This window comes from Glycine max, chromosome 6, assembly GCF_000004515.6.
Source record: "Glycine max cultivar Williams 82 chromosome 6, Glycine_max_v4.0, whole genome shotgun sequence".
Classification (NCBI taxonomy): domain Eukaryota; kingdom Viridiplantae; phylum Streptophyta; class Magnoliopsida; order Fabales; family Fabaceae; genus Glycine; species Glycine max.
In genome coordinates, this window is record NC_038242.2 from 22248288 (window position 1) to 22392466 (window position 144179).

A 144179-nucleotide genomic window follows, 5' to 3' on the forward strand; every position below is an offset into this window, starting at 1 on the left:
AAGATAATTAGTGACTTGGAAATTTAATTAAAGTCAAATTACACTAAAGTAAGTTTTTTTAAAATGAGTATATATGTGTTTAAATTGAGAGTGTGTGGGGCGGGGAGTGTGTTTATAATTTAAATGCTTAAGTGAAGTAATTGCCTAAAATTTAGGTCATTAATTAAAAAATTACTATTTTGCAATTTATGAAAATTTTGGTAGCAAAATGACATAAAAAGATAATTGCACATAGGTCCCTAGCATTGGGAGCCTTATAAAAACACAACATAAAACCCGAACCCTAACCGTGTTCAACCAACTATAAATTCCTAGAGGGAGAGGGAGTTTTTGTTCTCCAAGTGAAAGGAAGGTCATTGAAGCTTTGAGGGAGAGGGAGAGGGAGTTTTTGTTCTCCGAGGGACTTTTGACCCTTTTTCTTCCATATTTTCTCTTCATATCTTCTCTTAAACTCTCAAAGTATAGAAATATTTCATTTAAACCTCATAAATCATGGATTCTTGTTCTATTTTTTAATGTTGTGGGTGCTTGGAATCATGAAATATCATTGGACTTTAGTTCTATGTTGCAAAAGAATGAAACTACATCAATTTGAATTTTGATCTAAGACCTTGCTCAGTTTTTATTTAAATTTTGGAGTATAATTTTTGTAAATTTTAGTCAATTTTTAGGTTTTCGGGGTCTCTAGATCCCGTGGTAATGTTTTTGGAATTGTTTGAGCACTCCTCCCAATTTTAATCGATTTTTCGTTTCTCTTTTTCTAAACAATTATTTGTATTTTTTATATTTATACAACTACTTACATAATATTTATACAAGTATTTTTATATTTGTATTACAACAATTGCAACATTAATTTTCCATATTTATTATATTGAGGATTTTAATATTGATATCAATGATACAATTAGAACAATAATAAACTCAATCAACTCAAAAATAGTTTGATGCTCAATGTAATAATTGATTCATTCAACTTTGTTCTTAAAGCAAATGAGTAAAATTTGAGTTATGTATACAAAGAAATATGAATTTTATTTTAAAAATAAAATTACTAAATTTAATATTATTACTATGATGAACGTGACATGGTGAGATTAGAGGTGATTCATTCAGCAATATAAATTCATAAGTATGTAAGGAACTGCTAGTGGTGGTTGCGAGATTTTGTTTTGTTTTTTTTTTTTTTTTAAATACAATTTTTAAAATTGAACATGTTTGAAAAAATGGAGCTAAAATGGTTTCTAATAGGAGTGGTCATAGTTCAGACCAGTTTTTTCTTCTAAACTTTAAAAATAGTTCTTAATAAATAAACTAGTATTTTAATCAAAGAAAAATATTTCAACTCAGTTATTAATAATAGTTCAGTTAATAATTTTAATTTAAAAATTGGACTGGACTGTTTGATTTAATATCTTTGAAAATGCAACATCAATTCTACACTTCTACGCAATCTTTGTCAATATTAAAGTTCTTATACAACTTGTTTCTCCTAATGTATAAATAAAAGTGTAACACTCAACATTTCACATAATGAAAATGATCCTATACCTTCTTGAACACGACAAAGTAATGATTATTTACAAAAATTCCTCGCCACAAATTCTCAATCATGCATCTTTGTATGATTGAACCAGATACACCCTACACTCTCAAAAATAATTTTCTACACTAATCTTGTGAATGAAATGCATAAATGCATCACACATAACTTGAATTGTAAAGTTTCCTTCAAACATAAAGGAAAGTAAAACTGGATTGTTAGATAGTTTAGTAACAAATGTACAATATTCTACTATAGAAACATATAGTAACACCTATTGAGAATTCTAAAGAGGATATATCAAATTAATGTAAATATTTTAGACTGATGAAAGCCTAGACCTCAATTTTAATTCTCAAAGCATCCAAATTTTTACGTGGATAATAAGTTATTCTACTTACATTTGAAACCTCACAATGTAGTCTTGCGTCAACCATTAGTATATACACTTTTCTTCCATGAGCATTATATCAAAATTGAGTATTTAAATGATGCTTTCAAGTTGCTTCTTCTAGGGGTTTTCAAATCCAAATCGATCCAAATTAAAAATCGAAAACTACTAAAAAAAGGACCAAAACAATATTTTTTTGGATTAAATTGGATTGATTTATGGTCATACCGCGTAGTTTGATTTATGGTTTGTGTCTAAAAAATTGAACTAAACCATAATTCTTAAAATATTCATAGTTACATATAATAATATATAGTATTTATATTATTTTTTTAATTTTTTTAGAACTAGAATGACAATAGTAACTAGAAATATATTTATCAATACATTATATGTTAATTAATAACTCAAGTTCTTTTAATGTTTGTTAGAAAAAAAATGCTAGATCATAAGTGACAAATGTCTAAATTTAGTGATACTTTTATAATTATTAGAAAAAAGAAAGACAAAAAAATTGTACAAATTAAATAAATATTGATTAGTTAACTCTAATTAACAATGAGTACTAGAAAAATACCCAACATGATATTGATAAACTTTTGATTTCTTTGTTATAATATTTATTAATTACATATAATATATAATATAATGCCTAGATCCAATTTTGGCTATTGGGTACTTAAATGGATAGAATGTTGATACAATTTTTGTAGAAGCAAATAACACAAGAATGTCGGTTGAATTATGTTTTTAGAAATTTAAAACTTTTTCTAAGACTAAAAACACATTTATCGTCTGATGCAGATAAACCTAAAAATAGATAAAGAAGGTCTTGATACAAACTTTATCAGATGATGATAAAAACAGTTTTCTCGGTAAAACAAGATAAGATATAAGATTTAAAAACAAATTCAAACCCTTTGTCAGTTAAAGCAAAAGAAGGAAGTATGCAGACAAATATATTGGTTTGTCTCAAACTCGAAACTATGTCCAGTTCTTGGCAACCTATCAAATTTCCACTAACTTATCAAAGTTACAAGTATTTTTTACTGCCACTTATGGCTCTTACACATGCAAGCTATACCTCAAGTTTGACTTTAACCCAATATTTTTTGTCCTATCAAGTAACTGTTGGCTCTAAACGAATAAAAAAGATTTGTTGGAAGTTTGCATATTGACTAAGTTGTGATCGTCATATAGACAGATAAATCACTCTACAGTTTTAGTCTTTTCTCTCAAGGTATACAAAGTGTTTTGAGAGTTTAGTATCCATACAAAGATATACAGAAAGTTTTACAAGAAAGAATGAAAGAATATGTTTGCATAGATGATTCGTATCTCCTTTCTTTAAAGCTTCTTCTTTATATAGTCTTCATCTTAAAGTATCTAGTGTCTCGCAATGGTTGAATTCTTCATTTTGTTCTTCATCTGAAATCTTGAGCCCGTCGGAACATTTAATGCTTGCATCAAATGCATGTCCCTTCTTCATGCAAAAACCATGTTGATAGGCTGGTGTGTCTTGTACTTCAATACGAAAGTCACTTCTTTCATCATAACAAATTTGCAATAACGAAGCACATATTTTGATGAGGATCAACATCTCCCAAAATGTGGAATCCATTTATTCTTCATAGGACTTTGACAAATCCTAGGAGGATGTTTTCTGCATGAAAGAATCTCAAACACAGAGTATTAAATGAAGGCCTTAAATGTACTTCTTAAGTTTTATGTAAAATTGTCTTATGAATGTATCATCTGAAAATACAAACGTAGAGATATAGATCATGATCTGATAGAGCATCAGACACAAACTTTTACCATTTGTATTTGTTTGCATCTAATCAAAATAATTAGGAGTCTTAATTCATCTTTAAGACATAAATGTATTTTAATATTCAACATATTAATAGGTTTTATAAATTCTTATTAATAGGTTTTTTTAATATAACTTGGTTTAAAAGATGAAAAGAAAGTAGAGAAAATTTAAAAGAATAATTATTTAATTAGAAACCACAAAAATGGTTCCAAACCAAACTACAAAAGATTGGTTCCCTTCGGATTTAATATCAAATTCAAATTGAACTAAATTGAACCACGCATAATTTTAATGTTTGGTTCGGGATGACTTTTTATGCAAAAATTGAATCAAACCATACCACAAACACTCCTAGCTTATTTGATGCCTTCTTCAACTTAGCACAAATGGTTATGGGATGTGTCCCTAAGATGACCTACAAAATATGCATAATTAGTTAGACAAGGATTGTGAATGTGGTTAAAAAAATTAATACGGACAAATTTCAACATAAAGAATTATGGAAATACTTTCCCTTTTTTTCCCTAAGTTCAAGTTTTTTCAATATAATAATTAATGCCTAGGTTGATAGTTTCAACAATTCGCTAAGCTTTAAAATTAACAAATTGATGCACATGTTGATAGTTTCAACAATTTGAGCAATAACATAATAAAAAAAAATCAGAAGTGTGAGAGTACATATAAGATGTTTATATGATGTTAAACCCAAGTTTAATAACATGTAAGCTATATTTGGGTACCTTTATGCAATGAGATAGTTAAAGCATCTCGTATAGTGTACAAACAAGGTCACCTAAAATTTTGTGAAAGTGACAATTAATTCTAGATGCATCTTCAAATTGTTATAGGAGGAAGAACAAAGCAAAGATACACAATATAGTTTCTTGGAAACATTTTTTAAGTGAAACTATGGAAAATAATACTTTTCCATACTCATAATTGCTTACCAAATTTATCATATGCATTGTTCACTTAATCAGATCCACTAAGCAATTTAGTCAAACACCAAAATCAAATTATTATATTGCATGTAAATAGAAAAGGCATACAGAATAACATTCAATGGACTATGTTGAGTAGTGACCTCAAACAATGTCCAAAAATTGCCCATTGTGAAGAATGTGATGAAAAAAGGGAAAAAGATACAGGCATAAAAATAAAATGTTCAAAGTAGATTAATTTTTCTAGAGGGAAACAAAACAGGACTACAGTAAGAGATGTAACCACTCTCCAACAATAGTGTTTTAAGTCTACACCAAACAATTACAACTCTACAGTTTTAGTTTCACCCAAACGTTTTCAAAACAATGGCTGCATTTGAATGTATTGTAATTAGGGCAACTAGACAAAAAAAAAAAAAAAACACTCTCTTTTGTATCATATAATCTTTTCATAATAATTTACAATTACTTCACTTTTCCTTTTGTCTACATAATCACCAGTTGTTTAAGATAAAATCAATTTTATCTCACATATCTCTTTGCAATCAATACTAATATATAGGCAGTCAATGCAATTTTAACAAAGTAAAAATTGATTAGATTTTAAACCCCAACAAAAAAAAGGCCTAGCCAATCCATATCCTAGGCAAATATATGGAAACTTAACAATCTCAAATTTAAAAATTTATCCCTTCAAATCAAACTTGCATATCCCTGATAGCATACAAACAACTTAAAATTCATCAACTCAAAGATACATAGTGTTAAATTTACCTGCAAGATAAACAACGCAAGCCATTTTGTGTGTGGAATGAACATAGGCAGGGGGAATGCAACTGTTGCAGTGTGGCTCCATGAATTAGGATTTAGGGATCCGGTTTGAACTTTAAGAGTGATGAATGGAAGAGTGAAGACTTAATCGAGTGCAAAGTCAAAATGGATTTTGCTAACTGTCAAGAAAGACTAAGAGACTCCAAAACTTGAAAATTTGGAACCCAACTAGTTGCATCATTTTCCTTTTTTTCATTTCAAAAGCTCAAAATAGTTCAACATGGTGTAAACTAAATTGTTTTGTATACAGTTCAATTTATAAAACTAAACATAGCAAATAGTTCAATTTGGGTTTTATATAATTAAATTTCAATTTACTTCCAATTTAGTTCAATTCAAATTAGTGAATTGACCATGTAGAAACAAAGCTTCATGATGAATCAAGATTGATTCAAAGATGTTTTGATGATAACAAAGTTGATGACAAAAGTGATGACAAAAAACGCAAAGGTCAATCAAAGAATGAGTTTAAGATGTTCAAGATAGAATCAAGAACACTTCAAGATTCAAGAGGAAAGTTGAATAACACTTCAAGATTCAAGAGAAAAGTTGATTTCAAGAATCAAGAGAAGGCTTAATCAAGATAAGTATGAAAAGGTTTTTTCAAAAAATGAGTAGCACATGGTTTTTTCTCAAAACATGTTTACCAAAGAGTTTTTACTCTCTGGTAACCAATTACCAAATTGTTGTAATCGATTACTTAATACGTTCCAATTGATTTCAAAAAAGCTGTAATCGATTACAATGTTTTGGTAATCGATTACCAGTGCCTTTGAACGTTGAAATTCAAATTCAAATGTGAAGAGTCACATCCTTTCACATAAAAGCTTTGTGTAATCGATTACACTGATTTGGTAATCGATTACCAGTGATCGTTTCTGAATAAATCAAAAGATGTAACTCTTCAAATGGTTTTTGATTTTTTCAAATTGGTTTTAAGTTTTTCTAAAAGTTATAACTCTTCTAAATGGTCCTCTTGACCAGACATGAAGAGTCTATAAAAGCAAGGCTTTGATTTGTTTTTCAATGCATCTTTCCAATTCATTCTTTAGACAACAAAATTTTGCCAATTGATTTCTGAGTCTCTTTGAACTTCTTCTTCTTCCTTTTGCCAAAAGCATTTCAAAGTTTTCTGGTTTTCCAAACCTTGAAAAGTGTGTTATTCATCTTTTTCATTCCCTTCTCCCTTTGCCAAAAAGAATACGCCAAGGACTAACCGCCTGAATTCTTTTTGTGTCTCTCTTCTCCCTTTTCCAAAAGAACAAAGGACTAACCGCCTGAATTCTTTGGTGTCTCCCTTCTCCCTTGTCAAAGAATTCAAAACGACACAGTCTGAGAATTCTTTTGATTATTCCCTTTCCCTTATACAAAAGTTTTCAAAGGACTAACCGTCTGACAATTTTTTGTATCCCCATTCACAAAGTATCAAAGGTTTAACCGCCTGAGATCTTTGTCTTAACACATTGGAGGGTACATCCTTTGTGGTACAAGTAGAGGGTACATCTACTTGGGTTTGACTGAGAACAAGAGAGGGTACATCTCTTGTGGATCAGTTCTAGTGGAGGATACATCCACTAGGTTTTCAAAGAGAACAAGGGAGGGTACATCCCTTGTGGATCTTTGCTTGTAAAAGGATTTTTACAAGGTTGGAAAAGAAATCTCAAGGACCGCAGGTCGCTTAAGGACTGGATGTAGGCACGGGTTGTTGCCAAACCAGTATAAAAACTCTTGTGTGTTTGTCTCCTTCTTCCCTACTCTTTTACTTTTCGCTGTGCATTTTAATTTCCGCTTTTACTTTTGGTTAAGTTTCTCTTCTACTCCTTATTCTCTTAACAACATAGTAAAAGCCTTAAAAGAGTAAATTTTTAATTAGTAAAGGTTTAGGAATAATTAATTCAACCCCTCCTTCTTAATTATTCTGAGGCCACTCGATCCAACAGAACACCACTAGTTTCTAACTCATTTTCAAAACCTTTTACATTAATTTTCAAAACAAAAAAAAAGTTTATGAATTTTGTTTTTTGTTTTAAAAAAACATATTCTCCCAACATTTGATAATGACCACACCACCAACATCGACACTGACACCACCACAAACCACCACCATTGACATTGCCACCATTACCACCGATATTGCTACCATCGACATCAACACCATCACCAACCCCCATCGGTATTGGCACCGATATTGTTGTCATCATCACAGACATTGTCATTGTTGTTATCGTTGTTGTCACCACCACACAAACACACCCTTACACTAAAATTAACTGGATATGAAACTTTCAAAATGAGATTATTTTAAAACTAAAAATTAGAGAAAAAAATTAAGCTAAATTTTAAAAACTTAAAATTGGTTGTTGTTGTTGTTTTTAATTTTTTTTAAAACTTACAACTAAAATCACCCCAAACGGGACTATGTAAATGTATAAGTGTATGCTTGAAGTACTTCTTGAACCAAATATTTTGTTTTAAACTTTGAAACAATTAAATAATACCATAGATCTTAAGTTGTTAGAATTCTTAGATTGATAATATTAAAATTTTTACAAATATTGAAAGTAATTAGTCAAAGATTTATTAAGAATTAATTAACATTTGACCAATGTTTAAATAATTTCTAGGACATAATTAGATATCTCCAATAAAGACCAATATATTATACATATTGGAAGCAATTAGTCAAAGATTTATTAATAATTAATTAACTTTTGACCAATGGTTAAAGAATTTTTACAACATAATTAGATATTTTCAATAAAGACCAATAAATTATAAATATTGTATGAAATGAGTCAAATATTTATTAAGAATTAATTAACATCCAACCAATGGTTAAAGTATTTCTAAGACATAACTAAATATTTCCAATAAAGACCAATTAATTATATATTGGAAGTAATTAGTGAAATATTTATTGAGATTAACTAACATTTGACCAGTGGTTATAGTATTTCTAAGACACAATTAGGTATTTTCAATAGAGATCAATGAATTATAATTATTGGAAGTAATTAGTCAAAGATTTATTAAAAACTAATTAACATTTGACCAGTGCTTAAAGTATTTCTAAGACATTAGATATTTTCATTAAAGACAAATTAATTATAAATATTGAAAGTAATTAGTCAAATATTTATTAAGAATTAAATAATATTTGACTAGTGGTTAAAAAGTTTCTTAGATATAATTAGATTTTGATCTCTTCATTAAAGACCAATTAATCACCAAAGCATAAAATTCATTAATTAACACCTTTCCATTTTATATGAGGTTTTATGACGTTACTCCTATGTGGAGCTTGTAGGCCTTTGATCTTCTTCATCAATGGAGTCCTTTGTTTCTTGAATTTTAATGACAGCGGAATGGAGAAGGAAGAAAAATGATTGGAGACACCACTTCAAGGAGAATATGAGTCAAGAAGAAGCTCACCACCATAGGAAGTCATGGATAAGAGCTTAAAGGTAGAAGAAGATGAGTGGAGGGAGAGGGAGAGAAGGGGCACGAAATTTTGTGCCTCAAATGAGGTCTGAACTTTGAAGTGTAATTCTCAAATGATCAAAGTTGAAAATACACACACATGACCTCTATTTATAGCCTAAGTGTCACACAAAATTGGAGGGAAATTTGAATTTCTATTCAAATTTCACTTGAATTTGAAATTGAATTTGTGGAGCCAAAATTTTACTAATTATGATTAGTGAATTTTAGCTATGGTTCAGCCCACTAATCCAAGATCAAGTCCAAGATTCTCCACTAAGTATGCTTAGGTGTCATGAGGCATGTAAAGCACGAAGGACATGCACAAAGTATGAATATATGATGTGGCAATGGAGTATAGCAAGCAAATGTTCACCTCCCCCTCTAAAATTTAATTGGATTGGGCTTCTCCCAATTCACTTAATGCATGTGAAATTACAAAACTACCTCTAATACAAAAACTAGTCTAGGTGCCCTAAAATACAAGGGCTGAAAAATCCTACATTTCTAGGGTACCTTACCTATGTTATGGAGTCCTAAATACAAGGCCCAAAAATAATGAAACCTTAATCTAATATGTACAAAGATAAGCGAGCTCATACTTAGCTCATGGGTCTGAAATCTACCCTAAGGCTCATGAGAACCCTAGGGTCTTCTCTTGCATCTTTGGCTCAATCTTCTTGGAGTCTTCTATCTAATGCCCTTACGGGGTAGGATTGCATCATTTTAATCAAAAAATATTTTAAATTAGTTGTCATTTTAAAAAATCAATGAAGCATTATATTGTTTCAACAAAATACCCTTAGTGAAAGTAGTTATTATTATGTAATAAATGAGAAAAAAAGTCTAATTTAATAGGGAGATAAAGGATATATTAGAATAATATATAATATTTTTATGGAATTCAAAATATTAATTGTATTTCTTAATTAATACTTGTGTCAAAACCTTAAACACCATTTAAAATAAATCGTGAGAGTAATTGATTTAGTGGATGTTTGGAATAAAGTTAACAAACTTAAGTTTCGGTTAAATTAAGTTTGCAAATAAAGTTTCCAAAAGCAACTCAAGTATTAATGCATGTTTGTTTCTCAGTTCAAATTGTGGTCACACAAATTCCAAGATAAATCCAACAGAAAAAGAACATAAAAGAAAAGGTCTGATCCATTAGCAAACTTATGGGGTGTTTGGTTTGGTTGTTTTCTGTTTTCATTTTCACTGAAAACAGAAAACAGTGATGAAAATGTGTTTGGTTGGATTTCTGAAAACATTTTCAGTGAAAATGAAAACAGGAAACAACCAGAAAATGAAAACAATAAATTCTTGTTTTCAGTGTTTTCAGTTGAGAACAGAAAACTCATTTCGGATAAAATGAAATTGTGGTGACAATGAATGTAATTTTAAGCAAATATAAAAATACAAAAAGACAAGAAGTCAATATATCATAATTTTTCAGTATTTTTATTTCATGAAAAAAAAATAAGAAATCAAACCAAACATGTTTTCAGAATTCTAATCTTTTAAAAATGAAAACAGTTTTCAGAAAATGAAAACAGGAGATGAAAACAGAAAATGAAAATGCAAACCAAATACACCCTTACATTCGGCTTCACCATTGTTAACCCAAATTGAGTTATTGTTTGGGTTAAATTGGAGTTTGCATATTGAATTTACAAAAGCAAATCAAGTCTTATTTCTACAAAATTCAGTTTTTAGACAAAAATTTAATGTACAAATATACTTTTAAGGGTAGCTAAACATATCATCAAACTAAGTTTATTCTCCAAAAATACGTTTAGCATCCCAAAAAACTTTTTTGACCAAATAACCAAACACGCTTTAAATTTGTGAAACTACTCTAACTTAGTTAATTACTCTATTTTTCTTATAATGTACCAAAAAAATTGTAAGAATATTCATATCATTTGCTCTTACCATAAAACTACATTAGAATTAATTATTAATTTAAGAATTTCATAAACAATTTCCAATAAAATGCTCTTAGGTAACATTGCTACTCTTTTCATTTTTCATTAGTATACAAAATAAAATCAAAAGAAGACAATAATGATTCTAAATCTTTTCTATGATGAAATTAATAAAGTTTTAACCCAAAGGGTTGACATAAGAGTATAAGATTTTATTACATTTATATGAATGATAACAATCTATTTAACAAAAAAAATTATATTCGATTCTCATTGTGTGTAAAATTTTATCACAAACTACAAGCAACATTAGTCTCTCACTCATTAGGTTGGGAAACCCTATGTGATCTTTAACCAAAAAAAAATAACATTTTATTTATGATACATAATTAAGGAATAGTAATATATTTATGGAAGAATACTAATATATTCGTTGCATATAATTGAAGAATAATGAAACTATTTTTTCAGTCAACATTTTTTCATTGAGTCGAATGAATAAATGAGTTGAACTTAAAACTATTTATACCTCGAGTTGCTTGATTTATACATAAAAGAGAAAGGTAACGTTGTATCAAAACAATATCATATAATATAATAATAATAAATAAATAAAAACCTCTAATTCGTTGACCTTAGAATTCCAATGGCGGCCCCTACGCCAATGGCCCTGGTTACCTTTTCTCTGCCTCCTATCTTCTTTCATCCCTCTGTCTGTGTCCTTCTTTGCAATGTTATAAAGGCAAGAAGATACTAACCTACAACCAAAGCCTGATATGAAGCAAATTAAGCCAAAGGCTGCTCTGAACTCCAAAGACATCACACACACACATATATAAATATAGTGAATTTTTTTCAAGGCCTCCAACACATGATGATGGAAGAGTTTAAGATTCTTTTTGTCTTTCTCATGACTTTGCTACTTGTGCTCAAGGTCACAATCTCGCTCTGGTGGAGACCAAGGAAAATTGAGGGCCATTTCTCCAACCAAGGAATCAGAGGACCCCCTTATCGTTTCTTCATTGGGAATGTGAAAGAACTCGTGGGAATGATGATGAAAGCTTCCGAAAAACCCATGCCTTTCTCTCACAACATTCTCCCAAGAGTGCTTTCTTTCTACCACCACTGGAAGAAAATTTACGGTACTTTTTTTTTTATCATCATTCTCATTTCTCTTCTTAATTTTCTCTCTCTCTCACACACACAATCACAATATCCTGATACATTGTCTTCAATCTTGGCATGGTTGTTGCCACTACTAGGAATTCCAAAATGAGCAAAAATGCATTTGGTTTTCATGAAAAAATTTCAGGCCCTTTTGAGCTGTAGTGATGCTTTTGAAACGATGATTTTTTCTTTTGCTAGTTTTGTGGTTCTTCTCCCAGAATATTGAGACTTTTCAAGGCCTCATTTCCGTAGATAGGGTGCTTCTTATTAAAACCCTTCCTAGCTTTTCCTTTCCAGGGGTTGCTGTTTGTTGCACCCCCTCGTTTCTCTATCAACTTTTTCTTTTCTTCTTTTCCATTTTTTCTCTGTATTTCTCTCTGTTTTCCTTCTTACCTTTCTTTTCCATTTTCTTATTTACTCAATAAGGCTCAGTTTTAAAAAATTTAACCATAAGTTTATTGTTTTCGGGGACAACACAGAATTGCAATTGCGATCACATTAGCCATATTTGTTAATTTGTCCACAATTTCATGTAATGTGAGGGATTGTCACAATGACAGCCATTGCAATTTAAAACCTTTTAGTAAGACTCAATTATTTTTTTTATGTGAATCATATATTTATTACGTACTGAGACCCCTGTGCAGTATAATGTCAGTAACACAAAATTAAACAAGCCATTGTTCTTAGTTTTATTTTCTTATAAAAAAAATACCTGGTTAATTAGTGAACCCTTCTCACTCATACAGTCATAGAGTTTATGATACATAAGTTCAATTTGTTGAATGTGAAGTTGTCATCTGATTTTGCGCTCTTTCCCATGTCTTATTTTTCTTGTGTTGTTATATGGGGAATTGAATTGTGACAATGTAGTTGTATATGTTTGGTAACCGTTTTTAAATTGACTTGTCTTCTTCAATTCCCTCCTCCTGCTTTTTGCCACCTCTCTGTATGTGTCTCTGTGCTGTAGGGTCTACACCGTCCTTTGCATCCTCTGAAACCAATGGTTGTCATGTTTCCCGTCTCCTTTCATCATTTTACAAACTTCTCACTTCCTACATTGAAGAAATGAAAATGTCCCAATTTTTTCTTAGTATATAAAAAATAAAAATTCTCACAGTTAAAATTACTAGTTTTTTTTATCCGTGAAATCAAAGAAATACTAAAAAATTTATAATATTTCATTCACTATTTTCGACCCATTGAATTAGACCCCATTAATCAGTTACTTGTTTATTTTCAAATTTACAAATCAATTGCAAAATTACATAATCATCTAATTAAATTAATTGAAATTTCATTATATTTCATAAAGGTGCAACATTCCTTGTATGGTTTGGACCCACTGTTCGAGTCACCATCTCTGATCCAGACCTCATCCGGGAAATCTTCACCTCCAAGTCAGAATTATATGAGAAAAACGAATCTCCCCCACTTGTGAAGCAGCTTGAAGGTGATGGACTCCTTAGCCTCAAAGGAGAAAAATGGGCTCACCACAGAAAAATCATCTCTCCCACCTTTCATATGGAAAACCTCAAAGTAATTAACTACCCTACAGATAGTATATTATTCCTAAAGTCATTCTTTTTATACGAATATACTATACATTATATTAAATTATCATGTACCCATTTTTTTATTATAATGGTGTTAATAAAATAGTGTGCCCAATTGTGTGTATAACTTTCTAGATGTTGATACCGATTATGGCAACAAGCGTGGTTGAGATGTTGGAGAAGTGGAAGGCAATGGCAGAGGAGAAGGGTGAGGTGGAAATCGAAGTTTCGGAGTGTTTTCAAACCTTAACAGAAGATGTCATTACTAGGACAGCGTTTGGGAGCAGCTACGAAGATGGCAAAGCCGTTTTTCGGTTACAAGCCCAACAAATGGTCCTAGCAGCTGATGCCTTCCAGAAAGTGTTCATTCCAGGTTATAGGTAATTAATTAATCATCTATATGTTTAATTAATTAGATTAAAGATGTATTATTCTATTATAATAATTTCTTATTAATTATTCTCTTTTCAGTTGTTATTTTACCAGTACAAAATTTTTATTCACTTTGACTTTTGTTGATAACTAATTTCTTTTATTGAAAAAATCTAATAGAAAATTCTTAGTGAAATTTTTTATTCTAAATATATTTTTCTTATTTATAAAATTCAAAATTTATACTTTTAAGATATTGTTTAAGGATATCAAATTTAGTGCCGTGCCATGTACTAGTTGGTGTATTAATTATTTTTTGAAAAATACTAATGAATCTCTTCCTAACACTAACACTTGTAAAACATATTGATAATTTTCAATAAGTGAATCATAAAGAGAATATAATTAGACATAAGGTGTGGAAGAGAAAATGTCATTGACATCTTTCTTATTTTCTTATACTAATAACAATGTTGGATGTCTAATTAATAACAATGTTACACTAATTCAGGCTTTTTTTTTTTTTTCCGGCTAACTTTAGATTCTTCCCCACGAGGAGGAATATAAATTCTTGGAAACTGGACAAGGAAATCAAGAAATCGTTGGTGAAGATCATCGAACGACGAAGAAAAGAGAATGCGTGTGGGAAAGAAGAAACAAAAAGGCCAACGGATTTGCTGGGGCTCATGATTTGGGCTTCCAACAACAACAACAACACCACCTCCAATGTGAACGTAACGGTGGATGACATAGTGGAAGAGTGCAAAACCTTTTTCTTCGCAGGCAAACACACCACTTCGAATTTGCTAACGTGGACCACGATCCTGCTCGCGATGCATCCGCAGTGGCAGATACGGGCACGTGAGGAGCTCGTGAGTGTGTGCGGTGCACGTCACATCCCCACCAAGGAGGATCTTGCCAAGCTTAAGACAGTAAGCAACTTTTTTCCTTTTAATCTTATCATTGGATAAAGAATTTACTTATGACTGATGATCATGCATATTTTTAAAAAATATTTAATTTTTTTTGTCATTTTGATATTGGTGTAAAATATTTTCTAATTTTATTAAAAATTAATCTTCATCATAAATCTAATTAATCATTTTTAGTAAAAAAAAATTATTATATTATTTTTACAGACTCAAAGTAAGATCTTACCTAAGAGATCAAACTTAGTTATCACTCGAATTAACTAGTTATGGATTTAAGAGGCTTAAATTTAAGACCTTATTTAGTTACACCAAATTTAATTTGACTCTTGACCCTTCAACTACTGTGCATAATAAAATAATCTTTTAAGCAACCCATCTCTTCTCTTCTCTCTTTGTTTTGAGTGGGTTTTTCTGGATTCGGACAAAAATCATGTTTAGTCTCTTCGGCCCTTGTTTTCTGTGTTGCTTTCCTCACACAAGGAAACCCAATTGCGGCCCTTTTCGCTTTTCTGTTTCTTATCTCAAGGAAGCATGTAGGGGCAGTGTTATCGCTTCCGTCATACAAATTTTGTTCTCGTTTAACAAACGTTTGTTGCAGAAGTAACAAAAATTGCTTCAAAATTGTCGAATCTTTTTTGGGTCATAGAATTGTCGATTCTTATATCAACTATTTGAATACTATTTATAATTAAATGAGAGACAAAAAGATGCTTTAAAATTGTCGAATCTTTTCCGGGTCATAAAATTGTCGTATCTTATACATATATTTAAATACTTTCTATAATAAAATGAGAGACGAAAAAATGCTTTAGAATTGCCGTTTCTTTAGTACATATTCCTTTTTCCTACTATCATTTTTTTTTCATGACTTACAAGTTTCTATATCAAACTAGTATTTTAACTTACACTATACAAAATAAATGTTTATTTTTTAAATAAAGTTTATAATAAATAAATTTACTTAATATATGAATCATATTTGAATTTATAATACAAATTTAAATTTAAATTATGATATAAGGTTACTTATTTATAACTAGTTTTTTTTAAAAAAATCATTGAAATTCAATTTAAGAACATAGATAGAAGATTATAATTAAAAGTAATAGACCATTAGGATCGGAAAATCAAGATAGTTTGAGATTTTTATTTTTTTACTTATTGCAAGGTAGAGTGTGAAATGCACCTCAAAGGAGAGAATAGAGACAATATTAATAATGTCTAATTCCTACTCTTCAAATTCTGTATTAAATTAATCATCTGTTTTTTTTTTTCTAAATCATTATTAATATTCAAAATTTTCTTATTTACATTAAATATAGTGAAATATTTCTAAATTATTATTAAAAATTCTTCATTAATAAAAACATAATTTTAAATGTCTTTTAAACCTAAAATTTTAAAATACTTAAGCATACCAATGAAATTAATATGTAATCCATTAACGCCGATCTAGTAGTTGAGGTTTTGGTTAATATGTATGAGTTACAATTTCTAACCTCAAGACCATCATTGTAAACCAAAAAAAAAATGAATATTTTTTTTAAATATTCTTAAGTTTATATTTGATTTATAATTGTATATATTGACTACAACATTGAGGCATGCAGCAAAGAGTTATTACTTCGATTCTGAATTTTTTTTTATTAGAATAAAAATATATATAATTGCTTATGATGTATGTCTAAGGTCTTGCATTAATTCATTTTTTATGTAATGTGCATAATACATGAGATACCACTGGATATACTAACAATAGTTAGCATAAATGATAGCAATCACAGCTCAAATGATTCAGTATTTGAATTCTAATTGATCATGGGATGGATATATATACATTAATCTTGAACAATAACACCTAGATTATATTGCACTGTAATTGTTAGTATATATAGTTCCATTTTCCATTCTGTGATGGTCTGTATCATCTGGTTTTCATTGCATTGTAGCTGAGCATGATCGTGAACGAGTCTCTGAGGCTCTACCCTCCCACAATCGCGACCATTAGAAGAACAAAAGCCGACGTGGAGCTAGGGCCGTACAAGATCCCGTGCGGGACGGAGCTCCTGATCCCCATCCTGGCCGTGCACCACGACCAGGCCACGTGGGGCAGCAACGCGACCGAGTTCAACCCGGGTCGCTTCTCGAACGGCGTGTCCCGCGCCGCGCGCCTCCCTTTCGCCTTCATCCCCTTCGGCCTCGGCGCCCGCACCTGCATCGGCCAGAACCTCGCACTTCTCCAGACCAAACTCACCCTCGCCGTCATGGTTCGAGGTTTCAACTTCAGGCTGGCGCCGACTTATCAACACGCGCCAACGGTTCTCATGCTGCTCTACCCTCAATATGGTGCACCAATCCGTTTCCAACCAATACCCGCACCCACTGTGAATTGTTACTGATTATTATGCTTGCGTGTTTATGTAGATTAAGTGTACATTGGCTTGGGTTAAGGGATCGGAATCCCGCTCTTGGCTTTGCCTTGAGAGTTTAAGGAAAACATAGTAGTATGTATGTATTAGGTTTTATATCGAGAGTTTGCATGAGTTTTTTAAAAGTTTATAAGATTGCCAAAAGTTATAGGCATACATGGTTTTTATGTGTCTTCAACTCAATGTGTTAAATAACTACTAAAAAGCCATCATGCTAACGTGACTTTTTCCCCCCACTTTGCTAGTATGAGTTTGGTTTCATGTTGAAGAAATGATTATAGATTTTAAAATAAATTTTAGATCAATTTTTACATTCTTGATTTTACGTTGCAGGTTTAAGTCAAATCACCATTGATATAATTTCTCCTATTTTTACCTTTCTCGATTGCATAATTGATATCAAAGCAAACACATAATTGAATTTAATACAATATTTTAATATAAAATCTTAAGGTTGAGATTTATGATGAGACTTCCCCTCACATTTATATTTAAAAATTAAAGTTTGGCTTTAGCAATTGATAACCTTGCTTCACTTGCAATCACAATGCGGTCATAATTCTTCTAAATTTTAATATTTTAACTATGCACTGCAATTTAAAACTTTGTTATAAATATAATATAAGAACTTAATTGGATAGATTCATAGATGTGTGGCAAATTAATTTAGTATTGTCACCTTCTTTTGTTATAAAATTTATTTAGACTGTTTATAAATTTTTAGTGCCCGCCCAAAGAATAATATTTCATTCGATCCTTTTATAAAAAAATAAATAAATTAGTCTATTATTTTGACCCTAATTATAAAAAATATAAACTCATTTTAAGATTATTATTTGTTAAATTTATTTTATAGTGAAAGATGTTCATAACTCTTCATGTAAGTGGATGTGTTTATTGATCTATTAACAATACTAGCACATAAATTATGTGAAATGTCATTAAATATTATCACTATTTTCTACTAATTAAATTAAATAAGTTATCTATTTTTATTGATATTGATAAATTAATTATTTGTTTCGTATAGAAAATATCGGAGGGAGTACTAGTTTGAGCATAAACAATGGTTATGCTTAGGTTCGGTTGTGTTTCATTGAATGTATCAAAAAGTACGGTTTTATTTCAATGAATATTTCAGAAAGGTTATTATTTCTGGTTAATTATTTTAAAATTAATTTAGTATTTATAAAAAATGGATAATTCATTTTGACTTGATCTTTTGACTTGATCTTTTGACTTTGTCTTCGTCTCAAGCAGTTTTGGAAATATTATTTTTTTTTTCATTATAAATATCTATGTTTTAGATATTTTCCTAATTGTATCGAGAGAAAAAAAAACGTTTCCCAAAGATTAACTCTTGCATCTTTTCCTTTTTTTTATGTGAGTTCCTTAGTTTTTTTCAATAAGAAAAAGTTCCAGTTCTGTTTGTTTCAACTATTGTTGAGATGAGTCTGATAAATTTCAGAAAAATTGTGCGTTTTTTTAGTACAATGTGATATCACACGTGCCTCATACAAATTTTGTTGGTCAGTATTTAAGTTCATGGGTTTGTGATAGATAGATAGTTTGTGATTTGAACAGCTACATGTTTTTGACCAAAGATCTTGTATGAGCCCCAAGAGTTAACTATGAAACATGTTACCTTCAACAGTGGAAAATTATTAAGCCGCCACCAAACTCACGTTCATTGAAAAGTTAAAGAAGAAAGACAAAGAAAAGTCGAAGGTTGAATTTCTTCCCCTAACCAAAAAAAATAATTAATAATTAATGATTAATATTTATTGATAAAAAAAATATTACTTCTCACACGGTAATGTTATTTGGACTTTGAGATGAGATTGGCTTCACACGATATCAAATACTGAATAGATAGTTAACATTTACCTAGACAGCAACTATCTTGTCTCAATATTCCTTGATTTCTATGTGCATTTGTATTTTGGTAATGCATATTTCACCCTTGATTGTCTTTATTGATACTGTAACCAATTGACTGTCATTTTCTATTATTAAAACTCATTCTCCTTCCTTGTTTTGTCTCTCTAATCTCTATGGGTATGATTTGTCAATATGTAAGAAGAATAATTAATTCAATGCCAGGTAATACATACATGATGATCATCCTTGTTAAATGGTAATAATCACAAGTAGTAGAGTGATGATTTACGACCAATAGTAACCTAGGATATTTATATATTTTTTAAGATATTGGAGATGCATATGTTCTTTTATTTAATATCTATTTTATAAAGCATTATAAACATGGTTAAGAAAATATAAGAATACTCGCATGAGTTTAGTTTAAAAAAAACTGATTTTTAAAATAAATTCCAAAAGTATTTGTTTTTTATTTTTATTTTTCGGCAATACATAACATGATATGGACAAGGGAATAACCCTAAGAGGCAACCTAAAGGGTGCAAGAAGTATATATGGAAGCAGATGAAGAACATTGGAAACAGAAATTCTAAACTACGCCACTAACGTCTAAACTACTAGAAAAATGGTTTTTTACGACGGTTATTAAGTACTTGTAACGACGGTTGTAAATCGTCGTTGTATATAACATCGTTGAAACGCAATTGCTTTTTACGACGGTTATTATAATAACCGTCTTTGAAAGTTAGAACAATTCAAAGACGGTTATTACGTAATAACCGTCTTTGAATGTAGTGTCTGGTTCAACATTCAAAGACGGTTATTACATAATAACCGTCTTTGAATGCAGTGTCTGGTTCAACATTTTATTATGTAATAACCGTCTTTGAATGTTACATCTAGGTCGACATTCAAAGATGATTATTACCTAACAACCGCCTTTGATTGTTACATCTCCTCGACATTCAAAGACGGTTATTATGTAATAACCGTCTTTGAAAGCAGTGTCTGATTTGACATTTGAATTCAAGGTATTTATTCCCTAGCAGAGGTTATGGCTGAGAGTCTGAGACAACAAATTATAGAATTCCAGGGAACAGTTACTAGTAAGTAATAGCATGGAGTCTATCTTAATTTTAGCATTTGTAAAAACACACCATCACCAGACAAAATTAGGAAGCTCTGAAATGGCTTCAGTACTTTACTCATGGCTTTTAGTAGGAGGAATCATCACATTTCAAAGGAAATAAAATTAGGATTACAATAACTCAGTATCTGATTGTAAATACCTCTAATCAAATGCATAGGGATCCTCTGCATATGGATTAAGAGACCCTTTTGAAGGATGAGGATGGCCTCCTCCTTTGATGCTCTGCATCAGTGATGTGCAAAAAAGAAAAATCATATAGAGTATTACTACAGCACACCAGAAAACAACATAGCATATGCAAAAACACTTATATGTCACCATTAACAAAAGTATGGACAAAGATTAATATAGCATCAGCTTATCCTATGTTCCTTTAGAAACAAAAGGGGAAAGAGAAAATTTCAGCATAAACCCTTCGTCCTTTTGCTTTTAATTATACCATATCAGTAGAGCATTAGATGATATAACTCAATAAATATTGTGGCAAAACAAGTGGACCTAGAGAAACATAGATTCTTATAGAACTAATTAAAAATCTTTCAATTTACTGAGAAAAGATAAATAGCTTCAACATTAGATAATCAACATGGAAAAGGATGAAAACTAAAAAATCATAACCAATTAAATATAAAAAACCTTAAACTAATAACATCATATTATCTACTAGCACTATCATTTCTAGTATCATCAGAATGGTGTAACAATGAAGATTAAGTGTGTGTATGGATTTGTGTTCGAAAAAATTGATTTTGGATCAACCTACTTTTGTAAAATTGATAATGGTTAAAATTGAGTTCAATGTAACTTGATTTTTAATTTGGATAACGAAAACATATATCAGGAAAATGATTTTTACTTGTTTGGATACTTTGAATCAAAATTGTTTTTGAATAATATGTAATTACCAAAATGAATTTTAATGTACATGAATACTTCTTTTCTATTATAATTAACTATTTTCATATAGAAATTAATAAATTAGAAATGGAGTAATCCTATCATATGAAAATCATTATGCTAATTTTCAAATTCAATTGAAATTCATTACAAAGGTTGATTAAATTTGCACTCACTGAACCCTGTCTAATGTATTCTAACACTTAGATACCAAATCATCATCAAATTCATATGCTCATCACATTTGCCACGAATAAAAATTGGTTAGATATCTTAATCACTCATAACCCATCTTTTCAGCAGAACTTTTAAGCATACATGATATCAGAATAAAAAAACAAATTGCAATTGGAATATCCTTACACTCATGAAACCACTAAATAGTAAGTGTAGTTACTTTCTATAGTGTTCATCTTTAAGATAGTAAAGAGCTTGAAAAGAAGCATGATTAAAGTAACAGATACCAAATCACAACCAAACCAATGTCTATCAGTTAAAGACACACACACACACACAATTTCTGCTGCTATGACATGAAGCCTTCAGGGCACTGTCTTCACCCTTCCCTCTATGATGTGCAAAAATCATCAATAAAAATCTTTTCAACTTGAATTTTGAAACAACTATGATATGAGAAGTGGTACCAATCAAATTTATCTAATATCATGCTAGTAAATAGTTATGCCTTCAGTAACAAGATTATGCATGCTTCATAAGTGACAATTTTAGCATGAAGACAATGCATATGTGAACCAGTGGGTCTTTATTTGCATCACCCTTCTATGTATTTAAGTTCACAATTCTCAGGCTTGTGTTGAAAGAATATTAAAGAAGCACATTTAGGTATACAAGAAATGTCTTCTCATTTCCCCAACTGTGCCTACCAAATGATAAATGTAATATGTCAAACCAAACTACCAAAGGTATCCCAACATGAAAATTAGAAAATATGACATCCATTTGAAGACAGACACAGACAAATAGATTGAAACACAAGTCAACCTGTTTTGAATTCACTTCTTGGTCCTCTTTGGACTTGTCACTCATCACTTTCCACTGCAACTGCAACAAAGCCCTTTGCCTGTCTTCCTGCAATATATTCCAAAGAATAAATATAATAATAAAAATTATGACAAGAAATTAATTTATCATATCATGGTATTCCATACTTTGGATTTTTGAAGATGCAACTCCTCTTCCAGCTTCCGACACTCATCTTCAAGTTCACACCTCAATGCTTTGATCTGAGCTTCATGATCATTCCTCATAAACATTGTTTTCTACATACAATTAAGATATGAACAAGTGAATAAATTTCTATACAAATTTTGGCTTTGACAAACATACGTGTGTGGCACCTCTCTGAATTCATTTTCAGCTTGCAGTTGGGTACGCTTTAGCTGTTCGTTGTGTTCAGCTATGAGGCTTGCTTGCCTCTTGTCATGCTCCTGCTTCATTTGAGTAACCTATAAATTGAGCAGGAAAAATCAAGTGACCTAGTGCCTGGAAGTTTTTAAACTTAATGTTAATGAAATTTCATAAAAAAGGAAAGTGATGATGCGATAACATCCCCACAACTCAGTACATACCCATTTAAAGAAAGGTATAGAGGACTATAATAGTCAAAGACAAACTATAATGAACTTAGACCAATTTAAATTTTCACATGTAAATTTTGATACATTTAAATAACAGATTTGATGTTACTAATTATTACTATCATGAACAAATTATCCAAAAAGCTTAAGTTCATAGGTAAAGATACATGAATGATTTTATTTTACATCTTTAACATGCCTCTCATGCAAGAGCCTTTTGGACATTAAGTGTGGATAATGCACAAGTCCACATATGATCTACCTTGGCTGAAATTTAACGTTTTATTAGAAGAATAAGAGTAGAAAGGATTGAACTCTAGACCACATAGTCATAGAGAATTTCGTACCATGTCATTAACAAACTATCCAAAAAGCTCAAGCTGCTAGGTAACGATACATGAATGACTTTATATTGCATCTCTAACAAATACTAATCAGAAAGCAAGTTTATTTAAAAAATGGTTTTTCCAATTAATTAGAACATTAAGTAATTAAAAATATAACCAAAGACAAATCAGAACACTTATAATCCCATGTAATAGAATGCAATGATAGAATATTTCTAAGCAACCAATAATTTCAAATTCAAGACTTTTTCTATGCTTACGAGCAACGTGTGTTCATCTTGAATGCGCATCAACTGCTGCCTTTGTTCTTCTTTGCATTCTTCAATTTTTTGGCCACACTTTGCCTCAATTTCTGCAATGGCTTTGTCAGCCTATAAAGGTTTAAATTGATTAGAAACATTTTGATGGAAATTACATTCTACAAATACCAGGAAATCATATCGAACCTTTTCTTTTTCCTTGTTCACAATTTCCATATTCTCCAACTCATACTTCCTCTTAATATGATTAATAGCCTATTCAGATAATGAAGTTTTCATGCAAAGTTAGGGCACTACACATCAAGCACCTATAGTAGGTAACCAGTTATATATAAGACCTGATCATTTCTCTGAGATATTTCTTTCAAATGCCTTGATAGTTCTAACTGTTTATTCTCTACCATTTGATCATATTTCTTTTTAGCCTCTGAAAGTTTGCTTTCAGCAGCAGTCAATAATGATAGATTCTGCAAATTCATCCAAAACACTTAAATAATACACAAAAATAAGTCAGGAACAGACAATTGAGAAAGGTATAAGAAGGTTAATTTATCAGAAAGAGAGGAAGACAATCATCATAGTACATAGATTTAACAGTAGGTTTTCAACAAACAAAGAATGATCAAGAAACCAGGAAACTTAACAATGATGATTGAAGAAAATCACAAAAACTTGGTTCTGCTTGATAAAATTGTATTATTTAGTATCTTCAAGGAACATTCAATCTTTTTTGCACGCAGATACATTTGTAACTCATGTGATTGAAAATAAAATTATAATACCATGTTCTCGTGAAGCTTTGTAAACATGGTCTGAAACTAGTAAATGGGGCAAAATTAGAAAATACACAGACTGAAAATTCAAATATCAAGCCAACTGCATACTTGGTAAGTGCAATGGCAATTTCTATTGTCTATGATTCAGGCATGTTCATAAAATATATATTTATAGGAATGGAGGGAGAAACTATATTGATTTTGACTAAAAGTATATATCCAAAAGATTTAATGTCATAAAGCAACTTTTTTTTATTAAAATCATTGAGAAACTAATCCAAACATTGGGAAGGAACTCAGTGACAATCATATCAATGAATACACTGATACAGTTCATATCTGGGTCCTTTGAAACCATGGTCACACAGAGTAAAATTGCATCAAAGATGATGAGGATGAAGATGAATTGGTAGATGATTATCATTCTAAAGAATGTGAGGAGTACAAGTTCTTTGAAAAAGTGTTTGCAGAAGATGGTGACTTGAGGAGATATTATGAGAGCAATCAAAAGGAAGGGGATTTTCATTGTTTGGTTTGTGGAGGTATAGGGAAGAAAGTATGGATAAGGTTTAAGAATTGTAAGACACTAATTCATCACTCCACTGCCATACTAAGGACAAAAAGGAAGAGAGCTCACAGGGCCTATGCACAGGTCATCTGCAAAGTTGTTGGTTGGGACATTGATCAATTGCCAGCTATTGTATTAAAGGGTTTGGATTCCTCCTTGATAGGTTCAAGGAAGCTTTTGGTGAGCAATCCAAATTGATATATCTGTATTTTTTATTGAGTGTATACTTACTAGGCTGAGTTTATGTTTACAGGTTGAACCCAAATGTCCTGCTTAATGCTTTTGAGTTCAAACAAAGTGTATTTGTTGCATATTTTTTATTGCTTTCTGCAAAATTTGGTTTTCTGTCGTTTTTACTTTTAATAAAAGATGTTTATAAACTTGTTGATCCTGGGGAGCCTGTAATAGGGTTTAATAAGAATGTTAGCATTTAGCAAGGTTAATTATTTTTATGTATCAGGTCCACCTTTTTAAGGTAGAGAAAAAGAAGCCTGAAAGAAATTATGGGTGCATACTGATGTGAGTAGGTTAAATTATTTTATCATGGCTCTTATGCAGTTATGCTAACTCTCTTTCTGCAGGGTTTTGAGAAAGAAAGTGTGAGTCTAGACAGAAAGGTCATAAATATATGTTGTCATGTGATTTTCAATTGATTTTCATAAGAAAGGATATATATATATATATATATATATATATATATTCATCTTATATTAAATTAGCTAATTCAGATTGAAATTTGTATATAGTTTAAATTAAATCAATATTAAATTTAATCTTACTTGTGTCCATGGCAAACAAGCTAATTTTAGCGAGTCTTATTCATTCCGCAAACACAAGAAGTTTGAGAGAGTGTCACTACAGCAATCCTAGTCATGTAGTAGAGCAATTATGAATACATAGACAGCCAATTTGTGAGATGGGTTTCCATTATACTAAGTTGCCAAGTAGTTGTAGCTTTCTGATCCTAGGAATTATGTGTGTTCATGTAAGAAAACAACAATTAGCACATAAATATATAGAAGAAATAAAATGGGGAATCTAGCCATCCTCTAATTTAATTTGTTTTTATTACTTAGAGTCCACAAAATTTGGTGCCTCTCACTGCATGTGGTGTGCTGGCTAGCTAGCTAAGGCTCAGTATTTGGCCCGGTCTGTCCTCTGTTTTATTTGTATATTTTATTGTATTTTTAAGATTATATTACCCACTCAAATAGAAAGAGAGAGAAGGACAAATATGATGAGTATGTTAATGTCTACTATCATATTGAGAAACATTTAAAACTGTCTCCACGTACCGTTCCAATAAATGCTATCCAAAAATAGTTAAGGTGAGACAACTATGGTCTATCTCAAATTATGAATGCTGAATAAAAGCATGGACCTTTCCTCTTTTTGTTTTTCTCCATTCCTCCTATGCATATCTTTCTAGGTTATATATTCAGGGTTAGAATGTTATTTGGGGAAAATTTGGAGAAAATTTATGTATTGAGGATAAATTTTTGATAAATGATAATGAGCTAATCTATGTAAAGCTTTTTATTCTTCTGGTTGAAATTACGAAAGCTTTTATGTAATAGTAGAGAAAGTTACCAAGATTCACGGGTGTGGATGGTACCCTGTGGCAAAGCTACCAAAATGTAATTTTTGGTGCTCCTTCAAAAGCTGATGTTTATTTCACCATTCACTGCTATAATGTGAAATTGTCTTGAACTTGCACATTAAACACATTACTAGATCAAATACAAAGAGCTAGCTTTTAAGGGATGGCATTTTAAATATAAAAGATGGAAGTTATACCTAATTATTGGCTAACATCGCTAGATGTGGTAGGCTACACTTTCTTCAAATTTGTGAAAATCAGAATAGCAAAGGAATACTAATATTGGCTGCTAGCAAATCCCAACTCCCATATATGTTTACTTCTTGTTGGTTGTTACTAATGAAAATTGAATGTAGGAATCTCATGAATCTCTGGTTTCTGGTGCTGAGTGGGAAAGTGAAAGCCCCAAGGCTGGTTTTTCTTCTACAGCTTCAGGATGGCCTTCCTTTGATGACATCAAATCATCTTCTCTCACTTATTCTTTATCAGCAGAAGAGAAAGCAACTGTGGCAGTGCTGCAATTGCAGCACAGAGCATTAGAAGCTTGCCAGAAGTTCTTAGTTGGGGATGCTGGTTCTGACAGTGACGAAGATGATGAGGAGGCAGAGGATGATGAGCTGCTAGATAATGATTCTAAAGAATCTGAGGAGTATAAGTTCTTTGAAAAAGTGTTTGCAGAAGATGGTGACCTTAGGAGATATTATGAGAACAATCATAAGGAAGGAGATTTTTATTGTTTGGTTTGTGGGGGTATTGGGAACAAGGTATGGAAGAGGTTTAAGGATTGTATTGGACTAATTCAACACTCCACTGCCATACTAAGGACAAGAAGGAAGCGAGCTCACAGGGCCTATGCACAAGTCATCTGCAAAGTTGTAGGTTGGGATATCGATCAAATGCCAGCTATTGTGTTAAAGGATTTGGATTCCTCATTGGCTGGTTCAAGGAAGCTTTTTGTGAGAAATCCTAACTGATATATTTGTATTCTCTATTTCATGTCTACAAAAACATTGTTAAATGCTTACTAGGCTGAGTTTATTTTTACAGGTTGAGCCCAAAAATCTTGTTGTGGGTTGTACTGGTGATACAAATTCAAATGTAAGTCATATATGAGATGTTTATATGCCCTATGTTGTTTTGTTTGATATTATATTTTCTTTAAATATATACTGACTCAGTTAAGTTGTTTTCACAGGGTGAAGTTGCTAATTCTACTGATTAATCATACTGAAGTTGAAGCTAAAGCTGAAGCTGCTAATTCTACTAATTAAATATATCATTGTTATGTTCTATTTCACTTCAACTAAAGAATTTTTATCTTATTAGCTGCTAATTCTACTGATTGTCTTGGGCTAATTCTACTGATGATTTGATGCTAAAGCTGAAGCTGAAGTTCAAGCCTTGAAGGAAGCCCAAATCAAATTACAGGCTGAAAGTGAAGCTAGTCTTCTTCAATACCAGGAAAAAGTGAAAAAACAAAGGACCCTCATTTTCAAACAGTGATATCTTTGAAATTGCTACCAAAGGAAATGAAGGGAACACTACAAGGTTCAAGGTGTGTGCTTTTTTCCTAACATATTAGGATTCAGTGATCATTTCTTTATCAAATGAAAAACTTTTATATCTTAGATGGACTTGCTGAGAATTTAGCTAATGACAAAATATAGTTTACTAATAAAACACCATAGGAAAGCTTCAATAACAAATAGCCACTGACCCGTTTGCAGCCCACTCAAAAATGCATCAACTTCTTCATCAACAAGTCATCCATGACATGTGCGTGTCTTCCCTGCAACGACAATTACCAAACATCACCATTAAAAGAAATTACATGGAACCCGCGACCTTTCTTCAACAGTACACGAACCAGTTAACCTAAAACAAGGTTAAAATAAGCTTAACCTAGCAAATTTAGTAATTGACTAACCAATCTCTATCTTCACGAAACTTGGAGCCGAGAAGTTGGAGCGATGAAGTCGAAGAGGTGAAGGAGCTTCAATGGAAGAAGGGGTAGGAGCTTCAATGGAAGAACAGGTGAAGGAGCTTCAATGGAAGAAGGGGTAGGGCTTCAATGTCAAAGAAAGGGAGGGTTCAAACGAAGGAGCAAGCAGAAAGGGAGGGTTCAAACGAAGGAGTAAGGAGCAAGCAATCTAGGGTTCAAAGCAATCTCGAAAGCTAGCTAGCAGAAACGTACACAGCAGCCGCGAGGAGGCTGCAGTTTTCCCTTTTTTGTTTTTAGGATTACAACGGTTTTTTTCTAAAAACCGGCATAAATTTAAAAAAACATAACATTCTAAGGCGGTTTTCAATAACCGCCTTAGAAAGTGCGTCGTAAAATGAAATTTGTTACACAATAATTACAAAAATGCCACCGCACCACTTTCTAAAGCAGTTCCTCAAATAACCGTCGTAAATCACGTGTCTTAAAAAGCCATTTTTCTAGTAGTGTAAGTCCCTCAAATCTTTTATTATTATTTTTTTAACATCTCAAATCTTTTATTATTGGTTGTCCTCCAAAGCAGAAGCACTGAGAAAAATTTTACTCACAATTTCATCCTCCTGGATGAAGAATATTAATTAGTTTTTGAATCTCTCTGCACGTTTACGATATCCACAAATGTGGTAACCGAGTATTAGAAAAAAATTCATAAGAGTATCTTTTAATGGGTTCTTGAGCTCAATAACCCTTATTTATCATATCTATTATTATTTTTATTCAAGAATTTTTCATGCCAAGGATTGGATTTTAGGAGAGAAAAAACTCTTAAGAACTCTTTTTTCTCAAAAATTATTGTTTTTGAATGTAAGTGAAGGAAAAGAGGCTCTTTGTTATTGTTTTTTCAAGTAAAATTCAAGAATTCAAATTGAATTCTACTACTAGAGCAAAAAATAACAAAAATTCTTACATCTTATGTGATACTCACAAAAAGTGATCAAAGAAGTCAAAATGGATTCTTCTACTAAAGATGTTTTAAGAGCTTAACAATTGTATATCAAATATAAGGAGAAAAAAATTCTTGATCAAATATAAGAAAATTCCAACTATTTTTTTCTTATTAATGCTATTATCTTTAAAATATGTTTTATTTAATTGAAATACTAGTTTTAATTACTTTTTTATTCTTGATACCAAATTCCAATAAAAGATAAGTTGAAAAAAATTATTTTTTAATTAAAATTAATGTAATATGATTAATTAACTTTCTTATATAGTTAGAGTGTTTTTTTCTTCTTATATTTAAATTTAAGACCAAAGAAAATAAGTAACCAAATTGTTGAACTCTTTTGTACTTCACTATAGTTCACTTTCCCATAAAGATGTCTCATAATTCCCCTTTATTTTAATGCATGGTAACAAAGTTTATTGAATTTGGGGAGTAATTGGTAGACAGGTAAGATTCTAAAACCCATAGCCGTTGGGTTCCTAAGTTACTTTTTATTATGACATTATTTATTCAATTTAGTCAGCTTTGTGATTTGTGCAACAGCTTCCATTACTTTGACAACTTAACCCTAACCTTAGTTTGTGAATTATACTATGTTGTAACTGGAAGTGTACGTATTAAGGTGGAAAGTTTTGGTTATTGTATAAAATATAGGTATTGACATGTCAGTTTAGGTTCAATTTCACTCTTACCCAAAACATATTTTACGTCATCATTATTATATTGGTTGTTTAAAAATTATGTAGTAAATGGTGCGGTAAAATTTTTGTAATTAAATGTAACTTTACAATATTGGTTACTTATAAATCAATGTAGAAAACATCTTTCTACATCAATTCTTATTTGCACCGATATTGAACTAGTATTTTAATATTGCTTCAAATTTGAATTGATGCTAAAATTGTATTAATTCTAACATCGGTTCAAATTAGAATTGATCACTATTAAAAAAAAACATTTTTCTACAACACCAAAACAAAGACGGTTCCTCAAGAACCGTCTTAAATTCAATGGCAGTGGAAATTTTGTAATATAAACAACTTCAACGATGACAGTTTTATAAAAACTGTCTTAAAAAGATATGTTCAAGCAATTAAAAAGGCTCGCGTCTCACTTACACTCACAACAATGTATAGAGATAAGAGACAGAGAGCCCTAAACTAAAACCCCTAAAATTCCACCGCCGCGATGGACATGCATCAACGCCCTCCTCCTAGTCATTGTCGACAACCTCGATGACGCCAAGCAGCACGTCTGCAATGCTGCACGACGCGCTCCTTTCTACTTGCTCCTCTACTCCGTCACCAACCTCGTCATCAAAATCGAGAACTTGAACCAACGTCTCGAACGCTTGAAGAATCGCGATTAAGATTTCAACCTTGCAAATAAGTTGGTTAATCCATCCATCCCTCAAATATAAATGTCAACTTTGTGTCTTCTTCTTTGTCTTAGGAATGATATATTTCTATCACCTTTTTTTCTCAATCGATGTTTGATTGATGATGATTATTGACTTTATTTATAGTATTACTATTTCAATGTTACTTCAACTTCTGGCACCTAGGGTTCCTTTTGGGGATTTTCTTTTTTGTTGTGGTCAGGGATCCAATTGCGTCTACCTCGTCGTTCTCTTATATCATAGGAAAAACACCGTTTTGATTATTGTTGAGTGTTATTTTGATTTTTCTTATTGTTATGATTTGTTGTTATTGCTGTTTATTGACGTGGGAATGCTTGTATTGGAAGTTTGTTCTGTTACTTGAAAATTGACATGGTAGTAAGAGAATTATCAAATTTTCAACCCCAATTTGTTGATTGTCAACAACTTCAGCACATTAAGTTAGACTTGCATTGAATCCAGTTATTTAATTATAAGGAGTTTGAGCATCTTGCTATCAATTTCTCTTTTCAAGTTCCTAGACTTGTGAAATTAGGGAAAGGGATCTCTAGCATTGCATGGTTGAATAAAGAATAGATAACCTGACAAAGCAAGGGTTAGTGTAAGCAGATTTTCTCTTAATGTAATTCTTTTATCTTGTTTTTAAACTCAATCCCATTTTGTAGTATAGGGTTCATTATGCCCCAAATTCTATTTTAGGTTCATTGTTGAATCATTTAACTGCCTACTAAATTTTCTTCTAATGTTGTATTTCTATTAGTTTTAAGATTTAACCCACAATTCTTTTTTTCGTACTCTATAAACTCGTTAATGTTATCTAACTTATATGATGTTAATTGTGTAGTAGTATCAGTTTAGTTCTAGGGTTTGTATGCATGGCTTGGCAGTTAGCAGACATCATCCCTTGTGTATATGTAATATTTTGATTCTATGAAGTGATCATGAAATGTCTCTCTGGAATTTTGAATGGAAGTTATTTTGTGTGACTTGTTGGATACATTTCCATGCATTGAAAGTTTAAAACAAATTGGTTGAGTCAGATTGTTTGAGTCAAATAAAGGAAATGAGAGACCACTCTAAACAAACATATTGGTAAAATATGGAAAGGAGAAAAAAGAAGTCTGATTACAAATTTGAATCCAGAAAAAAAAAATCAACACATAATAATCTTATCCTTAGGCATAGGAAGAAATTCTACCTTCTACAGAAAATCAATGTAAATGTAGAAATATAAGATAGGCCAAAGCAACAATAATATGTACTAAGTGGGGAGATGATTATCATAACATATTTAATAGAGTATTACTTTTTTTAGGGCCTGTGTGAAAGTAAAAGTTATAAAGAAATATCATCTTCATGATTAGTTGGCATATAAGCTTAAAAATAAAGGCAAGAGGCAAAAAAAATGGTAAGTTATAAAGAATTGTACAAAAATATTCCTTTAATTTTATTTTGTCTTACTCATAGCCCTTTAGTTTTATCTCTTATTGCAAATTGAAGGACAATGATGGCATACATGTGATTTTTTTTGTTTTTTCTGCTTTCCAATTTTTGAAGGGTGTTAAGTATAGGTGCTTAAGTTAATGTTCCATTGCACCCACAACTTTATGATTTCTCTATTTGCAGAGCAAGAATTAAGCAGAGGTTGGCTCTTTATCATGGAATTATGTCCATATACATGCAATTTTCAAATGATGCAGAAGAGACCTTCTCTAGAGCCCTCAAGCTACTATTGGTTAGTAAGGTTCATGGATAATTAGTTCTTAAGACCACTTAGAGATGAGTGCTTCCTTCTCAGCTACTATTGGACCCATTAATTGGATTAGAAAACTGATGAACTGGCCAAGTATCAGCTGATTCAAATAAACCTAACAATTAACATGTAGATAAACTAAGTTTGATGAAGTTTTTGGTTGTATTTCAAACAAGTTTCTTGCAATTGTCATATAGAATGATTCCTAGTGGGATTTATGGACAAAAATTGTCTATGTTGAACGGTTACTTCTTTGATATCATTATATTGACTTCCTTTTTCTTAAATTGTGCAACCTATAGGTGATTTTACTTATCCAAGGCTTGCAGATTATATCTTAGACTTGCTCATTAATAAGTTTTAATTTCTTGGGTCAAACCCTTTTGTATATATGACGATTGTTTTCCTTTTTCATGCTTGTTTCACATTTTCCTTAACCTTTCTCTCTTGGGTGGTTGCAGATGTTGACGAGTCAAGTGGCCTAGAAAATCGTGGTCAGACAATTGCAAAGATGCAAATGAGGTTAGAAACAATGCTATTCATGTTGGTCTATTGTGTTTGATTTTATTGACATACCTGTTTGGATTAGCTTTTATATATATATAATATCTGATAGTTGCGCCTGAAATGGCCAATTCTGAAAAGTTGCACCTGGAACAAAGTTAGTGGCAGGTACAATTGTTGCTTATGAAATTTCATTGGACCCTGTCCTATAATATAATGAAATGCAAGTTAGTTTAGATTTAGAAGACTAATGTGTCACGTGAGAAGTGAGAACCATGGTGTTGCTACAACACACCACTGTTTGTTCCTGTGTGTTTTCCTTTTCAAACAAGAGTACCTTTTTTAGGTGACTTGAAGTTTTTTTTTTCAAAATTTTTAATTCAGGGGTTCAAATCTTTGTTGTTCTCTCTACAATCATAATGTGAATTGCAATGATCACACTCACACTATATTGCACAATAAAAATCCTTATCATGAAAGGTGAAAACTGAAAAGGGCTGATTTGTTTTATCTGCATGAATCAAAGAAAGTTTTAAAAAAATTGTAAAAACTTAATACCATGTTTAATTAAATGAATTAGATTCCATTGAACTGAAAAGGGAATACTTGGGATTTTCAGTACTATAACGACTAACTTACAAGAGTACAAACTATACAATGTTTGGTGTGGTTAAGCAAAAATGAAAGGAATAATACACTACCCGACAATCATCGATAAAAGGTCTATAGAATGATTAGAATCATGATTTACTTTAATGAGATTAATAAAGTTTTTATTTTTTTGGTAGTATTAAGTTTTTTTATTTGATATTATTTAATAAATACATTTTTAATTTTATAAGAATAGAAATGTATGTGAATAAAAAAAAGTATATGTAAAATATATCATGAAAATACTTGTCGTTTCATCTTTAGTTTCCAAAGTAGAAGGATTAGAAATTGAAGGCTTGCCAAAAATTTGACTCCAGATTATTTTTTTCCTTTATTAAAAATTAATTCATCCTCTCATTCATTTTCTTTAGTATTAAAATGGCACACCAAATATTGATAGGTGTGAGATTCACATATGACGAGGGAAAGCACACTGCTGAGACATTGACCATGGATTACCACAGAAGAGTTGGAGTCGAGGTAATTTTCAATCTGCCTAACATATCTACCTCTTAATTGTTCTATTTTCTTTGCTAATTACTTTCATTTTTCTAGCAAACAAAAAATAATTACAAATATTTCTTTGTATATTATTTTTTTAGGTGAGAATAGCTAGGATTTTCAACACCTACGGGCCACAAATGTGCTTAGATGATGGTTGTGTCGTTAGTAACTTTGTCGCTCAGGTAATTAAGTTTTCAAGTTTGTAATGCATATGGTGGCTTTCTTAGTCTGGTGGCATTAATGCAACCACTAAGGAAGGAGCCTTTGACCATTTATGGGGATGGGAAGCAGACTAGGAGTTTCCAATATGTTTCTGATTTGGTAAGTCATATACTTCTTTTTCTTTCTCGTCTACTAGTAATTAGTATGTTAATAAATTTAAGTCTTGTCTAATGAGTTTTGTCTAATCAAATATAAATTTTAGTTTCACACACACATGTATATTAATTGAATTAAAGGACAAAATAAAAACTCTTTCTAAACAATTTATTAAAAATATATATCCATTTTTTCATTATTATATTGATTTTTTTCTCACGGGACTTGTAGAGATGGACATTTAGAATTTTTTATAAGAAGGTAGTGTCTTTACCTTAAGCTTTATTTGTAGGACCTTAAGAGATTGATTGCAAGAAATGTATATCAAATTTTTAAATTTTTCATTCTAAGACGGTTCTCTAAAAAATCGTCTTAGAATGTTTACATTTTAAGATGATTTTTTGCGAAAATCATCTTAGAATCCTCAAAATATTTTACTTTTTAAAAAAAAAATACATTCTAAGACAGTTCTCTAAAAAACCGTCTTAGAATGTCAAAAAAATGTCTTAGAATCCACAATATTTTTTATATATATATATTTTTAAAAAAATACATTCTAAAACGGATATCTGAAAAACCATCTTAGAAAGTCTACCCTTCTAAGACAGTTTTTGACTAAGAACCGTCTTAGAAAGATATCATTCTAAGATGGTTTTGAGCTAAGAACCGTCTTAGAAAGATACATTTTTCAAAGGCAATTTTTTATGTAACCGTCGTAGAAAGTGAAGACTTTCTATGACGTTGCCTACGATGACGACTAATAATCATCGTAAAAAGTCTGTTTTAACCGATGTAGAATACCCTTTTTCTAGTAATGGATGTTGTATGATTAACTTTCTTGTACTAATTTGAATTCCCTCTCGCTCTCGCCTTCTATTCATGTTTTTTTTACAAACCCTAGCTTCTCTCTCAATCTCGTTGCCACCTCCCCAAAACCCCACCACCACCTCACCTCCACACCACGAACCTATGCCACCAATGGCAGATCCACATTGTTGGGGGTGGGAGCAATTGTCCTCACAAGAATTTTTTTAATATGGATATATTTAATAACATTTATTTTTTGCCCCCATAAAATATTTATTCTTTAAATGAATGTAAGAAGTTATAAGAGACAATAACTTGGTATTAACTTTTTCATTTTATCTTTCCAATTTTCTATAGTATATATTGATAATGAAAAAATCATACAATATTTTAAAATATGAAAATGTGTAAAAAGCAATTATAATTTGTAAAAACATAGGTATTTTAGATTTTCTTTTTTGCCTACACATTGTGTTTTGTGAAAGTTTGTAATAGTTTTCTTCTATGAAAATATTATAATTTTTTTACCCCCACTACTAATACCACTACCTTCAAACACGCTACTAATACCACCACAACAACCCTGATGCCCCCACGAACTCAACCCCCCTTCCACCACCTAACCTCCACCATGACCCTCGTTGCCACCATGAATCGACCATATGACCACCTTGCCTCTATTCATTGCTCTAACACTCTTTGTGACTACAAGCATGACCTCATCGCCACCACCTTCAAACCTCCACCTCCACCGTACTACTAAGTTCCTTCTCACCCTCCCATCTTTTTCATTCTCCTTCCTTTTTCATTCTCCCTTATCTTTATCTTATTGTCTCTCTATTTATCAATGACTTTGCGACCACGTACCGAAGTTGGTGTTTTGTGTTGCTCATCGTGCTCAATTCTTATAGTAAGTGATTTTTTTAACCTACTCCTTAGGCCTTGATTTCATTGTGATTGGATCTATTTCGTGTGATTGGATCTATTTTTTTGTTGGCAATGTCTATGTTATGTCTATTTTAAGACTTAATTTTAATGTTAATATGTGGTTTGTTGCACTTTAATGAAATGTTTTTTGAATTAAAAACCTTTATTGTTTAATGCTTGGAGGTAGTTTGGGTTGATTTCAACTTAGGAATGTTATATTGCTTAAAAGCTCATGTTGGAGTTAGCCCTAGTGGTCAATCTATTTTAGGTTATGCTTGTATTATGACTTTGATTTATATACTTTTATCTATGAGACATTTAAGTTATTATGTTATTTGTTTTATAATATTAGTAACGTCCTTAGAATAGGCGTGTTATTCAATGATGTGAGATTCATCGAATAATATAACAAAATTCTTAAAGTGTTTGTAGTCGAAGTATCATTGTCAACCAGGATGACATTGATGATTTAAGACTATTGTGTGATGACCGCATCTCACAAGTCACAGATATAGGATATCAAGCTAGCACACGAGTATGAATATTAGGAGTGATATTTATACTAGATAGACTCATTATGAGAATGCTTCATAATAGTTATGTAAGTGTCATAAGCGCTTCTCATGAAAACCATAAGGTGATAGTAGTCCTTCAACAAGAAGTCATTGCAATTCTTCCATGTAAGAGTGGTAGACTTTAATGCTATCAAACGTCATTTGTAACATGGTGATCATAAAGTTAGAACTTTGGCATGCAATGAATCATGTTTTGGGATGTTAGTGATGTAGATAGGATTTGTCCCTTCTGCATAGAAGAAGTTATATCTATGGGTTTCTCGATAAAGTGAGACACACTATATGAGTGGGACTGAGTAAAGGTGTCGTATCCTTCAGCACTCAGTGAACATAGGCAACTTGTGAATTGAAAGCACACTACAAAGTTAACTTCTAAACCATTAGTGATTCATGAGATATAAGTGGTCCATGGGATGGGGTTATTTCGCTCAATGTCATAAGAAAATTTTAAAATTATAGACCTTGAAACACCAATGGCTCAGCTTAGTGATTGCCCTGTAAATTTTAAGTTGGTAAAGTATAATGTGATTTAGGTGTGTTTTCATGAGTTTTGATGCTTAGAAGTGCCTTTTTTGTATAATGCCTAGATTATTTGCTTCTTTTTTTTTTTTTATCTTATGTGATGTTGAAAATTGTGGTGTAAGGTTTTTTTTTTGGTCTTGCCTCTGGGACTGTAATTAAAAAAGAGAATGAACCTATCATGTAAGAGGTGGAAATAAGGAAGGTGCTAAATGACATGCAACAAAAGAAATTTACTAAGGAAAAATGATTAATTTTTTTGTTGCATATCGTTTATGGCTAGCTTATTTTCACATTGTCAATGATGATCTCATTCAATAAACTAGATCAAGCTTCAAAACCTAGAAAGAGCTATGAGGATACTTGAAAAGAACATTATAATGTGAGTAAAGCCCTAAATGGCATACAACACCTAAGAAACCATTGTATCTCTATAAGAGTCCAAAAGCATTTTTTTTGTTTGTCATGTTCTACGTGTTCATTGTATGACACTTAGACATCACAAGTTGGTCTTGCTTTAAATATTAAGGAGGATTTAAATATTTAACATGGATAAGTGATTAAGTGATAGAAATGATGTTGGTGACATGAAAAGTGGTATGGATGTATTCACTTTGACCAAACGTTGGATTCTTCCCAATCTTTAATTGTCACTAACACCAATTTGTGTAACTTAATGAGTTGTTATCTTTGATTCTATTCACATCGTCCTTGAAACTTACACCAATGCCAACTTGTTTGGCTAAATGGCTTACTGTGAGCATGTTGAACATGATAGGAAAAAAATTGATTTTTGAAACTTGTAGAGCTACAATTGATTTTTTTTAGATATTGAATGACATTTGGGATCTTTCGCGTGTTACAGTGTTGTTTTCATTTTTCTTGTTAACTCTTTCTCATTTTCTAAAGCTTCATCTAGTTTTTTGAATGAGCTCATAATTGACAGGGTGGAAATAAGCGGGCCATAAGCGATACGCAAAAGAAATTTATTGAAGAGAAACTTAGTCACTTCTCTTTAGTATTTTTTTTGTTGCTTATTGTTTGGTGTTCTTCTTATTTCTGCCTCGTACATGATAAGTTCATTATCTTTCTTAGTAACTTGATCCACCTTCAAAATCCTAGGAAGAGCTACGATGATAGATGAAACTCTCTAATGCCTTCACTTTGTCTCCATTTGATTTCAATCTTGTAATGGGAAGGTACATTGTTTCTCCTTCTACTTCTTATGAAGAGTTTTGAGTGTGATAATTTATAAGTCAACATTATCACTGGTGTCAAGCAGGGTAGATGGGAAGATCATGGTGTGAAATCAGTTGTTTGGATAACTGTTCGAATAAGAGGTCTAGAGAGGAAGAACACTCGTTCCCAATATAGTAATTAAAATATCAATCAAATCAATATAGTAGGAATATGAGAAATTTGATGACAATGAAAGACTTAAATTGTAGGCTCGTCATGCATGTTGTTTGTTTTCTCATTTTTTTAGTTTATATTTCAAATATTATCTGAGAAAATGCATAAGTAATAAACTAAAAAATTAAAATGTCTCATCAATAGGTTACTTGATCTGGTGTTGCTTTGGATGTATCAAATTGATTCCACCACTTGATAAATGTGTGTCTTTGCAGTGATGGAAATTGCTTGTTGCTTTCTGTTTTCCCATATCTGTACTGCCATGAGAATATCCACAATAATGCAAAGCTAGAAAAACACATCAAATCTGCAGGGATTCTTGATTCCTGAGAATTGAACATTCTTTTAAATTGGTCAAACCCTTGTTGGACTTGCTCTGGATAGATCTCTGAATTTGGTCCAAAGAAATCCCCCCATTGGAGGAACCAATTTGGAAAATTATAAATTGTATTACTTATGAAATAAATTAACCAAGAATGCTTAAATTTGTTGTTTTGAAGCCAAAATACATTCATCCAGGCATCTACATAATCCCAATAGGTGTAACCTATAGGATCAAATGGTGCAAATAATTTCTTGGGTTGATTCAAATTTGTTCCAAATTGTCTAGGTTGTAAGACATTTAAAATCTGGATGGTTGAATAAGTATTCAAATTTGGGTCATCGGTGTCTGTGAAGTGTTTAATAGACACTGAGTTTGTGTCTATGAGTATGAATTTGTGGAAGCAATGTTTTTCAAGTTTATTTTGATGATGTCAAAGGCTCAAATCAAGAATCAAGAGTCAAGCAAGTTTCAAGAATCAAAGAGTCGTTCAATCAAAGCAAGTTTCAAGAATCAAGAATAAAGTGAAGATTTAAAAGAAGACTCAAGATATGCAAGAACTTCAAGAACCATTACGATAAGTATAAAAAGATTTTTTCAAAATATTGAATAGCACAATTTTGATCAAGAGAATTTTTCAAAAAGAAAAATCTTTTATCAAAAACTCTTTGGTAATCGATTACCACAAGGCAGTAATAGATTACCAGTAGCCAACTTTCTTTTCAAACTGATTTACAAAGCTGTAATCGATTACCAATGTTTTAAAACGTTAGGTTTCAAATTTCAAGAGTCACAACTTGTGATAAAACATTTTCAAATCATTTCAAACTTGTGTAATCGAGATTGCCAGTGTTTCTAAACGTTTTTATTTTTAAATTTAAACATGAAGAGTCACATCTGTTGATGTGTAATCGATTACACTATGATGGTAATCGATTACCAGTGACTTATTTTGAAAAATAAATTACCAAAAGTCACAATTCTTAAAGTGACTTGTTTTTGAAGATTTTTTCAAAAGTCACAACCTTTAAGTGACTAGTTTTCAAAAGAGTCACAACTTTTAAAGTGACTAGTTTTCAAAAGAGTCATAACTTTTAAAAAGTGACTAGTTTTGAAGAAATTGCCAAGAGTCACAACTTTTAACTTGTTTTGCAAGAGCCATCAAATGGCTATAAATATGTGACCATGGCACGAATTTTAAAGGGAGAACTTTCAAATTTCTTTCATTCATTCAAAGCATTCTTCTAAGAGTTTTTGTTCAATACTTTCTTTATTAAAGAAAAGTTAATTGGCCAAAAACTTGTGCTATTCTTTTTCTTCATTCCCTCTTCCTCTTGCCAAAAGATTCAAAGGACTTACCGCCTGAGAATTATTTTGATTCTCCCTTCCCCCTCTTGACAAAAGATTCAAAGGACTAACCGCCTGAGAATTCTTTTGATTCTTCCTCTTCCCTTTAAACAAAAGATTTCAAAGGACTAATCGCCTGAGATATCTTTTGTTTCCCCTTACAAAGATTCAAGGGACTAACCGCCTAAGAATTCTTTGTCTTAACACATTGGAAGGTACATCCTTTGTGGTACAAGTAGAGCGTACATCTACTTGGGTTGTAATACTGAGAACAAGAGAGGGTACATCTCTTGTGGATCAGTTCAAGTGGAGGGTACATCCACTTGGTTGTTCAAAGAGAACAAGGGAGGGTACATCCCTTGTGGATCTTTGCTTGTAAAGGATTTTACAAGGTTATTGGAAAATTTTAAGAATCGGTGGTTGCTTGGGGACTGGATGTAGGCATGGGTTGTTGCCGAACCAGTATAAATCTTGTGTTTGTCTTCTTTTTCCCTACACTCTTGAATTTTCGCTGTGTACTTTTTATTTCCGCTTTACTTTTGTCTATGTTATTGTTTCTGTTCTTTACTTTTTAATAACTTGGTAGTAAAGCCTAATTGAATCTAGTAATATTAAGAAGGATAAATTTTAATTAGTCAAGACACGTTCATAATTAATTCAACTCCCCTTCTTAATTATTATGAGGCCACTCAATCCAACAGAATTTATAAAAAATTCTTGTTTTATTTGTAGTGGTCGGTTTGAAATGGAAGCCTGGTGGAAACGCCTTAGTCGTGGCCTTGAAGGGATTTTTGTCCCAAAATTCCGGCTTCATCTACAAAATAGTCGAAAATTTATTTTTGTAAATATAACTGTTAGCAGGTTTTGGTGGTGGGTTTTGTTGGGATAATGTTTGTTTCCCTTTTGGATTAATAAGTATTTTGGATTGTTTGGAATTCTTCATCATGATCTTGGAATAACCTATTCCTGAAAATACTTTTTTAAAAAAAAACAAAGAATCTAAAGAGGCCATTAATCTTGAAGTGGTTAAACTTTCTACAAGAAACCTGCTCTGATACCACTTGTTGGATCGAGTGGCCTCAGAATAATTAAGAAGGGGGGTTGAATTAATTATTCCTAAACCTTTACTAATTAAAAATTTACTCTTCTAAGGCTTTTACTTATGTTGTTAAGAGAATAAGGAGTAGAAGAGAAACTTAACCAAAAGTAAAAGCGGAAATTAAAATGCATAGCGGAAATTAAAAGAGTAGGGAAGAAGGAGACAAACACACAAGAGTTTTTATACTAGTTCGGCAACAACCTATGCCTACATCCAGTCCCCAAGCGACCTACAGTCCTTGAGATTTCTTTTCAACCTTGTAAAAATCCTTTTACAAGCAAAGATCCACAAGGGATGTATCCTCTCTTGTTCTCTTTGAACATAGTGGATGTACCCTCCACTAGAACTGATCCACAAGAGATGTACTCTCTATTGTTCTCAGTCAACAACCCAAGTAGATGTACCCTCTACTTGTACCACAAAGGATGTACCCTCCAATGTATTAATACAAAGATCTCAGGCGGTTAAACCTTTGATACTTTGTGAATGGGGATACAAAAGAATTCTCAGGAGGTTAGTCCTTTGAACACTTTTGTATAAGGCAAAGAGAAGAATCAAAAGAATTCTTAGACTGTGTCATTTTTGAATTCTTTGACAAGGGAGAAGGGAGACACAAAAGAATTCAGGCGGTTAGTCCTTTGTTCTTTTGGAAAAGGGAGAAGAGAGACACAAAAAGAATTCAGGTGGTTAGTCCTTGGCGAATTCTTTTTGGCAAAGGGAGAAGAGATGAAAAAAATGAATAGCACAAGTTTTCAAGGTTTAGAAAACCAGAAAACTTTGGAAAACTTTTGGCCCAAAGAAAAAGAAGAAGTTCAAAGAGATTCAAGGCTTGTAAAGGATTGTATAAGATTGATTGGAAAAGTATATTGAAAAGTAAATCAAAGCCTTGCTTTTATAGACTCTTCATGTCTAGCCAAGAGGACCATTTAGAAGAGTTATAACTTTTAGAAAAAACTTAAAACCAATTTGAAAAAGTCAAAAACCATTTGAAGATTTACATCTTTTGATTTATTCAGAAACAATCACTGGTAATCGATTACCAAATCAATGTAATCGATTACACAAGGCTTTTATGTGAAAGGATGTGACTCTTCACATTTGAATTTGAATTTCAACATTCAAAGGCACTGGTAATCGATTACCAAAACATTGTAATCGATTACAGCTTTTTGAAATTAATTGGAACGTTGTAAATTCAGTTTGAAAACTTTTTCAAATCCATTTTGCTACTGGTAATCGATTACCAGAGAGTAAAAACTCTTCGGTAAACATGTTTTGAGAAAAACCATGTGCTACTCAAATTTTGAGAAAACCTTTTCATACTTATCTTGATTAAGCTTTCTCTTGATTCTTGAGTCTTGAATCTTGATCTCTTGAATCTTGATTCTTGAAATCTTGATCTCTTGAATCTTGATTCTTGAAATAAACTTTCCTCTTGAATCTTGAAGTGTTCTTGATTCTATCTTGAACTCATTCTTTGATTGACCTTTGAGCTTTTTGTCATCACCTTTGTCATATTCTTTTTTTATCATCAAAACATCTTTGAATCACTCTTGATTCATCATGAAGCTTTGCTTCTACATTTGTACTGACCAAGCATAGTCGGCCTTGGTTTGTTTTGCGATTGCAGGTTTTAGGGTTTCCTGAGTGGATGACTCAGGCTTGATTGTAACTATTTGGGTCAGTGACCTTTCATTTTTAGATTTCTGGGTAGATGACCTAGCCTGGGTTGGTGACCCAAAAGATGTTGTGGAACTCTTTTTGATGGTTGCCTTTGGTAGAGCCAACTTGAAACTTTTACCTGTGCTTCTGCCTCCTCTTAGGGAGGTTCCCGTTGCCTTAGGTGGCATGACCGTTTTTCTATAAGAATTCACAGGTGAGATAGTCAGGTAGAGAATTTGAGGTGCCCTATATGTATTCTATGTCAAAATAAAAAACACTTAGGATTGCTTGCCATCTAGAAAAAATTGGTTTAGAAGCAAGATTTTTGACATCTTTTTGTAAAATATCTTTAGCCGATTTACAATCAACTCGTATTAAAAAATTTTGATTTAGTAAATCAAATTGGAATTTGGAAATGTACAAAACAATTGCTAAAACTTCTTTTTTAACAGCTGAATATTTTAATTGTGCAGAATTCCAATGCTTTGATGTGTATGCAATGACATGCTCTTGGTCATGGACTCTTTGTTTGAGGATACCACCATAACCTATGTCAGATACATCAGTTTCAATAATTTTGAATGCCTGCGGAATTGGGAGATACAGACATTTGATAGATTGGATTTTGAATTTGATATCTTTGACTACTTGAGTATGTATGTCAGACCAAGGAGGTGGAATTTTCTTCAACCTATCATGCAACAGTTTGACAATATTGTTTAAGTATGGGATAAATTCTCCCACATAATTTAGACAACCAAGGAATCATTGTAATTGCGTTTTGTCTAAAATTTGGTTGGGGAATTTGCTGGAAAATTCTATTGACCTGTCAATTGGAATGATTGTGCCTTGATGTATATTGTGACCAAGGAACCTAATTCGTGTTTGAAAAAGATTAATTTTTGATTTGGAAACTGTCAGACCATTTTGTTTGATAATATGGATGAAGGTGTGCAAATATTTGAAATGTTGTTCAATGTTTTGAGAAAAGATTAAGACATCATCTATGTAGACAATGTCGAATTTTGAATAAGGATTGAAAATATCATTCATAATTTTTTGAAATTCTGAAGGGGTGTTCTTTAGACCGAATGGCATAACATTCCATTCATATTGCCCGAAAAGGTACTGTGAAGGTAGTTTTGTACCTATCAGATTCTTGAATCTGAATTTGCCAAAATCCAGATTTCATGTCAAATTTAGAAAATAATTTTGCAGAATTTAATCTGTTGAATAAATCTTTTTTGTTCGGAATAGGGTACCTGATCCATTGTAAGGCTTGGTTTAGCGGTTTGTAATTTATAACTAAACAAGGTGTACCCCGTTCAAGTTATGCCTATTTGTTAACATAGAAAGCAGCGCAAGACCATGGACTTTTGCTCTTTCTAATTAAGCCTTTATCATGTAAATCTTGGATTTCCTTTTGGCAGTATTGAAGAAGTTCTTCATTCATCTGAATTGGTCTAGCTTTTGTGGGAATTTCTTTTTACCTAAAGTCTTTCTCATAGGGGAGATCGACAATATGTTTTCTTCTATTCCAGAATGCATGCGGCAAGTCTGAACAAATGATTGATTGAATATGTTGTAAAAAAGATTGGATTTTCTCTTTTAATTGGGGTTTCTCTAGTTGTAGCTGAATATTATTAAAAGCTACTTCTTCTTTTAAGAAGTTGATTTGGTTGATTTTCTTTTCTATGAAATTTATGTTTCTCAAAATTGGTTTAGTAGAAAAATTAAATGTAATTTTTCTTCCTAAACGAATGGTAGTTATTCCTTCCTTAGATATATGAAGGGGAAACAGTGCTCTAATGAAGGGAGTACCTATGATTACTTCGTTCTTTAGGTTTTTTACCAAAAGAAAGTTTGTATTAATCCTAAGACCTTGATTTTCAATAATTGCACTAGATAACTTATAGTTAATCTTTAATTTTAAGCCATTTGTTGTGGTCAATTTTTCTGAAGTTTTCTCAAAGAATTTTGTAGGAACTAATCCTTCCAAAATGCAGTTTGAATCAGTCCCTGTATCAAATAGGGCCATTGTATCCAAGACAAAATCATTAATAATTATTCTAATGTTTATGTAAAATTTTTGGATCTTAATCTTGTTGATTAATCCCATAAACATTTTGTCTTCCAGATTTTCATTTTCTACATTCTTTTCTATACTCTCAGAATCACTGTTTTCTTCAAGTTGAGATAGGATGATCTGATGAATTTCTTGTTGTTGACGACGTTCCTTTACTTCCTTTTTAAAATTATTGATCTCTATTTGGAGATCTTGAATTGTGGTTGATTTTGCTGAAGTGTTTTCTAATCTCTTGAATATATTACTAACATCGAATTTATTATTTGTAATAAAATCTTTTGGTCTGGGTTTGGTTTCCAGAGTTTTCTTTAATTTTTCCAGAAAAACCTTCTTTTCCTGGGGATCTGGTATGGAATTGTTTGCCTCAAACAAGAGATCTTGTTCTCTTGTTAGAGTATTGATTTCTCGTTCATCATCGTCCGTAGATGATGGCTGGTCATCTTGTTTGATTATGTTGAGGTTCTCCTCAGAGAATGTGGAAGATGAAGTTTTTGTTTCTTCCTCTAAGGTTTCAATAAGCAGATTATTAATCTGCTCTTCAATGGTTGGTTCTAGGTTAAGATTTCTCAATTTTCTCTTTAACCTACAATATTTGCTAATGTGGCCTTGTTTTCCACAATTGTAACATGTTATTTTGGGTTTTATTTTCGGTTTAGGAGTGTCAGATTCCTTACTGGTCATGGGTTTATGCGAGTATCTCCTTCTTGGAAATCTCTTTTTGTTGAAAGTTTTATTTTCATGGGATTCTTTCCTAAGGTTTTGTTTCTTCTTTTGTTTTCGACAGACTGGTAGTCCAAATTGTTCACAGAAAGATCCTAAATCTCTCTTTGTTTGGGCCTTTTCTTTGGCTAGTTCTCTTTGAACTTTGTCATCTTGACATATTTTTAAAGCTACTTTCTGGACATATGAAATTAATTGGCAATAACTTAAACTCTCATATGGAATATCTCCATTGACAGATTGGCTACGGATTTTGTCTCTAACCTTATCTCCTAATGATCTTGGAAGACCGGCTAGAAATTTTTCTTTCCAAAAAGGTTGTTGGCTATCTTCTCTGGTGTAGACTCTAGTTAGGAAGGTATCTCTATACCACCTAAAATCTGCTAAAGTTCTACACTTAAGATTTGATAATAATTTTGCGGACCTATCTTTCCAAAGGGATGAGTCACCAATAAAGTGTTAGGCTATTGTAAAAATAAGTGTATTAACAGCGTCAGGAATCTCCTTATTATCATCATTAGTAATAACTTTTCCATTGCGATCCGTTTTGACTGAGCCGTAAATTTTTTACTTTTCATCATTAGTGAGATAATTATCCCACCATCCTTTTAATTGGCCGGAAAATCCTGCCACTAAGATATCAATGATTGTTTCCTCTGAACACTCATGGGATGTTTGGTAAGTCGTGGCTACCATGGTCATGTGTTGGAGTGTATTCATAATATTATACTCTATTTGGACATCTATATTCCATTCATAGATGTTGTTTGCACTAAAGCTTTTAAAATTATTTTCGTCTCTTTCTTGTAACAGGAGGTCAGGGGCGGTTAGTCGTTGGTAATAAAGTTTGGAGGGTGTTTTCCAATGTTTGGAATTTATTGGATTAATGTCTTTCTCCGATACTGAACCTATTTCAGTTGTGTTTTCTGAATTTTGGTCACTATCTTCATTAATAATATTATTTAATTTGGAGGTGCTTCTTGTTTTCATTTTTTATGTTTCTTCAGAAGGTTGGGGAGTTTCAAGGATGACCCTAAGTAAACTATCAAGCTTGTTTAATAATTCACTATTATTGTCACCTACTCCTACTATAAGGGATTTGTTTCTTCTTAATTCCCTAATTTTTTGTTTTGCCTTTTCACTGACCTTAAAAGGTTTGAATAAAGATTTCTCTATAGGGACATTTGATGGAGATTCTTCATGACTTTTCTGTTTAGGGGTTGCCTTTATTTTAATGAATTCCCCTAAAACTTGAAGATATTTATTAGTGTAATTAGCTTGTTCCATTAGGCTTTTGATGTCTTTGGAAATTATATCTTCATTAACATCTTTTAATTTAAACGAAACGACCATGACAGGTTTGTCGTTACTGTCTTTGACCTTTGGCAGTTGGTATTGTGTTGTGGGAGGTAATTCCAATTGGATTAACTCACCATCTTTGATTTTCCAATTGGTGATGACATTGGTTGTTGGATCACCTATATATATATATATATATATATATATATATATATATATATATATATATATATATATATATATATATATATATATATATATATATAAGAAGAGATCAAGTCACTGCAAGAGTGACTTTTTTAGAGTTGTTGTCCATCATTATTATTCATTTTCTTAAAATCTAATGATTCTTATTATTAACTAATATTGACCATTAGATTCCAAGAAACTAAATAGTGAAGATGAGAAGTAACACTAAAAAAGTTACTCTTAAAGTAACTTGATACCCCCACCTCTCTCTTAAAATTCTTGAAGTTCAACTTTTTTTTTCTTAAGATTTTTAGTTCCTAAACAAAATTTTGATTGGTCAAGAACCCTCAACTTTTTGCATTAAATTTTTTAGTCTCTAAACTTTTGAAAATTCAATTTTTAGTTCCTGAAATCCCATTAAATAAATAAAATAATGGGTCCAAACTTTTGTTCATGAACTAAAAATTGAAATTTCTAAAAGTTTAGGGACCTTGACCAATCAAAATTTTGTTCAAGGACTAAAAACCTTGATGGAAAAACATTGAGGGACATTGACCAATCAAACTATTGCTTAGGGACTAAAACCAAATTTCAAAAAAATTTAGGGACTAAAAACGTAGTTAACCCTTTAAAATAATTCTTAGTTATAACTTATTAATGTATCCCAAATAAAAAAAGAAGTGGGTATATGTTTGCAAACCCCAAAAACATTTGATAGCCTCTACTCATTTTTTAGTTAGAGTACATTAGCAAGTTACACCATGACTATACTATAAAATAATATCTAGTTATAACTTGCTAACCTACTCTAACTAAAAAAACAAGTGAATATACATTGGTAAATTATGTGTGTGTGTGTGTGTGTGTGTGTGTGTGTGTGTGTGTGTGTGTGTGTGTGTGTGTGTGTGTGTGTGTGTGTATGTGTGTGTGTGTGTGTGTGTGTGTGTGTGTGTGTGTGTGTGTGTGTGTGTGTGTGTGTGTGTGTGTGTGAGGAGGGATCCACTTACTTCAAGTGTGTGTGTGTGTGTGTGTGACCGTTCATTTTCTTCCTCTTTCTTCCTACTTGTTCTATTAAGCATTCAACAAAATATTATTACTATGATTTATTGTTTTGAGTCCTTGAAAAAGTGCTTAAGGAATATGATATGAACCCTTTTTGAGCAAGTAGAAGCTCCAAAGAAATTTAGACAAAGGAAGTCAAATAGAAACTAATTTTGCATTAACTCTTCTCCCTTTTTCTATAATACATTAATGTCTATATGTAATAGCATAATGAAGGAAACACATAACAACAACAATCACAAAACACTAACTCTCTAACAAACTTATTCTAATTTGGGCTTCTACATTTTTTATTGTTTGTTGGCCCACATCAATACTTCCCCCATCAAAACCAACCTTGACTTCAAGTGGGTTGCCCTCCATGTGGGTCTAGATTCAATAATAAGTGGCCCACGAGGTCATTATCTTCCTCAACAACTATCAAGAAAAAACAACCACGACACTTATGGGTGTAGGAGTATTTTTGGTCACAGTAGAAATAGAGCCCATTTTCATGTCATTTTGCAATTTTATGCGTTGGGGATGTGCTTGTAACAATGCTTTGGCGATGGCCAATGGAGACGTGAGTAGTGGAGGAAGAGTTGTCAATGAGAAGCACTCAGGATTTGTTCACTGAGCTACAACATACATGGGAGAAGCTGGCGGAGGGGGCGACGTTCGAGAGTAGTTGTCGAGTGGGAATTGCCACTAAAGCGGCAGTGGTGCAAACTAACGATGAAATAGAGATCCTATAGGTTTTCCTCGTGCAATCGCATTAACCTGGAAGCATTGGGTAGTGAGGAGGGTTGTTGCATGAGTATGTCACACTTAATGTCGCATTTGAGTCCAAATACAAAGTAACTCAAAAGAAATGGAGTGGGTAACCTTAAAATGCGATTGACAAGGGATTCAACTGAATAAGGTAATCAACAACAGAAGAGGATTTGTTTTGTTCACTGAGCTACAATATATATGGGAGAAGCTGGCGGAGGGAGCGATGTTGGACAGTAGTTGTCTAGTGGAAATTGCCACTAAAGCGGCAGTGGTGCAAATTAACGATGAAATAGAGATCCTATAGGTTTTCCTCGTACAATCGCACTAACCTGGAAGCATGGGGCAATGAGGAGGGTTGTTGCATGAGTATGTCACACTTAATGTTGCATTTGAGTCCAGATACAAAGTAACTCAAAAGAAATGGAATGGGTAATGTTAAAATGCAATTGACAAGGGATTCAACTCAATAAGGTAATCAACAGCAAAAGAGGTCATGACCAAATTGAATAACCTACCGTGAAGGTCATCGAATGTGTAAGGAGCAAAATGGGTCTACCCATTGCGGTACATCCATTGATACCATGCTAGGGCCGCATCATCCATGTAGAAAGAAGAAATGGTAATATGTTCTTCCTCTAGAGTCTAATGATATTCAAAGAATTGGGTGATTTTGAAAATCCACCCTAATTCTTATGTGCCATCAAATCTAGGTATGTCAAGTTTCAAAAAGTGTCTCAGTGGAGATGCACCAAACGCCAAAGAGGGAGTATAAGTACAGATTGGGGGCCATATCATCAAGTTTCATTGTCAGGTGGTTTGAAGTTGTGCCAGCTGATGCACGATCTCATCAAGTTTATGAGCTAAGGGATTTATGTTGGAAAGTAAACCTCATCCCATAGACCACGTATTACATATGAATCACTAAGGGATTAGAATGTACCTTTGTAGTGTGTTATCGAATAATGTGTTTTTCTTTATCACCAAGTGCCAAAAGTACGACACCTTTACTCAATCCTTGCGAGCAACATTTAGAGTGGGGTCTCAATGCTAGCAATGGTAGACGTGTAGGGATTTGGTATGGCACACTGTTTCCCTCAATAGTGAATAATGAATGTCATGTAATGCGTCAATTTCACCTCTCTCATATACTACCTTTGGTCCTATATATAAGAAACAATTATCTAATTTATCAAAACTAGAAAAAGTAGTTAGATTACTTAATTTATCGTAAATTTTAATTTTATTTCAAGATTACCCATGACATTAAATGATTTAAGATATGATTATTCTTTTAAAAGATAATTTTTCAATCGATGAATGTGTCTTGTTTCGTTAATAGTTCAATAAATTCACCCACTTTCATGGGAAAAAGATAGTAATCATTAGGTGTAAAAAGGAAATTTAGCAATAAAGTCGTCATATGTTTCTTATAATTAGGGTCTTTCATATATAGGAATGAAAATAGTATATAGGATAGTGATTTTATCCAAATTCCAATTAAATTTTATCTTCATCAAATCTTATTTGATACAAATAATTATCTAATCAAATCTTATTTGATTTAAATCTATAGATAATTATTAAATCACATCTAATTAATTATCCCATCAGATTTTGTCTTAATTACTTAAATATATTGTTAATAAATTAAATCTTAATTTATTAATTAACTATGGACTAAATTAATCATATTTAATTTATTCATCTACTCTAATTGATTACTCTATGTGTGTAATCCTATAAGCTCCCACTAGATTGACAATAATATTATCTTGTAATATTATGGACAGTGATTGACATCTAACAATGCATCGTTGCCACCTAGTCCATGATAAAAATTGATGATTCAATTTCAACCTTACTGCAACCATTTCCACTGTGTAGCCTTTCTCCTTTTGTCCAAATGTCTTGATTGAACATGAGGCATAAGAATTTCATTTTCATTAAGTTCGATCATCGATTTCTCGATATACAAGTGAACGCTAAACAAAAATAGGTCAAATATCTCATATTGACTCGTTTTCGCATGGTCACGCATATAGCGCATCCCACTCTATCGAGAGGCCCATAGACATAAGTCTTGCTATTATGCTATGTAGAAGGGACGAATCCTATCTACATCACTCACTTCCCTTAACATGATTTATTGCAAGCCCAAATACTACCTTTATGATCACTCTGTTATGAATGATGTTTGATAGCATTAAAGCCTACAACTCCTACATGTAGGAATCGTAGTGACTTCAATTCGAAGAACCACTATCACTTTATATGGTTGCCATGAGAATCAATTATGACACTTACATAACTATTATGAAGCCTTCTCATAGTGGGTTTATCCAGTATAAATATTACTCCTAATATTTATACCTGGATGTCGACTTGATATCTCATATCCATGACATATGAGACGTGTTCATTAGTCTACCGAGACAATAACCTCAATGCATTATTGTCACCTTAGACAACAATATTACTTGACCATGATTGAAACACCCCAAGTTTTGAGTACTAGGAATATACCATAAGGAAAACTCTTATTAGGATCCTTTTGTTATATTTTCTGTAAATATTTGTTATTATTATTTGTATATTATTGGTTTTGTCCTAAGCATGTACTTGTGATGTGATAGTGTGTGTGTGTGTGGGGGGGGGGGGGGGGGGGTTCCTATACACGTGTGTATTTTATGTGTATTATTGTTGTTTTTGTAGTTGGTGTTATATTATATTTAGTGTTAGAAAGGTATTAGATTAACTTCTTATAGTTAAAATGCTTGAAAAGTTGTCTAAGTCTAGTGTTAGTTTTATGATGACAATCCTAAAAAGACCAATTCATTCATACAACTTAGAAACCAAAATCAGCTTTCATCTTAGAGAAAATCAGCTCCAAAGTAAATCACTTGATCATGAAAAGCACTTTAAGTCCCACATTAGGCAAAATAATCCCATCAACCCTTTTCTTCCTTTATATATAGAGGAGACCTATAAGCCTTATATGCACCAAAGAATTAAGTGAGCATAGCGGTAAGTGTGGAGCCCCTCCTAGTCAATATTTTATATTTCCCTTTGAGTTTTCCAACTTGGGGAATTTAAATGGCTTGAGATTATGTTTTAAATCACAACCAAATTTTTTTTCATAGTAAGAGTTGTTGTGGAGATCGTGGGGGATAAAGTCATTGGGTCAATTTGTTCTTGGGAGTGGTCGCGAGATCGTCTTCATTTTCCTTGTTGAGGAATTGTTTCATTTGAGGTTAGGGGAGTGGGTTCTCTTTTTTTTCTTTTGTTATATGAGTGGTAATGAGCCATAGGTAGATTGTATGACCTTAGGTTTATGATTATAACAAGTTTATTTTCTTGGATGGGTTGTGAATACCTTAAAGAACTTTGTTTTGTTATAATTCGGGTGAATTTGATTGTTGTATGTTTTCATGTTTTGCCATTTTGATATTCTTGAAATTGAATTTGATAATTGATGTTGAACGTACATGTTGACTTTCTGATAGAAAATATTATCTTAGAACACCAAAACGCGTACCTAAATGATATAGTTAGACTTTGTGTTCTTCAATATAGTTGTAGCCCTGGCTGTTATCTAGCTAAAGGATTTGATTTAACTCAAAAAAAGATGTATATAACTCTAGATATTGCAATTTTAGTGAGTAAAGGTTAAGCTGTTAGAATTATGTGGTCAGTTTGTATATTTCCTAATTTTAGGTTTCTAAACTATTGAATAGGATTTTGAGGTCAACATATAAATTGTACATAATTGTCTTATCTTTCTAACGAGATAAGAACCAACTTAATAGGATTATTACAACTCCATACATGATTATTATACTCTATGAAAGTCATAGTAACGTATGAGAAAAAATGAGTGTGTAATATTGATATCATAATGAGTGGTAGTACGATGCATGACATTTATACTTATGATTGGATGAATGAAGTGATGTGATGATATTGTTGTGTAAATGAGTGAATGTGCCCATGATTTATATTGTGATTGAATGCATGATGCCCACAAGTATATGTGAAAGTAATATGTCATGATATGAGTATGTGTTGTGAAAAATGTTAGGAGAACCCAATCCTCGTGGGATAGGAATCTCCAAGGGAATTCGAAAATAAATCATGTGCATATTGTCTATGAACCATGCATCATGTTGTGCATATGTGTTTTGAAGTGAATGACGCTTATGAACCTAATCGGGAGGTCATGAATGAGTTGACATATGACTCAGACCTTGCGGGTGCAACAGTTTGGAATCTCCTTTAAGCTCATGTTGATCACATGTGTTGGAGTATCTTTGCAAGGCCAAAACACCCTAACACGCCACCAATGGTGTCATATCGATGAGAGTGATAATGTTGAGTTGCCCATTGTGTGGCAATTTGTCAACTACATGGACTCCTGGGCTACATTCATGGTGTTTTCCAAAATGGTACCGAATGCATACGAGTCTACGAGTCTAATGTGCATTGCATTTCGTGTGTGACTTATGTAATGTTTGATTTGGATGAGGCATGCTTATGTGGTGGAACCTAATTGTTTATTAATGTATCTTATATCTTTATGTCTTCTTTAATGTTTTAAATATATTGTGAGATGTATCTCACTGCCCATTTGTTTGTCTTGTTTGTGTTTGGGCTGAATGTCATCCTTGCAGGTGAGTCTCTATAAAGTTATGATGATAATGCTACATGAGAGGCTTAGATCTCCACTTTATATTACTAATAATTTTAGGGTTTTGGATGCTCTGAAACAATGTAATATTGAGACAAATGTTTTATTCATTTATCTAAGGATTAAATTAATGAGTAGTTTTTCACCATATTTTATTTAATATGGTTTGTATGGACTTTGGAGTGCCAAGATTTGTTTAACATGTGTTGTTTATTGATTTGTTTTCTTTAAGTTTAAAAATATTTGTCATGTAATACTCTTACCGTGAAATAAGTTTTTTTTTTTAAAAAAGTCGATACATCCTTTTATTTAAATTCTGAAGCGAACATATTTAGAAAACATTACAAGTATATTTGTCTTGGGGTAAAAGGGTTTTACAATGATACTTTGAGAAGAGTGTTTCATTGTTCAATGAATATTACACTATAAAAAATAATAACATAGTAATTGGCATGTCTTGTAACATCTTTCGTTACAATAACAACCTGTAATAAAACATACCAAAAATAATATAAAATTTCAAAATTATAATATTCTGAAAATACCTCATGTACAAAAATATAAACCAAAATTAAAATACAAATATAGTATAAAATGGATTGATCATTATGTCTAATTCCAACAATTTGGTGGCTTAGAACCTGCAATGGGAAGAGAAACTCTCAATGAGAGCACCAAATGATGTGAACCCTTTTTTTAGCAAACTAAAGCTCCACATAGATTTAGAGAAAGGAAGTGAAATAGAAATTTAATTTCCATTAACTCTTTTCCTTTTTTTTGTAATACATCGGCATCAATATATAATAGCATAATGAAGGAAATGCATAACAACAATCACAAAACAATAACTTTCTAACAAACTTATTCTAGAATATACTGATGGGCTGAATCCACTAATTTGGGCATCTACTTTTCTAATTAGGTCATTGCTTGGGGCACCCAGCAGATTTCAAAAATGCCAAAAATACCCTATACCCTTGTGGGTATTTTCAATTATAAATAGCAGAACCGATTTTTCATTTCTGCAGCGCTTTTTTGTTTCCACGAAATCTCACTGCATTAGTTTAAGTTGCTTCCGTTAGGGTCATTTTCAAAGCGTATTTGGTCTTCAGTGGTGTACGTGCATCGTTAGGAGTATACGGTGAAGTTGGGTCGTTATTCATTGCCAGAGAAGAAGAAGAATAAGAGGTACACGAAAAAAACTTAGGAACATACGGATCAGCAATCTGTATAGTCATACAGATTGCTAATCCGTATGAACCATACGGATTGTTGATCCGTATGTTCATATGGATTTCACTTATATTTAATTTTTTATTTAAATTGCAATTTAAATATAAATATTTTGAATTATATATTTAATTTGTTTTGTAGTGTAATTTTTTTTGTAATATTTTTAGCAATTGTAGAAATTTTGATTTGGTGATATTATTTAATAGTTGTATAGAAAAATGTATTTTGTAATTAGAATGGTAAAAAAATGATAATATGTATAAACTTTTAAAAATTGCTAAAACTAACATTAGATTGCTTATAAATTAATTTACTAATGATTGATAATTAAACATATTTATATGACAATGATTATGTATTTACATGTTTAACAGAATTATGTATTTTAATGTTTATTAAAATTATGTATTTTTTAGATTTATATGACATTTTAATGAATATGTGTAGTAAAAATGTAGTATGTGGTTATATGATGTACAATACATTTTTTTATTTTATTTTTCTACACAACTATATTTGTGTCGATAACAAATGAGGTGATTGAATAATTTTTGAAAGTTGTGTTTTTTGGTCATTGAATTTGTTAAATGTTTTATTAAGATGGACGAAGAACAGTGGATATATGATAGTATCATGTCTGAAGAAGTTGATATGAATGTTGAAAATGAGGAAGATGCTAGCGTGAAAGTAGAGCATGTCGATTGCTTTGATGCCTTTAATACTTCTCAGGTATTTGTGTAATTTGTTGTTGTTGGTACAGTAATTATATTACATGTGTTTATTGATGTTAGATGTTTTTGAATTATGTCATAGTTATTTGCTAGTCGTGATGAAGTTTTACATTGGGCTCGATCGGTGGCTCATGACATTGGATTTGTTGTCGTGATAATGAGGTCAGACACCAATACTGGTGTTCAAGGAAGGACCTCATTTCTATTAATAGCTTGTGAAAGAAGTGGTGAATATAGGCCCAAGAAGAATGATTTGGTAAGAACATGCACTGGCAGTAGAAAATGTGGATGTCCGTTCAAGTTGCATGAAGCCAGTTTTGGGAGGAAAAGGATGGATGGTGAAGTTAATTTGTGGGATTCACAATCATGAAATGGCAAAGTCATTAGTTGGTCATCCATATGCAGGTCGACTAACAAAGGAAGAGAAGATTGTTGTTGTTGATATGACAAAGTCGATGGTGAAGCCAAGAAATATTCTGTTGATGTTGAAGGAGCACAATGTCAACAGTTATACAACAATCAAACAAATTTACAATGTCAGGCATGCTTGTCGTTCTTCCATAAGAGGGAATAACACCGAAATGCAACAACTCATGATGATGCTTGATCGAGATCAATATATTCACTGGCAAAGGATGAAGGATGATAATGTTGTACGCGACTTATTTTGGAGTCATCCTGATGTAGTAAAATTAACCAATTCTTGTAATTTGGTTTTCTTGATTGACAGTACCTACAAAACAAATAGGTACAAGCAATTGTTGCTTGATATTGTTGGTGTTACACCAACAGGAATAACATTCTTCGTTGCTTTTGCTTACTTGGAAGGAAAACGTGTTAATAACGTTGCTTGGGTTCTACAACGGTTTCAGGGTCTTTTCATGAGAGTTAATGCACTCCCCGAGGTTATTGTGACCGACAAAGATTTGTCTTTGATTAATGCAATTAAAACTGCATTTCCAGATGCTACGAACTTGCTGTGTCAGTTTCACATTGACAAGAATGTGAAGACAAAGTGCAAAACCCTGGTTGCTCAAAAGAAAGCATGGGATTATGTGATGGAGGCTTGGGGGAGTTTGGTTAACTGTCCATGTGAGAATTCTTTTGATGAGTTAAAAACATTAAAATGGATTGCTCTCTGTGGCCTATGTTTGTGGACTATGTGTGTCAAACATGGGTGATTCCGCACAAAGAAAAATTTGTGAAAGCATGGACTAACAAAGTAATGCATCTAGGAAACACAACCGCTAACAGGTATGAATATGGTTTTATGTTTGTGTTGATTTATTTAATTGTTGACTTAAATGAAAATCTTGTGGTTGTTTATACGTTGTTGTATATTTCATTTGTAGGGTTGAGAGTGCTCATTGGTCATTAAAGAGACTCTTAGAAAACTCCCTTGGTGACATATGCAATGTTTGGGAAGCAATGAATAACATGATGACACTTCAACACACCCAGATTAAAGCATCTTTTGAGACAAGCACGCATGTGGTTGGGCATGTGTTTAAAGTGACCTTGTACAAAAAACTATTTTGCATGATATCAAGGTACGCTTTAAATGAAATTGCTACTGAGTATGAGCATGTACCTTATGCAGGAAAAAACCCTACACGTTGTGGATGTGTCATAAGGAGTACCCACAGTCTTCCATGTGCATGTGAGTTGTCTAAATATGTTTTTGGCTCAATACCACTGGAGATAATCCACATTTTCTGGCGGGGACTTAGTTTTTCAGATCAAGGGTTATGTGATGCAAAGGTAACCATAACTGAGGAGATGGAAACCATATCAAAACAATTTGAGCAGCTCGATATTTGTGGCAAAGTACATTTGAAGACAAAGCTGCGAGAAATTGTTTATCCTGATCTGAACTTTATGTGTCCTCCTCCAGAAAAGGTGAAGACCAAGGGTGCTCCTAAAAAACCAATGACCAAACAACAAAGGTCGACAAAACGTGATCCGTCTTATTGGGAGTATGTTGATGCATTACACTCTGTGCAAAATAGTAATTCTTCAGTGAAACATAGTGCATCATCATCTGAGCAACCAATACAGAGACAGAATATTCCAATGTTGGATCAATTTCATCCATGCATCCAGGATTCTATTGAAAACATTATTGATGTCAAAGCGGATGGTAATTATGGCTATCAGGAAATAGCTGCCTTATTGGGTATGGGTGAAGAATCATGGTCATTGGTGCGCAACCATCTGCATAAAGAACTGATAAGCTGGTCGGAAGAGAATATCAACTTGCTTAGTGGCATAGAGAGATTTGAGGAATTAAAGCGTTCTCTACTTGTTGACGGATTATCTATGGTACATAAATTTATTATTGTGTCAATTTTTCTTAAAATAACAATTATGTAACCGTTATTTGTTGTTTGTTACATGTAGGTTACCATGGACAAGTGGATAAATATTACGGATATGGGATATGTCATTGCTTCACGATACAACATGATAGTTGTTTCTCTTTCATGACAACAAAGCATGACATTTTGTCCTCTTAGAAGTCAGCCGCAACTAGATTCTTTTGTGCATCGTGTAATATGCAGTAGTCATGTGTATGGAAATCATTTTGTACAGGTAATTGCATAATTATGATGTTAGTATAATTGCTCACAATGTAGTTGGTTATCTTACATTGAATCTGTTTGTTGTTATGTAACAGGTATTTTTACGAGACCATTGTCCTTTACCACCATTGGTGTTATCAGGCAAAGCAGTGGCCCATCTCATACATAGGTAGAATGCAGCGTTACACAAATTTGTCTAGGTTGAAAACCAAATTTCTTGATTTAGGTGAAGATTGAACATAACATGTGTTATTTTCACTTATGTTTTGTGTAAATAATTATTTTCTTGACATTTATGTAAATAATAATTTATTGTCAGTCATTATTTTACAAATTTAGGAAATAATAAAGTACTTCAAAAATAATAAAGATACGGTTTCATTAGCTAATAGTCACAAATTTAAACATTACATTAACTTTAACATAGTTGAAACAAACAGAAGATGCATCAAAAAATACAATTAACTACTACTAATTTTGCATTGAATCATGTTGCGACCGACACATGTCGTCTTCCATTTTGATTACCGGTTTACTAAAAACAGCTAAAATTTCTATTTGGTCAAATTGTTTCCAATAGTTAGACTGTACTAAAAACTTGAGCACGTCATCATCAGTTTTCAACTCAATAATTTCAAATTTGATAACTTTATCTGAATACTCAAAATGATCTAGTTATTGAAAAAACAATCACCTTACCATTTGTGATTCATGAATACCATAAGGGGGAATCCCTTGAGGTGCAACTTGTTTGATCACATCCTTCAGTCAATCGATGGTCCACCTTGAAGGAATGTCAAATATTTTTGGATTTTTTCCTGTGAACGAGTAACCCACAAAGTCGTGTTGGCGTGGCATGTTCCACCTCTCGTTGTAATATAGCAAGACATCATGAGTAGGGGTCATAGTGGCTTGAAGTAAGTTAAATATACCATCAGGTGTTCTACCAATGGTACATAATAACTCAATCGGGCCAACACAGGACTATTAATCATTACACGTTAAGATTGTCTTAACATCATCATCATTTTCTATTGCATAGTTTGAAAGCCAAATTGGTTACCTGCATCTACGAATGATTGCCGGTAGTAAATTTCATCCAAATATTGATCGTTAGTTAGTTGAAGAGTATTGTGAATTCTGGTTTTGAACGTTTGAAAACCACAATTGTTTGGTACTCAAATGGGTATCGGATTGGAACTTTGGAAATAAATACTAGATTCGTTGTGAATCATCGATCCATTGGGAAAAATAAAAGTTAATTTGGAGTTGACAATGGTCTGACTGCTTGTTTCTCTCAAAAATGTCATAGTTTCTTATAAATTTCGTTTCTAAAGTGACCAAGAATGTGTGAGTGTTGGTGTGGTATATATAGATGATGTTCACTAAGACTGCTTGTATTATTTTTAAAAAAAAAATAGACGTGTCACTTTGTATGTGTTGTCAACTGCAACAATGTTGCGTCATGCTTTAATTTTGCTTCAGACATGCATTGTTACTATCAGAACTAAAACAAGTGAGTAGTCATTTCTATGTCTGTACATACGTGTAGTATTCATTTTTTAAAGCATGAGTATGCAATTGACAGTGTATTGTCAACTTTAAGAACGATTTATGATGCTTCAATGTAACAAATAACATACATTCGTAATTGGTTATCAACAAATTAATTTAACCTCAAATCAATATTGATGGCTAAATGCATGATAAACGGATGACAAAAAATTTTATCGCATAATAAAAAACGTGTCCGTAAGTAAGGTACCAAAATTATAAACCTACCAAATGTTACTGTCCGTACGTAAATGTATAAAAAAAATATTATCCAAAAAATAACAAATAACATGTATAACGCAAATAAAAAAAACAACTTCAATGACCGTCCGTCCGCCTCCTACGCCTCGATCTGTGACCTACAGCTGGTTGGCTAGTGAATCTTCTTGTGATGCCCACACACTCTTCAACAACAATATAGGCTTCTATTCCTTCGGTCAGGATTCTCAGGTTCAGTAGCCTCTCCAACTTATCAATAATTGCCGCAAAAGCATCCTAGCAAGTGAAAAAAACAAACATAACAATTGTTAGTAAAAAAAAAAGAAAAGAAAAGAAAACAACAAACACAAAATACCAAAACAATAAATTACCATTGCATGTCCAACATGATGCACATCAGCATCTGCCTCATCAAGTGTCGTTGCCGCCACCTGTTGCTGATGCACATCTGGTTCAACAAATGTGTCATATTGCTGAACCGACAGAACTCTAGGAGGATCCCCTAGTTGTGCTGGACTCATGAATGGGTGTGATATCATGCATAACCAATCCATGTAATTTGGTGAACACTGGCCAGGCACTACACAGATTTGTCCTACAGGTGCAATGTAGTCACTGAACTGCATCCATCTATCGTCCATTTCTTCAAAAGAAACCGAAGTCGTAGCAGGATGTGACGAAATAGTCTGGATGTATCCAAACTGTCGTACCACCCTCTCTGGTCGGTGAATGACCATTAAGGGACCCCATCTGAGATGGCCGGAAAACAACGTGATGACCTCAAATTCTCTAAATGAACGATGGTCACCATATGGAATCCAGCACACTATGTCAGGGGTCAGTCTTTCCAAATACCTGTGATACGTCGACACGGGCAGTGCCTTGCCAAAGGTCCACCAGCATGTGCGTGGTCTCCTCCCATCATAATCCTCGGCAGCTAAGGCGGAGCCAATAGACGAAAAATGCTCATAGATCCAACACTAAATATATTTTTCAAACATATTCATTAAAATATGTGATAAAATATAATAATCAATGCTAATGAAAAATATTTTTCGTAACATGTTAACTAACCTGTAACAGAGTGATATATCCTGCAAGTTACCTCACCGTGCTTTTCAACACCTCATTTAAATTATCATACATGTGCACAAGTGCAGCAGCGCCCCAAGCATAAGTCACACTTTGCGTCAAGTCACGTAGTGCATCCAAGAATACCACATGCACGTGTGTGACACTCTTGTTAGCAAAGAGTGTGCATCCAAGCAGATGCAACAAATACGCTCGCGCTGCTACAATCCAATGACATGCATTGATCTTCATCTGATACATGTCTCGCAGCCACGATAGTCAAATATAAGAGCCATGACACTGAATCGTCTCAGCTCTTGCCTCTACAATGCTAACCTAGAGTAATTCAACCAACATCTCGACAGCATCGTCAACATGAAGTTGCTCGAAGTTGTGGAACGCTCCTACGATAGGCAAATGTAGCAACGATGCCATGTCATCCAAGGTGATAGTCACCTCTCCGACGGGCAAATGGAAACTACTAGTTTCCTTATGCTAGCGTTCCACAAAAGCAGACATTGGTCATCGATCGCCTGTATCCAGGGAACATGAGATCAGAGAACTTAGTTCACTAGCACCCACAAGGCCTTCAATCACTAGTGCCAGCCTCCCAAACTTAGTCATCTTCCTTCCAAGGGAAGATAACTTCAACTCAGGACGTTCCTGCAAATAATAATATTGACCATGTAAAAATATTATTAAGTTGCAAATTACGTGTTTTTTGTTTTTTTAAAAAATACAAACCTCTCCATTCCAGATTTTGAAAGCATTGTGATTTTCATAATCACTCAGAACTGATGTGTCATGGGGTCCACCTAGAAAACCCTCAACATCAGTAGGAGGATCCTCAACAGGTGCTTTTTGCTGCTCTTCGTGCAATTCCTCTACAGCCATAGGAGGATCCTCAACAACATGCTCTTGTTGTTGCTGCCTGCGAGCAGATGCGGTAGGTCTTCGCCGTTGGGGGCATCATTATCATCATCACTTGCTTGTCTCCTCCCTAGGGCTTTTCCTATTGCTTGGCCTAAAGCACGACCAAGACCTCTAGTTCTAACCATTATCTGCACAATATTATTGAAATTGTTGTGTATTTTTGTTTCAACAATCATTTTAAACTAACTAACAATTTTTAATTATTTTAAATATTTGTTTCAACAATTGTTTTAAACTAACTAACAATATTAAATTATTTTAAATTTTTGTTTCATCAAAATTTTCGTATACATTTTCGTTTCAATCAATTTTTAAAACTAAGTAATAATTTTAAAATCTTTTAAATTTTTGTGAAAATATTATTTATAACTAACAAATTTAATATATTTTAAAATTTTATTTCAATCATTTTTTATAACTTACAACTTTGTTATACATTTCAAATATTTGTTTCAATAGTCTGTATAACAAGTTAAAATAATTTCAAATTTTATAACTAGCGAATTTTATATTTGTTTTGATTATTTTTATAACTAACAAATTTATATTATTTTAAATATTTTTTATCATTTCAATATTTTTCATAACTAGCGAATTTAATTATTTGATTCAATTTTTTTAACGTTAAACAAATATAATATTACAATATTTTAATTTAATATTTTGGATAGACTAATCTAATCTTACTTTTGGAAATCTAATCTAATCTTAGTCTTAGTTTTCCAAATCTAATGTAATCTAATCGAATCTAATCTTAGTCTTGGTTTTGAAAATCTAATCTACTCTAATATTATATTAATATACATAACAAATAAATCACAAAACTAATCCATACAGCATAATAAAAATAACCCCACACAGCATAATAAAAAAACATTATATAAAAAATAACATTGACCAAATAAGAATATACATAATAAAAAATCAATATATTATCAAATTTCACAAAATATTACAAAACATAACAACACTACAAAACAAGATAAAAAAATTTACAAACTTTTATTTTCAATTTAAAAAAAAAACCATACGGATCATCTATATGGGTTTTTATTTTGAAAAAAAAATTATTTCCGCCATTGATGCACTTCAAACAACAGCAAATCGAAGCAGCCACAATAGAAACCAACACACAACATTACAGTGCACAAACATATGGAGAAGGAGAATATTAACCTCGACGGCAACGAAAGAAATGAAAGGAAGAACAACCACCAACAACGGACCATGACCCACTAAGAAGACAAAACGAAAGGACCACCAACAGCAATGCAGTAGCAGTAACCAATTACCACAAACAATGCAGTAGCAGTAACGAATATATGGAGGAAAGAGGAAGATGAAGCAACACTAGAGGAAAGACGAAGATGAACAAGCGGTGCCAGAAAAAAGAGGAAGACGAAGAACCAAGGTAGAAGAAGAAGAAAGCGGCATGGAAGAAAAATCATCTATCATGATACAAACAAGGCCCTGACAATGCCTACGTGGCATTGCCAGGGCTTACGTGTCGCGCTACCAGCAACCCACTTTGCCGCCCAAAAATGTCTTTTCACTGTGCATTTATTGTTTTGTCCTTTTCTGCTGCCGGTTCAGTTACCCATGCATTTTTTTGTGGTCTCGAGGCACGCTGAACTTATTGTTTGGCCTCTTCCAGTTCCGCTTGGGTCTGCACTGTTGAAGCCATTTTCATTTTTCCGATTTCGATTGTGCCTTTCAATTCTCTCCCCTTTGGATTTGCTCTCCATGGTTTCCATTATCCTCTTTGGTCTTTTCTATCAACAATCGTTTGCACTTCCATTTTTCTTCCACATCCATTATCCGCTTTGGTCTTTTCTGTCAGCAATCGTTTGCACTTTCATTTTTCTTCCTCATTTTTGTTTTTCGTTTTCAGCTTGGTTCGGCATGTATGATGGTTTTTTACTTTTTATGCACAAAAAAACTAAAAGGTTCGAGCTTTTTGCTCATAAAAGTTGTTTGTTGTTCGTTTTCGGCTTGGTTCGGGATGTATGATGGTTTTTGACTTTTTTCGCACAAAAACAAAGCAAAAGCTTCGAGCTTTTTTTTCACAAACGTTGTTTGTTGTTCGTTTTTGGCTTGGTTCGGGATGTATGATGGTTTTTTTGTTTTTTCGCACAAAAACAAACCAAAAGCTTCGACCTTTTTGTTCATAAACGTTGTTTGTTCTTCATTTTCGGCTTGGTTCGGGTTCTATGATGGTTTTTTACTTTTTTCGCACAAAAACAAACCAAAAGCTTCGATCTTTTTGTTCATAAACGTTGTTTGTTCTTCTTTTTCGGCTTGATTTGCAGGTGTGATGGTATTTCAAGCCACAAAGGTTAGACCTATTTGTTCATAAATCATAAACGTTGTTTGTTGTTCGTTTTCGGCTTCGTTTGCAGGTATGATGTTTTGTGTACGATTTTCGATTTTTCTTGGGTGGTTTGTTGTTATGTACCATTTTGCTTGGGGTTTGTTGGGTTTTGATGTTGCATGTGCATTATTTACTACCATTTTGTGGTTTTTTTATTCATAGAAACAACAAAGTTTAGACCTTTGTTCATTTTTTATGATTAGTACGAAAGGTTCGACCTTTTTTTGTTGGGTTTTGATGTTGCATGTGCATCATTTACCACCTTTCTGTGGTTTTTTGATTCATAGCAACAAGAAAGTTTAGACCTTTGTGCATTTTTTATGATTAGTAAGAAAGCTTCGACCTTTGTTCTTTTTTATGATTAGTAAGAAAGCTTCGACCTTTGTTCATTTTTTATGACTAGTACAAAAGGTTCGACCTTTTTTTGTTCTACAATGACTTTATCGTTTTGTATACGAAGCTAATGGATTTTTCTTAGGGGGTTTGTTGTTATGTATCATTTTGCTCGAACAATCCGTTTTTTCATTTCCATGTTGGTCATTGTTTTCTATCTGCTTGACTCGATACATTAGTCAACCTCATTGTCAATCTTGCTTTGCACCCTGATTTGTTTTTTTTTTTTTTTGGAATCCTATCTTTCATACACCCTCTTCATGTTTTCTATTATGTTGCATGTTGGCCGAGAATGACAAAGAAGCCGACAAAGATGCTTACAAAGAACAGCAATGAACGGTATATTTTCGTATACCTAGCTTTTCTATCTTTCTCTTTGGATTGTTGTCATGATCAATTTTTGTGGGCTTTTGTTGTGTTTTGATCTTGCGTGGTTTTCAATGTTTTTCTTCTGAATGAGTTGCGAGAAAAACCATGTACATAACTTATTTTTCATTTCCATGATGTCCATTGGTTTCATGTGTTTCATTTGGTTATATATGTTTATTATTTATATATCATCATCTATCATCTATCATCTATCATCTTCATCTATCATGCTACAAACAAGGCCCTCACAATGCCAATGTGGTTTGACCTTTTTGTTCACAAACGTTATTTGTTCTTCGTTTCGCATCTGCATCATTTACTACTTTTTTGTGGTTTTCTCAGTTATCTGAACAACAAAACTTAAAGGGTTGTTTATTTTTTTATCATTTACTAGCCAACCATGTTTTCTTTGTTCAGATCTGTGTCAATGAAACCATTTTTTGTTATGGTATTTGTCTTTTTGCAAGCCAAGAAGAAATGTCTTTTCACTTGCCATTAATTGTTTTCGTCGTTTTCTGCGTACCCCTTCAGTTACCAATGCGCATTTTCTAATTTTTCACTCTTTTCGATGTTTCACGCTTTCCATTGCTACACGCCTTTCCAGTTTTCCATTTTCCATTTCCGTTGTGCCTTTTGGATTGTGGGTTTTGAATTTTCTCCCGTTTCGATTTGCTCTCACGCTTTTCATTAAGCCTGGAATTCGTTTTCAGCTTGGTTTGGCTTGTATCATGAGGTTTGAATATCGGTGTATGTGTTTTTGTTATGGTATATGAGTTTTCGCAGGCCAACAAGACAAAAGGTTGGACCTTTGTTCATTTTATCATTAGTTTATCTTTTCCTATACCTTGCTTTTCGATTTTTGGTGGGTTAATTTTGTTTGTCACCCATTTTTCCCGCTGTATGTGAATCCTTTATAAATTCCATTTTCCAGTTTGAAAGGGTTAATTTCGTTTTCCGATGTATATCGGTGTATGCATTTTTGTTAGGGTATATGAGTTTTCGTTAATTTACCTTTTCATGTTGCATCTGCATCATGAACAACCTTCTTAGCAACTCATTACATACACGTTTTTATTTGGTTGCATGTTGGTCGAGAACAACAAAGAAGGCAAAAACGATAAGTGAAGCACAATAATGGCCGTTAATGCTGTCCCACAAACCTAACTACAGGTTTGTTTTTGAATTCTCTTTTAATTGCTTAAATGTTCATGTTTGTTCTGCAAAGATGTCCTAGAAAGAAGGCCTTCACCATGCTTTGTTGATGTCCGTTCTGCAAGTTTCCCAACATGTTTTGTTCATTTTTTTTATTGTTATATTGTGGCCACATTATTGTTTTCTTCATGTTTTAGCAAATTGTTACCTTTTTTCATGTTTTCATGTATTACAAGTCAAACGGTTTCAATTGTATTCCATCTTAGTTTTCTGATGTATCGCAAGACACAAGCTTACATTTTATCACACAACCTTAGACCTTAGCGTATTTTATCCTTATTTTATCCTTTTTTTGGTCTTCTGATTTGCCACTCACATAGGCTTACATTTTTATTGTCAATGATCGATTTGGTTAAATTATTATTTGAAGTCTCAGTTATGTTTTTGCTTAAATTTTGCGGTCCATGTTAGTGTTCATATCAGTTCTTCATCTTAATGCCACGTGTGCATTAATTTGTACTCGTATCTTGCAAAGAAATCCTCATATCTTGCAAAGACTCATATCTTGCATTACTTTGTCATTTCTTATACCTATATTTCTTGCATTTTCATTTTCAATTTTGCTCTTATACCTGACGACTTTGCTATCATACTTTTTATTTGTAATTACTATTAAATTCATTTTCATTTTATTGTATTATCATTCAATTTTTTGATTATAATTCAATTTCGTCACAACATTTATGTGTTTTATTTTCAAAAACAGTCATTAACTATTATTTTAATAACTTTTTTGAATATGGAAGGTCATACTTTGATGTGCTTGCAGGTTGGGAAGTAGTACAGTCACGTCCAATTTAAAGCTTCATATCAATGTTGACTTAGTTTTCAAGGTACCACGTGTCGCAACGTGCCCTTTGCGGGCGAGCGAGGGCGAGGCTCACGGGTGCGCTTTCCAAAGGAGGAAAGATGCGCGGAGTCGCCACCAACGTTTATTTGTGGAAAACGTCGGAAAAACCGAAGGAAACTGGTCAAAATGAAAATTCTAAGTTCGGGAGTTGTATTTACGTTTGAGGAAGGTATTAGCACCTCTCACGTTTGTCTCAAAGGACAACAGCCTATTTTTTAGAATTGTGGAATTGTGTTATCTTAACTTTTATTTCTTTTTATTTTTTGAGGTCGACAAAAGCGGGGCTCTTGCTCCTACGTACCCTCCATCGAAGAGGAAATCAGACCTACGTAGTTCTTCCTTAAGCGTGAATCAAGCAATTCTTTTTACTTGAAAGGTGATAACTTAAAGATGTTGGGCCTTTAAAAATGATCCATTTAACTTGGTAAGAAAAGCTGAGATAAAACTTTCAAATCCTATTTTTTGTGGACGAGCTTGACTAGGCGAGTTTATTTTAGCCTTAGTTTCACTTTAGTTATTAGTCAATTCAATTAAGAATGAGAAATCCCAAAGAGAAAACGTCCGATTGATTTTTTGCTTTATTTTACTAAAAAGGTATTTTTTTATTATTATATTATTATTTCACCTCTTTTTTTATTTCCAACGTGGTTACGGCACGACCGAACGGTCGGAATTCATTTTAACCGAAATTAATGGATGATACAATTCAAACAATCGGTGGAAATTTGTTTTATTTTTAGATTAGGCGAGAAATGACTTAAGCACGTCAAAAGGGGGTATAAAAAGCGAATGAAAACGAGAATAAAAATACATGAAACAAAATGTGGACCACCACGGGTACATAGAATGAATTGAAAAGCTCGGTTTGAGGTACTTACCCGTTGAAGACTGAAGAAAACGAAGAACGAACGATGAATGTTGAAGAACGGTCGAGAATCTTCGCGTAATTACTCACGGAAATGTTACGGAAGCGCCTCGGCTTGGATTTTCTTCACGGAAATAATTTTCCTCAGTAATTTCGAGAGAATGAGAAGTGCCAAGAAGGCTGAACCCCTTCTCCCTTCACTCCTCCCCCTATTTATAGCAAAATAGGGGAGGAGCTTGCCACCCAGCTCGCCCAGGCGAGCAAGGTTGCTTCCTCCAGAAGCAACAGCCTTCTGGAGGAAGAATCTGGAAGGCCCAAGTGGGCCTGATTGCTATTTGTACCCCCATTTTTACTAAATGCACCCCCCTCTACCTTTTTTGGTAATTCTTTTTCCGTAACGTTATGAAAATTTACGAATTTCGTAACGATACTTATTTTCCTTCCGCAAGGTTACGAGTCCTTACGGATTATGTATTTACTCTTTTTTAGCTTTCGAAGAAGTTACGAAAACTCACAGATTGCGAAAAATACCTCCTTTCGATTTCCGTCACATCACGGAATTTTCACGGATCGCGTAAGCCTGCTTCCTTTTGATTTTCGGCACGTCTCGGGACTTCACATATTGTGCAACAAAGGGTGCCAAACATCTCGAAGCGACTAATCAATGGTTGTATATCATCAAATTATAATCCCCGGACAAAATTAAGGTATGACAGTTGCCCCTCTTTACTTACCTCTCATCGGAGATAAGAGGAAAGCAAAGATAAGACACTGATTTCGTCCATCCTGCCCTTTCCGTGATGACGATTCTCGTCTCTACTCCTTCTTTTTTTGTTGTACAACACAAAACAAAATACAAACAACAACAAGAACAACGAATATAATATACATATACAGATATACACATGTTTGGCGAAGGAACCGATCCGGAAAACAACAGAAAAACATATTTCCCAGTCACCAGAGGCTTCGTGCTTGATAATGGAGGACACATGAACAGCGCTAGGCAATGACATTCATGGGGCTTCGAAAAAGGTGGAGAATGGAGGATTGCCTTGAGGGTCTGCACTTAGGCAATCATGAAACATAGCTCCAAACTCGAAGGTGGAGGACACATGAACAGCGCTAGGCAATAACATTCATGGGGCTCCGAAAAAGGGGGAGAATGGAGGATTGCCTTGAGGATCCGCACTTAGGCAATCATGAAACATAGCTCCAAACTCGAAGGTGGAGGACACATGAACAGCGCTAGGCAATAACATTCATGGGGCTCCGAAAAAAGGGGAGAATGGAGGATTGCCTTGAGGGTCCGCACTTAGGCAATCATGAAACACAGCTCCAAACTCGAAGGTGGAGGACACATGAACAACGCTAGGCAATAACATTCATGGGGCTCTGAAAAAGGGGGAGAATGGAGGATTGCCTTGAGGGTCCGAACTTAGGCAATCGTGAAACACAGCTCCAAACTCGAAGGTGGAGGACACATGAATAGCGCTAGGCAATAACATTCATGGGGCTCCGAAAAAGGGGGAGAATGGAGGATTTCCTTGAGGGTCCGCACTTAGGCAATCATGAAACACAGCTCCAAACTCGAAGGTGGAGGACACATGAACAGCGCTAGGCAATAACATTCATGGGGCTCCGAAAAAAGGGGGAGAATGGAGGATTGCCTTGAGGATCCGCACTTAGGCAATCATGAAACACAGATCCAAACTCGAAGGTGGAGGACACATGAACAGCGCTAGGCAATGACATTCATGGGGCTCCGAAAAAAGGGGGGAGAATGGAGGATTGCCTTGAGGGTCCGCACTTAGGCAATCATGAAACATAGCTCCAAACTCGAAGATGGAGGACACATGAACAGCGCTAGGCAATAACATTCATGGGGCTCCGAAAAAGGGGGAGAATGGAGGATTGCCTTGAGGGTCCGCACTTAGGCAATCATGAAACATAGCTCCAAACTCGAAGGTGGAGGACACATGAACAGCGCTAGGCAATAACATTCATGGGGCTCCGAAAAAGGGGGAGAATGGAGGATTGCCTTGAGGGTCCGCACTTAGGCAATCATGAAACATAGCTCCAAACTCGAAGGTGGAGGACACATGAATAGCGCTAGGCAATAACATTCATGGGGCTCCGAAAAAAGTTGTTGGCGGGACCGAACGGTCCACCGGGTTTTTCCACCTGAAAGGAAAACATGCTTTTTGTAAAGAAAAATAAATCATTCGCGAGAGCACCATATCTTAGAGAAACAATATACTTGTGCCAAGGATAATCTTCCTTGTAACCGAGAATGAAGGGCAGGACGTCAACTTTTAGCTTTTAAATGAACATGCAGGGGAAACATCGGGCTAAGCTGAAAATAAATCACTCATAGTGTATAAAACTCACAAGGCAAGTGTTTTATCCTATTCCCAAACCATAACTGCACCATGACTCTATTTTGCACACGACTTCCTATCGAATCAAAGATCAAACGTACGATCACGGACCAATAGGATTTTCTCGAGGGTAGTGTTTTTTGGAGAGAAAGCTGGGTGTTTCGGTCTTTTCCTCTTTGTTCATGTGGGGTGGGATATCGCCAGTCGAGAATGACTTTGAATGGCAATTCGAAAGGAAGAGACACCAAAAATGGGTTTTCCTTTGCCGACAGTCACTTATTTTTGCCGAAAATTTATCTGGCCTGAAGATTTTCCATTCCCTTTCTTTCATTGATCGAGAATTACTCTGTTTTCCTCCGATCTCTTCCATTTTCACTTCCTTTCGATCTTCGATCGAGAATCCTTCTTTTTCTTTCTTTTTTACTGTTCTTTTTCTTTCTTTTCTTTTCATTTCTTCCTTTTCTTTCCACTTCCTCCTTTCGTTTCTTTGGGAAATCGGGTTTCAGCATTCTATTTGTCTCCCTTGAGGAGATTCTGTTGTCCTTTGCTTCGGGGGAAAGGATGAGGATTCTTTTGATAGGCCAAGGTTCAAAAAAAAGTCTAAGGTTGTGTTTCAATGGGGTCTTTTATCGTGGGAACCCAATCTTGATATCTGGGGCAAAACAAATTTGGGTGTCAAGGTGTCGGTCTCGGGCTAAACTCCCATATTACTCCACAAGGCACGCGTGACAATGATGATTTGAAAACAACGTGCAAAATTAGTCATGGCTACAGCCAGGTGGGCACTCAAGCATCCCGTTTAAGGCATTGTGATACTACGGTTGGGAATTTACACAAACAGACCCAACGTTTCCCAATTATGTTCTTTTATCAGTTAAATGAATTCATCCATCCTTATCTCGGTTATTCCGGAAAATAAACTCTTAGCATCAGTCCCTTGTTTCCAGAAGATACGTTTGCTCTTTACGAATGATTTATACTTCTTAACTATAACATGTTGACCTTCGCGGTCTTTCTTTCTTTTTCCTTTTTGTTTCATCTTTATATATTCACAAAATTATACACCTGTGGTCCTTTATGAAGAAATTTTCTTTTGTATATCTACACTCTTATACATGACAAACTTTTTTGTATACGCATTAGAACTCTCTCTCTTTACGTCACATGATCAAACCCTATTTACATTCAAAGATCTTTTTCGTTTTTCTCCAGCACACCTATGGCTCATACAAAAGTTTCTTTATATACATTCGTTGCTCACACACACAAGAATTTCTCTCCATGCATCACTTACACACACAAAAACCTTCTATACACATTTTCCTTTTACATACATGTATATATACAAAAACATTTTTTTTCCTTTATATATGTAGACATTTTATTCACAACATTTCTTTCCTTTTTTATCATGATTTTGGTTCATTTTATTTTTAGGACGACGTTCCTAAATGAAAAACTCTACACGGTTCTGGAATTTCAACAAACACTATTGACAACAACAAAGTAAGCACTAACGCAATAGTCCAAACAAAATATATGCACAAAACAAATGACAATCGCGACATCAAAAAACAAACGTTAGTCCCTCAAGTCATGTAAATGATAAAGGATGAAACATAAAAGAACATGAATCTGGGGATCCCACGGTCATGTGGCTCCGCATGCCACCGGTCTCTTGGGACACGGTAACAAAAAGTGGGGTGGTCGACAAAAGCAGGGCTTTTGCTCCTACGTATCCTCAATTTGTGATGAGGAACTCAGACCTACGTAGTTCTTGACAACTGTGAGAATAAAAATAGTCTCGGTGTTTTCTTCACCAAAATACGAACATGCTTTAGTAAAGAGACAAAACTTCCAACTGATCAGAGCAACATATGCTTTTTGGATGAAAAACAATGTGTCTATCGGGGAAGGAGAGTATGCTGATGAAATTTTCTCATAAACGTAAATGAGATTTTGGATGTTAGCATTTCATTTCTAAACGACCATTTAGAGGAAACACTGGGTCCAACAAAGATAGGAAAAAATCAGTTGATGGTATCAGAAATCAGTTGAACCATCTGTATACTTACCTATGTCACGATGGCATGACCTCGCTGGGGGAACGGGCACCCTGTAGGACTGACAGAGGCCCGTAACCAGAGCTGGAAACCCCAGGGCCCTGTTGGACTTCTTCGGGCCCACTGGGCGTCTTGTGGGTGCGATCCCTGCAAACAATAGATGACATCAGAAATCAATTGAACCATGTGCATACTTACCTATGTCATGACGGCACAGACCAACCGATACATCTGCAGGGGGAGATTGGCATTGTGGTCGCCAGGCAGAATGTTACTAAATAGCAACGTCATCCATATCCATGTAAAAGTGGTCATGTTGGTGCGCATGATCCACACTCGTCTTTTTGCAGCGGCACAGGTGAAATCTTGCCCCGGTATGCATAGTAGATGCGTGATAGCCTCCCTCTCTAGATGTGCTCGCACAGTTGGTCGCCCTCTAATATCAGGGGGTGGCCCAGGAACTGATAAAAGGAAACTACTGGCCCCTTAACCGGGAGCGCAAGTCTCGGTTAAGCATCTAAGGGCAAAGGACCTTATATTCTCTTAAGGTGTGGATATGGAGCACACTAAAAATGAGGACGCGTAGCCCTATAAAGGCGAGGGCGTGTAGCCCTCTGTAGGCGAGGACATATAGTCCTCTAAAGGTGATAGGTACTAGTACCCAAGGGTCCACCTTTATGAGAAAGCAAGAGATCGACTCATCAAGAAGGCAGGTCATCCAAAAAGATTGGACACGAGATGTAGGAACTCTATGCAGTTAACATGATTTTTAGGGATGCAGACGCATGCAACCTTTGTTCTGAAATTTGGTAATGCTGACAGCACATGAAACAATGCAATGCAATGGAAAGTTGTACAATGTTCATGACATTCTTTCCCTATTTCGTGATTTTGATTTTGATTTAATTTTTTTTTGGAAAACACAGATTGACTGTCCTTTTGAAAAAGGTGATAATTCATGCAACCTTATCCTATCTTTTGCAAATCTCTCCGGTAACTCCCTTAGAGTGTATATTCTGTTTGATTTAGTCACTTGACCATTTTGGAGTGACGACAATGGATCCGTTTGACGTTTAATCAATCTATTGAAATTCCAAGGCTTGTCTCCCTTTTTTTTCTTGTTTAAAAACATCGACGGGTGAAAACTTTTTATCTGCCCCTATGTTCACTTGAGGCTCATGCACGATGCCCCTCATTGCCCCGGTGTAAGGCTTTGAGGTACCAATTGTTATCTTTTGTCATGACCTTGTAGCTGGGCTTTGAGGTGCCTTTCATTGCCCCAGTGTAGGGCTTTGAGGTACAATCGTTGTCTTTCGTCATGACCTTGTAGCAAGGAACCTATTGGGTGAGAACTTCTAATCTGCCCCTAGGTTCATTTGAGGTTTATGAATGGGGCCTTTCATTGCCCCAGTGTAGGGCTTAGAGGTACCAATTGTTGTCTTGTTTTCACAACCTCGCAGTGAGGAAGAATGAAAGATGCAGTTGATTCTTGCAAAAAGAATTTTCCAAGGACGAGAAATAGTTGAAGGATCTTTTAGTTGATGGATTAAGTCAAATGACTCCTATGTAGAAGCAAGATGTTTTGATGTCTTGATGATGCTAAAGGATCAAGTGCTTCTAAGTTTTACTCAAGACAAGAATCCAAGAAAATCAAGATATATGATCAAGTTGATCTCTAGAATCTTTAGGAAGAAGTTTCCAAATTGAAAATACAAAAGGTTTGACCAAAGAATTCTATCATTTCAAATTGAGATTTTCTCTATGGTAATCGATTACCGGCAGTTGAAAATGTTTATCACAGTCACTAGAAATTTGAATTCAAAATTTATAATGTGTAATTGATTACCAGAGGGGATTTTCAGAAAATAATTGTCAAGAGTCACACCTATTCATATTTTTTATGAATGACCATCAAAGGTGACTTGGAAACACGAACTTAAAGGGAGTTTTCATTGCCCAAAAAGTTTTATCCTCTTAAAAGATTAAGAGTTTTTCTGAACTGAAATATTTTATCCTCTCAAAAAGATTCCTTGGTCAACCACTTGCATATTCAATAAGGAATTTTGATTGATCTTCATTGTACAATCTATCTCTTTTAAGAGAGATCTCTTCTTCTCTTCTTCTTATTTCTGAAAATGGATTAAGAGACCGTGGGTCTCTTGTTGTAGAGGATTCTTGAACACAAGGGAAGGGTTGTCCCTGTGTGGTTCAGACTTTGTAAAAGGAGTTTTACAAAGAGAGTGGAAAATCTCAAGTGGGTTGCTTGAGGACTGGACGTAGGCACGGGAAGTGGCCGAACCAGTATAAATCAAGTTTGCATTCCTCTCTTCCCTTAAACTTCTTTTATTTATTGCCATTTATCTTTTGCTTTAAAGAAGTTTATTTTGAATTGTCTTTTGAGTAATTCATGTTAAGGGTGCATTGTTAATCCAAAAAGAGAGAGCAAAAGTTTAATTGGGGAATAGTCTTTGTATCTTAATTCAACCCCCATTTTTCTTAAGTTAACTGAGGCCATTTGTCCAACATCCTATTCTTGATAACTCACTTCTCTCTAAAACGACAAACTTTCCAGGATGATAAAATGAGGTCACATGAACGTCTTGAAAACACAGTCAATCAAATGCTTTTTTTCTTTTTGACCACTTTTTTTATTTTTATTTTGAAATTTATTTGTTTTGAACTTTACTCGTTGTTTTATGGCGCCCCCAACAACGTGCAAGATGAGTAATCTCTGATTGAACGGTCTTGGAAGTCCAAACTCAGGAGCACAGGTCGCTTGAGCAAACAGACCAATGGCATGCACCCATATTCCGGTGAAAGTTGAATAAGCAAAGATGCGTTTGTGAGAGGATGAGGGACAAAGATATCAACTTCATCCATTTCATTTAACATTGTAACTATGGTTTACAATAATGGTACAAACTTGAAAATGCTGATGAGTCATTAGAGACATCTAACAACAGCTTTCAAAATTGCCCCATGTGCGGCATCTCTTGTCAATGTCAGGATTTACACGTGATTCTCCTCAAATTTCAGCCAGCCCGCATCAATTAGACCTTGCACCTTACGCTTCAGAGCCCTACAATGCTCAATGGAATGCCCCGGGGCTTCTCCGTGACAAGCACACGTTGCGTTCGAGTCTTATTCTCGGAGAAATGGAGGTTGATGAACCTTGGTTGGGGTTATGGCTACCATTGAATTATCAAGTAGATATGGGAGCAAGTCAGCATAGGACACTGGAATTGGGGTGAATTCTACAGGCTTTCTCGTTGCAAAATTCATTTCTTGGTTGGTGCTCTTGGTTTGTGCTAAAGGTGATGTTCGTCATTGGAAGTGCGGAAGACAGACTTTGTGGTTGTTTTAGGGATGGCCTTTGTGGATAACTGGGCGGTGGGTAAGGAGAAGGTTGGTTATTGGCTTAGTAATGACATTGTTGGGTTGGTGGGAAACTTGGTTGTATAGGAATGGCAGTCACAGCACGGGCTTCTCCTTCATCCTCACCCTCTTTATTTGCCCCAGCTTTTTTTTTTGCATTTATCAAAGCAAGATGATCATATTTGCCTTTTTTCAGACCCACTTTGATCCTTTCGTCGGTGAAGACCATATCATCAAAGCTTGAAGGTGTGTAGCCCACCATCTTTTCATAGTAGAATACTGGTAATGCGTCTACTATTATTATCATCATTGTTTTTCTCTGTCATTGAGGTGCTACTTGAGCTGCCAAGTCTCTCCACCTTTGGGCGTATCCTTTGAAAGATCCGTGCCCTCTTTTTGCACATGTTCTGTAGTTGCATCCTATCCAAAGCCATTATATTGACACTGCCTAACAAAGGCAACCACTAGGTCCTTCCAAGAATGGACTCGGGAAGGTTCCAAGTTAGTGTACCAGGTAATAGCTACCCTAGTAAGACTTTCTTGGAAGGAATGTATCAGCAATTCCTCATCTTTTGCGTATGCCCCCATCTTCCGACAATACATCTTTAGATGGTTCTTGGGGCAAGTAGTCCCCTTGTACTCGTCAAAGTCTGACACCTTGAACTTAGGAAGGGTGATGATATTGGGTACTAGGAATAATTATTCTAGGTTAGCAAAGGCATAATCTTCACCTCCTTCAATGGCCCTGAGCCTTTCCTCTAGATGGTCCAACTTTCCCATTTCTACCATAGCATGAGGGTTTTTACTTGTTGTGGAATGCAAGAGGTGTAGCTGGGGGTGATACTGAGGGCCTTCCGAAGTGTTTTCAAGGGGTATACCAACAACTGCTTGCCCTTTAGTGGCATATCCGAGCCAAGGCTTGAAGTCGGCTAGATTGTGATGGGGTATTTCATGTGTCTCCCCCATGGGTTGAGAGACATGTGCATGATCAGTTTGGGGTTGTCGACTCTCAATGAGTATAGGAGTGGAGTTATTGACATTCTCACTGGGAGTGTACGCTACATTGGGTGGTGTATAGTTGAGAGGCAAGCCATATGGCGGGAAGGCGTGCTCGTTTTGAATTTGCAAATCATGGGGGCTGTCCGTACTTCCCAAATCTCTGCCTACCATATCTGAGGTTGGATGATTCATTTGGTTGATGCCGGATGGGGACGTCGGGTTCACCTTAGCAACAACGCTGGTAGCGGCAATTGCAACCGCATTGGCTTCCATTATCTTCTTCACGCTCATCATGGCCTCCATCATTGCGGCCATTTGCTCTTTCATGGCCTCCATGTCGGCCTCCATCTACTCTTATACCTCCTCCGCTTTACCCATTACTCTAGCTCTAGCACAGGTTCGGTGAGGGCACCGTAAAGCATGTTTTTTTTTTCTTTTTTATAACAATGATTAGGTTCTCTTTTTCATTTCAAGGGAAGAATGCAATGAGCAATGCAACCAATGAACAACATGGATGTATGCGAATGATGCACAATTGAAGTATTGCGAATTTTTACACAGGATATGGGGTTGAATCAATTTAGATTTTCAACATGGTCCATGACATCTCCGTCAAGGTGAAACTGGAAGTAACAGGGACATCGACAGCCCTAAATGTGTTTGGCAGTAGACGAAGGAGCGATGTAACACGATCCATCTTTTGCCCCAATTTTTGCAAGATGGTTACTTCCATACTTCAACTTGACTCGATGAACCTTTTCGTAAAAGCACGAGCTTGGTTCAACCCCATAACCCAGAGAATGGAAATTTTGATCGCCAATACTTCAACAACATTTCATAGGGATGAAAGACTCGAGAATACGCATGCTATGCATGGAAAATGTAATTATGAGATTGAGATGCCCGAAGAGACATCCTTTCTTAATTAACCACGCATTAGGTACCATGCTCAATCATTTTGTTATGTTGTTTGTGTTTTTTTTCCTTTTTTTTAATTTTAGAAATGGGTTTATGATCCCAACATGGTTGGCTCATGGTACCTAACACATGCAACTAAGAATGCATCATGAATTTTCATGCTTCCCCTTTTTTTTTGTTTTTGTTTTGTAGAGGAAAATACAAGGATCATGTATGAGCAAACATGTAGAACAAAAAGTATGTTGAACGCATATGCATGATGATGCAATGACTCATGCAAAATGGGAATGTGATAACGGACAAATGCAAGAACGATATGTTCATTATGATGTTGAAGAGATGTTTATGCGGTGCATGATATGAATGCATTTACGGACACAAGAGCCCGGAAAATTATCTCTCCTTATTGTGCATTTGGGGGCACAGTGCCCCATGTGTGCAGTTAAGAAGACGATATGGATCTTCCGGCTTCCCATGACAAAAGATGAGACCCACATACAACACATGTGTGACGGTATGATGCAGATGCGCATGCATGAAACGGAAAGAAAACAACACAAAGGGGTAATTCACACATACGAGACTGCAGAGATCCAACTTTAATGCTACGTTTTGGGCATGATGGCGCCTCAACGTAGTATTAAAAAGGTTACGTATTACTCTAAAGAAACCAAACATCACTAGCAAAATTGTAAACTAGTGCTATTTACCAAAAAAATGCATGAGAACGAATGGCACGGAGCGTGTTTGCTCTTTGCCCCTATTCGGGAACCTATAGGACAATATCTAGGGGTCTCTAATAACTACTCCCCAACAATTCATAACTCACACGGCTGTTTTCTAGAGGTATCATCACTCAAGATAATAATATTGTGGCGGTATGGAATACCAGCGACAACACATTATAAAGAGAGAAAGCTCTAGACGAGGTTTCACTATTATCAAGCAAGTTGGAGACCTAGCATGATAATAGATTCACCTCCACTCCTTAAATTCCCATGAACCCGGGTATAGGGCCCCTTTTTACTCAAACCCGTGGGTGCTTAGAATGCAGTGTAAAGAATGCAAAATAGACAACAGTTATTTACATTTTACACAGTTCAACAAATGCCCACACAAAGTTTCACAAATCCACAATTCCTTAAAATAGGCCTAACTCACAAAAATAGTCCCCAGTGGAGTCGCCAACTGTCGCAGCGTGCCCTTTGCGGGCGAGCGAGGGCGAGGCTCACGGGTGCGCTTTCCAAAGGAGGAAAGATGCGCGGAGTTGCCACCAACGTTTATTTGTGGAAAACGTCGGAAAAACCGAAGGAAACCGGTCAAAATGAAAGTTCTAAGTTCGGGAGTTGTATTTACGTTTGAGGAAGGTATTAGCACCTCTCACGTTTGTCTCAAAGGACAACAGCCTATTTTTTAGAATTGTGGAATTGTGTTATCTTAACTTTTATTTCTTTTTATTTTTTGAGGTCGACAAAAGCGGGGCTCTTGCTCCTACGTACCCTCCATCGAAGAGGAAATCAGACCTACGTAGTTCTTCCTTAAGCATGAATCAAGTGATTCTTTTTACTTGAAAGGTGATCACTTAAAGGTGTTGGGCCTTTAAAAATGATCCATTTAACTTGGTAAGAAAAGCTCAGATAAAACTTTCAAATCCTATTTTTTGTGGACGAGCTTGACTAGGCGAGTTGATTTTAGCCTTAGTTTCACTTTAGTTATTAGTCGATTCAATTAAGAATGAGAAATCTCAAAGAGAAAACGTCCGATTGATTTTTCACTTTATTTTACTAAAAAGGTATTTTTTTATTATTATATTATTATTTCACCTCTTTTTTTATTTCCAACGTGGTTACGGCACGACCGAACGGTCGGAATTCATTTTAACCGAAATTAACGGATGATACAATTCAAACAATCGGTGGAAATTTGTTTTATTTTTAGATTAGGCGAGAAATGACTTAAATAAATGACTTAAGCACGTCAAAAGGGGGTATAAAAAGCGAATGAAAACGAGAATAAAAATACATGAAACAAAATGTGGACCACCACGGGTACATAGAATGAATTGAAAAGCTCGGTTTGAGGTACTTACCCGTTGAAGACTGAAGAAAACGAAGAACGAACGATGAATGTTGAAGAACGGTCGAGAATCTTCGCGTAATTACTCACGGAAACGTTACGGAAACGTTACGGAAGCGCCTCGGCTTGGATTTTCTTCATGGAAATAATTTTCTTCAGTAATTTCGAGAGAATGAGAAGTGCCAAGAAGGCTGAACCCCTTCTCCCTTCACTCCTCCCCCTATTTATAGCAAAATAGGGGAGGAGCTTGCCACCCAGCTCGCCCAGGCGAGCAAGGTTGCTTCCTCCAGAAGCAACAGCCTTCTGGAGGAAGAATCTAGAAGGCCCAAGTGGGCCTGATTGCTATTTGTACCCCCTTTTTTTACTAAATGCACCCCCCTCTACCTTTTTTGGTAATTCTTTTTTCGTAACGTTACAAAAATTTACGAATTTTGTAACGATACTTATTTTCCTTCCGCAAGGTTACGAGTCCTTACGGATTATGTTTTTACTCTTTTTTAGCTTTCGAAGAAGTTACGAAAACTCACGGATTGCGAAAAATACCTCCTTTCGATTTCCGTCACATCACAGAATTTTCACGGATCGCGTAAGCCTGCTTCCTTTTGATTTTCGGCACGTCTCGGGACTTCACATATTGTGCAACAAAGGGTGCCAAACATCTCGAAGCGGCCAATCAATGGTTGTATATCATCAAATTATAATCCCCGGACGAAATTAGGGTATGACACCATGTAAAATGTTCAATATCCCCACAATAGATCCTATTGGAATTCGTGTCTATACGTGTACACTCCACTCCATCATATAGTATATGTTCTAGCCGTCTCTACAAAGTTCTACATGTCATTCACAAGTCAGAAAGGTAATAATTGTTTTCACCATTATGAAGGTTGCACCAATACGGGAATTGTTAAAGCCTCCCAATTAATTTATATATATATATATATATATATATATATATATATATATATATATATATATATATATATATATATATATTCACCATTATCAATGGTAATAATTGTTTTCACCATTATGAAGGAAAACCAGTACGGGAATTGTTAAAGCCTTTTAATTATTAATTAGGATTTTCAAAATTCAAAAAACGGGTACGGAAATTGTAAAAGACTCCCAAATTAAAAGTGGTTTCCAATGTATAGGAAGAGATATAATGTATACGAAGAGACGTAACTAAAAGTGGTTTCCAATGTGTAATAACGTATTCCACAACTACGTTGTGTATTTACTAAAGCTCATTCAATACAAATTACAAAATCTCAGGTATATCAAATCATAACCAACAGTTGTCCTCATTTCTTTTCTCATTTCTCCAACAACATCCCTTAACCCTTAACAGTATGAGTACACAATCATCAATCTTCTCTAATGTGGTAAGTTCTTTAACATTTTAATCCTTCCTCTTTTCTTTCTTATTTATGTTTAACTTCTAACATTTGTTTCATCAGACATCCTTACAATGATGATACTCTATTTTACACTTTGTTCTTCATTTCATGGTTATTATATCTATATTATATGTTTATGCTGATTATAGACTACATATTCGCCGTCATGTTTGTAACACGTTTTCATTATGTCTTTAACATTCTAATTATTCCTCTTTTCTTTCTTATTTATGTTTAACTTCTGACATTTGTTTCATCACACATCCTTACAATGATGATACTCTATTTTACACTCCGTTCTTCATTTCATGGTTATTATATCTATATTATATGTTTATGCTGATTATAGACTACATATTCACAGTGATGTTTGTAACACGTTTTCATTATGTCTTTAACATTCTAATCCTTCCTCTTTTCTTTCTTATTTATGTTTAACTTTTGACATTTGTTTCATCACACATTCTTACAATGATGATACTCTATTTTACAGTTTATTCTTCATTTTATGGTTATTATATCTATATTATATGTTTATGCTAATTATAGACTACATATTCACGGTGATGTTTGTAATTCTATCGACTAGGATATTCACCATGTTATCATGCCTATTTTTGTATATTGTATGTCATTTGTGTGTTGCTTCTTATATGTGTTTGTTCCTTATAAATTGGTTATTGACTTCATGATTGTATGCCTAATATGGACAGTTTTCACGTTTTTCATCATTATTTTCCATGGTTTCTGTTATGTTTTTTTATCTATCTTTATCTATATTTATGTATAACTTCATTATAGGTTGTTTGCATTTTGGAATCGATTTTTGAGCTTTCGTATATGTTGCTTTCTTATTTTGTTCTATAACTAATTACATTCAATGTTGTGCTATAGGCCCCATCAAATTCGATGGCAAGAACACGATTTACAGCAGCATTTCGTGTTCACAAGGTCAACATTAACAATCCCAACCACTTTTCCTTTTCTCTTATTCCAAATAAAAAAAATAGTGATTGCCTAATGTTTTCATGTTTCCCTGCAGAACATCATTGAAGTTCTATTGACTTACCATAGACAATGGAGGCCATATTACCCAACTTATGTTTTATTTGACTACAATGGAACCAAGCATTTTGTTAAGGTGTGCAAATATGGCACACGATGCTTTTTTGCTGATGGGCTGAAAGAGTTTAGAAGAACCCACGGCATTAATGACAGTGTCATTATCCGGTTTTTTGCAGCCTCAAAAGATACTTCTTTTGAAGTTGACATCATGGGACCTATCCTTAGACAGACATGTCGAAGGCCGGTTGTTACAACCAGAAGGCACATCTTTACCGCTGATGTCACGCAAGACATGATCGAACATACCAACCCTTTGGTAGGAGTTTGTTACCCACTCAATGATGTTTTTATTTTTTGGTTCCCATCTTCTCTTAGTTCAAATAACATTTTCAAATTACATTGACTGTTAATCACTTTGAATGGTCGTATAATCACTATTTTGGTTTCAATGCAGGTTCTTCCAGCAACAGCTTTAAATTTTTTGTTTGGATCAAAAAAATATGTTCCTGTTCAGCGTCCAAGTGGCAGACGTAACCAATGGCAGAGCACCGTGCACAACGGTCTGCCATCTGTTGCAGATCCATGATTTCAATACCTCTCTGAAAATAATTTAATGGCAGGAGATGAAGTTATGTTCTTCTTTAGGTTTGACGAATATGTATGGGAGGTCATATTTAGGAAACAAGTTATGTGGGATGAAGACCTCCCAATTTGAAAGACCATGCCTAAAGTTGATGACTTTTTTGTTTTAGTTTTATTTATATTTTGATTAATGTTGTTAATCCAATACCTTAGGGTATTAAACAATTTCTTTAATTTTCTACTGCACAATTAATGGGTATCAACTTATTATGTTCAATGCATATATCAATATTTTTGTTGTTTCTTCAGTAATGATAGCCAAAATTAGAGTATGAGCTCGTGCATCAGCACGGGCTTCTCGCTAGTGAATAATAACTCGTAAGGATGAGTCACTTTAATCTTTTATAACAAAATTGTGAATGGCATTTTAGTCCTTTCACCAATGTTGCTGGTGCCCCAGCAAAATTGCTAGGTGCCCAAAGCAACGCCCTTTTAATTATCTGGTGGTCCACACTAGAACCGATAACGTGGATGGTGAGATCAAGAACCGTGCAATCAAGCATCCATAACCTACACGTACGTATGTTTGGAATCCATATATCATGATTTTGAAACTGTTCCCACCATTTTTGCAGTATTACTAATAAAAAAAGTCACAACAATTCATCAAATTAAATTTGTATACTATTTGATATTAGAGAATTTTTTATAATTTATAAAAAATCATAATTAAATATATTACAGAATTTTCATTGTTCTTTTAAAAAAAATCTTAACAATCTTAATTGAATATCATAATACTTTGTATACTATCTTTGATCCTTATTATAAGATTCAATTAACTAATTCATCAAGATTAAGAAAATTAATTAATTTAGTTGAAAACATTAAATTTATCTTAAATTAATATTTTTTCTAAAACTATCTCCATGAATAAAGCTAACAAACATTAATGAGTGATATTTCTTCCATTATTATACCATTCTAGAACTAACTTTAATTCAGGATATTTTTGTAAAAAAATTAATTAATGCAGGAGACAACTTAGATTGGACCTTATAAAAAGGACTAAGTCACACTTTTAATTTAAACCTTATAATAAAAATCGAAGGTAATATCATTTAAAAGTTTTAATTGAATACCATTGCTTATTTTAGTGAAAAGAAGTTTTTTTAAATCTTAATTCAATACACCTCTAATTAAATGAATGCAAAAAATTGTAAGAAAATTCAGAGTTATATAAATATGTATAGTATTAAAATGAATTGAAAAATTAGAAAAATAGAAAACTCTAGAATTACTGTTTAAAACTTAAGTACATAATAAGTTTAATTAATAACAACAGATGAAACTTCTTCCTCTCCATGAAACTATGGGAACTATAGGATAACTGGGTTAGTTACTTGTCATTGCTTGTAAATAAGTCTCATTACTTATATTGTTATAAATTAAATTAAATTACATTAAATTACTATGGTTATAAAAAAATAACCGCACCAAAGAGTAGGAAAATCTATTTTTTCCTCTCCCCCCCTAAAACTGACGGTCGACTGATAGAATCAAAGACATTTGATTATGTCTAATTCCTCAAAATTCTTATAATTTTAATGATAACAAATATATTAAAATTTGATAGACTGATGAACTTGATTGAGTATTTCAAGAACATTATCGTTCAAAACACTTTTGGCATTTGATTTCCTAACCTTGATTATGCTTTTATCATATATCTTATGCATCAGATTATTTTTTAATTAAGAACTCTTACACATGTTTTCATAAAAGAACTATCTAACATCCAACTTGCTATAAATTAACAAGCGTCTAAGTGCTCTTTTGAAAACTAGCATCCAATGTGTAGAGTCTTTTGAACATCCAAATTGGTGATAAGAAACTTACACAATTATTTCTATCGAAGTTTTGTTTCACCCAATCTCTATACTCTGAACGATGATGATTATGCTTAAAAAGTTCATGTACTTTATGTTTCATCATCGTTTTAATTTACCTTATCATTTGAATTTCAAGTGTGTGCTAAGGTAGGATAAAAAAGAAACATATTCTCAGCAAAAACACATTTTCATACAAGTAGTGGAGACAGAATAAGTGTTGCTCAGAAAGGATAGTATTATTCTCTATTTCTATCTCCACCCCAAGTTGTCATGTTGCAATAGGACAAGCTTTGTGAGAGAACAAATATTTTTTCATAAGGCTCTGATCCCTACAACGGTCACATTCATGAAGTCTATAAATCAAGGAGCAAGCACAGCTTCACATAATGTAAAAATTCTTAAGGGTTTCCTAGACTATCAATTATAGAAAACCAACAGGATCTTGAAATTTATGATTCTCACAAACAATCAATAAAGAATAATAGATAATGATGTGTACCTTTCTCCATAGGAACTTCTCTCTAGTGCACTTTGATTTCCTTGAAAATGAGAGAAATAGGATTTCACTTCCTTTGGCCTTTCTTTTCTGTCTCTCTCCGTTCATGATGGCTATGGGTGAGAAAAGAGCACTTTCTGGTCAGGAAGGGGACCTTATTTCACGTTAGTGGGTATTAAGCCCCTTTTATAACCACTACTCTCATCAAGTAGCAGTTAACCTAGAAACTTCTCCTATTAAGCCCAATTACAATTTAGCCCTTAATCGTTAATTATTTATTTATTAGTCCCTACTAAGTCATATGCCTCTCACATGAGACATTAATTCTAACATTCTCCCACTTGGCTCATGTGACATTAATAAACATTATGGACTAAATAAATAAATAAATAGATTAACTAACATAATGCGCATTAAAAATTGGCTAAATTGTTCTATACATTGGGTACATCATAATTTCATGATTAAGAATAGGAACCAATTCGAGTCATGGCGGTTGTACATCATCTAATCGACATAGTCCCTTCCATGTATTACAAATTAGTCTTCTCCTTAATATGACCATTAGTTAGGAGTACATAATTGGTCCAACATAATGTCTTCATTCAAGACAAAGCCTGTTAACATTACTCTAACACAAACATGCATGCAAACATAGAGAACAGGTAATCAGAAACATATCATAATTGAGCTCAGAGTGTCAGCAAAATTACATAAGGTAAATTACACTTAATTATCATCAATAACAATAATGCCCATACTTTCAACATGTTCTATAAATGTCTTGGGCGGTAATCCCTTTGTCAAAGGGTCAGCTATCATAAGCTTTGTGCTAATATGTTCTATTGACACTCTTTGTTTATGAACTTCTTCTTTCATGGCAAAGTACTTCAATTCCATATGCTTGGCACCCGTAGAGTACTTGTTGTTCTTAGAAAAGAATACTGTTGCGGAGTTATCACAATACATTTTCAGCGGCCTAGCAATACTGTCGACAATTCCAAGCCCTGAAATAAAGTTCCGCAGCCAATTAGCCTGAATTGTAGTCTCAAAACATGCTACAAATTCAGCTTCCATGGTGGATGCAGCAACAACGGATTGTTTTGCACTCTTCCACGATATTGCTCCTCCGGCTAAGAGAAATACAAAGCCAAGAGTGGATTTTCTTGTATCCACACATCCAGCAAAGTCTGAGTCTGAATATCCAATCACCTCTAGGTGATCAGACCTCTTATATGTAAGCATGTGGTCTTTTGTTCCCTGTAAGTATCTCAGAACTTTCTTTGCAGCTTTCCAATGTTCCATTCCTGGATTACTTTGATATCTTCCCAACGTTCCAGTTGCAAAGCTTATATCTGGTCGAGTGCAGGTCTGAGCATACATAATACTCCCAACAACTGATGCATACGGAATTTCTTCCATTTGCTTCTGTTCCAGATCATTTTTAGGACATTGTGCGAGACTAAATTTGTCTCCTTTCTGAATTGGAACGGGAGATGCTGAGCACTTTTCCATCCTAAATCTCTCCAGTACTTTATTGATATATGCTTTCTGAGACAAGCCTAACAATCCTTTTGATCTATTTCGGAATATTTCTATCCCTATCACATAGCTTGCCTCACCCATATCCTTCATTTAAAAGTTACTAGAAAGAAACTTCTTAGTCTCATGAAGAAGACCAAGATCATTAGTTGCAAGCAATATATCATCAACATACAAGATTAGAAACATAACCTTACTCCCACTGACCTTCAGATATACACACCGATCAACAGTGTTTTCCTTAAATCCAAAGGAAACAATGGTATCATTAAATTTCAAATACCATTGGTGGGAAGCTTGCTTAATACCGTATATTGATTTCTTTAATTTTCACACCATGTGTTCCTTCCCTTCAACTGAGAATCCCATTGGTTGGTCCATATAAACATCCTCCTCTAAATCTCCATTCAAAAAGGCAGTTTTCACATCCATCTGATGTAGCTCCAAGTCATAATGGGCTACTAATTCCATGATAATCCTGAAAGAATCCTTTCGTGAGACTGGTGAAAATGTCTCTTTATAATCAATGCCATCTTTCTGAGTAAATCCCTTAGCAACAAGTCTAGCCTTGTAACGTTCAAGGTTGCCATGAGAGTCACGTTTAGTCTTGAAGACCCACTTACAACTAACTCTCTTATAACCCTTTGGTAATTCTACAAGGTCCCAAACACCATTATGTTCCATGGAATCTATCTCTTCTTTCATGGCATTTAACCACTTCTCAGAATTATCACAACTTACAGCTTGTGAAAATGAAACTGGATCATTATCATTAATGCTTAAGTTTGTTTCTGTTTCATGTAAGTATACCACATAATCATTTGAAATAGTTGGTCTTCTTTCTCTTTGAGACTTCATTAATGCTACTTCTTGTGGTTCTTCCACAATGGGTTCATTATGTATCATGGGCTCATCATTGTGTTGTACTTCTTCAGTATTGTTTGTAGCAATAACTGAAGTAGTTATCACCTTACTGCTAGAGGCAAAAGCTAAAGGGACTTGCACTCTAACTTCTTTAATTTCCACTTCTCGTGGAACTGTACTCCCACTGATCTCACCGTTTTCAATGAACCTTGCATTTCCAGTTTCGACAATTCTCGTACTATGATTAGGACAATAAAACATATACACCTTTGACTTTTTTGGTTAACCAATGAAATTTCCACTGATTGTTCTTGCATCCAATTTTCTTTCTTGCAGATTGTAAATTCTTATTTCTGCCTGGCAACCCCAAACGTGCAGGTGCCTCATACTAGGTGTCCTATTTGTCCACAGTTCAAAAGGTGTCTTTGGAACTGCCTTACTAGGAACCCTATTTAACAAATACATGGCAATTTTCAAAGCATACATCCACAAAGATACGGGCAAGGTTGAATTGATTAACATACTCCTAACCATATCCATTAAAGTTCTGTTACGCCTTTCTGATACACCATTTTGTTGTGGCGTACCAGGCATTGTGTATTGCGCACAAATGCCTCGTTTCTGAAGGAGCTTAGCAAATGGACCTGGGTGTTGCCCAGTTTCATCATATCTTCCGTAATACTCACCACCTCTATCAGATCTAATAATTTTCACCTTTCTGTCTAATTGTCTTTCTACTTCATTCAAGTAAATTTCCAAAGCATTCACTGCCTGAGATTTCTCGTGCAGTAAGTAGACATAACCATAACGTGAATAATCATCAATAAAGGTGATAAAGTATCTTTCCCTTCCGAAAGAACTAACATCAAAAGGTCCACAAATATATGTATGCATAATTTCAAGAAGTTTAGTGCTTCTTGTGGCTCCTTTCTTTGTGTGTTTTGTTTGTTTTCCCTTGATACAATCCACTCAAATGTTTAGATCCGTAAAATCTAGATCAGGAAGAATTTCATTCTTTATTAATCTTTCTATCCTTTCTCTAGAAATGTGACCTAAACGTTTATGCCACAAGAAAGCAGATCGTTCATTCACTAAACTACGTTCAGTGCCAACATTATGATGCAGAGTTAAAACAATTTCAACATACAAACCATCCAATTTCAATTTATATAAACCATCACAAAGAACACCAGTACCAATGAGATGATTATACTTAAATAAACTGAAACATCCATTACCAAAATTAAAAAAGTATCCAATAATATCAAGTTTAGATAATGAAACCAAATTCCTAGATAAACTAGGTACATAAAGAGTTTCCAGTAAATCTAAATGATGTCCAGTGTCAAGTTTTAAACGATAAGTCCCGACCGCTTCCACTGGAGCTTTCACTCTATTCCCCATGAAAACAAACTTCTCATTTGGGCTTATGGTCTGGATTGTAAGGAATCCCTGCATAGTATTAGAAACATGAGTTGTACATCCAGAATCAATCCACCATGTATTATGGGGAACTTCAGTTAAGTTTGATTCAAAACATACAAGAGCATTGAGCTCACCTTTCTTTTCGAACCAAGACTTACGCTTTGGGCAATCTTTCTGGAAGTGTCCAGATTTTCCACAAAAATGACAATTATTGTTCTTTGATGCTTTATTCTGGATTTGCACAGGACCGTCCTTGATCTTTAATGGTCCTTTGCCTTTATCATGTTTCTTTACAAATTTTTTTCCAACTCCTTGATTCCCTCGGTGGCTTACATAATGGATTGAGTGACTTCCTTGATTCTTAAGCCTCGTTTCTTCCTGAACTAACATACTGTGCAATTCATGCACATTCCATTTATCTTTCATGGTATTATAGCTCATTTGAAACGGGCCATACTCAGACGGTAATGAGTTTAGAATAAACTGAACAAGGAAGTTCTCATTCACAGCCATTCCCAAGGTCTTAAGTCTTGCTGCAATGTTTGTCATCTCAACGACATGTTCATGCATAGTACGCGAACCATCAAACTTCATGGTGGTTAGTGTACTCATTAATGTCCCAGCAAGAGACTTGTCAGCTGTTTGAGAGCACTCTCCCACTAACCCCATAAACTCTTTAGCACTATCGGTTTTAGGGAGAGTTGTCTTAATAATGTCTGCAACAGTCATTCTCATGAACATTAGGCTGAGTCTGTTAGATCTTTCCCAAGCTTTATAATGAGCTTTCTGTTCATTGCTACTAGCATCAGTAATAGTAGCAGGCTTCTCTTCCAATATAGCAAGGTCAAGATCCAAAACACCGAGATGAAATTGGACTTGCTCATTCCAGTCAGAGAAGTTAAGCCCATTAAAAATTGGTACAGATGATACATGAGAATTCAATGAGTTGGGAACAGGTACTGCATAATAAAACTTCACATAAGCATTTTGGTACATGAAACACAAGTCATACATATAATTTACTCAGATAACAATCAATGTATATTGATGTTCTCCTTTGGGTGACACACCAACACACAACATACAAACATGATGATGCTAATAAAATTTTAACATTATTTGACAATTAAATATGCACCAATTAGTAGTATCTATTTCCTTTGGGTATATAAATAAAACTAATGATACACACAAATCGCCTACAATAATATTCATTAATTATAAGAACAACTAATCAACCTTTGGGCGATCCATAAATTCCTTATAACAATGAATTTCAATTACCCATAAGCCAACAGTCATATAATTTAACATCCATTATTCTATGAGTAATTGAAATAATCATTAATTTAGAATTAAATAACCTTACAAATTTGGCCACTTTGGTGACCAACAAATTTAACATACATTTAATTCCAACCAAATATATATGGCCTGCACATACTTGTTGCTATTAACAATTCATAGTCATTCCATTAATTCCATTCTAGGCCATAAAATAATTTTCACATTTATTTGTATTTTGCATTCAAACACATTCAAAGGAATATGTAACATATACATACTTACTGTTACCAATAATTTCAAAACATTCACATTAATTATAAGACATAAACTTTCAATCCTTCAATAATGTTCAACAATAACATTCGAAAGAAAAAGAAAGCAAGTGGGATTGCAAATAACAAACAAAGATTGCAAATAGCAATTTTCATAATATTCATTCATCCTGCAAGATATTTGGTACGCGTACGTTTTCCTTTTTGAAAGCATTATAATTAAAAGCAATCAAATGTACGCTACGCTGCGCAGCTTCTAAAAAAATATAGGAATTAAAGATAACCTATTGTTACAGCCACACAGCTTTTCAAAATAAAACAATTCGCGATGGCGGAAATTTTTTTTTTTTTTTTTTTGCTTTTCATTCCCTTTCTCCAAAATGTAATTTCCAAAAATTCTACCGCTTTCATGGCTTTCCTTCTCCTGAAATTTTATATATCTAGAATTTCATACTTTGCAGCGGAAAATATAATTAACACGAAAGGCACGTTATCAAAACATGTAATTGAAAATACATGTAACATAAATTAAAAATCCCTAAATTTCATAATTAGGGTTTATGCATAATTGGGAGAAATTAAATCATTCTTGGAGAATCATAAATTTCATAACACATGCTCTGATACCACATGTAAAAATTCTTAAGGGTTTCCTAGACTATCAATTATAGAAAACCAACAGGATCTTGAAATTTATGATTCTCACAAACAATCAATAAAGAATAATAGATAATGATGTGTACCTTTCTCCATAGGAACTTCTCTCTGGTGTACTTTGATTTCCTTGAAAATGAGAGAAATAGGATTTCACTTCCTTTGGCCTTTCTTTTCTGTCTCTCTCCATTTGTGATGGCTATGGGTGAGAAAAGAGCACTTTCTGGTCAGGAAGGGGACCTTATTTCACGTTAGTGGGTATTAAGCCCCTTTTATAACCCACTACTCCCATCAAGTAGCAGTTAACCTAGAAACTTCTCCTATTAAGCCCAATTATAATTTAGCCCTTAATCGTTAATTATTTATTTATTAGTCCCTACTAAGTCATATGCCTCTCACATGAGACATTAATTCTAACACATAACTCTTGTATTCTGATACTTGAAGTGCTGCTATTTTTACTCTAATACAAGCTATGAAGAACGGACGCGGCTCATCACCGGCGTGTCCCGCGTCGAACTCGCACCGGACACGCATGAGCGTACGACTCCGGTGCGACGCGGTGTCCGTCGCCTCCGCCGTCACCGGACGCGGTTGAACAGGAAGACACCTCTGGTTGGACGCGGCCCACCACGTAGACACGCGCGTCGCGGCCCATTAAGAGCCTTAGGTTTTTTTATTATTTATTTTAAAATGCTTACCAAAAAAATACCTCTTCTGTCGTTCTGTGTCTTCTCCTTCTTGTTCCCGCAAGCGCCTCCATTGCCGCATTCGTTTCCTTCCCCACGCAGGTAAGCTTTGCTTCCTATTTCTTCTCTGGTTTTTCTTTTCTTGTTGCCTTTGGTTTTTCTTTTCTTGCTGCCTGATGCCTCTGGTTTTCCTTCGTTTAGTGTGGACTGTGGTGTTCCACTTTATTCTTTAAACATTTACACACTCTCTCTCTTTGGCAGTTATCTACTGGGTATTACATGTTTCTCCATTTTTTTATTTTATTGTAAAAAGCAACTTCTCATTGTAAAAAGCACGTAGGCCTTTAAAGTATCCCACTTTATTTTATTGTAAAGGTTGTTTTCTCTCTCTCACACACACACATACCACTTTTCCCTTCTAAATGCATTTACCTTTATTTTATTGTAAAAAGCAACTTCTCATTGTAAAAAGCACGTAGGCCTTTAAAGTATCCCACTTTATTTTATTGTAAAGGTTGTTTTGTCTCTCTCACACACACATGCCACTTTACAAAGACTTATTCATTAGAATATGACCACTGCTACATACGCCAACATCGAGGAGCTTCTAAATGCATTTACCTTTTTTGCTGTGAAATAGTCAACTTCACTATTTAATTATTTATCCATCTTATTTCAAATTTCAAACAAACCATACATGAACTATGCAGCACAAGGAGCTTCTAAATCTTTATTATTCTTTTTAGTTAAGCTGGAGATAAATTTGTTATGTATTTGTCATGTACATGTTTTTGGAACGTATTTATTTTCACATTCCCGGTCAACATTGATTACAAATTGCTTTTCGTTGTTTGTTTTTTATTTAGAAATTGTTTACATTAACTTTTTATTTTTTTAAATTATTGTAGAGATGAGTGCTTCTAGTCCTAGTCAAGCTAAAGAACAAGATGATGATACAAAACCTTTATGGACCTATGTTACAAAGATAAAAAGTGTAGCTGGTGGTGGAAATTATGAGATAAAATGCAATATTTGTGATTTTACCTTTAATGGGTCTTACACTAGAGTGAGGGCACACTTGTTGAAGATGACAGGAAAGGGAGTTAGAGTTTGTCAAAAGGTAACAGTTGCCAAACTTATAGATTTGAAGAAGATAGACAATGAGGCTACATTAAGGGTGGAGAGGTCAAAAACAAAATCTGTGTCATTGCCTCCGGTTTTTACTCAACACCAAATGGATACAAACACTCTTGGTGTTGATCCAAAAAAGAGAAAGATATCATCTGTAGAAAATGCCTTTAATTTGCAAGCTAGAGAGACACTTGATCATTAAATTGCTAGGATGTTTTACTCTTCGGGGCTGCCTTTTCATTTAGCAAGAAATCCTCATTATAGGAAGGCATTTGTCTATGCTGCCAACAATCAGATCAGTGGTTACCAACCTCCAGGTTATAATAAATTAAGGACAACATTACTTCAAAACGAGAGAAGACATGTGGAGAATTTGTTACAACCAATTAAAAATGCATGGAGCCAGAAGGGTGTGAGCATTGTTAGCGATGGATGGAGTGACCCACAAAGAAGATCTCTTATTAATTTCATGGTTGTCACAGAGAGTGGACCTATGTTTTTAAAGGCCATTGATTGTTCAAATGAGATCAAAGACAAGGATTTCATTACCAAACATATGAGGGAGGTAATTATGGAGGTTGGGCACTCAAATGTTGTGCAAATTGTGACGGATAATGCAGTCGTTTGTAAAGCAGCAGGTTTAATAATTGAGGCTGAGTTTCCTTCCATTTATTGGACTCCATGTGTTGTCCATACATTAAATCTTGCTTTGAAGAACATATGTGCAGCCAAGAATACAGAAAAAAAATAATGTTGCTTATGAAGAATGTTCCTGGATCACCCAAATTGCGGATGATGCAATGTTTGTGAAAAACTTTGTCATGAGTCACTCTATGAGACTATCAATTTTCAATTCATTCAATTCATTGAAATTTTTATCCATTGCTCCAACAAGATTTGTCTCCACTATTGTAATGCTCAGGAGATTCAAGCAATTGAAGAAAGGACTCCAAGAGATGGTCATTAGAGACCAATGGTCTTCTTATAAAGAAGATGATGTTGCAAAGGCTAAATTTGTGAAAGATACTTTGTTGGATGATAAATGGTGGGATAAGGTTGATTATATTCTTTCTTTCACTAGCCCTATCTATGATGTTCTTAGAAGAACGGATACAGAAGCTTCATCTCTCCATCTAGTATATGAGATGTGGGATTCAATGATTGAAAAGGTGAAGAATGCCATATATCAATATGAGAGAAAGGAGGAGAGTGAAGGATCAAACTTTTATGAGGTAGTGCACTCCATATTAATTGACCGTTGGACTAAGAGTAGCACTCCTCTCCATTGTTTAGCTCATTCTTTAAATCCTAGGTAATTAACTCTATACTTTTTTACTTACATTTTTTTTTAGAATTGCCTAAATTTTAATCATGTATATATTTCTTTTTAATTGTAGATATTATAGTCATGAATGGTTAAGTGAAGATTCTAATCGAGTTCCTCCACATCAAGACATGGAACTCACTCGTGAAAGATAAAAATGCTTCAAGAGGTTCTTTCTTGATGTGGATGTAAGGAGGAAAGTGAATATTGAGTTTGCCAACTTCTTGGATGGAAGAGAAGGTTTTGATGATCTTGATTCTTTAAATGATAGAGGTCAAATGGATCCAAAAGCTTGGTGGCTAGTTCATGGCATTAATGCTCCAATACTTCAAAAGATTGCCCTTAAGCTACTTGCGCAACCTTGTTCATCTTCTTGTTGTGAAAGGAATTGGAGTACATATTCATTTATCCATTCTTTAAAGAGAAATAAGATGACACCACATAAAGCTGAAGATTTAGTATTTGTTCATAGCAACCTACGACTTCTCTCAAGGAATACTCCACAATATCATCAAGAGGAAACTAAAATGTGGGATGTAGCTGGAGATGATTTTGGGTCACTTGATGATTGTGGTATTCTTGAAATTGCTAGTTTGTCTTTAGATGAACCAGAGTTAGAAGGTGTCTTTTTCAATTATGATTGCTAGTTTGTGGAATTCTTGAAGACTTGAAGTTGCTAATTCATCATCTTGCTTTATAATTTTTTTTTTTTGTAAAAAAACAAAGCGTACAAATTGTATAATGAGGTCTCTTAGTATTTTTTGTGACTCATTATCATAGGAAAAGTTCTTTTGAGATGATGATGAATATATAAATCTTGATTTTCAATTTAGATCTTTTATACATATCGCTCATATTTAATTTTATGTAATTTTATTTTATTTAATTATATATATATAGTCGTGTCCGTGTCCTACATTTTCAACATTTCAGGTGTCCACATGTCCGTGTTCGTTCGTGTCCGGTGTCCGTGTCGGTGTCGATGCTTCATAGAATACAAGTCTCATATTGGACGATCATATATTAAGTGCTTAGTGTATAATTCTTTGCTTAGTAAAGTTTTTGTAATCAATTTTCATTGCATATCTTCTCTTTGAGAGTTATTTGATTTGTAATCATTTAAATTGTTGTTTGGAAAGCTAAAAGTGGCTTAGTGATCAAAGATTACTTGGGTATATTTTATTTCAAAATGAGACTGAGGGTGTGTCAAAAGTGACAGAAAATACTTGATATAAGTCAAGAACGACAAGAAAAAAAAAATACTTGTTTTATAATCTGTTTTGATTTGTGGAACTCTTCTATCATGATTTGAGTGAGTAGGTATAAAACAAGTGTTTATGCTTTTGTTCTTGTGTCCTAATTTATTTTCTGTCAAACACACCTTTGGACGCACATGTTTCTTGCTCAGTGGTGGTTTTGTGAAAACTGTTTTTAACACATTGTTGGACAATCTTCTTGCAAACTTGTTTTCAAAGTTGTTCTTTAAATCTGTTTTTGAAAAAGGTTCTATCTTTGAGGAAAAGGTTTGAGTTTACACAAACACGCTACTCAATCCCCTTCCCCTTTTAGTGTGTTCCTTTTATTTCACTCACACCCCACTTCCCCTCTATCTTTATGTGTTCTTCTTTCTCTCATAATCACCTAAGTTCTCTCAAGTTCTGTTATACACTCCAAATCCATTTTCATCTTAAGGAACAAGCTAGTAGCTCAGCCTTCTTCCCTTTTCTTTCTCTATCTCACGGCTTCCTTAGGTAAGGGAGAGGAGGCCAAATCCTTTTCTTTTTGAGTCATAACAATGGATTAAGAGTGAGAGATATTCCTTAATCTCTCCTTGAATCCTGATTTTTTATGGGTCTATGTATATGGTTGTGATTCTCTAAATTTTGGAGTTGATGTGAATAGTGCTTTGTCGTTAGAAACTTTAAGATTGAGGTTGGTATGAGTGGATGATCTTTATTAATGTTGTTATTAAGTTGAATAAGCATATTCATGTGTTATATGCATAAGAAAGTTTGAATAGACTATTCCTTGCTTGTTAGTGGTGATCTCGACCTGGACAAGAAAATGGGAAAGGAAGAAAATTATATTTGATTCTCATTTTAGCATGACTATGGATGCATGAATGTGTTGTAATAAAGGTCTAACTAATTATGTGCCATTTATGTTGTTAAAAAAAAAGTTGAAAATTTCAAAGTGGATGTAATAGGTAGATATCAGATTTGTATATTTAAACTTTAAAAAAAACACTTATTTTAGTAAAACAAATAGTTTTCTACTTTTTATGTGTTTATCTAATTTTTTTAAAATAATATTTTGCTTTTTTTAAGAAGCCAATTTGTCTGCTTTGAAATATCACTTTAAAAAAAAATACTTATTTTAGAATCACTTTTAAAATAAATTAATAAACTAACCGGCACATTAAGCCTAGTCTGACTACCCTACTATGACATCTATCTAAAGTACTATATTAGGAGAGGACTATATTGAATTATATGGTCAGTAGCATTGTACTCTACGCGTATGCATTACTTATCTTTATCATTTTTCTTTGAAGAGACTAATATCTATCTTGAACCTTGAAAAAAATTACTACACGTCTACATTAAGCCAAATTCTTGATTTTATATTAATCAAATACCAAGTAATAAACCATATAGATTTTATATTACTTATAGGGTGTCAAACGGTACAAAATTCAGAGGCATTGTATACCTCATGGATGTTACAACACATTATCAACATAAAAGGAAGATCGTGTTCATCGGTTAATATATCGAGTCTATGGTTCAGTTTTGATCTCATCAAACCTTAATTCGAATCCGACTCAATTTTTCTTGATTGATTTAGGTAAGTTGTTTATGAATAAACACTCCTTGTTTTCCAAATATATCCAACAGATCACAACATCTCTATTGTCTCGTCGTATAATTATAAACGCCAATTGAAAAAGAAAAGTCTTGTAAAATGGAACGCCAAAATAAAATAAAATAAAAATATCAGGAATCTTATAATCAACCAACTATTACAAACTTCAGCATAACATATTCTAAAACAAAAAGGGCCACAAGCTTCCCCTAAAACTCAGGTATAGATAACCAGCACGACGGTTACCCAACCATCATAACTGAGACATGCTAAACGTACTTGAGTTGCAAATCATAAACAACCAAAATGATTGGAAGAACCTGAATGTTGCAAGTGGCGGCAACTACTTTTTTCCTATTACTACGTAATTAAGAACCATACAATTCCATATGATCACAAACCATGTGAGCCGTTCCTGATGAAAGAAAAAATGGTAACAATTAATTTTGGAGAAATATTTCCTTTTTTTTGCTTCAAAAGCTAGTCAAACATAAAAACAATTTTGATTATTTCGCAAAAAATAACCTAAACCAACTGCTTCATTATTTAAAAGTAGCTATTTAATTATTTGAAGACCTTTCTATAACAAACTAATTAAGGTATTAGACAATTATTTATTAAGGACCTCATCTTTATTGATTTTTTAATTAATAAATAAATAATGTGGAAAAAACAAAATTACCCAATTCGACATGTGTAAATGATTTATAACATTGGAAAAAGATGTGACCATCCTTTTCATTTGATAATATAATCAAAATATCTATTGAAGTTGATGTATTCAATTGGTTATCAAAGTGAAGTCCAAGAGCTTGATTCATAAGTTTTATAGTTAAGGTCCTTAATTATCTTCAGTAATAAGAATGATTTCCCTTCAAAATATTAATAGTTCTGGGTGGAAAAGAAGACTGTTAAAGTAGATTCCACCAAAAGGAAACGATCAACCAAGGCAACAGGTATATGATGTAATTATATAATATCATTATGTAATTATATATACCTTGTATCTTGCAGCCCCCAGAATTTGAAATCCAGATTGTTATTCAATGTAGTACTTATTTTTGAAAGGTGCAAGTAGCTTGCCAGAATGCTGATGAATCTCACATCCAAGTTCAACCTCCATCAAACGATGGTTTTCCTTTGAGCGACTCATTAGAAAAGAAACCCTTAAATCATCACCTTCACTCAGATGCATGGGAGGATGCAAGAGGAAAACCTGTCAAATGATTAAACATATTATGAAACAAACATTATCATAAAGCAGGATAAAAGTCAAGCCATAGGTTATGGCTCAAACAAATAAATGCTACAGAGAGGAAATGCCCCATCAATCATAACGTTTGAAAGTTAAGCCTTTGCCTATCTCCCTTTCTCTACAAAATTGTATTTCAACAATAGAACAAGCACTTTAAGGGTGTGTTTGAAGCAAATTGAAGAACTACACAAGCAGAACAGCACACTACAAGTAGTTGTGCCATAACTAAACACGACGTTTTGATCTGTTAGCTGTTGGGAGATTCATGCATGGTACAAGTAGTTATGAGAGAGAAGGAGAAGAAAGAAAGGAGGAGGAGGGTTGAGGAAGAGAAGTCACAAGAAAACTACTGAGGAGAAGAAGAAAGCATCAAGTATTTAAAACTTCTGTCCTGTGCTTTCTCTTTGTTTTATCCTGTCCTATGACAATTTATGAAGTCAAATATGGAACGTGTTTGTGTTGTCCAGCCCTTAATACTTTAGCAAACCAAGCATAACCCTAAGGAAGTTAAAACAAGGAACCATCTATTCCTTCAACAGTGTTCAATTGTTATCAAAAGCAATGAACCTATATTAGAGAAAATGATAATGACAAATTATTTCATGGATAAATCAACCACCAAGAAGTTGTGATGCAGCACAAACCTGTTGGCCCCAGTGTGTACCATAATTTACACTGGGAGCTGTGGTTAACTCAATCTCTTGTTCAGCTGGATCCTCACTTCTTCCCTGGTGGATAAAAACAGGGAACATTGGGATTTATGATATTGATATATACAATTCTGTTAAAAAGGTCAGAGTAACTTACCCGAAAATGTACATCAAACCACCCTCCAAATCCACATAACTTTGTGTTATCCACGGTTATTGACATTGAAAAATCTGATCTGACTTTCTCTATGTCAGCCACCGTGGCAGTTAAACAATCAATTTCCTTTATTATACCAGCAGTTCCTACGACTTGATGTGGATGAAGGTTGTTCCACAATGATGTCTAAGGAAATCACAGCAAGCATAAATTAGTTTCATGTGTAATAAAATTTTCAATGTCATCAAATGATTTATCTTTCTATATATTATATTCTTGGTTTTTTCCGTAAATACACCTTCTCTCTCCTGCTTTTTTTCAATCTACACTGTTTTGCAATTTAATTTTCAATGTACACTACTTGAGCCTTTCTCTCTTCTTTTTGTTTTTTTTAATTTAAAATATTATAAAATATAGATATTATATTATATAATTTTTTTAATTGGTTTTAAAATTACTTATTTATTAAATTAAATTTTATAATTTTGTTTTTTAATTTTTTTAAAGAAAATGATATTATTAAATATAATTATTTTTATTCTATTATTTAATTTACTTAACATATTTTTTAAGTGAATATTTTTATTTAAAATCTGAATTTTCTAATATAATTATTTTTAATATAATTATATTACTAAATATAATTAGTTTGTTTATGTCATTAGATTTAACTATGAGAAGACTTTTTGTTTAACAACTTATTTATAGAAGAACATTATATTGCATTGTCAATAAAATACTTAAACAATTGCACTTGACTAAGGAAAAACTTATGGACATATGATAGGACAATTATTTCTGTAATGATCATCACGTTCATATTCTTGCTCGGGTGGCAGCAAAAAATAATTGCTAATTAAGTATTTTTAAAGATATTTTCAATATATTTTTTATTATAAAAAATAACTCATTTTAGCCGTTATCAGTATCATATTTTAATTTTTTTTTTTCTTTTCATATCTGCAAGCCATAAATAATAAAAATATCAATTCTCGTTACTTAAGTAAAAAATAACTACTAAATAAATATTTTTAAAGATATTTTTAATATATTTTTATTTAAAGATATTTTCAATAAATATTTTTAAAGATATTTTCAATATAGCAGTTACTACTCTTTGAAATTTTATGTCTATTGTATAAGATAGATGTATCAATTATTTTTTTACTGTGCTTTTTAGTTTATTTTAATACTACTAACTAATTTTTTTATTTTTTTAATTAACGAACATAACAAACAAAATATCAACAGCACATAAATTTAACTACAACAGTACATATAAAGTAACTAAAAATTGTACTCTAATTTTATTCAATTTTTTTTATTTTTCTTTATCTGCATATTTTTAAAAAAAATAAAAAAACAAAATTATAAAATTTAATTTAATAAATAAGTAATTTTAAAACCAATTAAAAAAATCATATAATATAATATTTATATTTTATAATATTTATATTTTATAATATTTTAAATTAAAAAAAAAAACAAAGAGGAGAGAGAAAGTCTCAAGTAGTGTATATTGGAAATTAAGAGAAAGTGTATTTACGAAAAAATAAAAAAAACCTTATATTCTTCCATCGACTTAGCCCAATAGAAGCGAGTTTCAACGTGCTACATTTATACATCTAAGAATACCCCACAAAAATAAAAAAGAAACGGTTCAAGTTAATCATTTTATCACCATATATTTCAATATTATGCAATTGCATAAGGTGAAATAACCACCAATGTTGTCAAATTTGTAGATCCAACCAAGGATCTGACAAAGGAAGTAGACACATAAACATGGGATTGTAACGTAAAATGTAAGATGCCTCCTAACATATAATGTTATATTCAAGAATACCCACCAACCATACATGCATGCACACATAAAGTAACACAAAACAGTAAATTATGGTTCAAAGCATAATGGATGTGATTTGTGAACTCATACCAAGATAAAAGACTTATTAATAAACAAATGTTATAGAGTTACAACTAAAACAATAAAACTCAAAGGCTTGACCAGTAGCAGATGGCATTTTCAACATAAGAAATCTAGACAAAAACAAGGGAATGAATGGCAGACCATCAAAATAGCAGTCTCATTGTCTCAGTCAACCCTAAAAAATCAAAGGGGCTCATGAACAAATCACACAATCACATAGAAGCAGAACACTTCAGAGGCAAACAGTCACAGAAGTAGCACAGAAACACAAGCCTAGCTCCCACACAATGATGCAGTGCACAAACACAAGCACAGAGACACAGCATCCAGCCACTTACTTGCACAGAAGCCCAACGCACACTTGCTCATGGACATAAACCTTCCAAATATAGGGCCTCTTTACGTCCAAATCCAGCACCTAGTCTTGTTGTGGACCTAAATCCCTATCACTCACACACTTGCAAACTGACACAGCAAACATGGTGCCCACAACTTCATGGCAGCAAGGACTTCTGAATCAAAGAGGGTTCATTTTCAGACAATGAAAAGGCCTCAATAGGATTTCTAGAATTCGGTTTACGTTTTGGTGGGTAAAGTAATTTTCGGATCAAGGATTTTCTGCAAGAGGCTTAACCCACTATTCATTGTTCATGTTCATGAAGGATCCTAGAAACACACAATCCCTCCACTCCCCTTTTACACTCCAGCATGCAATCCTCTCACAATCCCAGCAAAAATGAGTTCCAAGTAGTGATTAGGATCATTCAATCTAGTAAAACACATAGAATTGTGTTTGTACAAACCATCATCCAACTTCAACAATCATGACAGCAATACCAAATATAACTTTCACAAGTTACAACTGATTCACTAATTTAAAACAGATAAAGAGAGACCAATGCCAACTTAATTATAAGAACTGACAGACATCCCAACCATGATCAAAATTTTATTTCACAAAATAAATATCATTACACTTAAGGTGCACCAAAGTATACAACTTACCTGTAGATAGTATTTTCTCTGCTCCTCCGAAAAAGGCCTCGTTAAAGTGCTCATATCAACACCATAGTAGGTTTTTGTTTCATCAACAAAGTGGTGCCAATCATCCATAGTCGACTCGTAATCGCCCAATTTGTGATCTACTATCCCAGTCCGGATAGGTGCCATCCACATGCGAGCATGACTAGGATACCTGCCAAAATAGAGCCGCTTAAATAACCAATAGGTAACACCTAAAGCAACCAAAGAAATACTCATATGCACTAAAGATTTTCATAACAATTGCAATTCATAATCATAACCATACCACTTTCGTGACAAACAGTTACCTTCAGAGGCAATAACCAAATCATTTATATATTTAAGTTATCACCAATTCACCATTGGTAATGTAATGAAAAGAGCATGTTAAGCACAACATGCCAAGACAATGAGTCAACTTAAAAATAGATACAAGTATAGGACCAGAGCAAATGCATTCCTGACTCCTTTGCCTCAAGTTATAGAAAAGTTTTATATTTAAGTCACTTTCTTAGGTTTGGCACTACATTCATTGGCTAATGACTAGATTTTGAAACTAGCCCAATTCTGTTGAAAACTATAGAATATGCTGCACAGAACAAAACTGTGTCTTGTGTGTAGCTCTGGTTATAAACATGGAAACAAAAATTGAGGTGTTTAACATTTTTTTTATTAATGATTAAACTTCAAAAATTAACTGCTGCTGGTAACATTTTGCATATGCAATACAATATAGAAAAAAAATCAAATATTTAGTGACCAAAATTACTCTAGTAGATCTCAACAAAATCCCAAAGAAAGAAGGAAATGCTGCTACATGAGGAATGAACTACATAATATCTATTTAACACAAGATAAGACCACAAATGGAAGAATAGGTAAGGAGTAATGTGCGTATCAAGAAGCCACAAAACATCAAATCAGGTAGATACATCATAATACTATTTTTTTCTCTGCTTTGTTACACCAAAACATACATCACTCCTGTTGGTTTGAGCCAGCGGTCACGAGCATTTATAACTGAATCAAACATAGATTCACGCAGAAGAAAATAACCCATCCATTCAGAGATGATCACATCAACTGCAAAAGTTATACAACAAGTCAACAACATTTAAGCCAATCAATCACAATGATATTTGACAAAGCATAATTTAGATAGAGAGGGAAAAAATCAAACAATTTTAAATTAGTCACAAAACACAGAAAGCAAGGTGCTTGTTTAGTTTAAGAAATCATTTTCCGTTTCCTATTTTAACCAATAGTTACAAAAAAAAAAATCATCTTCTTTTTTACTTTATTGTTTTCAAAGATTTGTAAAGAAAATCATGAAAACACCAAAACTGTTGTTTCTTCCCCAACAAATCCTTAAAAAACAACAATGTAAAACAAATGTCATTTTTGAAATCATTAATGGACACAAGAACCGGAGACAAAAAAATGTTCTATCAAACAAACTTAACAGGTCCTAATAGTTCTAACCTTTCTCTGGCAAGGTAATTTCCTCCATCGATCCCTCAATGACCTCAACTACATCCTGGAGATTATTCGCTTTGACAAGTGCACGCGCATGTTCTGACATCTTGGTTGCTTCCACTGCATACACCTTCCTCGCACCCGCTTGTGCCGACCATATAGCAAGAATGCCACTTCCAGTCCCCACATCCAAAACAGTCTTCTCCCAAAATCAACTCACAAGTCAGCTCAAAATCATCTCTTCCACACACAAACCAAGATAACCACAAGTAACAAACAACCCTAACCAACTCAGTCAAGTTAAATCCATTTCTACAACTCTATAATTTCCATTTTAGCATCGAAGTTGGGCTCAGCAATCTAATTTCAAGATATTTTACCTCCCCATACCTTTGCATAGCAAGCAGCCTCCGGGCACTAGGGTACATTAGTTTTTTTTCACAAAAAAAAAATCATATCATGAAACCCTTTTTTATTAATTTTATAAAACAAAGCATAGATGCAGCACCAATCTCTGCTAAAAAATTGGGTATTTTCAAACCTCCATGATCCAAGGTTGATTTAATTTCCAGTTTTTACAGGAAAATAGTACTAAAGGTTCATAGAAGATGGCACATACTTAATGGAACTTACATGTTAGTAGAAGGTTAGAGGGGTAAAACGGTAATAAAATAGAAGAAGAGGGGTGAGTACCTTGCCAGCGAAGTGGCGTTTGTTTTGAAAAATGGCGTCGAAGTAAGCGTCCATGCGAACGCGGTCGGAGAGCATCTCCTTCTGGTGGTAGAGGAAAGCATAGGTGCAGAAGTAATTAGCGTAGTCGACGTCTTTGGGGACAGGGGCGCCGCCACGACCACCTGCGACAGCGTTCGCAGAGGTTCCCATGTTCACTCGCTTGCCCTTGCTCTCTGCCCTGTTCAATTTTTAGGGCAGGCTTGCTTTGGCGGCACTGCAGGGCTTTGCTTCTCTAGTCTACCCCTACTTTATACGAGTTATATATAAACCTGAAATTCAGAGAGACTGTTAGGATGGGACATTTTAAAATTTTAGGAAACTTCCAATTCAGAAAAATTAAAATTCTTGGATTTTTAAAGTCACTTGAATTTCAAATTTTTTGTTTGGATAAAATAACTTGAATTACTTATATTTTGAATTCATTATTTGAATAAAATAGTTTCAATTTATTTTATTTTTTTTATTTTTTTCTCCAATTATATTATAAAAAAATATATTTTTTTTACAATTATAAAAATATAAATGGTCATATAAATAAAAAAAATTGTTATTATTTATAATAATTGTTTTAAAAACTTTTCAAATGCACCAAGGACATATAACTCACCACAAAAAGGACATATAATAATTGTTTCACTTTCACACCCTATGAAAAGTTTGACATAAAAAAAATTAAGCAATGTGAACCGTCCGATTAGTGAAAACCAAATATAACGGTCCTTATTTTTTCCTTGCTACCGGTAGTAAATGGATGCCTCAACTTGTGTGTCTGCTATCCCCCCACTCGCGATTGAAGTTGCAAAGCATCCCTCGACTACTGTTCTGCTTTCCCCGACATACACTACCATAGCTATGTGTCTGGTTTTTCCAGCATACAGTACCATAGCTCGCGATTTAGCGATTCAAGCTCAGGAGGCGCGGAGTTGTGTGTGAGGTTTCCCTGTTTCACCATTGAAGGTTAGCCTAGCATACCCTGGCAGAGGTGGGGATTGAAGCAGATGTTGTTTTCATTCAGTAATATTGAGTAGAGCAGTAGAGCATTGTCTTCGTCGTGGTAAAACCATCGAAGCAGAGCGTTGAGCACGATTGGAACAGAGGACTAAAGAAAGGCGAGGTTTGTGGAGCTTCCGGGGCAAATCCGCAATGAACGTTGTCCCTATCGTCGTAGGTGAATAATCTCGATAAGGGTATGTTAGTTTTTGTTTGTTCGGACTTGGTTGACGATGGTATCGTTGCAGACGTCAGTCGATTTTTGTTATTACGGTTTTTATTCGGTTGAGTTGTCCCTTATATTGAACTGGTTGTTATTATGGTTTTTTGATTGATGTTTGTTTTGCAAATTGTGTTGCCTGAATGTTGTGATGTGTTGTGTGTTGTTGTTAAGTGTTGTACTTTTGAACATGCATTGTTTTTGTATGACCAGTAGTATTGCAGTATATGTGGTAGTTTGCAAGGTCCGGATTGTGGTAAATGTGAGATTTGGATGGAGAGTATAGTGACAGTAAATGAGACGTTAAAAGAGTAAATTAGGTATTTGCTGAAAGTAGAATTATGTTTAGGATGACATCCAAAGAAGAAGGCTAAAGTGGTGAAGTATAAGTACAACCATAAGAAAATTGAAATATTAAATTGACTGTGAGAAATTTATATAGAGTAGTCGAATAGCATGCGTAATAAGAAAAAGAATCTTTCGTTGGTTGTCTAATAAGAAAGTTGGCCCCTTTAAAGGTAATGAAGAAAGAAAAATAGCATTGCTTTGATATTATGTTTGGTAGAAGATTTGTAAGGTTCGACAATGTTATTTTTGGTGTTTTGTATTCCTAAAAATGATGTGGAAAATATTAAAGATAAAGGTCATAACAGAGGATCTATGTGATTATAGGCATAGAATAAGAAAATACATGTTTGGTTACTGTAAATTTGTGTTCCAGGTTGGTAGTCCAGTCAATGTGATGTTAAGTGCATTATGTAGTGTAGTTGAATGAAGACGTGTTAATGATAGACAAATTACAGTGTTTGAAATGCATGAAGTAGGTGATGTATGTATTTGATATATTTTAAAATGTGTTGGGGTGTAGGATTTGGACGATATAATGTCAGAGTTGGAAAGTACTGATAATTTTCGTAGCTTCGTGAATGGTGATGGTGACAATGATGTTACTGAAGTGTATGAAAATGATGATGATGACCAACATGATGTCCGAGTAGAAGATGAGGAGGAGGTGGATTCAGAGTTACAAAATGACGATGATGGAGATTATGATGATTTTTGGATTCCAGGTTTGTCGAAAGAGGAATGTATCAGTATTGATAGCATGGTAGATATTAGACAGTTTGACATGAAAGAAATTAGCGATGAAGTTGTCGGCAGGTTGGATTTTGGTGATTTGGAGTTAGCGTATCAGTTCTATTGTTGGTATGCTAAAATCAGTGGTTTTTCTGTAAGGAATAGTCATATTGTTAGAAACACATGTATGGAAACACTGCAACAAACATTTGTTTGTTCATGTGCTGGTTATAGGAGATTTTCAACATCCGATACAAGGATACGATGAGAAAAAAAAAGAAACATGTGTGGTTGTGAAGCAATGTTTCGTGTTCATGTGCATTTTTGGACGGGTCGATGGTATGTGACATGTTGGAATTTTGACCACAACCATTTATTATTGGACCTAAAATTGTCATGCTTATTGTCAGGACATAAGGAAGATGTCCGCATCTGATATTATGCAAGTTGAAAATTATAGAAAAGTTGGCATTAGACCTCCGCACATGTACACAACATTTGCCAATCAATGTGGTGGATATGACAAGGTCAGGTTTATCAGGAAAGATATTTACAATGAAGAAGGGCGCATGAGGAAGCAACATAGTTCAGATGCAAGGGGTGCATTGAAGTATTTATATGATTTACGCAAGAAAGATCCAATGATGTATGTTTCGTACACCGCAGATGGAGAGTCAAGACTACAATGGTTGTTTTGGTGCGATACTGAGAGCCAATTGCTTTATGAGGTATTTGCTGACGTTCTGGCATTTGATGCCACTTACAAGAAAAATAAGTATTTGTGCCCTTTTGTTATTTTCTCTGGTGTGAACCACCATAATCAGACAATAGTTTTTGCTGCTGCTATTGTCACTGATGAGACGGAAGAAACATATGTTTGGTTGTTAGAACAGTTGTTGGTAGCAATGAAAGGAAAAGCTCCCTGTTCAATAATAACTGATGGCGGTCTGGCTATGAGGAATGCTATAACAAGAGTCATGTCAAGTGTTTTTCACAAATTGTGTGCGTGGCACTTATTGCGTAATGCATTGAGCCATGTTCGAGACAAACATGTTTTGAAATGGTTGAAGAAGCTAATGCTTGGTGATTTTGAAGTGGTCAAATTCGAAGAAAAATGGAAAGAGATGGTTGCTACGTTTGAATTGGAAGACAATACTTGGATTGCTGAACTGTATGAAAAATGGATGAAGTGGTCTACTGCCCATTTGAGGGGTTGTTTTTTTGCGGGCATACGGACAACATCTCGTTGTGAAGCCTTCCATGCACATGTTGCAAAATATGTTCATTCACGCACTAATTTAACCGATTTTGTAGAATAATTTCAAAGGTGTCTGACATATTTTCGATATAGAGTGGTTGTGGCAAATTATTCGTCAACATACGGGAATGAAGTTTTGCAAACAAATCTTCGATCTCTTGAGCGGTCTGGTGATGATTTGTTTACAAAGGAGATGTTTAAACTTTTTTAGTCGTATCTATGTAGGACTATTAAGCTAAGAGTCGTTGATTGCAAAGAGATGGTGACGTTTTCAGTTTACACGGTTGTGAAGTATTGTAGTGGAAGTGTTTGGTGTGTGTCGTATTGCCCATCAACGGTTGACTTTACATGTACTTGTATGAGAATGCAATCCATTGGTCTTCCATGCGATCACATATTGGTTGTGTTGGTTTCTTTAAATTTTATGGAGTTGCCAAGTAGTTTGATTTTGAATAGGTGGTCCAAACTTGCCACAAAACAAATGAAAGACAAATATCCGAATTTTGCAATGTATTGGGATTCCCAATTGATGGCCAGGTATGCCACTTTGGTTGAAGTTTCTAGACAAGTTTGTGTAGCCGCATACCGTGATGAAGAGGAGTATGACAAAATGTTGCATTTCCTATCCAATGAGGCTAGAAGGTTGAAGTCGAAGCAAAACACCGAACATTGTGTTGATGATAATTAGTCGCAACAACAAGATGGTGATGATTTTGATGGTATTTTAGACCCTGTTGTGGTTCGAAGTAAAGGATGCGGACAGGTCGGAATGGATGAATGTGACAGACAAAGGAGAATCCAAAAGTGTGGCCAATGTAGTGGAATTGGCCACAACAAGCGTTCTTGCACCAACCGTCCTCGAAATGGAAATGGTTGTATTTCATCCACGAACAAAGTAACAGTATGTTGCAAGCTACACATGAAAATAACTCTGAAGTGGTAATGAAGTTGTTGTTTGCCACAATTTGGTTAATTTTGATGTTATGCAGTTAATGATTACAATTTATTTTTTCTTAATGTTTGACAAAATGTTGCAGCCGTAGACACAGACATTTGTTGTTGGTAGTAGTCGTGTTGGTCCGTAATTATATTTTTGTTGTGTTGCAGAAGTGGATCGGTAATGAGTTGATGTTTGCATGAGTTCATAATTGTATATTGTATGTAGTATTGTCATAAAAATGGTCTAACATTGTTGTTGTAATACATGGCTGTGAATTTTGTTTTGCAGGATTATTGACAAAGATTGTAACTTCTGCAACCATTAAGCAATTATATAAGGGGGGTGTATTGGATTAAGATTTCAAAGGATTTTAAAAGACTTTTTTATGATTAAAAAGTCTTGTGGTATTCAATCAAGACTTTTATAAAATATAAACAAATCTTGTGGTATTCAATTAAGACAATAAAGATTTTTTTTTCAGGGCAACAAAATCTGTTGGTATTCAATTGAGATTTCTTACCACTTTTAAAATGTCTTTTGGTATTCAAAAGTAAATAGATTTTGATGGATTCTTTTGTGGAATGGATTTTGAGAGACTTTTTAGTTAGAAATACACATAAAATACTCCTCCAACAATCTCACCCAAACCCTTAAGACTTTTCATAATCTTCCAAAGACTTTTTCTTATCCTGCCGAACAAGACACAAACCACTACCAGGTTCATTCTCTTACAACTTTTCAATCAATTTTACCTATTTTTTTAATGGCAATCGATAGTCAATATTGTTCATACTATATGTATATTACGCAAATCAAAAGAAAAGGGTGTTGTATATGCTTCAAGATTTCGTATTCATATTGTTTTCAACGTCCAGGCAATGAATATGCATCAAAAGAATGGCAATTGATATGCATCAAGATTTCATATTGCTTTTTTTTTAGTACTGTATATGCAAATCAAAATAAAAAACTCTTTTTTTTTTTCTGTTTCTTCAACTTGTTTTTTTACAACGTCCATTATTATTATTATTATTTTCTTGTGTTATTATTAAAATGTTAATTATTAATGTGTTATTATTATTTTTTTGACAGCGTGCTATTATTATTATTATTGTGTTAATAATTTTTTAATTGTTATTGTGTTATTATTATTGTTATTTTGTTAATAGTTTTTTTTTAAATGATTTTATGATATATGAGTATTATTTTTATGGAAAATGCTAACATGTGCCCTTAAGACACTTGTTAGTGTATTATGTATAGAAATTTTGTATTGAAAGTTGTGCAATTTACTTTTTTAAAAGTCAAAAATTGTTGTTTTTAAGACATAGTTACTATTGGAAGTATCCTTAACATGTGCCCTAAGTGCGCATGTTAGCATGACCCTTATTTTATTATTAGGTAGTTTTTTATTGGTTTTTCTATTGAATTGTATATTATTCGGGATATAGTCACTATACTTTTGACAATTAGGAAACAATAACTATTTTTGTCAAATAACTAGTTTCTTATATATATATTAGCGATCAAATGGGGGATTCACAAGAAAATAACAAAGGAAAGAGTAGAGACAAAGATAATTATGTATCTTGGACTATGGAGGATACCAATGAGTTGTTGCACCTCTTGGTGGATGCTATGAATAGGGGATTGCGTGATGCCAATGGGTCACTTAGCAAACAAAATGTAGAACGAATAATACTTCCTCAACTCAATGCAAAATTACGAAGACAATGATCATGAACCCATTGTTCAAACATAAGAGCAGGAACGAGAAGATGCTAATATATGGAGGACTAATATAGGTTCAGATATGTGGAGAAATGCTAATAATTAGGCGAACATGAAGTGAGAATCACTTTGTTATTATTTTTCTAGGCAATAATGACTTTGTTATTAAAAGGTTTAAAATTTCTATCGTTTTTATTTTCTTTATTCAAACATTATAATTTATTTATCATCTTTTTCATTCACTTTTGTAACTTCCGTTATTTTTTTGTTTAAAATGTATTAATCTTTCAAAATCTTAAAAATCCATAAAGTACTTTGAAATCTTAAAAATCTGTGTTAGAAATCCATTAAAATCTTGGGTTAAGAATCCTGATTGTAAAAAGTCTTTTAAAAAAAATCTTTTAAAATCCCACAAAATCAATACAATCCCACATAATCTTTTAAAATCTTCAAGATTGTTTTTGTCAAAATATTCTCTCAAAATCCCAATCCAATACACCCCCCTTAATGTTGATACCGCATGACGCTATATGTAATCCATTTTTTAGTGAAAGACCACGTTATAGTTGGTGGTTGGTGTTTATTATACACCAAATTTGGTGAACGAAGTGTGGATTATAATTTCATTTATTAAATGAGCGTATACCAAATTATGTTTATGATATATTTCGTTTATAGTTTTTGCTTTGTATACCAAAGTCTGAAGTTTATTATTGAGGAAGTCATTTGAAGGATACAACACATATATTACAAGTAATTTTAGGAATATTTTTGCTGACGTAAATTTCAGGGTACAAGACATACAATACCAGCATTTATTTTCTATTATTATTGCTGACCTGAACTTAAGGCCACAACACATATATTACCAATTGAAGACGTCGGTAGATGTACGTGTAATAAATTATAAACTTCGGACACTGGAAAATTGATAAATGTCGAAGTTGATAATTAAATATAGTTTGTGTTTACAAATAAAACAGTAAAATGTTTTTTTAGGAACATAATAAGATCTTACATTTTAAGAGTAAAGCCAATATTTGCTGAATTTTTAAATAACTGTAATATTAAGTAAGATAATGATTATCAATTGAAGAATAAAAAAAGTACCAACAAGAAGAGTAATATTATAAGAGGGTACTTAAATAACCCAACATAATGCAGGAATAAATCCACAATTAATATAATAATAGTAAAAAAAAAAAACGAGAAGAGAAATTGTTTGTTAGCCGAAGGCTATTAAATTAGAATAGTCATATAATAACTAAATTAAGATAAAGTAAAGTATTATAATGAACTTCAGTCGAACTGCACGTCATCCCATATCAACTGCTTCCTGAACAGGACGTCCCATCCATGTTTGTGTAGTAGAAGACCACCTCATCTCCGGACATTAAATCATTGTCCGATAAGTTGTGGTACCATGGGTCAGCAACAAAAAGGACACCATTTTGCACGTTAATCTTCCATAGGCAACGCCTGCGACAACTGTGTTGCACATTCATGTATCGTTTATATTTATTTTTTGCAATTAAATATTTGAAAGCCTCCGGTGGCAGCACCTAGATTACAACGAAGACAGTGGTTAATGTTGTGAAAGTGAAATGAAAATAAAAGAAAGATGTATTATTATATTAAGCCTCGACTGGCAGCACTTACCAATGGATTTTTGTGTTGCATCATATCTTCATTAACATCGACGGTAAAAACATGCCGTCTGGTTGTTGCGGTTGACCTTGTGGATGGTTGTCTATAGCGAGGAGTTCTCAAGAAGACATGGAAAGTAGTATTTTTGTTGGGGGCAACAAACCTGATGACCACGTTTTCATACTGAATTCTTTGATGTCATCGACATAATATATTTTGTTTTCATATCTTCGAACTTTGATAAAAAAGTGTTCTCTCCGTTAACATCAAACACCACATAAGTTGGGTATTTGGGATACCAATTGATGTGGTAATTTAATGGAATGTCAATGTAATTCTGCAACAAAACAAGTTAATAAAATAAGACATTTTTGAACCAACATAAACACAAAAATGTTAGGGTACGAGAATACTAACTTTGTCAACATCCAATGTTGCCTTAAATCGATCGACTTTGGTACATCCCATAAAATTGTTGTGCCCCTATATGACAATAATTGATGTATTGAATGGCAGCAAAGTTATAACAATTTAACATAAATATGGAACTTGTCAAAAGTCGAAAATGTTTGTGCAAGACATACAAATAAGGAAAACACAAAGCAACTTATAACATTGAATGGAAGACAAACTGGAAAGTTTAAAAGAAAAAAACAAGCCTACGAAATTGAAAGGCCATGAATGTTGAAAGTAGAACAGAACACACACTTAACGAAAACACTACATAAACGATGGTTTACATATCGCACGTCAGAAAATTGGAAGACAAAGTGAGACAAAGTTATGTAATTGAAACGACATGAATGTGCAAAGTAGAGGAATATAACAGTTTACAGAACCACTACAGAAAGCAGGGTTTACATAACGCAAGTGAGAATATCGGAAGAAAAAATGAAACAAAATTATGTAACGCTATGTATATGAATGTGGATAGTAGAAAAAAATTGCATCGTTCACACAACCACTACAACCACTACAGAAACGACGGTTGACATAACGCAACCGACAAAATGTTAAGAAAACAGAAACAAAGTTATGTATTTCAAAGGAGATGAATGTCGAAAGTAGAAAAGAAAAGAACACATACTTAACAGAAACACTACGGAAAGCAGGGTTTACATAACACAAGTCCTAAAATGGGAAGAGGATGATGAATAGTGTTAGTCAGACGAACAACACAACATCAGACGTTTAAATAACACTCAGGAAACAATAACGAAGATACACATATAACCAAAGCATGGATAATGGAAAGGTAGTGAAAACTTACAAAAAAAGGAGGATGACGATGAAGCGGAAGCCATTCTGATTCGTGGAAGGAATGTTGTCGTTCATTTTTGTTTCCAGAGGGTGACAGCAAAAAAACACAATTTTGTAAATCGAAATTCCTTTTTATAACCCGTGCACATGTAACTTCCGTGGACTTATGCGGCACCGGTATTCAAAACGGTTCGTATTCCAATAGTAGTCGAAAATTAAATAATAAACTAATGGCTGCTACACTTCCAATCACGAATAATTTTAAATAATTATGTGTTAGTTAATAGTCATTAATTTCACATTTGTAATTACATGGGAATGTCATATTAATTTTAGTATGTATAATAAATTGTTTATTTATAGCAAAATGTTGTGTTCAATTAAAATAAATTGTGTTTTGTAATAATATTAATAATAATATTTATTATACTATACCCACATTATGTTATTTTCAATGTGTGCAGCAATGAAGAGTTTCGTCAACGTCAGTCTGCTACTCAATACTGATGATTACCTCGAAAAACTACGGCTACAATGAAGTAGTTGTCCATTGAAGGTAACCTTTGACAGTCTACTCATTAAATGGATGGGCATTGTTGCTTAATCCGCAAGAATTTCAATGATATGTGTTCAAGTTAATTTTTATATTTACCGGCATTACGACATGGGCATTGTTGCGATGTTGGCAGCTTTGAACCTGCAAGTCATTATAACAATACAACCAATGAACATATAAAATTATAAATTAAGCATAAACCATACACATCTTTCCGTTAATGATGACAAAATTAAAGCAAATAAGTCATCCAACATTGTCTTCTACCCGAAGGTAAGTGAGTACCATGACTACCCACAAAATTAAAGCAACATGATTGAAAGCTTCACAAAATAAAATAAGCAAAACATATTCGACTATTGACTGTGGACTGCAACATTCAAGTGGACTCGTCATGTTCATCCCATATGGGTTCCTTCCTGAAGATGATCTCCCATACATGTCCGTTAGGCCGGTAATAGAAGACGACCTCATCTCCACCCATCAAGTCATTGTCCGTTAAGAATCTGTGCCAAGGGTCATCCACATATTGTACACCATTATGCATGGAGATGGTCCATATGTGACAAACGCCACTCCTATGTTGCACGGTTATACATGGCCTTGAAGCATCAACAAAATCGACAGCCTCGGTAGGCAACAACTACAGGACAACAAAGGAAGTCACATGTCATACTATTGTTAACAACAAACTACGACTACTTCATCATATGCATAAGGTTTGACCAATGTTGTAGGTTTGGAGATAATACTGTCGGTTTTATTGACAGTAAACACATATTTCCTAGTGGTTGTGGGAGGCCTTCCACATGATTGCCTATGCAGCGGTGGCATAAAATCCAAATAAAAAGTGAAATAATTGTCGGGTGAAACAAAATGGACCAATACACCTTCATGTATGTTGAAGTTTCTTCTGAAGTCTTTCAGTCCATCAGCCAGGTAGTATTGTTGACCATTTTTCCTAAGCTTTATGAAGTGCGACGCTCCATTGTATTCTATCTACACATAAGCAGGGTAATATGGAGCTCATTGCTTATGATAAGCTCTGGGGACCTCAATGTAGTTCTGCAATGTTACATTTCATTTCACAATTGTAAGTTGGATCATTTAGTAAGATGGATAAAATTTGCTCTGTTGTTTTTAGAAAATGTTTGACATAGTTACCCTATCAACATGGAATACTGCCTCAAAGGAGTATACGACTGTGCATGGCGAGAAACTGGGAGGGGACTGAAATCCAAAAGTTGGCCTAATTAGTAACTGCCCCAAATGGTGTGTTTCAAATGATGGAAGGACTTATGGGACAGGACGCGGTGGAGGCGTCGCTCCTCATGATATGTTAAGGGTGGCGTCTGGTTCTAGGCAACAGTAGTTAAAAGAAAACAAAGGTTAAAGGTTGTGTGTGGCACAAAAACATCCAACTATACATATTATGCGTCGACAAAGTAATGTCAAAACACAAAGAAGAAAACGACAATAAAAATTACAACATAAACACAAAACAAATGTTTCATTAAGGGTTGCAAAGCTGACGTGGCAAAAGGTGCAGAACAGAAACAGGAAGCAACAAGTGAACCCTAATTTCGAATAATACACATTTGTAAACAATAATGCAGAACTGCAACGGTATTGGAACCGACAAACACATGCAAGCATACATTTCATGGTCGGAGAAAGTAAGGTCAAAACGCAAACCACTATGACCAGGCAAAACAACGTGCATAAAATCATGACGAACCAACAAATAAGCAACATATGAGATAAAGACAAAAGATAATTATGTTTTATTGACCCGATATGAAGGTCCTCAAAACCTTGTGACGAACAGGAAGCTGTAATGATGTTATGGAATTTGCGATGGGGAGGAAGATGAAATGGCTGAGACTTGAAGTTCGGCACTGGATGCACATGGAAGGGGGGAAGTTGAAAAGGCAAAATGCACAAAGAAGGAAAATTCGAAAATCGATTATTGACTTGAACGTCACAATAAATGCCCTTAGTAAGCTAAACGTAGGGGTCACCGTAGGGTCACGTGACCAGCATACAAAAATGAATGAATGACCCATCAACAACTTGCATCAGTACGACGTTAGGACGAGGGCTATTTTGGTCTTTGTACACACACATGAAGGAAAAGTGTATTCATTCAGCAATTGTGTGTTTTAGGTTCTTGGTCACTGTTTTTAGTTTTTCGTATTTTCAATTCATAATAAGGCTTTTAGGCGTAATTTTTTTTTCATTTTTGCTATAATATGCGTTATATTTTTTTTCAATATTTTCATATATCTTATAATTACAATTGGTCACATAATGTAACATAGAGGAAAATAGAGACGCAGAATGTGAGGCACATTGTTTGTATATGGTAGTGTTTTAAATTTGTAACATTGTTTAAGTGTGAATAAAAAAATTGTTACGTTGATTGTATTTGATCAACATTTTATATAAAAACGTAGTGGGTTAGAAGTGGAGCTTTGATGTGTTGCAAAAAATGTGTAAGGAAATTTGTAAATGATATGTTTACGACGGTGGACGCCAAGGTGGACGGTAACGACGGTCAAGGGTAACGATGGTGGATGCTAAGGTTCCCTTTAGGACATCGATGTTAATTACTTACAAGTGTCATATGTTCCGTTGAGGTATTCTGCCGTGGCAAAACGAAAAAGGGCGATCAAAAACTGATATTCATGCCTTCCATTTGGAATGCGTGTCGTTTACATGTGGTTGTTTCAGTGACTGAATGAGAAGTGATGATTATTAAGCATTAATGGCGTTTTGAAATAGCGTGCCTACGTGTAACATTAACGTGACTGCATTTGCACTTTCAAATCAACCAACAGTGACGGAACTGAAGAGGCACCATTTCGAACTAAGGATTTGATGTTTTGGAATCTGAAAAGCCATGTTGTTTGATTTCGCCCATCTTCAAGTGGACGAGTATTAATTACAGACGCGTGCTCCTAGGGTTTTCAATGCATTTTGCAATTAATGCAATGGGACGAAACATGACGAAAAGATTTAGCCAAATCTGTCGGACATGATATAATAGCCATCGATTCCATTTTTACACATTACTTGGTTTCAAAATATAAAATCCGAAACGTTTGTAGTGTCAACCGTAATGGACCCTCGTTTGACAGCTGACAACATTAACATCAACGGTCCATACTTTTAGATGTAACAAGATTAACATCGACGATCGGAAGCTTCTTATCCTCATCCAAAAATGAAAAACAGACGTACAACAAACATTTTGAATGTTTTTGTGACGCTTATAATATTGTCAATTAATTTCGTTAATGTATTGGTTACTTATGTATTACTGTTTCAGACTTACGAATACATTAGATTTATTTGTAGGGGAAAATATATTGTGTGTATTTTTTTTAACATTACAAATACATTTAATTTCGTTGATATTTACTCATTTATGTGTGACAATTTTAAAAAATAATAATAATTAATGTTATATTATGAGTAAATAATTAGCCTACCATAATTGCACTTAAGAATATTTTTAAATTATTTGATAACTTTTACATTCATCAATTTTTTACCCCTCCACCATGTCCTTATCACTTAACCAAAAAAAAACTCCTACTTATATATTTTCTAAAGAAATTTTCAATATATTTTAATTTAAACCTTTTTTCAATTAATATTTTTAAAAATATTTTCAATATTTTTTCAATATAACAGTTACTGCTATTTGAAATTTAATATCATTGTAATTACACTTGTCTCCATATATGTTTAAAATTGATATTTTTAATATTTATATTATGTTATCACTAAAATGAATAGTTTTGGTTACAGTTATGTTTTATCATATAATTAATTATAATTCCAACAATTGTAAAATTAAAAGAACCAAATTTTAGTTACACAATCTTAGCTTTTATTGTGTAATTAATTATAATTATCAATATTATAATTTATTTATAAAATAATAATTGGTTTTCAACTGAGCCAATTAATATGATGTGATGTATATAGGTCATGTTATTTAATGGAATAACAATTTTTTAATTGTTATTATTTGTTATATTATAAAATTCAAGATTTCAATTTCATATCAAATTCACAGCTTAACATATAGTTACATTACTACTACATTTTCACCATGTTATATCTATGAAGCAACTCATCCACAAGTTCATTCATGTGAAATTTCCTTATGAGACTTTTCATGCATAATAGAATATATTTTCAAGTACATAAGTTTGACTTGTCTAGTATGACCAAAAAACCTCTAACTCCTTTAATCACCTTAATATTATTTCCTTTTATAAATGTGTTTAATGCTGAATGTATTCATTTAATGTAACATACAATTCAAGATCAAACTAAATTACCCTTTCATAAGTGAAATGAATCCCAATAGCAATGCAGGAACACTTGCAAAGTACTTAAAATAAAGTATAATACTATGTATAATACTTTCACAACTTCTTAAAGTTAGGTTTCAGAGTGCTTTTTTATAGTATTAACATGTTGGTAAATAACCATAAAATTTCTAATGTAGGTTATGTATCATATTTTATGTTTGTGTCAGCATGCATTCTAATAAGGCAACGAACTAAAGAAAGTTATTAATTAAGTTTTTAAGTCAATTTTGTAAGTAAATTTATTCATAATGGTAAACAAGTAAACCAACCGTTTATTAAAGTAGTGATATATTTATTGATATAAAATAATGCTAAAATGATTTTATTTTAGTACATCTCAACTAAGAAATTAACATACACTCAAAATGACTTTCAATTGAACTTTAGGGTAAGCAATTGAAAATAGATTGCAAACAAATGTTTGGTTGAAAATCGATTGTTAACAATAGTAACTACAAGAAAATATATCTTTTGTGAAGAAAAAAGTTGTGACTAAAGACTTAAATATTCGTCACTAGAAATATTTGCTGACAATATTTTGATTTGTCACCCGTCGTCACTAATATGTGAGTCGCTGTTGTAACCGTGACGATATTTTTTGTTGTCACAAAAATACTATTTTATTATGAAAACAAATATCATCACTAATATTTTGATATAATCGTCACGAATGTATATAACAGTTTATAATGACAAAAGTGATTAATTATAAAATGTTATTGTTAGTGTCAATTTTTCGTCACAACTAGTTACTAATTATAATTAGTATGATTTTTATTACTAATTAAAAATAAAATGTTAATTTCTTATATTGATATATTTTTTAAATATATCAACTATGCATTGAAAATTATTTTTAAATGCTAAAATAATTATCATTGAAATAAAAGTAAATAAATGAAATAAATCAAAGTTTACATTAAAACATAACAACAAAGTCATTACATATTGAATGATAAACTAAAACAATAGTATCAAAAAATACGTAAATCAAATACATTAATACAATATTTACATTGTCATAAAAGTAATGAAGACAAGTACAAAACCTATAATATTAAAGTCTCGACATCACAATAAAAAATAGTGTGTTCATAAGTTTCAATCCCAAAACTACATTAGGTAGTATCTTGGTATCTTGGTACGTTTCAATCCTTCAAATAAATATTAAAAAATAAATCAGATAAAATATAAAACATTAAAAATTAAAATTTTGGTTTTAGAAAAATGACCACATAATAAGTCTAAAACAAAATATTCAATAAAGGAATTCGTATTACTAACATGAGCAGTTGAGTTAGTAGGTATATATCACCCACATTTTCCAAAGCTTCATGTATAGTGTGGAAAAAGTATGTATATAAAAATGAGTAGGTATATATCATCGACATTCAACCAATTAAATAATGAGTAATAATAATTAATATAAAATGAAAACAAATATATACAAATGATAAAATAATAGTTATTAATAAAGCAAAAGAGATAAAGATAAAAGATATGACAAAAATTAGGAAAGATAAAAACTACTATTTTATGTATTTATTTTAATTTTTGTACACCGAAATTTATTATTACTGACTTTTAATATTTTTTTAGTCATATATTACGTTTGTTGTTTGCTATAATAATTGTTATGATGAGGATTATACACAACCCTTTCTTGTCATTTACTCTAAATAATACAATTGAATTTAAAATTTTAATTTATATTTTTAGTTTCATAAAAATAATAGATGAAATTTTTTATTTAATATACTAATATTAAAAGGTAGTTAATATTTTAAGTACCCTCAAATCCACCACTACAAGGTGCTTAGTAAAGAAAAAAAAGAAAAAAATTAGGTGGTTATGATTCTACTCTACTTATATTTTAGTGGTGTATATTTTTAAAGTTAACCATACAAAATTTGTTGTTAGTCATCTCCTGACATCCTAATACAGAACTGTCATTACAATGAATATATAATATTTTATTCTAATAATATTTTAAGGTAAAAAAAATTAATATACATGTGTTTTAAAACTCAAATAAATAATTTCAAACATAATAAATTATTTAAAGCAATTTTATAGCAAAAATTTAAAAGTTCAACAGTTAGTAATAATTAATTATTACGTACAAAATCGAAATGGATGAAGTTTGAATAAATTATGTGATAACCAATATGTAATTGAAATATTTTATTATTTTAACTTTTTTGCATATAATAAGTATATTTAACTACTTATCTCAAATCTCAACATAATGAACATTCTACCCATTGATAGAGATTTGTATTCATCACTAGTAAATAATTTTAAAAATTACATTTACAACATAAATAACATTTCATTAATTACATTTTATTATTTATATTCAAATCATTATATTTTTTATTATTTATATGATGGTATTTATGTTTTCTTATTTTTATGTTATTATTTATATTTGCATCATTATATTGTTTTACTTATTTGTTATTATTTATATATTTCATTTATATTTTTTTTTATTTTTAGTATTTGTATTATCTTATACTAAGAGGTTATATCTTCAAATGTTGTTTTTGCTTAAAATTTTGAATGATGATTAATTTGTTAATTACTTATTATCTCATAATTGCTTTAAAATTTAATGTTGTCAATTGTAATTGAAAATAAATAGACTAATAAAATAAAATATTTATGACAAACTCATTTTTTTATGCCATAAATATCTTAATAATATTGACTACTAGAATGTGAATTAGTAACAATTTTAAATATGAAAATAATATATGTAGAAAAAATGTAATGAATTTATTTTAAATATCAAATAAATATCTTCAAAATGTATTAAATTTATTTTTTAATTTAATATTTAACTTTAATTATATTTACAAAAAAAAATTAACAGAAATGCAATTTTTCTGTATTAGCCAATTACCAAATAATGATAATAACAAATAATATGAAACAAAATTTACAAAAATATTTGCTTTCTTCGAAAACCTAAAGGCTGATATCAGTGTCCATCAAATCGGTCTAATCACTCCTACCATTGGTTGCTTCGTAATTGGATTTTGGCTGCCATCAAATTGGCTTTTGCTCCTTCAATTGTTACCCTCACATAGACACAACGTTTTACTAACCACTTCCTTAAGCTTTCACTGAAAATATTATATATATATATATATATATATATATATATATATATATATATATATATACATACATATATATACTTATTATTATTTCACAATACTTTAGCAATATCGTGCCTTTGCAAAATCATTGAACCCACCACCGTCAGTTACAATATCGTTCTACGACAACCACAACCCGACAAACTCTCTTTCGCAACCCTCATCAACCTTCTGAACTTCATATTCATGGACTACGATAGGCTGGGGAGACATGATACCCAGTGAGTGTCGTCGTTAAATATCACAAATACTCAGGTCCTTCTACTACCTTTGTTGGTTGTTTGTCTGATATTAGTCAACGTTGCTCCATGTCTACAAGGAATGCACACAAAGAGGCGCAAACATTGGTTCGGACGGAGGACGAAGCTGGGACACAACATTCTTTGCAGATACATCATGTTGCTTTCAACGGGTGTTTTGTATTTGCAGGTGCACAACATTCATCATATGCCGCCACTTTTCATTATGACCCGTTGTTGCTTTCAACTTCCCTTAGGAACCATTCGCAACCAATATGGCTACATCGGCTGTGGAAAAGGATAAAGGGGTCCTTCGTCATACCTCTGCTGCTGCAACCTTGGATGATGTTGTCGGTGCAATAAAGGTGCAACATTGTCCTTCACTTTAACACTTGTTTTATGTTTTAATATGAACTTAATTTCATGACAAAAAAATAAAACCAAATATGTACTAAATCGTAAATGAATGTTACATTACGAGGATTTACACATATTTCACGTTCGCATGAAACATTTGAGTCAAAGGATGGAAAACATGGACAAGCATAACAGAATAAGACTGGATGCAATCGAAAACACTAACTACACAATGTTGAAGGCCATCTGCAACTTCGTGAACCAAGACTAGAATTAGTCAACCAAAGATGCTATGGACGATGTAGCAATGAGTGGAACTCAAAATACTTGTTTGAATGATGAAACACTTTGGTGTCAAAACCCTAACAAGCCGGTGTCCACCCCGACACTAAGGTCGATGAAAAACGAAGCATATTCCAAATCGAAGGCAACTTTGAACAATATTGAAACCATATTCATACCAGGGGACGACGATGATGAATTTATCAAGCTGTTGCCAATGGGAATGAAGGGAAAATTTGTGACTCGGGAAACTAAAACGACCTACTCATCTCCGAAAACAGTAAACCTTTCAGGATCGAACAAGGTGAACACGACAGATGACTCGTTCCCACCCAAACCATTCATGAGCAACTACGTTACTGGACTGACAGCAAAGGTCAAACATATTTATTAATCCGTATTGAGAAAAACTTACATACTAAAATTTGGTTCGGATCATTTTCTGACGTGCATGTAATCCAGGGCAAGAACAAGAAAGAAACCTTAATGGCGCTAGGAAGTTGAGTTTCCCCCAAGACAGTTATTGGAATTCAAAGAAGCCAAAAATTGAGCAACATTCACAACCTTCGAATGCTAAAAAAATGCAACAAAGTAGGGCCAGTTCGTCTGGAAACATCAGCAACAACAAGCCAAGCCGGATCTTTCATAGGCCTCGGACCAATTCCAGTAGGGGATACACACATACAATTCCTAAGGTGTTGCAATTCATACCATTTCTATTTGTTTAACTATACTCTTGCATAATATTAATATGTTTTACATGTACAGGACATGCCCTGCTGCTTCAAGCCAACTGTGGACATGAATCTTACATTTGAGGAGACACAGGTTTGTGCATATGTGTTCAACCCTAATGTGGACCCGAGGTACATAGCTGGCAGTATAGTATACTTATAGATAAGTTTTCGTTCATATATATTGATGGGTACTCTTTACTTGGAATTCGACTGACATCGAAATGTTTGTTTTTTTTATTTTAATTCTTGTAATAGTGGGAACGAAATTTTATATAGGGTAGGAAACAACTTGGGCACACGACAAACCTTTCAGTCGTTGTGTCCCAATAAGCTAGTAAGGGAGGAGGTATATGGATCATCCAAAACTATGTTATTGTATACATGCTACAAAATAGTGACAACATTCAAACTTGTTAAATTTGTTATTCAATGCATTGCAGATAATACTATTCATGGCTTTGAAGGTTGCTTACAGCCAACTCTACCGCACAAGGAGTGTTTGGTGTATGCCACCAGCCTTTGCGGTATACCATACTTTATATGGTTATTGAATAGAATACAAAAATGAATTAACCTTTTATAATTCTTGTAATTCATTCCAAAAATTGCCATTTGAATATCATTACAGGTGGATGTCATTAATGGAAGTCCAGTGGAAACTCTGATTCAACATTATGGAAAGGATTGTATGCCTCCATTTTCCAACTTGAACCTGGTAAGTAATGTTTGCAACGAAAAACAAATATCATGATTAACCTACACAAAATTTAAATAATTGGCTACAAATAGTTACAGGGTCAACATTTAATTTATTTCAATTTATGTTTTGATTTAATTTTTCAGATTTACATTCCTATTGTTCAAAATTCAGATCATTGGTATCTCATGGTCATAGACATTCATGACAGAAAAATTTATCATCTGGATTGTGATCTCACAAGTCAAACCGCATATGAACGCAAAGATACCATTAAAATCATGATTTGTTTATATATTTTTAAATTTTTTTTGTGTCAGATCCATCACATATTGTTATATAATCATTGAGTAACAATAATTATATAAACAGGCCAATGTCATGCTCAGTGTTCTAGAAATTGTGTTTCCAACACAAGAATTTGTTATTGGCTTTGATGGAATGGATTCTTGGGATATTGTGGAAGCCAGAGGAATCCCAAATTGTGGATCCAGGTGACTTTTAAATACATAAGACATTGACTACAAATTAGTGTTATTTTTGACAAATAATGAAACACAAAAAATGTTTATTCGTTAATTGTAGTGAGAAATCAGCATTATGGGTCCTAGAATGGATGCAAATGGAGAAGTCATTTGTCAGTCTCTTGTATGGAGTGGTAAGAATATTGCAAATATTATTCGAATTTCTTAATTTTAATTTTATTTCATATGCGGCATGTCCATATTTCTTTTGATGTAGTCCATAATGTAAATGTCCTACTTTATGACATATAACTGCAGCTAGAAGAAAGGGCCGTCAGAATGAAGGTGGCAATGATCCTGCTGTTAGGGACACACAACCAGTACAAGGGAGACTTGATTAGAAATACAAAGCGAAATTGGCATGACTGTATCCATGCAAAACACTGAGGATCCGTTCACTTTTGTTTTTTTTTTCATTATTTGTTCACCATGGGTATGTTTTTTTGACAATCAACGTCAGAAATGCTGACTGCACCTGCGACCGTAACCATCGTGTCGTACGAACAATTGCTTCTATTTTCGACTGGTAGTGCATAAATCAATTGCTTACACAGTCACAATACATATATTTTTCGTAATACTTTTGCGTCACGAGCGGTATATTTTTTTTACAATTTTTTCGTGCTGAACACCATGACCAATCATTTAATATATGTTACTTTAATATTCCATGTCAAAGGCTTTTAAGTGGTTTTTTTGGATGGTTCGCTGCTATTTTCCCATAATACTCATAAAGTACATCTTTTCAATTGTTTACAATTAATTGCTTCATTCCATATTAAATGTATAAAAATAAATTTTATTTTTTACCAACCTCTAGTTATTTCAAGCACAACCCAAATAATATTTACAACTATTTAAAACATGTACATGCAAAAACAATTCATATTATAATTTATTAATTTTTTACTGACGTACAAAATAAATGCATGGTCATTATTATTATTATTATTATTATTATTATTATTACTACTACTACTACTACCACCTCCATAATTCCCAGTTCTTTCGCATTCCCCGATTCATCATACAATACATCTTTTCGCGAAATTCGTATGTGACTCCCGCACTTCTCTTGACCATATTTATTCTTTTACATCCACGCCCCATTCGTTACCCATTCTTTACGGGAAAAAACACTGAACCGCTAACCAACAACAGTTGACACTCATCGTCCTACTTAACCGAGACCGAGACAACCATGAGTTCAGACTCACCATCCCACTTAACCGACACAACCACGACTTCAGACTCATCTGTTACAACCAAGGCAAGTGTAAAATGAGTAACTGAGTTACCTTGTGGCTTTTTTCGGTACATGCTTACGTTTTCTTCATCTTCTACTGATTTGTTCTGTCTATGAACCACGAAAACTATGAGTGTCAACTATTTTCTTCGATTTCTTATCCTTTCACTGCCACACACCACAATAAAATTGTTGTTTTTGCGGTGTTTGTTGTGTTCGTTGATATTAAAATCACAATATTCCACTCATGCATGTTGATTAAATGTAACGCACTCCTGCTAGGATCCCTATCATGAAATTCAGATAGCATTCTATTTTTTTATAATTTTTGGTTGACCCAGATTGAACGACTCATATAGGTTATATGTAAATTAACTAAACTTTATTTGAATATACACGAAATATGACTTTCATTTACCTGCACTTTTCTGTTCTTATTCTTCAGTCTGAATTCCACTCGAATGTCATTGTCGCAGTATCGTGTGTCCATCAAAATCTAAATTTATTAACTGAACACGTATTTGCTTTTACTCATTGCATGATAGGCTCATTAATTTTATTCTTTTATTTTCATTGTCCACATATTTTGATTTAATTATTGCACTGTATGTCACTGCAGATTCAATATCCAGTTAACTCACAACCCTTAATCTTGCAGTTCACAGCATCATTCCACAATGATACAGTTATCTTATTTACCCATTTTTTTGGCTTTTTTTTTTCTTTCATTTTCATTGCCATATTCTGATTTTGTTTTTCTGACGATGGTTTTTGTAGGACACCATATAAGTGCCTTCTTTTTACCACCAACAATGGCAACTATACCCTCACTTTGTCTACTTGAGATATCATGGAACAACGTTTTATATCAGACTAAGATAGCATCACAACAAAGTCTACTTTGCCGATGGACTAAACCACTTCAAAAAAGATTTGGCAATTTATGAATTTGTGACCACTACATTCCTGGCATTGGAAAACAAATCCACTTTTGACATTTATTTCACCCCCGATCTATAGCACCAGAGCTGCGGGAGGCCACTCTTGTTCTCAAGAGAGTATGTTTGGACAATTCAAATTACACAGTCAATGCTTGGTGCACCGGGACCACTGGTAACCATAAGAACCTCTTCCAAGTTCCTTATACAAATTGCTGCTTATATATGACAGTGTTTTTTCTGCCATGCAGAGACTTCCAAATTGTGCCATGCCACATGTAAATGCATGCAGTCAACACATGACCATCCTCAGAAGAGTTGAACCTCCATTACAGTGGAATGTTGAGGTCCTTCATGGAATGAACATATATGTTATACAATCATGGTATCAATTCCTCGGGGATACTGATTTCTCACACAGTGATGAGGTCTCTTTCTATTGCAGGATCTACGACAAAATATGGGAAATTGTGATCCGCCACAAAATAAATTGGGATCATTAAATTCTTTTTATGTACTTTTAACTTGTCTATCTTTTTTAATTTGCTGAACAATTTCCATATTTGATGTTGAACACTACATATATTATGAATATTTCTATTTGCAACTTCGGTTTCTTTTCACGTATTGGGCCCATTGGCTTTCTTTGCATTCGTTGGGCCGTAGTCAGCACTTTGCTATTTGCACATTGGGTTTCTTTTCATTCATTGGGCCCATTGCCTTTCTTTGCATTCTTGAGCCCTACTCAGCAGTTCGAATTTTGTTATATCAGCCATCTTATTAAACTTTTTTGAACTTCCCATTCTTACCAACTTTCGCAATTCTACAAATTAACAACCCATAAATTTTTTAATGCTACCTCACTATCTAAATACCATATAAGCTTTTTATAATAATTATATACAAAAATGTCACAATTATCATGATTTCTTATTCATTCATGGTATAAGTAAACAATTTTACTATGTATAAAAATTCTAATTTAAGAAAATATGTTTTTATTAAAAACTAAATTTTATTCATTACTATGTAAAAATATTAGTTACTTGGTCTGTATTATGCCAAATGGACAACTTCAGTTGTACATGCCTCAAGTGGTTTTCATAAAATGCTTAAGCTACACATGCCTTCTCCTTCGAATAGGCCAGCCTCCTCTCCTCCCCCTAACTTTTTATCAACCGAAACAAAAAATGCCTATGTTTCATGAAATGACCCTCACCCATACCATCACAATTGAATATAACATCATTAACCAATATACCATCATTACTATGACAATCTGCCCAATAAATATTCCATTCACAACATTAACAAATTTTAACACCCATTAACAAACCAATTCAACAATTCCACAATTACAGTGCACATTACAAAAAACCAAAAAATCATTTGCCTAATTACATTCCCCCCTCCTACATTATCAAATTACACTCCTCTGCTACATAATAAACACAATAAGAAGCAAATACAGACCCAACAAATAAAAAATACAATCCATATACATTTTTCCTTCATCTTCATGTCACTGATCCTGCTTTGCAAACCCTTTTCCCTCAACTTCAATTCATCAACCTCCTTCATCAAGGCTACAATGATCTTCTTTTGACGATTGTTGCCAACTGGATCATGCCACTGAAAAAAATTACACCCTTTTCCTACCTGTATCCTACATGCCCAATATAACCAATAACAATCAACAATTAACACATAAATCAATCCCTACCAAATTCATTTTTTTTTTCATATGCACCAAATTAATATTCCTTACCTTGTATAGACCACAACCATAAAAACGCCTCCCTGAATTTTCCTCAGTCCACGATGTCACTAGTGGAGCCTCTATGTTACACATACAAAACACACGACTTCGAGCCTCAGAGGTGTACGATGACGAACTCCTTTCCATGGCACCACTACGCAGACACGCTGACAACTACACTAAATTGACAGATAACTCTTCATCCCATGAAAATATTCACATCTAACAACTTTAACCAATTTTTCCTTCTAAATTGTCCAAAACAAACAACATGCATCTTCAAAACTACAACACATAATATAACAACAAAAATCAACATGGTACAACATTCAAGCAACCCAAACTGCAAAAGAAACATGAATCAAAAGACCACAATAACAACCAAACAACAAAACGGACTACTCAACCAAACTAAAACCGTTGCTATAATCACATACATCTTCTGTTATGACCTTTATCTTTATTTGTCTAATATTTGCAGATCAATTTTTTTGCATCACAAACACAAAAACAAAATACCAAACCACTGCTATTTTTCTTTCTTCATCACCTTCAAAGGGTGAACTTTCTTATTTCCACAACAAACGAACGATTGTCTTTCTTATTAGGCCTGCTATTCAGTGACAATTGTACTTCACCACTTAAGCCTTCTAGACATCGTCGTCATTCTAAACATGATTCTACTTTCACTAAATACTGTCTACTCTCCATCCAAATTTCACATTTGCAAAACTAACTAACACATATTTTGCAATTTGCAAAACTACTGGTCATACAAGACACCATGCATGTTCAAACTAAAATATATTTCGCAAACCACACAACATGCATGTGAAAAACTACAACACTTAACAACACACAACACATTACAACATTCGGCCAACTCAATTTGCAAAACGGACATCATTCACAAAACCATAATAACAACCAGTTCAATATAAAGGACAACTCAACCAAACTAAAACCATAATAACGAATACCGACCGAGGTCAGCAACGATACCATCGTGAACCTAGTCCGAAAAAACACATGCAAAAGGAAAACTACAATCGACTAAGGCATACCCTTCTTCAGGTTATTCACGTAGGAGGAAAGGGAGGTTGCGGATCTGCCCCCAAAGCTCCACCAACCTGGGCTTTCTTTCGTCCTCTGTTTTAGTCGTCCTCAATGAACAAAACGCTTGCTTTGATTTTTTTACCGTGATGAAGACAACGCTCTGCTCGAATCGCGATTTCTGCTACGGTATCGCATTAATCGCTAAATCGCCGGCTGTGGTTTTTCAAAAGATTGTTTCCTTTGCTTTTGAAAAATCCTTTCACAGACACATAGCTATGGTAGTGTATGTCGGGGAAAGCAGAACAGTAGTCAAGGGATGCTTTGCAACTTCAATTGCGCGAGGGGGGTAGCAGACACACAAGTCGAGGCATCCATTTACTACCGGTAGCAAGGAAAAAATAAGGACCGTTAGATTTGGTTTTCACTAATCAGACGGTTTGCATTGCTTAATTTGTTTTATGTCAAACTTTCGTAGGGTGCGAAAGTAGTTTCACTTTCGCACCTTAGACATCGTCACGTACGTAAGAAAACTACTTTAGAATGACCTTTTGTCAAGCATGATGAAGTGGATGAGGATCTATCTAAAAAGTCATATTTTGAAGTCTTCATCATAAGGAACTTACATTAGAATAAGTTCCTCTTCAGCAAACATGAAGATATTTTTCTCATGTACCTTCAGACGCTGCTCATATTTTAACAATGGAATGGTTTCCTTAGAACAATTTCAAATGTGTCAAGGCATTTACAACTGGTATATTTTAAAATTCTTTGTGAAGTCTTTTGCAAAACTAAGGACTTCGTTTCCAACGATTAGTTTCTTAGGGAAGTTTAAAGGAGCTAGAAGGAAGCTTTTGAAGGACATCTTGAAGCAAGCTAATGAGAGAAAAAAACACGAGCATATCACCTATGTTGAGGATTCACCTTTCAACTTCGAGTCTCTCTATTGAGAGTGACCCACTTTTGTAATACTCATTTAGGCTATTCATTATTGTAAAAAGTGAGAAGTGTGAAGTTGTATTTCCTGAGTGGAAACCTTTGTTAGGGAGAATCTGTGTTTTGTGCAGTGATTCACAAAAAATCTTTGTTGTATTGTTAAGTCTCCAAGCCAAGACCAAGATGTGGTGTTGTTGTGAGGGAGCAAGTGTGTTGTGACCTTAAGGTAGTGTACATTGATTAAGGATCCATTGTGTTACTACAAGAGCTTGGGTGAAGCTTTGTGTAATGATAAACCTGTTGAGATTATTGTTTGTAAACTAGTGGTGGTGGTTGTGGTTGTGTTTAGTGAAAATCTCATTGAAAGAGTGAGGACTAGACATAGCCCTGATTTTTGGGTGAATGTGAGTACACTGGTTAAGGAACTATTGTGTTGCTATAAGAGCTTGGGTGAAGCTTGTGTAGTGGTAAACCTATGGAGATGGTTGTTTTTAAACCAATGGTGTTGTTAGTGGTTTTGTTTAGTGAAAATCTCACTAAAAGAGTGAGAACTAGATGTAGCCCTAGGTATTGGGTGGAACTAGAATATAAATTTGTTGTGTTCATTCTTTTTCTTTCCTTCCTCTTAATTGTTTGTGTTTCCTAAACTTACAACTTGTTTTAATAAGAGAAACTTTGACAAAACAATATTAAGGAACCTAAACACAGAGACTTAAAGTAAATTACTTTAACTGAACAAAAGGCTTGAAGTTTTATTCTGAGCAAATAGAAATTGATAAGTTTTCATTCTAAGGTTAGAACAAATATTCATTTTGAGCAAACTTTTTCTAAACTATTTCAGAATAACCAAATCTATTTCAATGGAGCTTAAGTTTTTGAAAACGCAATTAGACCTCTTTTCTGTGTTATTATATTCACTTTGATAATAACCTTGCTTCTTTTGATAAATATGAGATTTTTTTATGAATTGTGGTGATAAGGTCTCATCATGACAAAATAGAGACATCCCAACTATGTTGGCACCCCTCCACCTATCAATCCTATACATTACACCACTATATTATTCCAAATAAATAAAATAAAGAACATAAGGGGGGACCAAACCAAACCCATGGAACAAAAGCTAAGAGAAATGAAAAGAAGGCAACACATGCAAAACATATAATTTTCAAAAGCATGTTAAATTAAGCACATTCAGAAATACATTTAGTAAAATAGTAAATTAAAGAAAGAGTTGTCGAAAGAAGAATAAGTCAAGGAAAGATGAACAAGTTATAGATAGAAGAAATACATAGACAAAAACAAGAGTTATTGAAAGTAGAATCAAAGATGAAAAAACAATTGCATTATTATGAAAGTGGGGTAAAAACATACACTTTTATCAGGGAACTAGTGGCCATTTCGTGTGAGGCTTGATGGTATAATGAGATGTGCAAGTGTTTTTGACCAAATGAAAATGGCTACATGATGCTATATTTATATATTTCCTATTCTAACAATTGAATTATATAATTTTGATACGTTGGCGTTGATTCCTAACTCTAAATCTACAATTTTAACCCATGTCTTTGGAGGTCTTCACATTGATAACTTCCTATAATTGTTTTCAGACAATGATTTCGATTGCCTTTTGCAACAAGTAACTGCTAGGACTGATTTTGACCACATCTCAGATCTTTTTGCCTAAATTAGTATCATTTGAATGTGTTCATCCTTCAAATTGAAAAGATCCTCAATGTCTTTAGAAGTCTTCTGGCAGTTAGTCATTTCTGAACATTGTTCAAAATAATATCTATGGACATATTTCAAGAATAATTTTCGAAGACCTTCGCTTCACCATCCTCAATCCTTTTGATAACTGCTAAATATGAGCTATTTTTTATAATAAAAATATATTGAAAATATCTTTAAAAAATTTATTTAGCAATTATTTTTGGCTTAATTGTTAGGAATTGATATTTTTCTTATTTATGGCTTGCAGATATGAAAATGAGGGATTAAAAGAAAAAAAGATCCAGAAAATATCAAAAACATGAATAAGGAAGATTTTTGGCATCAGGCCCAAGTCCACTCAAACAACTATAAAAGGGAGTCAAGTCAAGGAGAAAAGACAACACCCCGGAGACTCAGAGTTCTCTTATGAATATATCCTAAGTCTGAGTATCTCTAGTAGGGGAAATCTTTCTTTACATGTCCTTTTTCCATCCCTTCTCTTCCATTAGACCCCTTATGGCTATGAGATGCTAAACCCTTAGTTAGGGCCTGACAGGCCTAAAAAGCCAAAACATGTATTGTACACTTCATATTTATCAATGCAAACATGTGTTTCTTTCCTATTATCATTTCTTATTTTAATTTCATGTATAATTCATCCTTGCATCATCTTTAGGGGTTAGGTGCTCAACAGAGGGTAATTTCTAAGGGTTTTAATCTTTTCATACTTGATTGTTGCATATTCCTAGTTTAAAGCAATCAGTTTTAATCTTTTCACTTTTTATTTTTTATTTTTTCAAAAAAAAATATTTTTTTCTTGTGAGTCTATGCTTGCAGGGTGGAACCTCAAAAGAACATGGAAGACATTTTAAAGATGGAAGATCTTTGTAAGAGGTGGACTAAGCATCTTGACAACACATGATCAAGGGCCAATCACCCACCACCGATAAATTGTGATTTTTGTGGAGGAGAGCATTTCAATAACAACTGTCATTTCTACTCCATGAAAAACTCTTGGTGGGGACATGAGTTACACCCTTACAATCAATATGAAGAAGAAAGAACTCCTAATCTTGAGAGTGTGTTTATGAAATTCATGACATACCATGCTAGCTCTAAAGCCAATCAAAACTCAATGCAAAACCAAGAAATTCAGGTTGGCAAGAGCTACTCCATAGAAAATTATCAATGGGAGCAAGAGTTACAACCCTACAATCAATATGAAGAAGAAAGAATTTCTAATTTGGATAATTTGTTGATGCAATTCAAAGAATCAGCTGAATCTACTCAACAAGCATTTAAAAGTCTAGAAATTCAAGTTGGTAAGCTAGCAAAAGAAGTGGCTAAATTTGTGGCCACAAGGGAAGAAGACTTTGTAGAGGTTGAAGCTCATGAGGAAAGTTTTATAGAAGAGCATGATTCAAGAGAAAAGGATGAAGAAAAAAGTGAGGAGAAAACACAACAATGGGAGAAGTGCTCACAAGTAGAAATTCAACAAGAAAGTATTGTCTAAGTCAATACCCCTCCTCACCAACTGATTGTCAAGGAAGAAAGGCATGGAGAACATGAGAAAACCTTAAGTGTCATTCTTTCCTTAATCATTAGCACTTCTATTGCAATGATATGGAAGGTGTTTCCGGAATACATGAGTTTCATGGAGTCTCTAGCTAAGAGGCAAAAATGCAAGGAAGATGTGTTTTATGTGACTTTCATGCCACCTTGAAGGCATTTGACCCATCAAGCTAATGACGTTAAAGAAGCGCTTACTAGGAGGCAACTCAGGATTTCATACCTTATCTCTCTTTTAGTTAATTACATTGTGTTTTTTTAGGATAGTTTTGTTATTTCTTTTCTTTATTTATGATTTTGTGCATTTTAATTTTACCAATTTAATTCCAGTAGTTTAAATTTAGTCATTAAATAAAAATTGCATGATATTTATGAAGTAATTGCCAAAGCTTTTTTTGAAGGACTCAAACACTTGAAATGGTGCATATCATTTTTGTGAAAATGTTGGTTCCATGAAGGCAAGCGTCAATTCAAGTACTAGAGTATGAATCACAACAAAGAAAGAAAAGGTTAGCCTATCAGGAAGAAATCATGGTACGGTAAGCCAACAACTTTGTCTTGTCCTGGTGAGTTGTGTGAAACCTACTTGTGAGAAAACGTCTATATTTATTTTCCTGATTTTGCATTATTCTTAGACTGTTAGATTAATTACATGAGGTGGAAGTGATCAAGACCTTATTTCTGTTTCTTCTTATTTTTAGCCACTCAGCCAAAAATCCAACCTTTGATAAAAATTTATCCCTTGCACCTTATTTGAGCCAAAAATGATAATCATGTCTTTTGTAAAACCCCTAAGCCAAAAAATGATAATCATGTCTTTTTTAGTCATGATACACCCCTAATTTGAGGGAGGGTTAAGGTAAAAATTGTCTCAGGAAGGTAAAACAGCACCCAATAAGGCACCCTCAAAAAGCTTGTAAGCCCAAAGTTTAAAAAAAGGGCAAAAAATAAATAGGTGCCATAAGTATTGTTTAAAAGGCAGAAAATAAATAGGTGTCATAAGTGTTCTTAAAAAAACAATAAATTGAGGCTGAAAAATAAATAAGCCTAGGCGGAATAAGTGGAAGTTTTTCTAGGATAAATACTCTCTTATAACCCTAATTTTTGAAATCCCAAAAAAAAAACATAATTTCTTTGATTAGTCAGGCCACATTACAAACCAATAAAAGTCTTTAGTACCAAGTGTAAGCAGGATAACTTTAACTGAGATGAACTGCAAAATTGGGAACATTAATTGCAAGTCATAGAATTTTAAACACTCACCCAAGATACTTGTGCGCAGAGAGAAACACTAAAGCCTTGTGAGGAAAAGTGAGGCAAGCCAACTTGATTGATTTATGATACTAACCAATTCTATCTCAATGTTTGTTTGTGCGCAAGATCATGGCAAATGCAAGAAGGTCCATCTAAGGGAATTTGAAAAATTGTAGCTATTGAAAGTGTTGGAGCATTTGGAGTCTGCTCTCATTTTTGTTTTTGCTTGAGGACAAGCAAAGTTTTTAATTTGGGAGATTTTGATAACTGTTAAATATGAGCTATTTTTTATAATAAAATATATTGAAAATGTCTTTAAAAATATTTATTTAGCAGTTATTTTTTACTTAAATTAGGAATTGATATTTTTTTATTTATGGCTTGCAGATATGAAAAGGAGGGATTGAAAGCGAAAAAGATCCAGAAAATATAAAAAATATGAATAAGGAAGATTTTTGGCAGTAGGCCCTAGTCTACTCCAACAACTATAAAAATGGAGTCAAGCCAAGAAAAAAAGACACCACCCCGGAGACTCAAAGCTCTCTAACGAATATATCTTAAGCCTGAGTATTTCTAGTAAGGGAAATCTTTCTTTATATGTCATTTTTCCATCCCTTCTCTTCCATCAGTTTCTAAACCCCTTTTCAAGTGTAAGACCCTTTATGGCTATGAGATGTTAAACCTTTAGTTAGGGTCTGACAGACCTAAAAAGTCAAAAGATGTATTGTACACTTCATATTTATCAATGCAAACATGTATTTTCTTTCCTATTATCATTTCTTATTTTAATTTCATGTATCATTCATCCTTGCATAATCTTTAGGGGTTAGGTGTTCGATAGAGGGTAATTTCTAATAGAAATACAAGGAAGGTCTTACATGCATCAATTTTAGAGATTAGTCACTCGATAGAGGATAATTTCTAATAGAACTAAAAGGAAGGAGTATTTTAATAAAATCATTGCTAGACATAGAGCGATTGCATTATGCCCATGCATCAAAGCAAACATCTAGAATTAGAACTTCATGCATTTTATCTATTGAGTTTTTGCAAAGGCATTTGGGAGATAGATAGATAAAATAGGCTTGTCATCGTGAGATATCAGGGACAAATATTCTAACAGATGTGGATAGGAAAAAATTCATCAAATTGATAGAGAAAAATCTAAAATAATACATTTTAGGCAAATAAGGCAGGTTAGGTCCCAACATTATCACATTCTGAATTTATCTTTCTTTATCAAAGTCCCTGTGGATTTGACATTCGAACTTCCGAGTACTTTACTACTTGTGACAAATTTGATACACTTGCGAACGAGTTAACACCTTCAAATACAACCCTCATAATCCTTCAAAAGAGTTAGAATCCAAATTACTTTTATCATATAAGGTCATTGTTTTTTTAAATCATTCTTTACAAAAATTTCTTAATGCCTACAACAAACCTATATAGCATTTTTTTAATTAGAATGTCATATGTATCTAGATTATTCCGTGGGCTAATGGATATCGGGCCATTTATCATGTCTAAATTGGGCTTCATTCTAGAATATGATATGTTTTTAACATGAATCATGCATAATTGTAAGTTGTTGGTGCAACTTCACTTGGTGTATGCTACATTATTTTACTAGGATTATTAAAATTCACGAGGATGAATGATTTTATCAAAATTCATAAGGATGTTATAATTTTATTGAATAAATCTTCCCCAACATATAAGAAATGTCTTTTATAAGAAAAGAATTACAATAGAATAATAATAACATAAACAAATATATATCAAGCGAAAAATTAAATGAGAACAACAATACATAATTTTTTTACTTCAAATATGAATTTTATGCTTGAAATTTCTTGGCCTATGAGGTAATAACTTTTTTTACAAGTACGTATATTGTAGTATGGCTTGCAAACATTTTTTGTAATTGTGTTAATATTAGTCAATCAGAATTACTCATCTAAATTAAATAAATCTACTCCAACATGTAAATATGCGTAAGCTTCTACAAAATTTTAAATTTTATTTTTCTATACTAATCTTACATATAAAATTGCCCCATGTGACCCTACATATTAAATTATCTTCAGAATTATGAATTTATAAAGTGATAATTATCTAATATTTAATGATATTGTATGTATTTGGTCACCCGAATTTAAAACCTACTTAATTCATAAATTTAAAATATACTACATGTTCAGAAAAAATAAATTTTAATTACTATCTTTCTTCCTAAATATAAAGACTCTTTTACCTGATTTAGACCCTTTAAGAAAATACATAATTTAGTTAATAATATTAAATTTTTTACTAATTTGTATTATTTTTCAAAAATTATCCTTCAAATTATTGTGACTCATCGTCTTTTTCTTTCCATTTAATATCTTTCTACCTAATCAATAAATGTGTGTTAGTCTTGTTCTCCAATCCTTATAAGAGAGAATTAATTTATCTTCTTAATTCATATCATTTATTGTAAAGTTGTTAACATCATCATTTTTCAATTGTGGAAAAATGGTCTTTGATAAAGTATTGAAAAATAATATTTTAATTTACTATTTTGACTAAGTGTCAAAATATAGTCTTTGTCTAATTGTACGATGATCAAAGAAATGAAGATTTGAAAAGCATTAAGATGGTAGAAGACATCAATAGTGAAGATTGAAGATACAAGTCAACAAGGATGAAGATCAAAGACAAAAGTTATTGATGATGACTAAAAGTTATTTGGAAACTTATGAGTAATTATAAATTATTGTCAATAACTACTAATTTATACCATTGTAATAAGGGTTATAACATGTAACACTCTCATATCATCTTAAATTTACACGATGTTCATAAGTTCACGCAACACTCACAGATTGACAGGTTAAGACAATATTTTCGACTATCATTTTTACTTTTTTCATGCAGTAATTTTATTTGGTTTCATTTATACCTTTATTGCACATCTTCTTCCCATCCCCTTCTTATTTCAATATTACTTTTTCCTTTCAATAACATCTTCTCTTACTTAATACATCTCAATAGTTTGTTTGATTGTACTTACAATCATATATTTAAATCAAACTAAACATAAAAATTTAACACATAGACTCATGGGGAAGGGCCTATTGGGAGGTTAAAAGACCTCCAAAGGAAAAATTGTCCCCGTCCTCGAATATACCTATGGGATTATGTTTGTTAATGAAAATAGACACAAATTTTACGATTAACAAAATGGTGCGCCAGGTAAGGCCTCCCAAAAGATGGGTAATGTGTTAAATTTTTAGTTATGACCATTAATTATTTGCCAACGTTGTTACATTCGAAATCCCTTCTATTTATTTTCTTAATGGCCAATATGATTAAATTGAAGGCTTTCAAACGGTAGATATGTTCCTGCTTTTGATATTACAAGAGGCCATATACAATATTTTTCTATTCTTTTAATGGTTGATGATTATTCATCAATAACCTTTAACAATAATAATAAATAAATTAAAATCATTAATCGTTGGTGAATTCCAAGTCATTAAAATATAATTAGACATGCCTTAAGTTTCTTCTGGCATCATTAGAGTACTACAATATCACCAGGTAATGCACCACATCTATTAGGAACCCACTACAAAATAGAAGAAAGCAAAAGAAAGATGGAATTTCTTGATTGTAAAAGAAAAAAAAATAGGAGAGAAAACTCTCCTCCAAGGGTTTCTCCTTCACAAAGGATTTTTCCTTTCACAAAGAGCTAATGCTTAATCTAAAAGATGTGTGTCTTTGGTGATCCTCCATGGGGGATCAACTATAAACCCATTGGCCATTGCATGCAAACTGAGGTTCAATGACTTTGGTGGTGGTGGGGACATGAGTGGACTCCGTATAACTTGAATTGTCATGATTGCCTTGCCTCCATTACCGAGTTGTCTTCCATAGATGCAACAAAGTTTAATGCTAAAGGCTCACCCAACAAGTTGAAATTTCAAGATTCCAATGTCATCGATGTTCAAACCAGCTTCGTGATCTAATTTGGGTCAAACAATGATTTATGTTTCATTGTAACAATCTTTTTATGGAAATATGAATTTTGAAAGTAATGAGGGTTGCTTGCATCTCCACTTCAACTTCCTTCTTGATCAACTTTGTTATTGGGTTATCAAGAAATTCGTCTTTGCAACCCACATTCATTACTCTATTTTCCTTGTGCTTCTCTCTCTTTATTGTTGGATCAACTTCTTCGTCCATCATAACTTTTTCAATCTTTGTTTCTCTTTCTAATTTTGCTTCATCACTTTTGGTTTCTTCTCCACCACAAAGGGTGTAATTCTTGATTACTGAATCTTCTTTACTTCTATTAGGAACCCACTAGAAAATAAAAAGAAAGCAAAAGAAAGATGAAATTTCTTGATTGTAAAAGAATAAAAAATAGAAGAGAAAACTCTCCTCCAAGGATTCCCCCTTCACAAATGATTTCTCCTTTTACAAAGAGTTAATGCTCAATCTACAAATGATAAGGTCCCCCTCTCTCCTACCATTCTTCCCTTATTTATATATAATAAACCCTTCTAACTAACTAACTGTTAAGGGTAAATATTAACTTTACACTCGATAAGTCGACATTGCTTCATTGAGACAATATCAATTTGGGGGCAACTATTTCAGGATAAATATCAACTTTACACTTCATGAACACATGACACAAAACATAAGCATATGAAGATCGACTTAGATTATAAATGAGCTACAAACTCAACAAACTGACTAAGTAAAAATTACACCTAGTAGTGAACAGACTTTGGACAAGTCTAATGTAACCTTCAGAATATGGTATTTCACGCAAATATTTATAATAAGTCACATGGCTAATAACGCCACATAGACAAACACTATAAATAGACATTCTATAATCACAAATAAAACAACACAACATGACTTAATACTAGGAGAATTATAAGATCTCTCTCTCCAATTTCTCTCAAAAAGTTTAGGTTTCATACTCGGTGTCCTACATTATAACACTAATTAACTAACTCATTAATAGTCTAATTATCTTAACTAACTGTTCCTTCTCCTTACATACTAACAACGTTTCTAACATGTCAAAGAGGATCATGCCTAATATAAATAGAAGTAAACTGCATTGCTCACCTCATATCCATGATTTGACAGAGCTGGAAAGCGTTGAGTTTAAACGCACTCTGTTATCTTTGACCTCCCATGACATGAATAATTATTACATTTGATCATACCACGAATAAATTGAATTTTAAAACTTGTCTGCACATCAAGATTGAATTAAAATTTTGACACAAATCCAAAAAGTGATATGTGATTCTGTTTCAGACACGTATATTATAATTTAAAATCAAAATAATAAAAATTATCCAAATATATCGAGTTACATCCATTTCAAAACAACATAAAAATCAAAATAAATTCCTCTATCAACACTCTCCTAACTTCTTCAATGCTTCAAACTCTCAAAAGACTCTCAATCAGTCTAGGCTGAAGACTAACCCCGACTTTCTTTTGAAATCCTCTATTCGACTTCTTTGTGCTCTTGTGCTTCTTTTTTCTTCTTATTATTATTGGAATAAAATATTCACACTCTGCTTGATTCGGTGAGTTGAAAATTTCCTACAAAAACTCCTTAAACAGAATGATAAATAATTGCATCAACTCATGAATAGATGCGTGTTCAGCATCTTGTAATATAACGCATCGTGGACTAATTCATGTTACACATGAAATTTGTATATTTTAATCATCTGTAACCTATCTATAATTAGTTGACCTTATCACTATAGCACTAAGATCTTGATTTTTTACAACCCCACTTGAATCAAGAGTCGGTTTGAAAATGTCAACATGTAGCATTCACATTCTTCCCTGGCTTTCATTCCATTTTGTCTTGTTAGGGTTTGTTCTTTCCTTGAAAAATCATTTATTGGATGTGAAACATTATTCCACTCTCATATTTAGATGTCTCATGATGGTTTATTTTATTCTTAAAATCTAAATAACTAGTTTTTGCAATACAATATAGAAATAAAAGTATGATTATTTTGTTGTCAAAATCTTACATATTTTTCGATTGCATTTTTTTAACGGCATAATCATGCTTATAATAAAATAATTATTTTTGTCACCATATATTCTATTAAAAAAATTACCAGGTAAGTTTAGAAAAATAATTAAATGCTACCTTACTTTTTTCCCTTTCTATAAACTTTATAGTTTCTATATATATATATATATATATTATTCACGAACACCTCCATATATATTTTATAAGGGAGCTATATATAACAGCGTACAGTATTGGAAAATAGTGCGCTGGACATGTTGATAGATCATTTTATATAATTTTCAAATAATTAACAACCGTTTTGATTTTGTTTTTTAAACCCATCTTGTACATCTTTTTTGACTTTTTCATAAAATATATAAAAATATTTTCAATGTACAGAAGATATGTTTTCCGTTTGTATAAGCAATATATTCAGTTTTATAAAAAATATCATGAAAACATAACAAGGAAAAACCACATATAATAGCAGTATTAATTCCAATGGTCGTGTTGTGTGCAAGTTGATTTGATTTCCAAAATTTAGTAAATTTTACAAGAGAGAAAGATATTTTACCAAAAGAATTTGTATGAATTGGTTGAACAGTGAGTAAATTATTATACATCACCTAATATTATAGTTTAATTAATTCTCCCCTTTAAATAAAAAATAAAAAAATGTTTTATCAAGAGAAAAAGAGAAAGGAAGGATAATATGTCGACAAAACGGCTATATTAAGATGGATTGGATTCGTATACTAAGATAGTGTTTGACCTAATTTTTTTGTGACTTTTTCCTCTAAAGAAGTTGGACCAAACACTTTTATTAAAAAATCAAATGAATAGACAATTTAGTCCCTGAGATTATGCCTATTTTACATATTAGTCTCTAACTTAATGTTAAATTCAAAATAGTCTCTATCTTTGCATAAGTGTTGCAAAATAGTCATTTCGTTAAATTTTAAAGTAACACTATTAGTGGGGTCAATTTTAGTGTCATGTGGACTATCCAACGTGGCACTAAAGGATGACGTGGCATAGCACGTGGACGTGCCTCCTAAAAGATGTCACGTCATTTGATGATAACAAAACAAGTAAATAGGCAATTTAGTCCCTGACTTTGTACCCTTGTTGCATATTAGTCCATAATTTAATGAAAAATTCAAAATAGTCTCTATCTTTTGCATAAGTGTTGCAAAATAGTCTCTAACTTAAAAGATGTCAGAAATTGTGCTTAAAGTGTTCATGCATTGCGAAGGTTGTGCCTTGCACGATTTCTGGCAGCGCAGATTCCTCCTTGGATTCCTTGTCATCTTTTGATTCCTCTGGTTTTTTCTCTTCTTCTTTCTTTTCTTCTTCCTCTACTTTTTTCTCCTCCACTTTGTTTTCCTCTGGTTTTTTCTCTTCCTATTCAGAACACACAAAAAAAATCAGAACCCGGAATGATACATTGATGGTAATTGAAGGAAAAACAAGAGGAAAAGAGAATGGTTATGCAGACCTCGCCCATTGGTGTTGACGGCTACAGATATAAGGTTGTTGCTGTGGATTTTTTATTCTTTTTATTTGTACAAGTGTGTGTGGGTTCTTTTTCGTATATATGCCTCAATTGGTTCAGAATCATCAGATTTGAAGAAGCCACTCATTCTATCATCATTAAATGACGTGGCACTAAAATTGACCTCACTAGCAGTGTTACTTTAAATTTAACGGAAGGACTATTTTGCAACACTTATGCAAAAGATAGAGACTATTTTGATTTTTTCATTAAGTTAGGGACTAATATGCAATAGGGGTACAAAGTCAGGGACTAAATTGCCTATTTACTCATTTTGTTATTATCAAATGACGTGACATCTTTTAAGAGGCATGTCCACGTGGCATGTCACACCATCCTTTAATGCCACGTTGGATAGTTCACGTGACACTAAAATTGACCTCACTAACAGCGTTACTTTAAAATTTAACGGAAGGACTATTTTGCAACAGTTATGCAAAGATAGGAACTATTTTGAATTTGACATTAAGTTAAGGACTAATATGCAAAATGCATACAATCTCAGGGACTAAATTGCCTATTCACTCTTAAAAATCATATAAAATATGTTTTTTGGTTCTGAATTTTTTGACATTTATAATTTTAGTCCCTAAATTTTTTTGAGGTCAATCAACATTTCTAAACTTTTGTTACGTCACAACATTTTGTTGTTGTTGTTTAAATAATTATTATCAAAATATTTTTTCTCTAAAATGTATAGGACAATGCATAAAGTAATATGATTGAAATATATAATTTGAGTCAAAATAATATGACCCTGAAGCCAAAGAGTATAGGACACTACAGAACAACAACTCTTAATTGAGGCAACCTAGCTGCAATATCCAAAGTTGGGCCATTGCCAACAGATTTCCCATAAGTGTGTGTTTGGATGGAGTAATTAAAGTGGGTAAAGTATTTTAACTAGGATATTAAAATGTCTTCTTATAAAATAATTTGTTTAGATAAGATATTTTAGAAGTAATTAAAATGTCATCATTTTTTAAAGCATTTTAATAGACTAAATTGGGAGAATTCCAAATTCTCACAAAAAAATAGAGGAATTAAAATTCCCCATCCACGGACACGCTGAGAGACCTCTCTTCCCCTCTTAGCCACTCACGTAGACGACGCTCTCT

At 33.3% G+C, this 144179-nt stretch overlaps 6 protein-coding genes and 1 non-coding gene across 7 annotated transcripts; 3 read left to right on the forward strand and 4 right to left on the reverse strand.

The window, feature by feature from the left end:
- The first annotated feature begins 11590 nt into the window (after positions 1-11590).
- Positions 11591-17625, forward strand: LOC100786200 (cytochrome P450 734A1). The gene is made up of 5 exons (XM_003528249.5): positions 11591-12072; positions 13413-13636; positions 13789-14033; positions 14567-14957; positions 16907-17625. The coding sequence occupies exons 1-5, from the start codon at positions 11802-11804 to the stop codon at positions 17354-17356; spliced, it is 1581 nt and encodes a 526-aa protein (XP_003528297.1). The 5' UTR covers positions 11591-11801; the 3' UTR covers positions 17357-17625.
- A 2933-nt stretch (positions 17626-20558) lies between these two features.
- LOC106799151 (synaptonemal complex protein 1-like) lies at positions 20559-24328 on the reverse strand. Its single transcript, XM_041016144.1, has 8 exons — positions 24302-24328; positions 23858-23986; positions 23706-23774; positions 23520-23630; positions 22673-22780; positions 22484-22594; positions 22287-22403; positions 20559-20639 (listed from the first exon to the last, which is right to left on the reverse strand). The coding sequence occupies exons 1-8, from the start codon at positions 24326-24328 to the stop codon at positions 20559-20561; spliced, it is 753 nt and encodes a 250-aa protein (XP_040872078.1).
- An 87-nt stretch (positions 24329-24415) lies between these two features.
- Positions 24416-27685, forward strand: LOC102661409 (uncharacterized). Its single transcript, XM_026128734.1, has 5 exons — positions 24416-24443; positions 24682-25043; positions 26820-27419; positions 27511-27561; positions 27659-27685. The coding sequence occupies exons 1-5, from the start codon at positions 24416-24418 to the stop codon at positions 27683-27685; spliced, it is 1068 nt and encodes a 355-aa protein (XP_025984519.1).
- Positions 27686-34093: 6408 nt separating this feature from the next.
- On the forward strand, positions 34094-58452 carry LOC102661533 (uncharacterized). The gene is made up of 7 exons (XM_006582533.1): positions 34094-34195; positions 34318-34401; positions 55835-55963; positions 56048-56127; positions 56696-57142; positions 57318-58287; positions 58366-58452. Exons 1-7 carry the CDS (start codon positions 34094-34096, stop codon positions 58450-58452), a joined length of 1899 nt encoding a protein of 632 aa, XP_006582596.1.
- A 27001-nt stretch (positions 58453-85453) lies between these two features.
- On the reverse strand, positions 85454-87152 carry LOC121174997 (secreted RxLR effector protein 161-like). Its single transcript, XM_041016145.1, has 2 exons — positions 86693-87152; positions 85454-85494 (listed from the first exon to the last, which is right to left on the reverse strand). Exons 1-2 carry the CDS (start codon positions 87150-87152, stop codon positions 85454-85456), a joined length of 501 nt encoding a protein of 166 aa, XP_040872079.1.
- Positions 87153-97785: 10633 nt separating this feature from the next.
- Positions 97786-105147, reverse strand: LOC100790625 (probable protein arginine N-methyltransferase 4.2-like). The gene is given in 8 exon segments (NM_001255340.2): positions 97786-98105; positions 98691-98906; positions 99590-99673; positions 99753-99938; positions 102688-102877; positions 103683-103788; positions 104188-104380; positions 104875-105147. Coding segments are annotated over 7 exon segments (1125 nt in total). The 5' UTR covers positions 105064-105147; the 3' UTR covers positions 97786-98105; positions 98691-98729.
- A 25086-nt stretch (positions 105148-130233) lies between these two features.
- Positions 130234-130379, reverse strand: MIR10201 (microRNA MIR10201). The gene has a single exon (NR_161660.1). It is a non-coding gene; the product is annotated as a microRNA MIR10201 (primary transcript).
- Positions 130380-144179: the final 13800 nt, after the last annotated feature.

Excerpts from the sequence above, each read along its gene's own strand:
- LOC100786200 (XM_003528249.5), top strand. The coding sequence starts at position 11,802 with ATGATGATGGAAGAGTTTAAGATTCTTTTTGTCTTTCTCATGACTTTG. Across the intron at positions 12,073-13,412 it reads CCACTGGAAGAAAATTTACG|GTGCAACATTCCTTGTATGG; the intron begins GTACTTTTTTTT and ends TATTTCATAAAG. Across the intron at positions 13,637-13,788 it reads TTCATATGGAAAACCTCAAA|ATGTTGATACCGATTATGGC; the intron begins GTAATTAACTAC and ends ATAACTTTCTAG.
- LOC106799151 (XM_041016144.1), bottom strand. The coding sequence starts at position 24,328 with ATGTTTACAAAGCTTCACGAGAACATG. Across the intron at positions 23,987-24,301 it reads CAAAGCTTCACGAGAACATG|AATCTATCATTATTGACTGC; the intron begins GTATTATAATTT and ends ATGAATTTGCAG. Across the intron at positions 22,404-22,483 it reads TGCATCTTCAAAAATCCAAA|GAAGACAGGCAAAGGGCTTT; the intron begins GTATGGAATACC and ends AATATATTGCAG.
- LOC102661409 (XM_026128734.1), top strand. The coding sequence starts at position 24,416 with ATGGCAATTTCTATTGTCTATGATTCAG. Across the intron at positions 27,420-27,510 it reads CTGGTTCAAGGAAGCTTTTT|GTTGAGCCCAAAAATCTTGT; the intron begins GTGAGAAATCCT and ends TTATTTTTACAG. Across the intron at positions 27,562-27,658 it reads CTGGTGATACAAATTCAAAT|GGTGAAGTTGCTAATTCTAC; the intron begins GTAAGTCATATA and ends TTGTTTTCACAG.
- LOC102661533 (XM_006582533.1), top strand. The coding sequence starts at position 34,094 with ATGGCACACCAAATATTGATAGGTGTGAGATTCACATATGACGAGGGA. Across the intron at positions 34,196-34,317 it reads ACAGAAGAGTTGGAGTCGAG|GTGAGAATAGCTAGGATTTT; the intron begins GTAATTTTCAAT and ends TTATTTTTTTAG. Across the intron at positions 57,143-57,317 it reads ACTATGTGTGTCAAACATGG|GGTTGAGAGTGCTCATTGGT; the intron begins GTGATTCCGCAC and ends TTTCATTTGTAG.
- LOC121174997 (XM_041016145.1), bottom strand. The coding sequence starts at position 87,152 with ATGGAAAAGTGCTCAGCATCTCCCGTTCCAATTCAGAAAGGAGACAAA. Across the intron at positions 85,495-86,692 it reads GGAAGCTGAATTTGTAGCAT|ACTTCATGAATGTGACCGTT; the intron begins GTTTTGAGACTA and ends CTTGATTTATAG.